The sequence below is a fragment of the Artemia sp. Qi Xiang Cuo genome, chromosome 8 (assembly GCF_049724085.1).
Source record: "Artemia sp. Qi Xiang Cuo chromosome 8, ASM4972408v1, whole genome shotgun sequence".
In the NCBI taxonomy this organism is placed as follows: domain Eukaryota; kingdom Metazoa; phylum Arthropoda; class Branchiopoda; order Anostraca; family Artemiidae; genus Artemia; species Artemia sp. Qi Xiang Cuo.
Genome location: NC_142801.1, coordinates 6,912,565 through 7,056,743, shown reverse-complemented (window position 1 = coordinate 7,056,743; position 144,179 = coordinate 6,912,565). Strand labels below are relative to the sequence as shown.

Sequence of the window (144,179 nt, the reverse complement as noted above, 5' to 3'; positions counted from 1 at the left end):
CCGTATTGTGTATCTAAGAGTTGACTTCAAGAAAGAAATTGTTACTTACTGAGAATGTTTTCATAATTTCTTGAATTAAATTTCTGCATCATGTAGCTAAGTGAAAATTGTTTGTGATAAAGAGAAAAAAAAGTTACTTACTTGCGATTTTTTTCATAATTTCTTGAATAAAGTATCTGTACTGTATATCCAAGAGGTGGAATCAATAAAGAGTTTGTTACTTACTTACAAATATTTTCATAATTTCTTGAATGAAATTTCCGTACTGTGTATCCAACAGTTGACTTCAAGAAAGAAATGGTTACTTACTGAGAATTTTTCATAATTTCTTGAAATTGATTTCTACATCGTTTTTCTAACTCGTGAAAACAATAAAGAGTTTGCTACTTACTTAGAATTTTGTCATAATTTCTTGAACGAAATGTCTTTTTTGTTTATCCAACAGGTGAATTCAGGAAACTATTTGCTACTTAGACTGAGAATTTTTTCATAATTTCTTGAATTTAATTTATACGTCGTATATCTAACTCGTGAAAACAATAAAGAGTTTGTTACTTACTTAGAATTTTGTCATAATTTCTTGAATGAAATGTCTTTTTGTTTATTCAACAAGTAAATTCAAGAAAGAATTTGCTACTTAGTTACAATTTTTTCATAATTTCTTGAATGAAATTCCCGTATTGTGTATCTAAAAGTTGACTTCAAGAAAGAAATTGTTACTTACGAGTTGACTTCAAGAAAGAAATAGTTACTTACTGAGAATTTTTTCATAATTTCTTGAAATTAATCTCTACATCGTTTATCTAACTCGCGAAAACAATAAAGAGTTTGTTACTTACTTACAATTTTGTCATAATTTCTTGAAATAAATTTCTTTTTTTTTATCCAACAGGTGAATTCAAGAAAGAATTTTCAAATTATACTGAGAATTTTTTTTCATAATTTCTTGAATTTAATTTCTACATCGTGAATCTAAGTCTTGAAAACAATAAAGAGTTTGTTACTTACTTTGAATTTTGTCATAGTTTCTTGAACGAAATGTCTTTTTTTTTGTTTATCCAGCAGGTGAATTAAAAAAGTAATTTGCTACTTACTAACAATTTTTTCATATCCATGAGGTGACTTCATGAAAGAGTTTGTTACTTGCTTAAAATTTTTTCATAATTTCTTAAATGAAATTTCTGCATTGTGTATCCATGAGGTAACTTCAAGAAAGAGTTTGTTACTTACTTAGAATTTTGTCATAATTTCTTGAACGAAATGTCTTTTTATTTATCAAGCTGGTGAATTCAAGAAAGAATTTGCTATTTCCTTACAATTTTTTCATAATTTCTTTAATGAAATTTTTGTATTGTGTATCCAAGAGGTGACCTCAAGAAAGAATTTGTTACTTACTTAGAATTTTTTCATAGTTTCTTAAATGAAGTTTCTGCATTGTGTATCCAAGAGGTGACTTTAGGAACGAGTTTGTTACATGCTTACAATAGAACTATTCTAAAGAATAAAGACGGGTTAAGCTTAAAGATATTTATTGCTTAAACGTATTGACACATAGCTCAAAGAGACACACAAAGCCCAAAAAAACATACATAGCTCAAAGAGACACAAACAGCCCAAAGAGACAAACATAGACCAAAAAGACTCAGACACCCCAAAAAGACACACAGTCCAACGAGACACACACAGCCTAAAGAGACACACACATCCCAAAGAGACACCCACAGCCCAAAGAGACACATACAGCTCAAAGAGACGTACACGGCCCAAAGAGAAGCACACATCCAACAGAGAGACACAAAGCCCAAAACGACACAAACACCCAAAAGAGGCACACACAGACCATAAAGATTCAAACTGCCCAAAGAGATATACAGCCAAAAGAGACACACACTGCCCAAAGATACACACACCGGCTAAAGATACATACACACAGTCATAATAGAAACACAACCCCAAAAGAGACACACACACACATCAAAGAGACAAAAAAAACACGCCCATACAGAAACATACGTACCAAAAAGATTCAAACCCTCCAAAGAGACACACATTGCCAAAAGAGACACACATTGCCTATAAGGGACACAAACAACCAAAAAATACAAACCCAGACCAAAAAGATTCAAACTGCCCAAAGACACACACAGCCTAAAGAGACACACACACACAGACTAAAATGACTCAAACACCCCAAAGAGACACACATAGCCCAAAAAAACACAAACAGCCCAAAAAGACAGAAGTCCAAAGAGCCAAACACAGCCCAAAAAGACTCAAACCGCTCAAAGAGAAAAAACAATATAAAAATGAATAAAACACTCAAACTATACAAACAGCCCAAATAGACGAAAAACGCCCAAATAAAACAAACAACACAAAAAAAAAAAACCGCGCATACAGACACATCCAGACCAAAAGATTCAAACGCCCCATAGAGACACACTTAGCACAAAGATCCATACAAGACACATAATAGACAAAAACAGACATTATAAAGACACTCAGAAAAAACTAACTCATCCGGCCCAAATATATACACATAGAAAAAGTAAACACAAACACAAAAAAGAGACATAAGCCCAAAGAGGAAAACACAGTCCAAAAAAAGACTCAAACAACTCAAATTGACAAAAACAGAACAAAAAGACTCACACAGCTCAAAGAGACATACAAAAAGATCAAAAAAGACTCAAACAGCTCAAAGAGACACACAGCCCAAAGAGACAAGAGACGCACACATCCAACATAGAGACACAATGCCCGAAAAGACACAAACAGCCAAAAGAGGCTCACACAGACATGCAAGCAAATAACCTGGTAATTCCTATACAAGCAAGCAAATAACATGGGGAATCCTATACCTGCAAGCAACGAACCAGGGAATTCCTTTGCAAGCAATCAAATAAACAGTGAATTCCTATACATGGAAGCAAATAACTATGGAATTCCTATACCTGAAAGAAAATAACAATGGAATTTCTATAAACGCAAGAACATAACATGGGAATTCCTATACACAAGCAAATAACCAGGGAATACCTATACCTGCAAGCAAATAACATGGGAATTCCTATACACGCAAGCAAATAACATAACCATTTCTTTTATTCAAATCCCAACCACAAATCAAGTTATCGTATATTGAACAACCTCTGATTGCCTCATAAAAAATGCCCACGTCAAACGATACATTCATTGTGCAATTCTTATCAAAAACAAAAAGCTTTATACCCCTTTTTTCCAATGAGAGTTAGCTTTAGCAACGACACATTCCTAACAAACTATTCTTGACTAAAGGCAATTGTCCAAAAAATCAATCACACTAGGACCGGTATTGCGTACTCGTTCCTCTTTGAAAGATGTATTGACCTCTAGATTAGAATTACCTACCAGAAAAACCGGAAGGTCATTGTAATAGGCAAATGACCCTGGTAACCCAATTACTTGAAAACCTACACACATATCCATGCCTCAGGCGTAGGTTTGCGGGTAGGTTTTCAATCTTATATGGCCTTACTACTTACGCGAAAATTTGACTCTATCTCGCAACTTTATCTTTTAAAACAATAAAAAACTTTAGCGTAAAGAGCGAGACGTTGAGGAGGGAAAATCCCCTTTCATATACGGAATAATTTCTGTTCGTCTTAAGCTTTAATGTCGCTCCTTACTTTCAGTTATAAAAACTTGTTGTTCTTTTTAATCAGTTTTAAGACCAGAATACAATCTGCGCTTTACTGAAAACAAAATACGTTTTAAATTTTTTTCACTTTTCTTACTTTCATAAATAAGAAATTATCAAAACTATGAGGAACAAATATCAGAATACGTCTATTAAACTGACAAACCACGGTCATTTGTTGCTTTTTGTTTTTGTTTTTTTTCAGTAAAGCGTAAAATATGAAATAAATAAACTATAGATTATACATAAACATATCAGAGGTATAGTTTATAGATGCCATCACACAACAAGGTTAACAGAGATGCAGAATCCCAAATTAGAAATAACAAAATTGTAAACTTGTCAAAAATAGAAGAAAGGGGGAAGTTTGAGAAAAAAAAGGTAACTGTGGTAAGGAAGACAATCGCCAAATAACTTAAAAAGCATTTAAAAAGCCGGTAGCTGTAAGCTGATTGAACTTGACTTGACTTGCTTGACTTAAAGCTCCTACTGGTGGTCCAGCGTAGAGAGAGATGTGACTCTTCGCCTCCATTCCGAACGGTCCTGCGCACGCATGACTGCTTCTTGGAGATCAGTACCGATCATAGAGAGGTACTGGGTATGATGTCCCGGTTCCATTGCAACTGAACCACCGTGTAACTGAACCCCAAGCAACTGAACCACTATACCTGAACCACCTGGCAACTGAACCACTGTGCAACTGAACCATCGTGCAGATGAACCCCCCGTACAACTGAACCCCTGTGTAACTTAAGCCTCGTGTAACTGAACCCTCGTGCAACTCAACCCCATTTAACTGAGAACTCGTGCACCTCAACCCCCGTGCAACTCAACCCCATTTAAATAAACCCCCATGCAACTGAACCCCCGTGCAACTGGAGCCCCATGCAACTGAGCCACCATGCAACTGAACCACCGTGCGACTGCACCACCATGCAACTGAACCACCGTGCGACTGCACCACCATGCAACTGAACCACCGTGCAACTGAAGCCTCGTATAACTTAACTCTCTTGCAACTCAACCACCGTACTTACATTGGATAAAACACAAGTTAGAATCTTTACATGTTCAACCTTGCTGGAATAGTTTGCTTTTTAAAGTCATAATATAAATGACTGTGAAGATGATTAATAAAAAAGGTCTGTTTTGTTGTCACAAAAACAAAGAAAATTGGACGTAACAAATTCTTAAAGCCAGATTTATTTCCCCATTTTTTTTGTCTGTTAATGGGGGTTCTCTTCGCCCTGTCACTGTCTATGGGTTTAGGCGTTTACATCCCCCCCTCTCCCATTGACAAACCCTCTCCTGAAAAATACCCCCTCGTGGAAAATATGGTCTTCCAAATTGGGATATTTTATTAGGGTTTTGTTATTTTTTAGTTTAGCTGAGAAATGCTGGGAAAGTGAAAAGAAGAATTTATGTGTAAGTCTTGCCTTCCGTCCGTGCAAAAATGTTATTCTGATGGGATCCTCCAGAAACCCCCCTCCCTTCAGAAAACTCCCTCGCGAAAAATTTCCGTATGTTTCCCAATAACAAACACTATCTGTAAGCAATGGACAAAATACAAAGCTTAAAAAGGTACTTAAATTTCTGCAATGGGGGTTTTTGATTGTTTTGTAGCTCGGGAGAGAAGGATATACCTCAAAGAGGGCATTTTAATGCCAAAACATCTCAACTCTCGTTGAGCCTTCGGATAAATACAGAATTAACTCTAGGGGAGAGATGAGAGGAAGATGGAGTTAGAATTATTTATAATCCCCAGGCAGTTCTAGTCTTTTTTTTTATAAGTCGAAAGTGATTGGAGATCAGTCAACCGCAAGGGGTATTTTTCGGGGGAAGATTTTTCACGGGGAGGTATTATCCAGGGGAGGGGGGTATTTTCCACAAGGTGGTATTTCCAGGTGGTATTTTCAGCAGGAGGTGTTTTCCCAGGGGGGAGGTCTGGTTGCCCTCCAATCACTTTAGACTTTTAAAAAGGGCACTAAAAAGGCTCTAGGTTATTGCAATTTACCCATTGTTAAAATTTAAAGTTTTTATAGAAGGGATGGTCGTACAAACTTTGAAAAACGCTCATTTAATTGGACATTGAAATTTCAAGTTCAATTTTGAAAAATCAAAGAAAGAAACAGGACAATCAGCCTCTCGTTTTTAACCGCCATTTTCCCCCCAAATGAATCCGATAAAAAAAAATCAAAATAGTCTAAAGGTCGAATAACCATGCCTCTGGGTTAACAACCGCACCAGCTGCTCATGGAGCTGTAATTTAAGCTAGTTTCTCAATGTTAACACATAAGGTTATTATGGAAACATTTTGTATGAGCTTGGGGGGAGAGGTGCTCATTCAATTGGAAATCAAAAGTTCGAGTTTACTTTTAAAGAGTTAAAAGTGATCAGAGGGCTTCCACCCACACCCTCGTTTTTCCCCAAATACATCCAATCGATAATTTTGAGCTGACCATTTTTTTTAAAATAGATCAAAGGTTAAATAACTATGCCTCCAGGGTTCACAACCCCTAGCCCCTGGTGCAAGGGCTGTACATTATGCAAATTGCCTATTGTTATCACATAAGGTGTTTTTTTTTTATCAAGAAAAGAGGGCATGTTTCATCCTATAAATAAGAAAAAGCATGGCGAATTGAGGTCAAACCTTAGGGAAATGTCAAGAAGAATGCCAAACACAATCAAAAGACAGTTTTTACTTAATTGGTTGTGAAAAAAAAATACCAAAATAATACATAATGTTTCGAAAAATGTTTAGGAGCATCTTCAATAATCAAGAGGTACCTTTTGCATCCAGTTTTACAAGACGACGTATCTGCAATGTGTCGAGAATAGCTGAGGGTGTCAACCTGAGGGTATGAAGTTTAAAATTTCTGAGCATGTTTAAGGGATGTTGAAAAAAAGGCTGGAGTGCAATCAGTCCCCCTCCCATATCCTTTTAGCTGCAATCTCCTCAAAGACATCTGATCAAAATTCGTTACCTAGATTCACAAAGGTCAATATTTTAAACACATATGTTTATTACTTAACGTCCAGAAAGGTCTGATTTATCTGAAAAAAGGAGAAACGAATCAGCTTCAATGGTTAGTAACATCGGATCTTCTTTGTCTTTGCAGAAATAAAACAACTATTTTTTATGAGTGATGTTGACAAGCGTTTATATCATGACTTTAAGAAATTAGTTAAAAAAAACTGTTTCCACTAAATAAGTTTCTTAAAAAAAAGTAAAGAACTCCATTAAACCAAAAAATGAACAAAAGTAGAATCAAATAATCTACCAAGCATACAACTACAACAAATCACCATTAATAAATAAATGAAACCCAAAATGAACAGAGATTGCAATAGATAACCGAGTCTAACTAAAAACGAGTAGAAATTAACATGAGTAGGGTTCAAAACCCCCTATGCTTTCTAAAACCCAGAATAAAATTTGCACTTTACTGAAAAAATACTTTTAAATGTTTTCACTTTTATAGCTTTAAGAAATCAAAAATTAATTAAGATTTTAAGGAATAAGTATCAGCATATGTATATTACATTGACAATGCACGTTCATTTGCATTTTCAAACAATTCGTGGTAACGAACTGTAAGTGAGGAGCGACCCGGCTCAATAGTAACCGAAACTCTAAAAAACATAATTATGTTGATTTCATATATATAATTTTCATCAAGTTTAGTCTTACCCATCACAAGTTACGCGCCTGAGAAAATTTGCCTTATTTTCGAAAAAATACGGAAACATCCCCAATAATTCATAGAACTTTAATGAAAACCACACCATCAGATTCAGCGTATCAGAGAACCCTACTATAGAAGTTCCAAGCTCCTATCTGTAAAAATGTGGAATTTTGTGTTTTTTGCCAGAAGAAAGATCACGCATGCGTGTTTATTTGTTGTTTTTTTGTTTTGTTTTTTCCCCAGGGGTGATCGTATCGAACCTGTCGTCCTAGAATATCACAAGAGGACTCAATCAAACGAAAATTAAAATTTCTAGTGCCCTCTTTAGGTGACCCAAAATGGAGGGCAACTAGACCCCCTCCAACGCTAATTTTTTCCGCAAAGTCGCCCGATCAAAATTTTTAGATAACCATTTTGTTCAGCATGGTCGAAAAATACAATAACTATGTCTTTGAGGATGACTTAATCCCCCACAGTCCCGGGGGAAGTGCTGCAAGTTATGAACTTGGCCCAATGTTCACTTATAGTATTGGTTATTGGGAAGTTTACGGAAGTGCTCATGGGGGATTTTGTCTGGTAGTGGGGCGGGGCGGGGGTCGGGGGTTACGTGGGAGGATCTTTCCATGGAGGACGTTTTCATTGGAGAAGGGACATTGCTATGAAGGGGCGCCGGATATCCAAGCATTATTTAAAAAAACGATCAGAAATTAAATGATAATAAAAAAAATACTCAACTGAAATTAAGGAGCAAAATCAAAATTTAAACCGAACAGAAATTATTAAATATAGGACTGGGTTCGCCCCCTATTCCTTACCCAGCTCTTTACGCTAAATTTGAACAAAATTTTAACTTAATCATAAAGAGCAAGGTAGTGACTAGGGGGCGGACCCCCTAACAACGTAATAAAAATATACGAATATTGAAGTTCGTTACGTAAGTTAATTCGTAGGTTACGTAACAACAAAATTTCGAGAAAGCCATATAGCCAAAAAAAAGAAAGAAAAATTATTATGCAAATTTCGTTTTAATTATTCATGTATGGTGAGTCAAAATCGTAGCTGCATTAATTCAAAGACATTCAAAAATTAGCTACAAAAAAAGTTTTTTTTAACTGAAAGTAAGGAGCGACATTAAAACTTAAAACGAACAGAAATTATTCCGTAAAAAAAGAGGGTGTCCCCTCCTCAACGCCTCGCTCTTTACGCTAAAGTTTGACTCTGTCTCACAACTTTATTTTTTAAAACGATAAAAAACTTTAGCGTAAAGAGCGAGGCAATGAGGAGGGGACGGCCCATTTTATATACGGAGTAATTTCTGTTAGTTTTAACTTTTAAGGTCGCTCCTTACTTTCAGTTGAAAAACCTTGTTTTTTTATTTAATTCTCAGTATAGTGGAAGGTTTATTCTGGCTTTTAGAAAGCATAGGGGGTTTTGAACCCTATTCATGTTAATTACTGCTAGTTTTGAGTTTGATTCGGTTATTTATTGTAAATTCTGTTCTATATGGGTTTCATTTATTTGTTGATGCTGATTTGTGGTAGTTGTATGCTTGGTAGATTATTTGATAGTAGAATGTCACCTTATACTTCTATAGAAGCTATAGCCACTACTCTTTTCTTCCTTATTGGTTTAATATAATGAAGAAGGTTTAACGGTGATTCTGAAGGGCACTCTTGAAGTTGAAGAAACTTTATCAAGGTCACCCTCTAGGGTACTCTTGAGGTTGACCGAACTTTATCAAGATCATCCTCTTTTGACGATGAACACACTTTAGTTTTGCAATAATATAGCTCTAAGGTGCTTTTAAGGAGCAATGAACTCTGAACAAACCCGGACAATTGTGAAACAGATTGCATAATGATCTAAGATGTTCGCTAAAGATTTTCTGATGATTTCAGAAATATTTGACTGGTGTAGTCTTGATGTTCTTAAGGCACTCTTGTGAGCTCTTACTGATTTCTCTGGTTTGAGCATTAGTTGCGCAATGATATAGTTCTTAGTTGCTCTTGAGTCAATACTTCTATCGAAGCTCTACACCTTTTAAAAGAGAATAAGTAGCCCCTCACATATAGGTAATACTTCTGTAGAAGCTTTACGTCTTTTCAAAGAGAGTAAATAGTCCCTCACATATAGATAATACTTCTATGGAAGCTCTACACCTTTTCCAAGAGAGTAAGTAGTCCTTTGCATATAGGTAATACTTCTATGGAAGCTCTACACCTTTTCAAAGAGAGTAAGTAGTCCCTCGCCTATAGTTAATATTTCTATAGAAGCTCTACACCTTTTCAAAGAGAGTAAGCAGTCCCTCGTCAAGTTGAGTGAACTCTATCTAGGTCATTCCCTAGAACACTCTTGAGATTGAACGAAGCTTATCTAGGTCATTCTCTATTGAGGTTCCATTTCTAAAACGGCCGTAGGAACCACTGAAGCGTATCAAGTTGAATGAACTTTATCTAGGTCATTCCCTATGGCACTCTTGAAGTTGAATTACCTTTATCTAGGCCAGACTCTATTATAGTTTGCAGAGACGTATAGGAACTACCGACGCATACCAAGTTCAATAAACAAAACCTTTTAAAGAGTTTGATAACCTCTAGCTTAAAGGCATCTCATCGGGTTTGGTTAAGAATGTATCATGGGATAATCACAGAAATGTGAATGATGAAAAGTTGTAACATTTACCTAAAAAATAACTATATTTGCGGAAAAGGTATAGCATTTGCGAAATGGACTTTATGAACGATCTTAATTTTTGATTGAATAATAGGGGTGAGAATGATCCTAATTAGTGATCGGATTGTATGAAGGTGGAAAAAAAAGGGTTAAACTGATTACCAGATAAGGTAGCCCTGAAGGGGTTGTTAACTCATATTCAATTTATTATAAATTTGGAATAGCATCAATCTATGGGAATGGTTAACGATGATAAAATGGCCATATTAGTTGACCTAGCTTTACATCACTGATGTGTTCTGTATAACAAACAAGTACCATTTGAACAGTGTTGTCAATATAAAATATGGTCTAACGTTATAGTATACTAAAAACATGATACTAATAGAGATATAGATATCAAGAAAAGAATTTTAATAATGAAATCCAGAACAACCCTTAGAAATCCTTGCAAATCAAATAGTGAGGTGTATATGAATATGAACCGTCAAGGATCATAAGCACCAATGACCCTAACCACCAGGGACCTCAATCTTCAATGATCCCCTATCCCCAACCTCCAGGGGCCCCCTCTCCCCAAATTTTTTACCCCCTCCCCTCCCCCCCCCCGCCATTTTGTATACTTTTTTTATAATTTTTTTGAAGTTTTTTTAACCCCTTTCTTACTATTTTTTTTAACATGATATAATTTTTAACTTTTTTTACATCTCTTAGAATGACATGTAACATACTTAAAACATAAAAAATCACATTTAATATTTTCCAAATTCAAAATGAGAATGATATGAAATCTTACTCGTGACTTTTACAATTAGAAAAATATTGTTTGTAGTAGCACTTTTTTTCTTTTTTTTGAAAAATTTTTTTTTGGACTTCTAAATTATTTAACCTTTTTTTATCGACATCATTTGTCGGATACGTTGGATAACAATGACAAAATCTATGTATTATAATGAATAAATTCTTTATCAACATCTTTTGTCGGGTACGTCAGAGAAAATTGACAAAATCAAAGTATCAGATTAAACAAATTCTTTATCAGAATCCTTTGTCAGATATATCGGATAACATTGTCAAAATCTAAGTATCAGAGTAAATAAATTCTTTATCAACTTGTTTTGTTGGACACATCGGATAACATTCACAAAGTCTAAGTATCAGAGCCAATAAATTCTTTATCAACATCTTTTGTCGGGTATGTCAGACAAAAATTGACAAAATCAAAGTATCAGATGAAATAAATTCTTTATCTGCATCCTTTGTCAGATATGTCGGATAAAATTGTCAAAATCTATGTATCAGAGAGAATAAATTCTTTCTTGACATCATTTGACGGATATCTCGGATAAAATTGACAAAATCTAAGTATCAGAGTGAATAAATTCATTATCAACATCCTTTGTCGGAAAATTCGGATAAAATGAACAAAATCTAAGTATCAGATTGATTAATATATATATCAACATCTCTTTCTCGGATAAATGGGATAAAATTGAAAAAACCTAAGTATCAGCGTGAATAAATGCTTTATCAACATCCTTTAAATGCATTATCAACATCATTTGTCGGGTATATCGGATAAAATTAACAAAATCTAAGTATCAGATTGATTCAATTCTATATTAACATCCCTTTCTCGAATACATGGGAATTAACTGTATTCACGTTAGGTTCATTTAGGTTTACTTAGCGTGGCGCACCACGCTAAGTGAACCTAAATGAACCTAACGTGAATGTAGTTAATTCCCATGTATTCGAGAAAGGGATGTTGATATAGAATTTAATCAATCTGATATTTGTTATTTGAAAAAAAGGGTGGTAGTGTAGGTTGGCTGCTGGTGCCCGGATGAAGGAAAAATCTGTTATGCTGTCATCTATACCTTAATTGAAACATATGGTAGCACTTGCTTTAGTATAAATAAATAAACCTAGCTTTGTGCATTTCTCTCTCACTAGGTCCCTGGGGCGAATTCAAGAAAGACTCTATGACTCTGTGTCCTTGCGGGTGTGCTGCCATCTAAATGAATAAAACTTAGATTTTATAACTTTTATCTAATGTATCCGAAAAAAGCGTTGAAAACGAATTTATTCACTCTGATACTTATATTTTGTCAATTTTATCCGATGTATCTGACATAAGATATTGATAAAAAAAAATATTCACTCTAACATTTATATTTTGTTAATTTTATTCTATGTATCTGACAAAAGATGTTGATAAAAAAAATAATTCACTTTTACACTTACATTTTGTCAATTTTATCTCATGTATCCGAGAAAAGGATGTTGATATAGAATTTAATCACCCTGATACTTAGATTTTGTCAATTTTATCCAACATACCCGACAAATGGATCTCCATTATGCATTTATTCACTCTGGTACTTAGATTATGCATTTGAAGGATGTTGATAAAGCATTTATTCACTCTGATACTTAGATTTTGTAAATTGTATCCAATGTATCCGAGAAAGAAATGTTGATATAGAATTTAATCACTCTGATACTTAGATTTTATCAATTTTATCCGACATATCCGCCAAAGGATGTTGATAATGAATTTATTCACTCTGATACTTAGATTTTGTCAATTTTATCCGATGTATCTGACAAATGATGTTGATAAAAAAAATATATTCAATCTGATATTTAAATTTTGTCAATTTTATTCGTTGTATCTGACAAAAAAAGGTTGATTAAAAATTTATTCACTCTGACACTTAGATTTTGTCAACTAGATCCCATGTATTCGAGAAAGGGATGTTGATATAGAATTTAATCAATCTGATACTTAGATTTTGTCAATTTTTTCAGATATACCCGCCAAAGGATGCTGATAAAGCATTCATTCATTATGATACTTAGACTTTGTCAATTATATTCGATATATCTGACAAAAGATGTTGGTATAAAAATTATTCACTCTGACACATAGATTTTGTCAATTGTATCCCATGTATCCGAGAAAAGGATGTTGATAAACAATTTAATGACTCTGATACTTAGATTTTGTCAATTTTATTCGATATACCCGACAAAGGATGTTGATAATGGTTTTCTTCACTCGGATACTTAGATTTTGTCAATTTTATCCGACATATCCAACAAATGATATTGATAAAGCATTTATTCAATCTGTTACTGTTATTTTGTCAATTTTATCCGATGTGTCTGACAATTGATGCTGATAAAAAAAATTATTCACTCTAACACTTAGATTTTGTTAATTTTATCCAACATGTCCTACAAAGGATACTGATAAGGCATTTATTCACTCTGATACTTAGATTTTGTCAATTATATTTGATGTATCTGACAAAAGATGTTGATAGAAATAATTTATTCACTCTGACACTTAGATTTTGTAAATCTTGTCAAAATTATTCGATAACGGATGCTGATAAAGTATTTATTCACTCTGATATTTAGATTTTTTCGATTATATTCGTTGTATCTGACAAAAGATGTTGAGAAGAAGATTTATTCACTCTGACACTTATATTTTGTCAATTTTATCCAATGTATTCGAGTAAGGGATGTTGATATAGAATTTAATCAATCTGATACTTAGAGTTTGTTAATTTTATCCAATATACCCGACAAATGATGTTGATAATTCAACTAAAGGATGTTGATAAAACATTTATTCACTCTGATACTTAGATTTTGTCAATTTTATCCCATGTATCTGAGAAAGAGATGTTGATATTGAAGTATTCACTCTGATACTTAGATTTTGTCAATTTTATCCGAGATATCCGACAAATGATGTTGATAAAGTGTTTATTCAATCCGATAATGAAATTTTGTGGGTTTTATCTGATCTATCTGCCTCAGGATGCTTATAAAAAAAATTATTCACTCCAACACTTAGATTTTTTAACTGTTATCCAACATATCTGACAAAGGATGGTGATAAAGCCTTTATTAAGTCTGCCATATAGATTGAGTTAACTATATTTGATGTAACTGACAAAAGTTGTTGATAAAAAAAAATTATTCACTCGGACACTTAGATTTTGTCAATTTTTTCTCATACATTTGAGAAAGGGATGTTGATATAGAATTTAATCAATCCGACAGTTAGATTTTGTCAGTTTTCTCCGATATACCCGACAAATGATGTTGGTAATGCATTTCAAGGATGTTGATAAAGAATTTATTCACTCTGATACTTAGATTTTGTCATTTTTATCCCATGTATCCGAGAAAGAGAAGTTAATATAGAATTTAATCACTCTGATACTTATATTTTGTCAATTTTATCTGACATATCCGACAAAGGGTGTTGATAATGAATTATGTAACTCTGATACTTAGATGTTGTCAATAATAGTCATTTAATCTGACAAAAGATGTTGATAAAAAAAAAATTATTCACTCTGGCACTTAGATTTTGTCAATTTTATCCCATGTATTCGAGAAAGGGGTGTTGATATAGAATTTAATCAATCTGGTACTTAAATTTTGTCAATTCTATCCCATGTATCCGAGAAAGAGATGTTGATATATAATTTAATCACGCTGATACTTATATTTTGTCAATTTTATCTGACATATCCTACAAAGGATGTTGATAATGAACTTCTTCACTCTGATACTTAGTTTTTGTCAATTTTATCCTAGATATCTGAAAAATGATGTACATAAAGCATTTATTCAATCTGATACTTAGATTTTGTCAATTTTATCTAACATATCTGACAAAAGATGTTTATAATGAATTTTTTCACTCTGATACTTATATTTTGTCAATTTTATCAGAGATATCCGACAAATGATGCAGATAAAGCACTTATTCACTCTGATACTTAGATTTTGTCAATTATATTTGATGTATATGACAAAGGATGCTGATAAAAAAATTTATTCACTCTAACACTTAGTTTTTGTCAATTTTATCCGACATATCCGACAAAGGATGCTGATAAAGCATTTATTCACTCTGATACTTAGATTTTATCAATTATATTTGATGTATCTGACAAAAGATGTAGATAAACAAAATTTATTCACTCTGACACTTAGATTTTGTCAAATTTATCTCATGTGTTTGAGAAAGGGGTGTTTATATAGAATTTAATCAATCTGATACTTAGATTTTGTCAATTTTATCCGATATACACGACAAATAATGTTGATAATGCATGTAAGGGATATTGATGAGGTATTTATTCTCGCCGATTCTTAGGTTTTGTCAATTTGATCCCATTTATCACAGAAAGAGATGTTGATATAGAATTTAATCACTCTGATACTTATATTTTGTCAATTATATCTGACATATCCGACAAAGGATGTTGATAATGAATTTATTCACTCTGATACTTAGATATTGTCAATTTTATCCGAGATATCCGAAAAATTATGTAGATAATGCATTTATTCAATCTGACACTTAAATTTTGTCAATTTTTTCTCATGTGTTCGAGAAAGGGGTGTTTATATAGAATTTAATCAATCTGATATTTAGATTTTGTCAATTTTATCCAATATACCCGACAAATGATGTTGATAATGCATGTAAAGGATATTGATGAAATATTTATTCTCTGTGATACATAGATATTTTCAATTTTATCCCATTTATCCGAAAAAGAGGTGTTGATATAGAATTTAATCACTCTGGTACTTATATTTTGTCAATTATATCTGATATATCCGACAAAGGATGTTGATAATGAATTTATTCACTCTGATACTTAGATATTGTCAATTTTATCCGAGATATCCAACAAATGATGTAGATAAAGCATTTATTCAATCCGATACTTAGCTTTTGTCAATTTTATCCGACAAAGGATGTTGATAATGAATTTTTTCACTCTGATACTTAGATTTTGTCAATCTTATCCGAGATATCCGACAAATGATGTAGATAAAAAATCTGTCCAACCTTATACTTAGATTTTGTCAATTTTATCCGATGTATCTGACAGAGGATGTTGATTAAAAAAATTATTCAATCTAACACTTAATTTTTGTCAATTTTATCCGACATATCTGACAAAGGATGCTGATAAAGCATTTATTCACTCTGATACATAGATTTTATCAATTATATTTGATGTATCTGACAAAAGATGTTGATAAGAAATTCATTCATTCTGACACTTAGATTTTGTCAATTTTATCCCATGTATTCGAGAAAAGGGTGTTGATATAGAATTCAATCAATCTGATGCTTAGATTTTGTCAATTTTATCCGATATACCCGACAAAAGATGTTGATAATTCATTTAAAGGATGCTGATAAAGCATTTATTCACTCTGATGCCTAGATTTTGTCAATTTGTATCCCATGTATCCGAGAAAGAGATGTTGATATAGAATTTAATCACGCTGATACTTAGATTTTGTCAATTTTATCTGACTTATCCGACAAAGGATGTTGATAATGAATTTATTCACTCTGATACTTAAATTATGTCAATTTTATCTTAGATGTCTAATAAATGCTGTACATAAAGCATTTATTAAATCTGATACTTAGATTTTGTCAATTTTATCTGACATATCTGACAAAGGATATTGATAAAGAATTTATTCCCTCTGATACTTAGATTTTGTTAATTTTATCTGAGATATCCAACAAATAATGCTGATAAAGCATTTATTCACTCTGACACTTAGATTTTGTCAGTTTTATCCCCTGTATTTTAGAAAGGGATGTTGATATAGAATTTAATCGATCCGATACTTAGATTTTGTTAATTTTATCCAATATACCCGACAAATGATGTTGATAATGCATTTAAAGGATGTTGATAAAGCATTTATTCACTCTGATTCTTAAATTTTGTCAATTTTATCCCATGTATCCGAGAAAGAGGTGTCGATACATAACTTAATCAATCTGATACTTAGATTTTGTCAATGTTATCTGATATATCCGACAAAGGATGTTGATAATTAATTTATTCACTCTGATACTTAGATTTTGTCAATTTTATCCGAGATATCCGACAAATGATGTAGATAAAGCATTTATTCAATCCGATACTTAGATTTTGTCAATTTTATCCGACAAAGGATGTTGATAATGAATTTTTTCACTCTGATACTTAGATTTTGTCAATATTATCTGAGATATCCGACAAATGATGTAGATAAACAATTTATTCAATCTGATACTTAGATTTTGTCAATTATATCCGATATATCTGACAGAGGATGTTGATGAAAAACATTTATTCACTCTAGCACTTAATTTTTGTCAATTTTATCCGACATATCTGACAAAAGATGCTGATAATGCACTTATTCATCTGATATTTAGATTTTGTCAATTTTATTCGTTGTATCTGAAAAAAGATGTAGATAAAAAAGTCATTCATTCTGACACTTAGATTTTGTCGATTTTATCCCATGTATTCGAGAAAGGGGTGTTGATATAGAATTCAATCAATCTTTTACTTATATTTTGTCAATTTTATCCGATATACCCGACAAATGATGTTGATGATGCATTTAAAGGATGCTGATAAAGCATTTATTCACTCTGATACCTAGATTTTGTCAATTTTATCCCATGTATCCGAGAAAGAGATGTTGATATAGAATTTAATCACGCTGATACTTAGATTCTGTCAATTTTATCTGACTTATCTGACAAAGGATGTTGATAATGAGTTTATTCACTCTGATACTTAGATTTTGTCCATTTCATCCGAGATATCCGACAAATGATGTAGATGAAGCATTTTTTCAATCTGATACTTAGATTTTATCAATTTTATTCAATGTATCTGTGAAAGGATGTTGATAAAAAAAATTATTCACTCTGACACTTAGATTTTGTCAATTTTAGATTTTGTCAATGTTATCCGACATATCCGAAAAAGGATGTTGATAATGAATTTATTCACTTCTGATACCTAGATTTTGTCAATCTTATCCGAGATATCCGACAAATGATGTAGATAAAGCATTTTGTCAATCTGATGCTTAGATTTTGTCAATTTTATCCGATATGTCTGACAGAGGATCTCGATTAAAAAAATTTATTCACTCTAGCACTTAGTTTTTGTCAATTTTATCCGACATATCCGACAAAGGATGCTGATAAAGCATTTATTCACTCTGATATTTAGATTTTGTCAACTATATTCGTTGTATCTGACAAAAAATGTTGATAAAAAAAAATTTTATTCACTCTGACACTTTGATTTTGTCAATTTTATCTCAGTTATTCGAAAAAGGGATGTTAATATAGAATTTAATCAATCTGATACTTAGATTTTGTCAATTTTATCCGATAAAGCCGACAAAGGATGTTGATTAAGCATTTATTCACTCTGATATTTAGATTTTGTCAATTATATTTGATGTATTTGACAAAAGACGCTGATAAAGAATTTATTCACTCTGACAAATAATTTCTGAGACCACACTGGCTAATCATGATAAACAAAAAATCGCGAAGAAAGGAAACGAGGACAATTAACAGCCAGTGAAAAAATTGAAAAATTATGCAAATATTTCGGTCAAGACCTCCGCTTGACCGTCCTCAGTGCAGAATAAAACTGATAAAAATATAAAACCAAACCTTAAAATAAAAATAAATTTTATTTTAAGGTTTGGTTTTATATTTTTATCAGTTTTATTCTGCACTGAGGACGGTCAAGCGGAGGTCTTGACCGAAATATTTGCATAATTTTTCAATTTTTTCACTGGCTGTTAATTGTCCTCGTTTCCTTTCTTCGCGATTTTTTGTTTATTCACTCTGACACATAGATTTTGTCAATTTTATCCCATGTATCCAAGAAAAGGATATTGATATAGAATTTAATGACTCTGATACTTAGATTTTGTCAATTGTATCAAATATACCCGACAAAGGATGTTGATAATGCATTTATTCACTCTGATATTTAGATTTTGTCAATTATATTCGTTGTATTTGACAAAAGATGTTGATAAAAAATAATTATTCACTCTGACACCTAGATTTTTTCAGTTTTATCCCCTGCATTTGAGAAAGGGATGTTGATATAGAATTTAATTGATCCGATACTTAGATTTTGTTAATTTTAATGATGTTGATAATGCATTTAAAGGATGTTGATAAAGCATTTATTTACTTAGATTTTATCAATTTTATTCAATGTATCTGTGAAAGGATGTTGATAAAAAAAATTATTCACTCTGACACTTAGATTTTGTTAATCTTAGATTTTGTCAATTTTATCCGAAATATCCGAAAAAGGATGTTGATAATGAATTTATTCACTATGATACTTGGTTTTGGTCAATCTTATCTGAGATATCCAACAAATAATGTTGATAAGGCATTTATTCAATCTGATACTTAGATTTTGTCAATTTTATCTGATATATCTGACAGAGGATGTCGATTAAAAAAATTTAATCACTCTAACACTTAGTTTTTGTCAATTTTATCCGACATATCCGACAAAGGATGCTGATAAAGCATTTATTCACTCTGATATTATCACTCTGATCCGACAAAGGATGCTGATAAAGCATTTATTCACTCTAATACTTAGATTTTGTCAATTATATTTGATGTATCTGACAAGGGAAGTTGATAAGAAATTTATTCACTCTGACACTTAAATTTTTCCCATTTTATCCACTATATCCGACAAAGGATGCTGATATAGCATTTTTTCAGTCTGATACTTAGATTTTGTCAATTTTATTCGTTGTATCTGACAAAAAGATGTTGATAAAAAAATTATTCACTCTGACAGTTAGCTTTTGTCAATTTTATCTCAGTTATTCGAAAAAGGGATGTTAATATAGAATTTAATCAATCTGATACTTAGATTTTGTCAATTTTATCTGATAAAGCCGACAAAGGATGTTGATTAAGCATTTATTCACTCTGATATTTAGATTTTGTCAATTATATTTGATGTATCTGACAAAGGATGCTGATACAGAAATTATTTTCTCTGACACATAGATTTTGTCAATTTTATTCTATTTATCCAAGAAAATGATATTGATATATAATTTAATGACTCTAATACTTAGATTTTTCCAATTGTATCCAATATATCCAACAAAGGACGCTGATAAAGCATTAATTAACTCTGATACTTAGATTTTGTCAATTTTATCCGTTGTATTTGACAAAAGATGTTGATAAAAAATAATTATTCACTCTGACACCTAGATTTTTTCAGTTTTATCCCCTGCATTTGAGAAAGGGATGTTGATATAGAATTTAATCGATCCGATACTTAGATTTTGTTAATTTTAATGATGTTGATAATGCATTTAAAGGATGTTGATAAAGCATTTATTCACTCTTATACTTAGATTTTGTCAATTTTATCAGATGTATCCGAGAAAGAGATGTTGATATTGAATTTAATCGCTCTGATACATAGATTTTGTCAATTTTATCCGACATATCCGACAAATGATGTTGATAATGAATTTGTTCACTCTGATACTTAGATTTTGTCCATTTTACCCGAGATATCTGTCAAATAATTCAGATAAAGAATTTATTTAATCTGATACTTTTATTTTGTCAATTTTTTCTGACGTACCCGACATTAGATGATGATAATGAATTTATTGTCTCTGATACTTAGGTTCTGTGAATGTTATCCGATGTAAGCAACAAATGAAGTTGATAAAGACTTTATTCACTCTGATACTTATATTTTGTCAATGTAATCCGACGTATCTGACAAAAGAGAAAGATGAAGAATTTATTTAATCTGATAATTTGATTTTGTCAATTTTCTCTGACGTACCCGACAAAACATGTTGATATAGAATTTATTCATTCTAATACATAGATTTTGTCATTGTTATCCGATGTATCCAACAAATGATGTCGATAAAAAAAAGGTTGAATAATTCCGAAGTCCAAAAAAAATTTGTTTCAAAAAAAAGAAAAAAAAAGAAAAAAAAGTGCTAGGCTACTACAAACAATATTTTTCTAATAGTAAAAGTCACGATTAACATTTCTATATCATCCTCATTTTGAATTTGGAAAATATTAAATGTGATTTTCTTATGTTTTAAGTATGTTACATGTCATTCTAAGAGATTTAAAAAAAGGTTGAAAAAATATATCATTAAAAATAAAAAAAGAATTCAAAAAAAACTTCAAAAAAAAGTATAAAAAAGTATTGAAAAAATGGGGGGGGGACAAAAAAGTTGGGGGAGGGAGCCCCCTGGAAGTTGGGGATAGGGGACCTTTGGAGGTTGAGGACCCTGGTGGCTAGGGTCAATGGTGCTTATGATCCTTGATAGTTCATATTCATATACACCTCACTACTTGATTTGCAAGGATTTCTAAGGGTTGTTCTAAATTTCATTATTAAAATTATTTTCTTGACATCTACATCTCTATTACTATCAACTTTTTAGTATACTATAACGTTAGACCATATTTTATATTGACAACACTGTTCAAACGGTGCTTGTGATTTATACAGCTAGGTCAACTCACATGGCCATTTTATCATCGTTAACCATTCCCATAGATTGATGCTATTCCAAATTTATAATAAATTGAATATGAGTTAACAACCCCTTCAGGGATACCTTAAATGGTAATCAGTTTAACCCTTTTTTAACCACCTTCATACAATCATATCACTAATTAGAATCATTGTCACTCCTATTATTCAATCAACAATTAAGATCGTTCATAAAGTCCAATTCGCAAATGCTATACCTTTTTCGCAAATATAGTTATTTTTTAGGTAAATGTTACAACTTTTCATAGTTCACAGTTCTGTAATTATCCCATGATGCATTCTTAACCAAACCCGATGAGATGCTGTTAAGCTAGAGGTTATCAAACTCTTTGACAGGTTTTGTTCATTCAACTTGATACGCTTCGGTGGTTCCTATACGTCTCTACAAAGTATAATAGAGGATGACCTAGATAAAGATCGTTCAACCTCAAGAGTGGCCAAGGGAATGGCCTTGATAAAGTTCATTCAACGTGATACGCGTCAATGGTTCCTAGTGCTGTTGTAGAGAATGACCTAGATAAAGGTCGTTCAACCTCAAGACTGCCCTAGGGGATGACCTAGATAAAGTTCATTTAACTTGATACGTTTCAGTGGTTTCTATGGCCGTTTTAGAAACGGAACCTCAATAAAGAATGACCTAGATAGGCTTCGTTCAACCTCAAGAGTGTTCTAGGGAATGACCTAGATAGAGTTCACTCAACTTGACGAGGGACTACTTACTCTCTTTGAAAAGGTGTAGAGCTTCTATAGAAATATTACCTATATGCGAGGGGCTACTTACTCTCTTTGAAAAGGTGTAGAGCTTCCATAGAAGTATTACCTATATGCAAAGGACTACTTACTCTCTTTGAAAAGGTGTAGAGCTTCCATAGAAGTATTATCTATATGTGAGGGACTATTTACTCTCTTTGAAAAGGTGTAGAGCTTCTACAGAAGTATTGCCTATATGCGAAGGGCTACTTACTCTCTTTTAAAAGGTGTATAGCTTTGATAGAAGGAGTAACTCAAGCGCACCTTAGAGCTATCGGGGTCTCTCAAATCACTTTGACTCAAAAAGGGCACTACAACTTCCAATTTAAAATCAAATGAGACCCATCTGAATTTAATACGGCCATTCGTTCCACATAAACCTTATATGCCCCTAGGGCATAACTTAAAACCCTTGCCCCAGGGCTCTGGGGGGTTGTGCCAACCCTGGAAGTAGTGTCATATATTCTTCGGACTATTTGAAACGAAGTTGCCATCGCACAATTTCAATCAGATACATTTAGTGAAAACAAGGGTAGTTGGATGGGGGGAGGCTACATCCATCATTCCATCTAGCTCCATCATTATTGACTCTTAAGAGGGAACTAGAATTTTCAATTTTAACCAAATGAGCCACCTCTAAAGTTGATACAACTATCCCTTCCATAAGAACCTTAAATAACCTAGGGGGATAACTTACAGCCCTCACCCTCAGGCTTTGGTAGTTTGCATCAACTTCAAAAGCCTTGTTATATGATATTTGGACTATTTTGAATACAAAGACTGTCTCAAAGTATTTATTGGATACATCTCGGGAAAACACAACATGTTTGTCTGTGTGTAGGGGGGGGGGGGTAGCTGCGCTCTGACCTCTTTGACTCTTAAAAAGGGCGTTAGAATTTCTGATTACCAATCCAATGAGTCCCCTCTAAGGCATATACGACAACCCTTTCTATAAGGACCTTATATGCCCCCAGGGCATAACTTACAATCCTTTCCCTGAAAGTTGTAGGGTGGGGATGTCTTACTTACAGACATAAATTTCGAAAACTTCAACTACGATGAACAGAATTGTTATTTCCTAATTTTTGTTGGAGGGGTTAAGAGAAATGATAAGCGTGGAGGGGGGCTGGTTGCTCTCAAATCACTATGACTCTTAAAAAGACCATTATAACTTCAAATTTCAAATCAAATAAGCCCCATCTGAAGTTTGTACGACTACCCATTTCATAAAAAACTTATATGCCCTCATGGCATAACTTACAACCCTATCTTCAGGGTGCTGGGGCGTGTGTGTCACCCCTAGACACATGATTATATGTTCTTTGGACTATTTTGAACAAAATCGCTATCTCATAATTTCAATCAGATGCGTTTGGTGAAAAGAGGGGTCGTCAGGGAGGGGAGTCTAAATGCCCTCTACCTCCTTTTGACGCTTCAAAAGGATTTATGTTTTTCAATTTTCAACCAAATGAGCCTCTTCTAAAGTTAAACAACCATCCCTTCCATAAAAACCTTAAATGCCCAACGGTATAACTTACAACCTCGTCCCTAGGCTTTGGTGGTCTGTTTCAGCCCCAAAAGCCTTGTTATACGATCTTTGGAATATTTTGAATAAAATGACTGTCTCGAAATTTTTTATTCGATATATTTCGGGAAAACACGACGCGTTGAGGGGGGGGGGTGTGGGTAAGTGCCTTCTGATCACTTTGGTTCTTAAAATGGGCACTAGAAATTCAGATTACTAATTCAATGAGTCCCCTCCAAAGTATATACATCCACCCTTTCTATAAGAACATTATATGCCACCGGGGCATAACTTACAACCCCAACCCCGAGAGCAATGGGGGTGTCTTCCTCAAAGACATAATTTCCGGACTCTTCAACTACAATGAACAAAATGCCAATCTCCAAATTTTGATTGGATGCCTTTGGGGAGGATTATGAGTGGGGCGGGGGCTGGTTGCTGTTCAATCACTTTTGACTCTTGAAAAGGGTACTATAACTTTAAATTTCAAATAAAATGAGCCCCATTTGAAGTTTATGCGGCCATCCTTTCCATAAGAACCTTATATTACCCCAGGTCATTACTTACAATCTTATCCCCAGGGCACTGGGGGGCTGTGTCAACACTAGAATCATTGTTTAAGTTCCTTGGACTATTTTGAGGAAAATTACTGTTTAGCCATTTTAATCAAATTCTTTGGTGAAGAGGGGTAGTCGGTGGGGGGCTAGGTGCCCTCCATTACTTTTGAGTCTTAAAAGGGAACTATAACTTCCAATTTTTAGCCAAATGAGCCTCCTCTAAACTTTATACAGCCATCCCTTCAATGAAGACCTTAAATAACCCCTGGGTATAACTCATAACCCTTGTCCCTAGGCTCTTGGGTTTGTTTCAACCCCAAAAGCATTGTTTTATGTTATTTAGATCATTTTGAATAAAATAGACATCTCAGAATTTCTATTAGATGCATTTCGAGACGATACGACGTGTGTGTGTATGGAAGGGTAGCTTCCCTCCGATCACATTGACTCTTAAAAAGAGCAGTAGAGCTTCTGATTCCCAATCCAAAGACCCCGTCCGAAGTGTATATGACTACGCTTTCTATAAAAACCCTATATGTACCCAAGGCACAACTTGAAACCCTTGCCCTGAGGGCTGGTGTTATTTGTTATCCTCAAAGACATAATTTCCAGACCTTTCTGACAGGTTTAACAAAATGGCTATCTAAAAATTTTCATTGGAAGTGTTTGGAGAAATGATATACGGTGGGGGGGGGGGTGACAACACTTTCTATAAAACCCTTATAAGCCTCGAAGGCGTAAATTATAACCCTTGTCTTGAGGGCTATGGGGGGAGTGGTTATCATCCTCAAAGACATAATTTCCAGACTTTTCGACTACGTTGAACAAAATGGCCAAAATCTTGATTAAAAGTCCTCAAGGAAATGTTGGCCGTGGGGGGATTCTCCCTTACATTACTTTCGACTATTAAAAAGGGCACTAGCCCTGTAAATTTTCAATCGAATAAGCACATTTTGAAGTTTCTGCGACAACACTTTCTAGAAGAACCTTATATGCCCCCAGGGACAAACTCACAACATTAGCCCTGAGTGCTCTGAAGGGGTTGTCATCCTCAAAGATATAATTTCTGGACCCTTCAACTACGCTGAACAAAATGGTTATATCAAAATATTGATCGGAAGTTTTTGGGGAAATGAAGGGCGTGAGGGGACATTCACCCTCTTATCACTTTCGAAAATTAGTAAGGGCACTAGCCCTCTGAGTCCTTTTTGAAATTTTCATGACAACGCTCTCTAAAAAAAACTATATACCTCCAGGGTAAAATTTACAACCCTTGCCCTGAGGGCTGTAGAGGGGTTTGTCATCTTCAGATACATAATTTCCAGACTTTTCAACTACGTTGAACAAATTGGATATCTTAAAATTTGGATTGGATGTGTTTGGGGAAAAGGTGGGCCTGGTAGGGGGGTTATTTGCCCTCCAATCACTTTTAACTATTAAAAAGGGCACTGGCCCCTTCAATATTCAATCGAATGAGTCCTTTTTGAAGTTTCTACAACCACTCCTTCCATACGAAGTGCCCTGGTCTAAAACAAAAACCAAAATAATAATAATAATAAATTGTGCCAACATCGTTCTTTACTTAGGCAATGCTATTGCGCTGCCTATGACAAACAATTCCAAGGACGTTGAACATGTAAAAATTCTAACTCGTGTTTTACCCAATGATATTGCCTAATATTTTTAAAATACTGAAAAACTTAGTTCAGGGGTTTAGTGGCACGATGGTTCAGTTGCAAGGTGTTTCAATTGCACGGTGGTTCTGTTGCACGATGGTTCAGTTGCATGGCGGTTCAATTGCACGGTGGTTCAGTTGCATAGTGGTTCAGTTGCACTGGGGTTTAGTTACACGAGGGTTTAGTTAAATGGGGTTCAGTTGCCTGGTGGTTCAGTTACGCGAGGGTTCAATTACACGCACACCGGCTTTCCCTCCATCTGAACCGGGGTCTTCCACGAGGGTGGTTCCAGCCATGATCAAAATTGAAAACTGTGCTGGCGGGTGCTTCTTCTGGCATGCGAATTAAGTCTGATCCGTTAGTGTCAGCAGTCGAGTGTTTGAGAAGAATTCGTACCACTTGATCCCTTCGATTCGTCTTAGGAAGTTTGTTTGGGCCACATCTATGGCATCACGAAAAGAAGCAGCTGCCGGCTAAGTTTCAGCACCATAGAGAAGGACTTTTGTTACGGTTGTGTTGTACATCCGCATTTTTATTTTTGGCTAATGTTCGGGTTTGACCACAAGGAACGGCATAATCGAGCCATAATAGACGCGCCTTTCTCGATGCGCGACTGGACTTTCATTTCAATTTAGCCGTTATCCGAGACGGCAGATCCAAGGTAAGTAAAAGACTTGACAACTTTAATAGTGTGCCCTAATAAGTTGAAAGGTGGTGAGTTGGCGGAATTTCTTGCTGGGTCGATGATCATTATTCTTGTTATCTGCCAGCTAATACGTAGCTCCACTTTCAGGGCTTCTTCCGACAGTGTGTTAAGAGCTGCTTCGAGTTCAGCTTCAGAAGTGCATATCAGGCCAATATCATATGTGAAGTCGCAATCGGCTAGGACTCTATCACAATATTTCCGTCCAAATTGGAGCCGATTCGTAGTTCGATACATGACATAATCAATCACCGCGTTGAAAAGTTCAGGAGCAGCAACACAGCCTTGCCTTACACCAGTATCTATTTCAAATAGTGGGCATCGGCGACCATTAACCTGGACAGAGCCTTTTTTTCCGTGTAGAGCGCCTTGAGCAGGCGGCAATATTTATCAGGGAGACATATTCGTTTTAGTATCAGCCAAAGGGACTCACGGTCGATCGAGTCGAAAGCTGCTTTAGAGTCAACAAAGGCAATATATGATGTACGCTGGAACTCACGGGCTTTCTCAATGACCTGGCGAATAATGTAAATTTGCTCGGTCGTGGATCTGTTGGGCACTAAACCTGCTTGCTGAATACGGCGGCACTTACGAATGAACGGGATACTTTTATCAAGCAATGTCATGGTGAATAGTTTGGCAGGCACTAACAGGAGGGTAATTCCTCTGTAATTTGAGCAATTGCTGCGGCTACCTTTCCACTTCCATAGAAGGTGGATTATCCCTTTCTTCTATTCTTCAGGTATCAATTCGGTTGGCCAGACGAGGGAGAACAGCATGTGAAGCCAAAGTAGCAATGCCAGTCCTTCGAACTTGAGCAGCTCGACGGTGATACTGCAGATTCCTGGTGCCTTGTTGTTCTTCATTCTCCGCAGGGCATTTTGCATCCCTTCTACCGAGAGAGGATGAGGTTCTGGTAGATGTTGTTTGCTGAGTGCGTGCAGTTAGGTTGGGGTCAATGTTGATTCTTCCGGCATTTAATAGCTTTACGAAGTGCTCCCTCCATCGATCAAGTTGCGCGTTTTCATCTTCTAGCATTTCGCCAGAGACAGATTTAACTGTGCCTATCTTTGGTGGTTTCCCATCGCTAAGGTCTCTGACAAGCTTGAAAAGTGACATGAAGTTACCTTTTCGCTCTTCAGCTTTTTTTATCAACAAATTATTGTTTATCACGGTGAAGAATATTGTTTCTATTCCCGTTTAGCCGTGTGTAGGAGGGCATATCTCCGGCCAACCGTGCTTTCCGGTGCTGTTCAATGATTTGCAGTGCTTCTTGCGATAGCCAGGGCTTCTTTGAATACATCATACGACCGATTGTATTAGTTCCAACCTCTAGTACACCCTTTTTAAAAGTCTGCCAGAACGTGTCCGGGTCAACGAATGTATCCAGGCATTCAAATCTATTCTGAATTTCAACCGAGTTCTTTTGATGGAATGCCTCAATTTTTAGTTTCTGGGTGTCTACATTTGGCTGGCACCATTCTGAAGGCTGGGCTTTAAGAAGTAGGCAGAAGTTCGCGGCAGCTAATCGATGGTCTGTATTCCCTATCTCAACCACATGATATGTTCTACAATGCGTAACTGATGAGCGCCATCTTTGGTTGACTATGATAGAGTCAATCATCTTCCGCGTTCGCTCTTCGTTGCTATGCCATGTTGGCTTATAGATGTGTTTCATGTGAAACAGGGTATTGGCAATGACCAATTTGTGCATAGTGCACAGCTATAGGAGTAGGGTCCCATTTTCATTCAAAGAGCCAGGGGTAACCGGTCGAACTACAGATTTAAAAGCTCCGCTGGGGTTGGATACAGTTAAATTGCAATCGCCCACCACGGCCTAAAACATCGTGAGGGGAAATCAGGGATAAGGCAGATGTCAGAGCTGAGTAAAACTTGTCTTTTTCGTCCTCTTGGGAGACATTTGTTAGTGCGTAGCACACAATAATCGACATTTTTCCATGCGTGTGGTTGAAGCGGGAAGTGAGTAGTCTATCCAATATTGGGTTGTGGGATATGAGGCATTTCTTTGCCTTCTTGTTCAGGAGCAGGCCTACACTGCTGCTCCTACTGGAGGTTTGACCTGACCAAATCATTCTGTGACCTGTACTGACAATTTCTTCATCGCCTGATCTTGTCAAATATGTTTCTGTCATTCCAAGTATGTTAATCCCACATCTCAACATCTCCAGCCCTAGAAGGTCTTTGGATCCCGGGTTATTCATTGTTAAAACATTCCAGGTGGCTATTCTCAACCCACCTAGGCCAGAAAGGTTCAAAGGATGTCTGGGGGCGTGCCGAGGTCTTAATAAATTAATAAGTCAATAAGATCCGGAGGCTTGAGTAATATTTCTTTACATTGCAATTATTTTCAGGAGGAGGGTCGCAAGCCCAACCGTCCCTAGGCCTGGGTTCTGACTAAGAAACTCTGGGAGAAATCCCCACCCATGAGGCTGGGTGGTCCTGTTCGAAGCTATTAGTTAGAGATTTAAGCCCCATATCTAGTGGCACGTGGTCAACAAACAAAGTTTGCATCCTTCCGGACGGGCTCCATTCCATTCACTGATTGAACCCTCTTTATTAATTTATTTGAATATGAGCAGGGAAGGAGATTTACTCACTAATTTAGATCAGTTTTAATTATTCTTAATTAAAGGAAGTTGTTAAATGATTCATAATTGATTATATTTAAATTAATTAACTAGAAAATACATTAATTATTTAATTTAGTTAATTTATAAAACTAAAATCAACAGGAAGAAAATAGCAGGATGAAGAAATTCACACTTTGCCTTCCCTTTGATATCAAAGGTGCCTTCAACGACGCATGGCACTCTGAGAATTTAAAAAAGTTTTAGAATTACGCTGTCCCACTCCTCTAGTTATACTGATTAAAAGCTATTTATCAGATCGATCAGTTTCTTACGGTGATTAATTAAAAAAAATAAGTTTTTTTTAACTGAAAGTAAGGAGCGACATTAAAACTTAAAACGAACAGAAATTATTCCGTATATGAAAGGGGCTGTTCCCTCCTCAACGCCTCGCTCTTTACACTAAAGGTTTTTATTGTTTAAAAAAATAGACTATAAAAGTTGAACTTTAGCGTAAAGAGCGAGGCGTTGAGGAGGGGACAGCCCCTTTCATATACGGAATAATTTCTGTTCGTTTTAAGTTTTAATGTCACTCCTTACTTTCAGTTAAAAAGACTTGTTTTTTTTATGTAATTTTTAACGTTTTTGAATTAATGCAGATTTCGATTTCGGCTCACCGTACATGAATAATATATAAAAAATTGCATATTAATTTCAATTTTATTTGGTTAAATGGCTTTCTCAAAAGTTGTTTAATTTTATTTACGAACGTTTTTATTAGTAATAAATATACGTAGCTTACGAATTAACTTATGTAACGAAATTCTATACTCATATATTTTTCATACGTATATTAAGGGGGTCGCCCCCTAGTCAATACCTCGCTCTTTACCCTAAAGTTCGAATTTTGTTCAATTCTTTAAAAATGACCCCTTAATCACAAAGGCCGTTATTTAGAATAAATAGCTCTGATGAAAGTACAAAAAAAAATTTGGCGTAAAGATCTAGGTATTGACTAGGGGGCGAACCCAATCATATATGTAATAATTTCTATTGGTTTTAAATTTTCATGTTGCTGCTTACTTCAGTTGAAATACTTGTTTTGTTTTTTTATTTAATTTCTGATCATTTTTTAAATAATGCTGCTTTTAACAATTTATCCACCGTATTTATTGGCAAGTTCGCCTTATTGCCTATGGTAGGTTCAATCTGTTTTAGAGAGGTTAAGGCCTGGCCTTTCAATCGTAGTAGGAGCATGTTGACTAACGCTCCTAGCTCTGTTTTTGTTAGTTGTACAAACTGGACCAGTTGGATATTAAATTCGTCAATATCTGATTGACCATTGTACTGAGGGATAGATTTTGCTATTTCTATTTTTTTCGCGACTAACTTTTGCGCCATTAATTTTTCTTCTAAATCCTCTGCCATTTTTTTTTGCTTGAATAATTCGAAATATATTTATTTTTTCACTTAAACTATTTTGGGGGAGGCTATTATCTCCTATGAGATATTTTAAAGGGTTTCCTGTGGTAGCTTAGCGGTTATAGGCCTAATCACTTTACTTATATGTCTGTGTCTCCCTAATAATTAAATTTAAATTACAAAGTTTATAGCGTAATTAGTTCGCAAGTTTTCCTCCAATTTCCGACCGTGCCATTTGTAGCGATGGAAGTTTTTTTGCCGTCCTAATAGCGGTAATATAATAATATAATATAATAATATAGATTTATTACCTGCCAAAACTGTAAAAGATACAATGGGCGGCAGAGTATAAAAAAGTGAACAAAATGCAAAAAAAAAGAAAAAAGACAAACAACAAAGTACGGTTTAACACGAATATATACAATGAAATGGGCCCTCAACATCGACATTCAAATAACACATTCAAATCAAGTCTGTCCCTGAAGAGTTACCCAAGGATGACCTAGAGTCATGAACTTTTTATGAAAACTCGCTACTCTGGCAGGAACTGCCAAGGCAGGGTCTATCAATCCAAATCTACTGATCAAATTCCGGCTTTTGGGCCATGGTGGTAGTCCAAGCAGATACTTAGCATATTTAAAATAAATCGTGCGGAACTGTTTCTTCTCTGTCTGTGTGAAGCAACTCCAAAACGGAGAGATGTAGAGAAAATTCGGTAAAGCAAATGCATTATACAATCGGGCTAAAATATCACGACTAAATCTCGCCTTGCTCGGGACAAGCTTTCCATATGCAGAACGGACTTTTCTAAGGGTATCATCGATAATAAGTACGCGTGTGGCCTTGAGTGACGTACCGATCGGGACTCCAAGGTAAGTAAGTGATGGAACAGGTTTGATTTCCGTATCATCTAGCATAACGCATATGTCCTCAGTCGACACTTTATAATTGAAAAATAACAATTCAGTTTTCGATGGATTAAATGTATGGCCGACACGAGCATATTCTACCTTTAATGCACTAAAACAACTCTTTATTCCATTCAGGATTCTACTAATGTTTAAAATGTCGTCGGCATAACCTATGAGAGACACATCAATCCCACATAAAATACTCATTGTTGGTGCTTCATGTTGCACTTCGATTACGGAATTATTGAATAAATCTGGTGAATTTACTGCTCCTTGCCTAATACCCTTATTCACTGGTATATCAATTTCTAAAAGCATATCGCAATTCCAACCAGGACACTTTATCCTAACAGAAAGATTACTATACATTGAATCAAGGGGTTCGATGACCGAATTTTCTACGCCTCTCTCTGCTGCAGTGAGTAAAATATGTTCGTGGATAGACGAATCGAAAGCACGGGCAAGATCATGGGCTGCGAAAACTAAAGAATTATTGTCATTCTCAGCGTCAGTCAGTATAGACACCAGCGAGTAAAGGGCATGATCATATCCAAGTGATCGCTGGAACCCAAACTGGTGTGAGGGAACCGAGCACTTGCTTCTAATTTCGTCACGAATAAGAAGCTCAAATAGTTTACATAGTGTAGTCGACACATTTATGGGCCTATATGATGAGCACCGGGAGGGAGGCTTCCCTGGTTCGAGAATTGGTGTTATTACACCAATGCAAAAGGTATCCGGGGCGATACTTCTGGTAACGATAATTTGGAATAATAATGATGCATGTTCAAGAAGTTGTTCACTTCCATACAGTAAGTGCTGGCCACAAATTTTATCGAAGCCTCTCGAAAATTTCTTATTTAGCTGCTTCAGGCATTCACGTATTATACTTCTATTAACGACCATGTTCTCTTTCGGCAGTTTTAGCATTTCATCTAGCTCACTCTGGTAAGAATTCCTTAGTGCTTGGACGGGACATTTGAACTGATTGGTGAAGTAAGTATTTCAGGCTTCTTTTGTTGGAAGGGGGACCTCAGAGGTCGATTCTTTGGACTTCACTAAATTCCGCCAAAGAAGTTTGGGATCGGACTTGCTTTTCTTGCTGTATTCGTCAATTATGTCTCTACGGTACTTAGACAAGGCTTTGGCAAAGGCACGTTTAGTATGATTCTTTACTTTCCAGACTTGCCCAGATCTTGGCTTACCACTGTCACACCATAGGCGAAACCAGAACTTTGCAGTCTTGCATTCTTCTGTTAAATTTAGGTTAGCGGACCATCCTCTAATTTCAGTGTTTACTCAAACTTTTCGAGAGGGTACGGCTGCTGATTCGGCACACCGAAGGGCATGACATATTGAGGCAGAGTAAATGTTCAACAGAAGTTTCTGCTCTTTGACCGGGATGTCACTGTTGGACATCAGTAGCGGGAAAGGGACTAGGATCTTTTCAAGAATGCTATTACACACTTGTTGATACTGTTGGATTGCAACATCATCGAGCATCCAATCTTGCACAACTTTGAGCTTTGGAGCTGCGCTTTTTTTTACTTCAGAGAATGGGCAAGCGAAACTCAAGGATATAGGTAAGTGATCGCTAAGTGTACCACCCATTAGTACCGACACAGATTCGTTCTGGACATTGAATGATGTAACAACATGGTCAAGATTAGATACAGAGCCACTGTTATGACAATAACTGAAGTTTTTATGTTTATCCACAACCTTGAAGCCAACTGGTAAGACTCCTAAAGCTATTTGTGTTCTGGGACTGTCAGTATCAGTAAGGTCGCAGTTGAAGTCGCCAATAATTAAATAGTCATGACCCGACTGCTTTATTCTCAACACACATTTAGCAAGTTTCTCGCAGGATAGGTTGAATTTTCTCTCTGATCGATCATTCTTGTCATTAGTAGGAAGGTAAACACAGATCAGAACAATACCATAGACGTCCACTGCGATAAAACTGTCTTGCTGCTCGACAAGTTTGGCGAAGATGTGATCTTTAATTACAATAGCAATGCCTCCAGATGGCCTTCCTCTACAGCTTGATTTCGCTTCTCTAATAAAGAACCGATGCTTGTCAGAGAACTTGATACAATCTAAGCTATCCTTGCTTAAGAAGTGTTCTTGTATGCCAACTATGTCATGATCCTTGGCAAATTGTTTAATAATTGGCACCTTATCACGCAGATTTCCGTTCATATTCCAAGATATTACTTTAAGAGATGAAATGGTGGCTCTTGTCATTGCGGTTTCTTCATTGCTTTCAGGACTTGGGGACAAAGGATGCTATAACAGGGGTGCTTATCGGATTTGCAAAGTGCGCACCGAATAGGATTTTCGCAAGGATGCTCTTTTTTTGAAGCATGCCCTTCTTCGCCGCTTCTAGCGCAACGTTTAGAGTTTTCACATTTCGATGCTAGGTGTCCATAGTTTTGACAGTTGAAGCACCGGCGTGGGACATTAATAAACTCATCAATATGAAGTCTTTCGTATCCTATCAAGGGTGGGTTCCGCATTGCATGTTGCAGATAACATTTAAGGGAAAACTGCAGTTTGAAGGACCTGGTTGCTCGGATTTGCTCTGCTTTAACACCATTCGGGACTACGGCTAATAGAGTATCAGCATCAATTTCTGTGGGTACAAGTCTAGCTATACCAGAAAAGGTAGGAGTTTTCATTTTGGGGTCCAAAGTCGCATTATCACCGTTTAGAATAGCAACACTCAGTTTTTAGGCTGCTTCTTTGTCTTTCAGGTTTATACGCCATTCAGTTTGGGTTTGCTTCAGCTCACCAACATGATCTGTTATGCTTGAATCGTTGTTACATAATTTGTCAATAAAAGCTTTTCTTCCAGCAGCGGAAGGTGGCGGGTTTTCCGGCTTTTTAAGAATGACAGCATAGGTGGAACGTTTCGGTGCTTGCGATGGCAGGCTATGTATTGTTCAGTCCTTATTTCGGGCAATCAGTGAATTTAACTACGTATTCATCTCGTTAATATTTCTGGTAACAAATCCACTGATTTGGCTACCACAAGAAGAGACTTCTTCGGGCTCCGCAATAACAAAAGTCGGTAGTTCCACACTTTTCAAATCACAGTCTTTTAAGATTTTCATTATGTCGAGAACATTTTCACTTTCAATATGTTTTATGGAGGGGCGTACGTTTGGATGAACAATAGGGTAGATGAGGATTTTAGCCTCCTTGATCGATTCTTTCCCAAAGAAGTCGGTGCACGTCTTAGCTATCTCATCTTTCGGTACACCACTGAGCATTGATCTTACCACATAGTTCAGTACAGCATTCCAGACCTATTTTTTTGGAGTGGTCATCTTGGCCAAGGAAGAAGTCGCTCGTAAAATATTCACCGGCAACGTCGCTCGGCAAAAATTTCCTCTTCTGCTCGTTTTCCTCCCAAACAAAAACCCCCAAATCCCGCTAATACAATAAAATACTGGTTTGTGCCTTGACCTCTAGATGGCGCTCCGATGTAGGCCTTTGTAGGAGCGGTGTACCTTAGGTGAATGAAACAGGAATGATTTCGATGCGGAAGAAAAGTACTTAAAGTTGTTATTGTTTGGCGTTATTGTTTGTTGTTGCTCACTTCTGCACAAACTCTCTCCAAAAAATGCAGCCCAAAATATATTGTCAAAAATGTGCAAAAAGTGGCTAGGTCACTGATCTATGGTGGTAATGAAATACAACAATTAGCCAAATTTGGCAACTATGTAACTTCACTTATCCAGAAGAAACAGATGGTTTTGTTTACAACAGATACACTTGGGTTTGTTTACAGAAAACGTAAACAAAAGGAGACAAAGGAATTAAAATTCCCAAGGGGTTTGAAACAAAAATTTATTTACTTCAAAGTCCAGATAAGTTGAACAAAACACTAAGGAGGATCACTTAAATTGACAATAAAGGTAAAATTAAGTAGAAAATATCACACAATATGTAAGAAAATGTTTTTGTCTCATAAATAAGGCATATACTCCTGTTTTCAAATTTCACATAACCAGTTGCTGTTGAGTTGTAATATAATAATATCATAATGAAGATTGATCGCGTCAAGTCTAGAATTATACCTTGAAAGCCGTGAACTTACACCTTACGAGTCCTGTGATAGTGCCGCTTGTAGCGCCAAAGATTGTGCCATCGAGCCCTGCGCCAAAACAATGGGAAGTGAAGTAAATTTATAACCGCGCCACCCTCAATTATTGAGAGAAAATAACATGTGTAGCCATATAAATGTGACCTCTTTTCTTCGAGCGATCTGGAGATCAGAATCCCTGGGAACGTCCTTGGAGATTTGCGAACTAATTACCTGTTATCAGACTGGCTACAGACATATAAAATGAAATAAACAGAGGTAAAAATAATAGATTTATTGAGACTTACATGTTTAGGTGAACAGCAGTGAGTCACTTCAAGCGACAACAATGGTGCTGAGATACAACATGAAAGAATTGCCAAGCTTGAATGGCGAAAAAATTCTATTTGAATGGGTCCTGATTCTGATTTTCGAACCTCTTCAAAAAGCACTTTTTACCCCACTATCAAACGTAGCTCTTTATTCTTGCGCTGTAAGAACTGGCTCACCATTGGCCCAAGTAGCCCAAGGATGCGAACCCTTCGTCCAATAATCTTTCTTAACTATTTTTGATGATTTAGACGTTCACACGGTTCTTATCGTTTAAACTTCCTTAGAAATATTGTGCGTAGCATCTTTTTTATTGCTTACTATCTTAGCGAAATCCAAAGCTTGGATAGCGCCGTTCTTTGTCAGGAGGTGACTGCAGTTTTTTTCTTTGCTGATTAAGGACTTTTCATTTTTGAAACTAGGTTTAACTTAATTATAGGAAGTCAGAACTATCTTTATAAAGAAGGAACTTTATTTTGGTATTTTAAATACATCGCGTTTTACTCACGGTACACAAAATTATGGAAAGTACAAAAAAGAATTATGAAAAGCAGGCAGTCCAGAACGCCTTATATTAAATACCTAACCTAACTTAACCGACTCTATGCAACATGTTTTCCCAACCTCTCAGCTTTATAGGCTAAATAGATATTAGATTTACTGTTTTACATGGCGGCGTTGTGTTATACTCTTTTCTATAAGGTAGGTCAAATTCTTTTAAAGCTTTTCTCTCATCAGAAATTTAAAAAATTATTCCCGTTCTATGTCCAAGCACAAAAAGTGTCATAAATTTTCCTGAAAAAATAATTTGATGCTTGCCCAGGGTCATAGGTTATTTTTAGGTCTAGTTAATTGGATTAGTAGGTTTATCGTCATAGGCCATTTCTAGATCTAGCGTGAAATATATAGAGCCTCCACTACTCATACTGCTGTCAATTTAAAGATATTTGATTATTACCGCAAGTCCGATTTTTAACAGCGATTTCTACTAGGTTTCAAACATTTTTTTTCTTTTTAAAGGTTTTTGAATTGTTTTAACCCTTGTCAAAATATATACAAGTGTTTTTGCAATTACCAGTTTTTTGCTCTTTAAGCAATTTAATACAAACTTCACCATAAATAAAAAATTTTCATTTTTCCACACAAGTGTTACATGTGTGACGATGTTATTGCAATACTTATGTATATAAAAATGATTTCAAAATTGTCTGGTATTTTACAAGTTTCAATTAAAACATTAAAATCATTGCTCGGGCAACATAAATATTTTGGCCAGTTTACACAATAACTTTGGCGATTCTTAACTGAACTTTAAAAATTTTCAACTTTTTTTTCACGTCTTAAATTCTTTCAATTTGTAATGCTGTATGCGTCATAGATATAAAAACGATACATCCACGCTTGTGGTGGTGGGGGGGAGAGAATTATATAATTCATCAAACTTTTCGTTTTATTTTTAAAGATTTTTGAATTGTTTTAGTTCCTTGTTAAAATATATACAAATCATTTTGCAATTACCATTTTTTTGTTCTTTAAGCAATTTAATATTTTTTAATACTGCAGTCTATTCAAAAATATTTGATTATTACAGCAAGCTCAATTTTTAACAATGATTTCTACTAAGCTTCATACTTTTGGTTTTCCTTTTCAAGGTTTTGGAATTGTTGTAACCCCTTGTCAAATAAGAGTCCACATTTTGGCTGACAATTTGTATATTGGATAAAAATTTTCCGCAATTTTCAATCGCATACGTCCTTTTGAAAATCTGGATACATATAGTATCCCTTGATTTTGTTTTACACTTCTTAAATTTTCCAAGAAAAATAAAATTTACTACCCTTCCTAAAACACCACAGCGATACTACTTTTAAAACCAGGATGCATTTACATGTTTTTATTTAGTTCAATAGCAAGAGCAGAAATAGTAATAGTGGTAACCCTGAAAGTTTGAACTTTAAACTTAAGGCCCTCAGTCACTCTTGAGATATTTCTAGGAGGTCTTATTTATTATAGCATAGATATCGTGTCTTTTGATTTAAATTTAATGCAACATAAAGTTTCCGTGAAACTTTCTACTTTATGCCCTATTCCCGCCTGGGTATCTTGACAACATTGATGAACTTAAATTATTTTTATTTATTTCAATAGTAGCAGTAATAGTAGCGGTAGTAGTAGCAGATGTAATAGCAAAAGTGGTAGTAGTATTGGTAGCCCTGAAAGTTATGGCTCAATACCCTAACCTTTTGCTGGGATATTACTAATACACCCCTTTGATAACCCATATGAAAATAGTATGTTTTGATTTAGATGAACAGAGCCCTCACCGTTCTCCGAAAGTTTGACTAGTACCCTTAGCAATAGTAATACCAGTAGGAACAGCAGCAGAAGTAACAGTAGTAGCAATAAGACTAGTATTAGTGATAGCAGTAGTAGTATTAGTGGTAAGTAGTAATAATATCCACATTTTGTCTTTTTGGTCTATTTCAACATTCCTTCTTCATGCCCTGATAAATTCAACTTAATATTATAGCGTTTCTGAGATAAAGCGTTTCCTTAATACCCTTAGTAACAGCAGTACTATTAATAGTAGCAGTAGAAATAATAGTAGTAGTATGTATATAGTACCTTTTGGTTGGTTCAACATACCACGGAAGGTTTCAACTTAATACTCTAGGCTTTTTCTGAGATATAGCTGTTACATATTTTTAATAACCTGAATCCAGATAGCATGTTTCAATTTAGCATAGTTCACTATCCTCTTCGAAATTCCCTGAAGGTTTAACTGTAATACCCTTAACTGTAGTACCCTTAACTTAACTCAGTAGTTTCAGTAGAAAAGTCGTAGCCGTAGTAGAATTAGCAGTCATAGTAGTAGCGATAGTAGCAGTAGTAATAGTAGAAAAAATTAAAATTTCCAATCTAATGAGCTTCTTTCAAAGTTTTTATGAGAACTATTTCTGTACGTAGTTTACCTTATCGAGAATCAAAAATAAAATCAACATTTATTCATTTATACCATTAAATACAAAACCAGTTTACCAAATAAAAGTAAAGATTAACACTATTACTTTAAAATGAACAAAAATTATACCTTTAATGACATTTGTACCATTTCCTCGACCTTCTTTTCCGTCCTTTACACTAAAGTTTGATTTGTCGTCTAACTATTTAAAAATGATTTATAAATTTTAATTAACAAATTTTCAAAACATTATATCAAAACATTTCAAAACACTATCTTCAATACATTATAAAATTTTAGTGTGAATAGCGGAGGGTCTAGAAAAAAGTAGAACCCCTTATATAAGGAATAACTTTTTTTCATGTTAAGTTTTAACTTCAGGATTAGTTTTCATTCTGAAGAGCTTTCATGTATAATTTAATTTGTGAATGTTTTTGATACCCTACCTCTGTTAGCTCCAAAATGCAAGCTTTTCTCCAAAAGAAGGAATATTACAAATTCCAGTTATAATCCACCTTTGTCTTAAAAGTATAAAAAGGATAGTAGCTTCAAACAGGTGACTCAAATTAAAATGTTAGTTGTAATTTTGTCTCCTGTTAGAGTCCTTTATTAAAAATTCAAAAGCATTCAAACCCTGGAGTGACTTTAAAAAATCAAAAGAAGAACACATGAAACTAGATTGACCCAAGGGGAGCAGCGTAACTGTTAGAGAATACAAGAGAGATTTTAGTCCTGTTTTATTCTTCTTCTGTTATTTTAATACCCCCACCTCTCCACTTGTTCTCCGGCTTTGTGCTTTTTTACTTTCATTAGCCAAGTCTTAAACATTGTTAAGCCTATAGGTTTTCTATGACATTTCAACACTTATTATTTTTATTTTTTTTCATTGATTAAGACTTCTGGACAGAAGAACGAATTATTTCAATTTCTTAATTATTTAACAATTTTTTCCACTGCTTTGTTTTAAAATATTACACCCATTTTCTACATTTTGATTTGATTAACAAGTTAATAAGGTGTCAAGTCAAGTGTTAAAAGAGCTTTGGGTGTATCTTTGTATTAAGACCAACTTATCCCCCGAGATAAGTTTCTTGGTTGAAATTCCATAATAAACTCAATGAAGAAAAGACAAGAGACTCGCTAAAGCGCTCCACCTGGTATGAGAGATCGCTACTAGCAAATCCTGAATTCTAACCTGCCTTGGCGTTTGGAAAAAAATATTTTTAAGGCATCTATTGATATTTTAAAGAAGATTCAAATTGAGTAGGGATCGTTAATGCATAATGAAGTCATTAAACAGAAGGAGGTTATTTATCATTTGTTCTGGAGAGTCCGGACGAGAGCGGGAGTGAGCGTGAAGAACCGTAGTGGTACCGGCCGGCCTATAGGTCTTAAACTGCTGGGGAAAGGTGACTCAAGTACCCGCCCTTTCCACAACTGGAAAGGTGATGCTGATGAGATTGATGGTGAGGTGATGAGGTTAACTGATGAGAATGATAAGGATAAGGACAATGGATTTATGAATTTGATAATACTTTTGGAGAGTCAAAGGGATGAAAGGACTAATTTGTAGTTCATATACCCTGATACAAATTTTTGGAACTGGTACTGGAACCAGTGTGGCCAGATTGGCTTATTTTACGCCAAACTGGCTTATTTTGTTGGCGACTGGCGTGAAAATTTTTGGAACTGGCTTGTGGCTTAAAACTTGGCTATTTTTATTTTGAGCTGGCTTATTTCTTGGCGTGATTTACTTTTTCGGGAAGAATTTATATTTTTTGGCAATTCATCCGATTTTCGAACGAACGAACGAACGAATGCTCACGAAAGGTCAAAATAACGTTTTAACTCTATGGTCAAAATACGAATCTATAACCGCGGCACTGCGGTGAAGTTTTCAAATCCTAAGGGACACGCGGCTTCGTAACAACAGCATAAAAAGCATTAGCCATTAAGTCATGGGGTTAAACTACAGCTGAAGGTACAGTATATTAGCTGTTACTTATCAGTATAGAATAACGCCAGGAATCAAACTCATAACAGACATGTCTGTAACATCTACAGATCCTGTTTAACTGTTTAGTTCATGTGAGTTGTCCAGGAGTCGTCGTGCTGTCGTCATGTACACTCTAGCTATTTTCTGTGGTTTGTATCTCTGTACAAACAGATTGGGTACACTGCCTAGCTAACTGGGTCCACACCCCGATGCATTGGGTAGCCTACTGCCCTCAATATATTGGATACCCCCATACCTGTTTTCACTTTTTGTCTAGGTCTATTCTGAGAAAATACATTTAGCCTATTTATATTTGAGGTTTTCTTTGCATCACTTCAGTTTAAATATGCTCAAAGGAAGAAGCAAATTGGCCATTGGTTTTCTCAGAATACATGCAAAAGAGAAAATTGTTATGGGGCAGTTGGGGATATTAATTGTTTTATGTACTACCATCAACATAATGTACTACTTCACCCCTGCAGTAGTACACCACAGGATCTGTACCTAAGAATTTGAGTGCTACACCCCACAATCAGTACTACATTAAACATGGCATAGGTCCTACTATGCTATATATGGAGTAGGTACTGCTATGCTCTATATAGAGTAGTACAATTGGTTAGATTTAGGTATCAACTTCTGAGTTAGAGATCCTGTTGTATGCTACTACAGTGGTTAAGGAGTAAATTATATGGTGCGGTTTTCAAATGACACACATAAGCCCTACCTGGGATGGGGGGGGGGGACCCAAGGCAGTGAGGTGTTTACATCAATGCATTGGCTACCAGAAAATTGGGTACAAGCCACAGATAAATAGCTGGTGTACATGACTGGTTTGCACCCCGATTTTTAGCGGTGATGAGCATCAGCTTGTGACATAAGCAAACCTGAAGCAATCAATCTTGTTTCAGACTCACTTTTATTCATTTTTCCCAATGTATTAGCCTATAGTTAAATACTAGAGAAATTAGTTATATATAATATAGGCTGATAGCTAATATGTAATAAAGAACCATATAATGCTAATGAAAATATCAGAAAGAGATATATAAGTACAGGAGCACGATAAGTAGAAAAGTTACCCTTGCTATGATGTCTGATTTCTTTGTTACTGTTGCTGTAGCCTAGGCCTACAGGGTAAGACTCCTAGTGATTAGCCAGTGCCTAATCTGAGCTGTATCTCTGATTAGAATGCAGTATTTCCTTTACCATGCAGCTGAGACTTTACTCTTGACCACTACTAATTTTCAGAATTATCAATCTTGGCCAATAGTCTACAAATCTTGACCACAACATTGATAATTAAACTTGAGACATTACCTTTAACAGACAGCAACTATGGAAGTCATCCTATAGTTTTGTTATTTAGAAAAAAACCTTTCAGATTTTGAAATAAACAAGGTTCATTGTTATATTAAATTTAATCAATCAACTGTAGACAATCAAGGCAAGTGTCCTAAAAATCAGATCATTGACCCCTCTTCTTTCTGGGCTGGGTTGACAATATATCCAAATCTTTAATTTGTTCTTTATTTTCTCATGATAAGTTCATACACTTCTTCTTGGGAGAATTCAATTTTTACTGAATGAGATAATCCCTTACTACATAGTTTCTTTTGTTGTAAAAATTATGTTACTGTTATAGTAAACTGCCGTGTTGTAAACACTGCTTATTAATATTCAAAATGTGGATGAATATGGAAAGATGTAAATCAGCTATTAGTTAATAATATGAGGTAACATCATAGTAGGGTTTATCTAATTCAATATAGTCAGTGTATTTTGACCTACTATATATGGTGTTGTAGATTTAGATCCATTGACAGTTTTCTTTCCAGTATTTTACAATTCAATCGCATATGCTTAGGGGTTTTTTCTGTGTTTTTACAGTACCTTCAAAATGGGCTATTGGCAACTTCTCCATTTGGCTGCTTTATTTTGTATGAAGGAGAGTGGTGGTTGAAGTTGGCTATATTTGAACACAGGCAGTTGAACCAGACTGATTGTATACTGGTTGGAAAGGGGGATAAATTTGGTAGCTTTAATTCAAGCAATATTTTTAGTCATAATCTAGTCGTATCCCTTATAGTTAGAGATTTCACTGGTTCCATTTGGCTTTTTGCTACTTGCTTTGCTATCTTGTCTGCTTTTTCATTTCCTTCTTTACCTAGATGACTACGTATATATTGAAATTTAGTAACAAAGCCTAATCTTCCAAGGCTGCTTAGGTTTTCTTTGGTTTGATGTAGGCCTATGCCCAGTGTTTCAAAAGTAGTGTTTCATAGGATATAGAGAGCAGATTTGGAGTCAGAGAATACTACTATATTTTTATTGCTCTGTTTCAGTTTAATTAGGGTCTCTAAGCACAAATTGATTGCAGCTACTTCAGCTGTTAATGTGCTGGTCCCTGCCTTGTGTTTTTTCACTATGCATAGGCTGAGCTCTTTTAAAAAGCATCCACTTCCGCATCCCTCTTCACTTAAAGATCGATCAACATATACTTGGGCATATCCATTAAATTCCCTTTTTAAGAGCTGTTTGAAATCAAGGATTGCAGTTTGGGATTCAATTTATTCCTATTTTGAGGGGAGGAATTCTAGTTTAACCCTGGGGTGATTGATCTCCAATTAAATTCGAATTCAACTCCTCCATACTCTCCTCCAGACTGCTCATGCTGGGTGGGCTTATAATAAAAATTAACCAGGAAAATATTAATTTTTAAAAGATTTAATCAGTTGGAATAACATAACTACAAGTGTAACTTGACCCCACAAAACCCCTGGAGAAAGGTATTTAAGTTATGACATTTCGCGAGTCAAGAGCCTCCATGCAAGATGACCTGAATGTGAAATTTGACCCAGGGCTGAGTTTTTTCTGAAATTAAACTTTTGAAATCAAAAATTAAACTTATTTAAGTCAGTATTGCAATGTAAATCTATAACCCAGCTGTGTTGCAATATGTTTAAAAAATCATCTTTTAGTAATTAGAAGTCGTCAGACTAGGCGGGATATATTATTCAAATATTGTTTCAAGCACAAGCTTAGCTTGGACCTTATTTTCAATTTTTACTCCAAAATGAACTAACAGATTCAGTTTATTTTTCTATACTCTTTTCAGATTGAATGTCATTCACCCCTAGCGAAAATAAAATGAAACGTTCAACTGGATATGATGGAAACGGGCAGAAAAAAATTTCATATTTTTTCACTGTTACTAGGCCTTCCAACTCAACTGAACTGGACAGTGCTGGAACAGATGGTGTTGATGGTGGTGGATCCGAGCCAAAACGAGCTTTAATAGAAAAATCAGCACATGAAATTAGTATAGGGACGAGAGATAGCAGTGCCATCACCAAATACAGACGAGTTGTTCCATCAAAAGTTAAAATAGTGACAAATTTGTGTAATGATTCATCAGCCCAAGATTCAGTGGCACCTGATGAGTCAGATGACAGTGACTCTGAGACTGACAGCATGGACAGTGATAGCAGTGCCACCAGCCACTACAGGCAAAAACGAGCTGTTCTACCAAAGTCTAAGACAGTGGCAGAGTTGTTAAAAGAATCAAAATTAGTCCAAGAACTGGTGGATCCAGACGTAGCGGGCTCTACCTCCGAAGTGGTGAACAGTCACTCAGATGCTGGCAGTCCGACACCAAAACTAGTCCCAGAAAGGGTAGTTAAAACCTTTCTTTTTAAACTTGGTGTACCTCAAGCATCTACTGCCAAGCACATTGTTACCTCAGTCTCTACTAAAGTACTTAAGCCTGTCCTGGTCCCAGAAAGGGTGGTTCAAACCTCTCTTTCTAAACTTCGTATACCTCAAGCATCTACTGCCAAGCAGATTGTTTCCTCAGCCAACCAGATTGCTACCTCAGGGTCTACTAACGTAGTTAAGCCTTCCCCGTCCAAAATTACTAGTAATATGCAGAACCCTAACAAAAAGACTGAAACAAACAATCGAAATTGTGTTGAAAGTGAAACAGGAGAAATGGTGTCCAGAAGCCAAAATGAAGGAAGCAGCAAGGAACCTAAAGAAGGAAGAAATGTTACACCAAGAGCCAGTATGATAAAAGTTGTGAAAAAGAGCTATGAAAGACTATATCAGTCTGTGTGGGAGAAAGATACAAAATTCCAAGGCTGGCTTCAGCGTGTTCAAGGTGATGACACAAAAGCAACGTGTAAAATCTGCCATGGTACAGAGGTTAGGGCTCACAAACATGATATTGAGCAGCACATGAAATCGAAAAACCATGAGAAGAAGGCAGCAAGTCTGAAAATACAGAAACCAGTTGCTGAATGTGGTGACTACTTTTCTTTTGAGCATGGCTTAACAATAGGGGGGTCTCTACGTTCTTGTCCTCAAGACACCTCCCAGAAAGATTGGTCTTTGTAGCACTCCTCCAAAACGTCGTCAAGGAGGCACATTTGTGCCTCTTTGTGGTGGGTCGCCTCTATAAAGAGGCGACCCACCACAATGTAAAGCGATTTCCGGTCCTAGCGGTCGGAGAGAGACAGCGGTGATTGCATTTTGTAGCCCAAGCTCCAACTAAGAAACGTGCAAAATTTTACCCCCCTCCGACTTTATCTTCATGGGTAAAAGTGGGCCGGAAGTTTCGACCCTCCGACCACAGCCCCCCTTTAACGTTGTCCGATTGGGCAACGTTAAAAATATAGGTTAAAATTTATAAGTTAAGCTTTCCTAGGGCCCAGGAGCTTATCCTCGAAATTTCAGATCAATCCGATCACTCCGTCCCGGTTGTCCAAAAAAAAAATAGAGCTACTTAACGTTCATGTCTCTTTTTTTTATTAGCCACACCGACAGGCCAGAGCTCTCAACGAATTTGTGTGAATGACAACTCTTTTGAACAGCGCGTGCACCTATTAGGGCCTGTTGATATTTTAATACCAAAAAATTATACCTCAACTGTACCCTTACTAAAAACCGCGTTTTCCTAAAAGAACCCATGTTACATTTTCCCCCACCAGCCTCACGTTAACGTTGTCCGATCGGGCTGAAATTTAGAGGATAAACTTTCCTGTGGCCTGGACACGTATTCTCGAGAATTAGGCTAACTTCCAACACTCAGTTCTTTTTGTCCAAAAATCAAATATCCCGTTTTGTGGGAATGCGATTACGACAAACATATAACTCACAGACTACAAATAATATAACGTTTCTGTGGTCGAGTGGCCACTACTCCTGACTGTCAGGCGGACGACACGGGTTCGTTTCCCCGTCAGAGAAATTTTTTTACATATTGAATTTAAAGTTTAAAAAAGAAACTCAGTTTCTTTTTTAAATCCAATCTATTAAATCCTTCGGCTCAACAGGCGTCTCCAGAATAACTCTTTAATGAGTCACAAGGGTGACTCATTATTATTACAGTACAGGGGTTGGGGGTGGTGGCATCCTCCAACCAAGAACTACTGACACGATCAGCTAACACTTAGTCAAGCACTAATAAGAAATAAAATGTACAAAAACATGCAGAAATTATTTGAAAAAAACTACGTTTTCTGAAGAGTTAAAGAGGCTGATTCAAAAGTTTAAACCTTAAAACGTACAGGGATTAGGAGATGCAGTTGGGGCTGCCGCCTCCCAAACTCCCCGCTTTCGCAGCCTTTAAATAAAAAAAGCTTTTTAAACTGAAAGTAAGGAGCGACATTAAAACTTAAAACCAACAGAAATTATTCCGTATATGAAAGGGACTGTGCCCTCCTCAACGCCTCGCTCTTTACGCTAAAGTTTTTATTGTTTAAAAAAAGAGTTGTGAGAAAGTCAAACTTTAGCGTAAAGAGCGAGGCGTTGAGGAGGGTACAGCCCCTTTCATATACGGAATAATTTCTGTTCGTTTTAAGTTTTAATGTCGCTCCTTACTTTCAGTTTAAAAAACTTTTTTTTATTTAAAAGCTGCGAAAGCGGGGAGTTTGGGAGGCGGCAGCCCCCCAACTGTATCTCCTAATCCCTGTATGTTTTAAGGTTTTAACTTTTGACTCAGCCTCTTTAACAATTTACAAAACGTTTTTTTTTTAAAATAATAGCAATAAAGCCCAATGTTCAGTGTGTGTTTCGTTGGGAAGTCTTAACCCCATCTTGAGTTCTTTGTGTATTTTTAGAGAGGCCTTCAAATACGTCATTCAGCCAAGAGTATCTACCATTAGGTCTCAACAGAATTTGATAACGATTAATAGCCAGTGGCCCGTTATTTTGCGTATGGGGGACCCAATCGGAGTTCGGGGACCAGTCATTAAAATCAACCAAGGAAGCACACTTGTGCTTCTGTAAAGAGGCATACCACACCAGTGTTCATCGATCTTTGGTCCCAGAGAGGTTGGGTGGGCTGCGTTTTGTTGGTGATGTCCTAAACACATTCAAAATTTCATCCCCCTTTGACTTTTGCTTCATGGGGAAAATCCGGACGGAAGTTTTTCCCCCCCCCCCCCAACCACATCCCCTTTCAGAGTAAAGTTATGAAACATAGCCGAAATAATCGGTTATGAAACATATCCGAAATAATCACGAATAATTAATGCTAATTTTCTAGGAGTCACGTCGACGAACTTGGCTTCGCGGAAAGCGGAGCTGGTCTTGGCTGCTCATGTAGCCTGTCACTCATCGTTGAGAATAATCGACCAACTTTCTACTATCATCAAAAACTTATTTCCTGGGTTCATTGGTGAATCGGTGAGGCTAAAAAAAACTAAATGTTCCGCTCTCATTAAGAATGTGCTTGGACCTGAAACCCTGAAGGAGATAGTGGCTGACATTGGAGATGGTAAGTACTCTCTAATACTGGATGAGTCCACTGATGTCTCTACAATGAAGTTCATGTGTATTTGCATTCGATATTACAGCCCGAAGTTGAAAAAGATAGTGTGTACTGCGTTAGGAATGGTTGAAGTGCCATCAACTACAGCTATTATACTCCACGCAGAGCTCAAAAAATTTCTTGCAGAGTGCAAAGTACCTCTCAAAAACCTGATTGGTATTGGTACTGATGGGGCAAATAACATGTGTGGCGCAAATCACTCTATTTACATTGCTGAAAGAAGATGGGTTACCTCACCTTCAACTTGTCAAATGTTTTTGCCACTCTCTGCACTTGTGCGCCTCTGAGGCGGTGGAAGAGTTGCCGAGCAACCTAGAATTTATGCTCTCGGAAACGTACAAGTGGTTTAGCGTAAGCCTGTTGCGAAGGGAAGCGTACGGCCAGATATATAGGCTGATAAATCATGGAAATTAGCCCCTTAAAATTGTGGCCCCTTCAAGTTCACGCTGGTTGTCGCGATAAACCGCAGTGTGTAGAGTTGATGAGCAATACCTCGAACTGACAACACATTTCTGCATCGCCAAGGAAAAAGAGCGGTGCTATACTGCAAGAACTTTACACGAAATGTACAGTGATAAGCGCAACCGTCTATACATTGTCTTTCTGAAACCGCTATTGGCCGACTTTCAGAGGGTGAACATACTATTTCAACATTTGAATGCAGACCAATTTCGTCTGTTTCAAGAGCTGAAAGATTTGGTCATGTGCATCCTACGCAGGATCCTTCGACCGTCTGCAGTGTCCCTTAACGTCAACCTTGAGTTTCTAATTTACTACCTTCCTGTCGACCAGGTAGACTTTGGGCATTTGTTTCTTTCTCAACTCAGCGAAGCTGATCTTCCAAGCGAGAAGAAAGAGGAAATAAAGCTTCGCTGTCACGGCTTTCTCAAGACGGCTGCAAGGTCAGTTCTGAAACGTTTACCTCTTGCCATTGATTCCCTTCTGAAATTGAGAATTTTCTCTCCGACAATATGTTTATTTCAGACTAGACCCAGATTCGCCGACCTACCTCTTAGTGTGATTCCAGTGACAGACTTTGGAGACATGGAAAACCAGTGGAGACGCCTGCTCGAGGTTGACTGGAATGAACATTGTGGCGGAGAACTTCCAAAAGACTCCTCTGAGTTCTGGGTCCACGTGCTTCAGTTTCGCGACCCTATTGGAGAGCCAGTCTTTCAGGATTTGGCAAAGTGGGCATTGTCGTTGCTGAGTTTGCCTATCAGCAACGCAGTCGTTGAGAGAGCGTTTTCTATGATGAACTGTGTAAAGTCAAAGCTTCGGAATAAAATGCTTTTACCAATGCTAAGCGCAATTTTGATTTTTCGACTGTGGATGTCTGTCAGTGGCCACTGTTGTTCGTCATTCGTACCATCGGCCAAAATGACTTCGTTCAACAGTTCCATATATTCGAAAAATGGAGCTGAAAATGCGTCTGACAGTGGATGATGTGGCAGAGCTGCTGCGCCTGACGCTGACAGGGAAGAAGATTAACTCAGTGACATCTTAGAGGCATTTGGTTAATCTTAAAGGGCTATGAAAGACAGGTATTCTTAATCACCGAAAATTCCACCCTGGAGCATTTTTTTTTTCCAATCTACCACTTTTTTTTAGTTTTCCCGTCATAAAGCGCCTTAAAAGGTACGCCCTCACTCAATGACTGGCAGCCAGAGTTCGGACAGCTATCTTGCGATAAAGGTCAATATAATTATGATAAGTTGTAAACTTCTGAAATCGATGAGTGAGTTGGCTCTCGCAGCACAGCAACAAAATTCAATTCTTAGTTTGTCTTACGTAAAAGTATCGAAATTCATAACGCGTGTCATTCCCAATCTGGCCCACGATACTTCCCTTCCATGTTTAAAGTGGTGGAATGTTCGGACTTTGTTAAAATGTGGCTCATCAAACAGGAACCTGGAGATCCGTCCTAGCAAGAACAAATAAAGACTAAGAACCTTCGTCTCCCTATCTCGATACTACAACCATGCGGAGTCGAATAAAATACGGCTGATACCTGGCGAATTTAAGCGGAGGTGGAGCTGGTGCGGAACATAACAATTCGTTACCTCAATAACTAGCTCTTCGCAGTACAGCCCCGGAGAAGAAAAATTGAGTGAGAACAAGTGAAAGTGTTTAATTACACTTATCATTCACGCCTGGAGGCCTACTACGGTCTTTTCCCCGCAAATGCGGGGCGGCGATGAGGGAAAGTAGACGGCCGTCAACTCAGTGCTCAGCCAGTTCTCAAATTGGCTCCACCTTCGCTCAGATTTTACGGGTTATCCAATAGTCAGTTCTTGGACCAAAGACAGAGATTCTACTCAGTCGTATGTGTTCTTGGTCCCAGGGACGTAGTGTGGTTCGTGATAGCCAATTATGACCCTGGAAAGAACTTGTGATAAAGACAAAAGTACGATTGTGTTCCTTGTGTACCTTTCGTAGCCCTTTAAGGGCGTTTTAGCATCGCATTTAGCATTGCGAAAAGGAATTATTCCAAAGCTTTGACTTTACACAAAGTGATTTCCATAATTTTATGAATCTATATATGATAATATCCAATGATCTGATTTTTGTTTGTGTATCTATGTGATAATAAACCAATGAAATAATGATCTTTTTTGTTTTTGTCTGCGGTCTAAGGTCGTTATTAAGTAATGCACCATTTATCCAACCAATACATAAGGGCTGGGACACAATTTTAAGAATTTGTTCTGGCAATAACTCTATTGCGCCAAAAAGAACCTCTGACTGAATCAAAATGTTTAAATTAAAACGCATTGGGTCGCAGAGTATCATTATAGTAATCGGAGGATCGACTCAGTGAAATTATGGGATACAGAAATTGCGGTGCACACACGGACAGTGCTCGAACTAACACAGGAGAAATCGAGCCGGTGGGCGTCCTCGTCAATAGTTTTCCCCGAACTGTTGGACAGGAAAGTAAGCACGTTCAAGCATTTTCTGAACATAGCGCGCGGGAATTTCTGTTAAGTCTCTAGAGTTCCACATGGGGTAGCGGTTTATCGCAATTCTACTAAATGCAGCCTCAAAATAATCTCTACACTGGAACTGAACTTCCGCAAACCAGGGAACGAATTGAAAGGTCGATAATGCCAGTAGGATCAAAGGACCTGAATAGTGGTGAGTCAAGGAGGCACACCTGTGCCTCTATAAAGAGGCGACCCACCACAATGTTAAGCGATTTCAGGTCCTAGAGGTTGCAGAGAGACGGCGGTAATCGCATTTTGTAGCCCAAGCTCAAACTAAGAAACTTGTAAAATTTCATCCTCTTCCGACTTTATCTTGATAAGTAATAAACTGTACAAAAACGTGCAGAAATTATTTGAAAAAAACTACGTTTTCTAAAGAGTTAATCGAACTTAAAACGAACAGAAATTATTCAGTATATGAAAGGGCTGTGCCCTCCTCAACGCCTCGCTCTTTACGCTAAAGTTTGACTTTCTCACAACTCTTTTTTTTAAACAATAAAAACTTTAGCGTAAAGAGCGAGGCTTGAGGAGGGCACAGCCCCTTTCATATACGGAATAATTTATGTTCGTTTTAGGTTTTAATGTCGCTCCTTACTTTCAGTTTAAAGAAATTTTTTTTATATTTAAAGGCTGCGAAAGCGGGGGTTTGGGGGGCGGCAGCCCCCCAACTTTGCCTCGTAATCCCTGCACGTTTTAAGGTTCGACCTTGTAACTCAGCCTCTTTAACTCTTTAGAAAACGTAGTTTTTTTCAATATTTCTATAAAACGGCCGTCAAAACTTGGACACCATTAAAAGTAAAGTTAAATTTTGGGCAAAAAATTGTCTGGCTTATTTTTGGCGTGTTTTTCAAAGGCTGCGGCTTATTTTTTTGTTCACGATCTGGCCACACTGACTGGAACATTGATTTTTTTTTTTTTTCGGGTAAAAGGACTGAGTGAACAGAAATAATTAACAGCAGCCAGCTGAACTGAAAGCAACAATTTCAAAATTTGCGGACATGGGGAACAAAAGAAAGAATCAGTCTTTGAATTTAGACAAGCAAAGTCAGCCGCAAGCAGTGATAAATAATCAGCCTATAAAAGAAAGGTCTACTAAACCCAGTCCAATCAAGTCTAAGAAAAAGAAAGATTATCTTAGTGTCAAGATTTTGACTGGTAATGAAGTTCAGGGCATCCCTAACAAAGCTGCTTTGCATCGTTTGAATTTTCTGTACCAACTGCAGGTAATCTAATTTAAAATAAATGCTTTTGTTTTTTCTTCATCCATGTTTCTTAATAGTTTTTTTATGATAAATCTTCATTTGATTTTAAGCTAGGCCTATCTGAAACCAAGCAATCAGATTTGAAAAATGATAACATTAGGCTATATCAACAGATTTCAAATGTATATTTACAAATGTTTCAGAAATGGTGCTTTCCATGGGTCTACAAGAAATGGTAAATTTGCAGTTTTCAACATAATTTGGTACTCTTGCATTATGCGGGCCATTTGGGTTAACTGCTACAGAGTAGGCAATGATAAAACCTGTTTTTGATATGTTAACTGCAATAAATTAGACAGTGATAATGTGGTTTTCATTGCACTATACAATATTAAACTGTGTTTTTTGGGGGATGAGGGGGGGGAGAAGGTACCTAAATTAGGTTATGTATTTAATATATGCTATGCTTTACCCCCCCCCCCCCTAATGTTCAAATATATAGCCCAAATTTGTTTCTAAACTTAATTACCTTAATTCGCACTTCAGAGCAAATTAAGGTCCATACTGGATCTGTTGTGCTCCGGGTCAATGATGTCAAAAATTTGTCACTGTGTTAGGGCCCAGTGACATGCCATAGGAGAGGTCTGCTGGAGAGATGCAATTTAAGCCCACTTGGTAGCAGTGGCCACAAGGTAGGTATGGCCCATAAAGACCATTCTCAGTGATATAGAGCTGACACCACTGCACAACAGCAACTTTGGATTGAGTATACGAGATGGTTGGGTATGACAAGCAGCATCAGCCTCCTAGCAAGACACTCATTATGATAAAGTTGGCATCAGGCAGTAGTTGAGTGGGACAGACAGTCCCACTCATATTTCCATGGCATGTTATTCCATTCCTTGTCAAGTCTGGACTTGAAGGACACAGCCTTAGGTGCAGTTGCCGTTTCAGCTTGAAGGCTATTCCAATTGTTGACAACATGCTCGGAGAAGAAGTGTTGCTGCGTTTGTGTTTTGACAAAACGTTTTGACAGCTTATGTGAGTGTCCTCTTGTATGGTGCTGACTTGAATGTTTGGTAAACTATTATATATTCATCCTATTTTATTTCATTAGCATTAACCAAACTTGACTTTTTAGAAAGGCCTGCATAATGCAAGAGTACCAATAATTTAGCTAGGATGAAAAGTGAATGCATCACTTGATGCCTCTTTTCAATTCTTTCATATGCCTAATTCAATAACCACTTCTGAGGGAAATTGTATTTTGAGCACATAAAGCCAATAATATAACCTGGACTTATATTGGTAAATTTGCAGTGGGCCACATAATTTAGCTAAGATGAAAGGAAAAACATCATTTGATGTCTTTATTTATGCTGTTTTATAATTCAAGAATTGCTTCTGGGGCTAGTTGCATTTTGAGCCCTTAAAGGGGCCCCAAAGGTCTTTCATTTTTGTAACCACATAAAGGAGTTATTAATGCTATTTAAGCTATTGAAAAGTGGTTAAAAATGTATCACTAATTAATGAATAAGTTGTTCAAGAACAATATATTCCAAAATACTTATTTATAACAATTCAAACCTCATTTATTAGGCAACTCAAATACAGGTATAAAATGTTTTAATATAATAATAATATATATTGAAAACCCGTCGTATACAATAAATGTACAATGACAGAGTATACAAAAATACGAAAAGAGGGAACAAAATGATAATAATAACAACAAAAGCAACAACTTCTTAAATAGTATAAAAAATAGTACGAAAAGTGGAAACTGAAAGATAGCATACTCAAAGATTACAACAGAAACAACAACTTCTTCAAAAATAGCAACAAAGAAAGCAACTTTTGAAAGGAGAAAAAAAAAAAAAAAAAAATAAAAAGGGAAACAAAAGGGAAAATTAAACAAGCAAACTTGCCCACTCGTGCTTTAGAATTGCTGGTTTTGTTTTTTGCCGGCTAATAAGTGTCTGAACAGCTAGATTTGGGTCCGCTAGGTTATAGCGCCGAATCAGAAAACTATTTTTTGTCCAAGGTTGCAATTTTAGTAGGTACTTTGGAAAATGGAAAAATATAGAGCAGATTTTAGACTTTTCACGGTTTGCCAATAAATTCCAGAAAGGGGTCACATATAATATATGTGGCAGAGCGGTAGCGTTGTAAATACTTGCCAGTAGTGGACAGTTAAATCTCAGAGTGGATTTAACAATCAAAGCATAGGAGCTGGATATTCGCCGTTCAAGATGTGAGATCAGGAGAGAACGGGTATGCTGTAATGAGGAACCTATTGGAAGCCCCAGATATACTATTTTATCAACTGGTTTTACTGAGCAATCACCTAGTGTGATATTAGTAGGAGGGTCATTCTTGCAATTATAAAGCAAAACTTCCGACTTTTGGGAGTTAAATCTCAGACCGACTTTCTCGTAGTTGGACTGCAGACATGAGAATATTTCTGAAAGGCGGTTAAGCGTCCGGCTGAGATTCAGCGCATCATCGGCATAGCACACTCGGGAGATGTCAATGGAACTGAGAATCCACGATGAAGGACAGCTGTCTTGAGGTTCAATAATGTAGTTGGTTTTCCTACCATTTCAATAATGAACCATTTCATCATTTCAATAATCAATAATGAAATGGTTTTCCTACCATTTCATGTTTTTTTAATGCTGGTGACAAAAATAGTGCTGAATTTTGCAATTCAAAACCTTGCCATCAACAATTCAAGGTATATTCTAATTTATATTTACATCATTTGATGCTTTTTTATTCTCTTTCATTATTTATATAGAATATCTATGGGTTCCCTTTAAGGGCTCAAGGTGCAACTAGCCCCAGAATCAATTCTGGAATTATGAAAGAGCATAAAATAGGCATCAAATAATGTTTTCACTTTCATCATAGCTAAATTATGTGGCCCACTGCAAATTTACCCTTACATCTATTATCATGAACTGCTGGCCTCACTTACTTTTGAAGCTTGGTAGACTGAATCAGTCAAAATAGGGCTTTCATTTTTATTGGAAAAGTAGCTGTTTGAAGGCTAATCCAGTTGTTGTTAATAGAACATGGTTTAGTTTTGTTTGTTGTTCTTGTTCTTCTTTTTGAAACTAGTCCCAATACCCCTATACAAATTATGCCTTAAATATAGTCTGTTTAGAATTGTATTTTCTTTTTATAGTGCTTAAGTTTTAGCCTTACATTTACATAATAGGCTAGTATTGGCTCTGGTGTATATTCATTTCTTATGTATATGCTTTTTGGCTTTTCAGCTCAAAGTACTAAATCATTCAAAGTATATTCTTCATTTTTATTGGAAAATTAGCTGTTCAATAGGCTACTTTTGTTGTAGTTAATTATATTTTGTCTAAGAGTGTTAACAGTGTTGTGTTAAGGGGGCTTTCACAACAAGGAGTGTCTTAGTAGTGAAAGAAAGCCAGCTGTAAAAGAAAAATTGAAAGCAAGAGTAGCTTATAAGTCAGGCTAGTGGAAATTATTCAGGTTGGTTATGATAACAAGAGGAAAAACAAGTTGTATAAAAACTGAGCATATTTCCATTGTTATAACCAATTTTTGTGCAATTTAAAATAAAATTAAGAAAAAAAAGTCAAACTAGAAGTATTCTTTATATTCATGAGTGTAACAATTTGAATTTAGTACCAAAAACCACTAGACAAAAACTTTCCACTTGCACCTTGGATTTGCTTTTCAAGTCTGGCCAATTGTTGTTTTCTTGCAAACACTGTTTTGGCAGCCTTCCATCTTGTGAAAACAGACATTTAGTTGTTATTAAGATTATTTTTTTTTAAATACATATATTGGCGCTTTACTGAAAACTAAATGTGTCTTGAACAGTCTTGGGAAGTATAAACAAAATCAAACTGAATATTTGATATATAACGATATTAATTATCAAAAGATCCATCAGTTCAAGATTTAATTTCGCTGTAATTTTATTTTCATTTTCAATGCTGTAAGAACTGGAAAAGAAAATATTGTAATATAATTTGTTTTCAGTGAAGCACTAATGATGCAGTAGGCTTTAGGTTTTCATAGTTAAGGAAGGAGGCAGTATCTAAACTCTTGTTTGCAGTGAAACTATATTTGTCTTAAACAATTTTAAAAAGAACTAATAAATTAAACTGAATATTTGATGTATAATGATATTAATTTCTGAAAAGCTCATCACTTCAAAATTTTACTGTAATTTTAATGAATATTTTAATATTAAGTACAAAAGAAAATATTTATAATATAATTTGTTTTCAGTAAAGCGCCAATGATGCAGTAGGTTTTAGACTTCTACAGTGAGAGAAGGAGGCAATGCCCAAACTCTTGTTTGTAGTGATTTTTGTTTGTTTCAAGCTTGATTTGCATATTCCATTTTAGTTTCACCTATTTTAGAATGTATATATTCATTTATATTAGGATCTGTTGTATGTTTGCTTGCATGGATTGTTTATTTAATTTCTGTTCATTTTAGGTTTCATTTATACTTGAATAGCAAAATATTTTTTTTTGTTTTAACCTTGATTTGCATGTTCAATTCATGTATTAATTGCTTTAAGATTTGTGTATTCATTTATATTATTGCTTGTTGTATGTTTTTTGCTATGATTGTTTATTTAATTTCTGTTTGTTTTGGGTTTCATTTATTCCTTAATAATAATTTCTGGTTGTGTTGAGTTTGAATTTTAACAGGTATTTGTATCTGCTGATCTTAAGTTTAAAATGGCCTTTACTTTTCTTTGAAAAACTTCTTTCTCGGAAAGTTTTTTTTTATTGATTTTTGTTCGTATTTGTTTGCAATAATTGATTGCTTCTATAAGAGCCATATATGCCCCCAGGGCATAACTTAATACACCCATCCCTGGGCCCTAGGGGTTTTGTTGACCCTGAAGTTTTAATATATGATGTTTGAACTACTTTTAACAAAATGGTCATCTCAAAAATTTTATTGGATGGGTTTTGGGAAAAAAAAGCTTGGAGGGGGGAGGGGCTAGTTGCCCTCCAATCTCTTTTGACTCTGAGAAAGTGAACTAGAACTTTTAATTTCCAATCAAATGAGCCCTCTAAGAAGTTTATATGCACATCCCTTCTATAAGAACCATATTTGCCCCTGGGGCATAACTTACAATGCCTGCCAACAGGCCCTGGAGGGTTTTGTTGACACTGGATTCTTTGTTATCTGACCTTTGAACCATTTTTGACAAAATAGCTATCTCAAAATCTTTATCTGATGCATTTTGGGAAAAGAGGGCTTGGGGAAGGAGACTAACTGCCCTCTGATCACTTTTGAGTCTTAAAAAGTGAACTAGAACTTTCAGTTTTCAATCAAATGAGCCCTCTCTGAAGTTTGTACAAGCATCCCTTCTATAAGAACCATATATGCACCCAGAGCTTAGCTAATAGTGCCTGACCCTGGGCCCTGAGGGGTTTGTTGATGCTGGAGTTTTGTTATCTGATGTTTGAACTATATTTAAAAAATGGCTGTCTCTAAACTTTTATTGGATTGGTTTAGGGAAAAAAGGGCGTGGGAGGGGGCGGCTAGTTGCCCTGGGATCTCTTTTGATTCTTAAAAAGTGAACTAGAACTTTCAATTTCCAATCAAATGGGACCCTCTCTGAAGTTTATATGAGCATCCTTTCCATAAGAATCATTTTAACCCCCAGGGTATAACTCACAATGACTGCCCCTGGGCCCTGGGGGTTGTGCTGACATCAGAGTTTTTGTTATCTGACCTTTCAACCATTTTTAACAAAATAGCTATATCAAAATTTTTATCTGATGCATTTGGGGAAAAAGAGCCTGGGGGGCTAGTTGCACTCCAATTTCTTTTGAGTCTTAAGAAGTGAACAATAGCTTTCACTTGCCAAACAAATTAGCCCTCTCTGAAGTATATATGAGCATCCCTTCCGTAAGAACAACATATGCCCCAGGGCATAACTTACAACGCCTGCTTTGGGCCCTGGGGAGTTGTGTTGACACCAGGGTTTTTGTAATCTAATCTTTTAACTATTTTTAAAAAAATGGCTATCTGAAAATTTTTATCTGATGCATTTGGGGAAATAAGGTCTTGAGGGGGGGGGGTTCCCCTGTCTAACAAAATGGTCATCTTAAAACTTTAATCTGGCGGGTTTGGGGGGGGAAGACGTGGAGGGGGAGGGGCTAGTTGCCCTCTAATCTCTTTTGACTCTTAAAAAGGGAACTAGAATATTCACTCTCCAAACAAATGCAGTTCTCTGAAGTTTATATGACCATCCCTTCCATAAGAACCATATATACCCCCAGGACATAACTTACAACGCCTTCCCCTGGGCCCTGGGGTATTTTGTCAACACAGAAAATTTTGTTATCTGACCCTTGAACTATTTTTTAACAAAACGGCTATCTCAAAATTTTCATCTGATGCATTTTGGGGGAGAAGGGTGTTGGGGGGGGGGGGGCTAGCTGCCCTCCAATCACTTTTGACTCTTAAAAACCTAACTACAACTTTTAATTTCCAATAAAATGAGCCCTCTCTGATGCTCATATGAGCAGCCCTTCCATAAGAACCATAATGCCTCCAGGCAATAACTTGCAACGCCTGTCCCTGGGCCCAGGGGGCTGTGTTGACACCAGAGACTTTGTTATCTGACTTGAACAATTTTTTTAAACATAATGTCTATCTTAAAATTTATGTCTGATGCATCTGGGGTAAAAAGAACGGGGGGAGACTAGCTGCCCTACAATCGCTTTTGACTTGTACAAAGTGAACTAGAACTTATAATTTTCCAATCAAGTGAGCCCTGTCTGAAGTTTATACGAATATCCCTTCCATAAGAACCTTATGTGCCCCCAGGGTATAGCTTACAACGCCTGCCCCTGGGCCCTGGGGAGTTTTGCTGACACAGGAAATTTTGTTATCTGACCTTTGAACTATTTTTAACAAAATGGCTATCTCAAAGTTTTTATTTGATGTATTTAGGAAAGAAGGGCGTGGGGGAGGGAAAGTTACCCTCCAATCTCATTTGAATCTAAAGAGTGAACTAGAACTTTTAATTTCCAATCAAATGAACTCTCTCTGAAGTTTATACAAGCATCCCTTCTATAAGAACCATATATGTCCCCAAGGCATAACTTACAATGCCTGCGCCCTGGCCCTGGGGGGCTTTGTTGACACTGGAGTTTTTGCTATCTGAACTTTGAACTATTTTTAACAAAATGTCTATCTAAAAAATTTTATCTGATGCATGTTAGGTAAAAAGGTATAGTGGGGGGAGGGGGGTTAGTTGCTCTCTGACCACTTTTGACTCTGAAAAAGAGAACAAAAACTTTCAATCTCTAATCAAATGAGCCTTCTCCAAAGTTTATACAAGCATCCCTTCCATAGGAACCTTATATACACCCAGAGTATAACTTACAACACCGTCCCCCAAGCCCTGGGGCGTTGTGTCAACCCCGGAGTTTTTGTTATCTGACCTTTGAACTATTTTTAACAAAATGGCTACCTCAAAATTCTTATCTGATGCATTTGAGGGAAAAAGGGCCTGGGAGGGGGGAAGGGGCTAGTTGCCCTCCGATCTCTTTTGACTCTGAAAAAATGAACTAAAACCTTTAATTTCTAATGAAATGAGCCCTCTCTGAAGCTCATACAAGCATCCCTTCTACAAAAACAATATATGCACCCAGGGCATAACTTACAACGCCTGCCCCGGGCCCTGAGGGGTTGTGTCGACCCCGGAGTTTTTGTTATATGATCTTTGAACTATATTTAACAGAATGGCTGTCTCAAAATTTTTATCAGATGTATTTGGGGGAAAAAGGGTGCTGGGGGCTAGTTGCCCTCCAATCACTTTTGACTCTTAAAAAGGGCACTGGAACCCTTGATTTCCAATTGAATGAGTCCATTTAAAGTTTGTATGATGAACTGTTCCATAAGAACCATCTATGCCCCCAAGGCTTAACTTACAACTCCTGTCCCCAGGCCCTGGGTGGCTTTGTTGGCACTGGAGTTTTTGTTATCTCACCTTTTTTTCTTCCAGGAGTATAATTTTATTTACACATAATTTACAAAAAACAAATGCCAAGGAACCTTTTGGTTTGTTAGGCCAACTTCCAACACATAATTTAATATAAATAAACAAAAACAAAATAATATCCCCCGCCAATGGGCTAACAAAACAACACAACCAAAAATCCATTATGATGCTACTAATAAACAAAAATTAAAAAAAAAAAATCGAACAAATTGATAATATTATTACAAAAATCCTTCAATTTTCCCCGGAAACTACTTTGGTCATGCTCAAGCACAACCCCAATTGGTAAATAACTCCAGCAGCTTGGCAAAACATGCCGAGCAGAGAACTGTGACCAGGTTGTTTCACACTGTGACCACCAAAATGCTTTTCCATTTCTTGTATTATATTTGTGAAGGTCCACACCAGTTATAAACATGCCATTAAAACATTCTGAGGTAAGGTTATTAATAATATCAAACATTAACATAGATCGATAAAAAAGGAATATACCTGCTAGAGGAAGAATATTCAGTTTCAAATCCACATTTCTCACTGAATCTCTTGGTCCATAATTTGCTAAAATCCTAATGGCAGAATTTTGCAAAGTTCTAAGGCGTTTCAAATGGGATTGAAAAGTTGAAGACCATACGGAACAACAATATAAAAGGTAATAATGACCAAGTGAAAAATACAAAAGTCTAAGTACAATTTTCGGAAAAATGTGCTTAATTTCCAAATAAATCCAACATTACGGGTAACTTTAGATGTTATACAATTTGTATGGTCTGAAAATATAATCATCTCATCTAAAATAATGCCTAAATACTTAGTCGAGTGTACTCTATTACTAAATGAGTTCCCACACCTCAACTTATCTACCCAAGCATAATACATTTTAGAATGAGCAAACAACACAAAATTACACTTCTTAAAATTTATTTTCAGCTTATTCAACCTAGTCCACTTTTCAATCAAACTTAGGCTATATCATGTTTGACCGCATGGATCAACTCTTCTTCTGTTCTCTCGCATACCGTTAAATTAGTATCATCAGCAAATAAAACTAACACTTTCACAAGGATCACATTTAGGTCCCCACTATTTACCGAATCAACAATATTAGATAAAACTCCAAAAAGATCATTAATATACACAGCAAATTACAGTGGACCAAGGGGAGATCCCTGTGGGACTCCAGACTCTACATCATATTCACATGAAGCTTGATTTCCATCATCCAAATGTAATTTCCTATCACTTAGGTAAGGCTTCAACATATTCAGAGCTCTTCCTCTTATACCGGCATTATCTAATGTACACAATAGAATTTCATGGTCCACGGAATCGAACGCTTTTAAAATATCTAAAAGTACAGTTATGACTTTAAGATGTTTATCAAGGCCATCATTAACCAATGTTGTAAGAAACTGAACTGTATGCTCTGTAGAATGTCTCTTTCTAAAACCAAATTGGTTCTTAAAGAAAAATCCTTTCTTCTCTAGAAATGTCTCAATCCTTAGGCATAATATCTTCTCCATTATTCTAGCTATAATCGGAAGCAGTGATATTGGTCTATAGTTGCTAGGATCTTCTCGGTCACCTGACTTAAAAATTGGCACTATTTTTGCACTTTTAAACGGCTGAGGGAAGATTCCATCTTTAAAACAGCCATTAATAAGTTTGACAAGTTGATCCTTAATAACTGGAAAAATTTCTTTCAGGACATGGAGGGATAAAAAATCTGATCCAGCAGAATTATTCTTTATTCCAGAAATCACTGTTAACACTTCACTTTCATTCGTCTTTTGCAGCCACATACTTGTTTCACTAGCTGGCCCAATATACTGGTGAAACGACCCTTCGTTTTTATGTATACTTACTGACTGTCTAATTCCATTACCTGCGGGAAAAAAATGATTGGCCAGTTTTTCATTAAAATCTGCCTGGTATTGTTCACTTCCACATGGCTCTTTATCAAATCCTCCAATTATAGACCGAATAACTTTCCAAGTCTTCGAAGTGCTATCTCTACACGACTCAAACATTGCCGAATAATAATCCTTTTTTGCTTTTCTTAACAATGTTATTATAATTCTTATATATATTTCGGTAACTTTACTATAATAACTATAGTAACTATATAGTACTATAGTAACTATAATTTACTATAGTAACTACAGTAACTTTACTAACCTCCTAGTAAAATTACTAGGAGGTTAGTAGTAAAATTACTAGGAGTTAGTAAAATTACTAACCTCCTAGTAGCAATGCATGCCTCCTCTTGATGCTAGCCAAAAGATATCCATGGGGATATCCATGGCTTTTTTGCACTTCTTTTATTATTTTTTTCTTTATAGTTATCTTAATACACACTTCATTGATCAAATTTGTAACTTTTTCATACCACGTTGCAAACCTGTCACCATAATTCGCGCATTCACTTAAACAACTCCAAACATACTCCTCAAGTCGTTCTTTCATTCCATTAATTCTCGATTTATCAAAATAATAATATTGTCTATTTCTATTTTCAGGATCATTATGCATGTCTTTTTCAATATCTATTCACATCATAATTGAACAGTGATTGGACACATCCTTTGGGATTACAAGGGGGCTATCATATTGAACACTCGAAAAAATATTATCTATCAAAGTTTCAGACGTCTCAGTGATACGAGTACACACATCAATAACTGGGTGAAGATTAAAACTAAACATAAGATTACAAAAATTATTACGAACCACATTTTCCCGATTCTTCATATCAATATAAAATCACCCATCACAAAACAATAGGACAAAGATGGTAGTTGCATCAGCTGTGACTCCATATAATCCATAAATTGTTGTAACGAACTTGAAGGAGTTTTATATACAATTACTAGATAACATAAATCTTTATTGATTTCAACCTGCAAAACTTTACTCTCAAATACCATTTCAAGAGATACTGATAAATCTTCTCTTACCTTAAAAGTAAGGCTTGACTTTACATATGCTGCAAGCCCATCATGTTGATGTATCAGTAGCAAATCATTATGATCATTAAGCTAAGTCTTAGTCAACCCAACAATATTTATATCACTCACATTATCACACAACTCAGAAATATACCTAAAACTACTATTTAACCCTCGACAATTCAAATGCATCAGCATACGTTTCCCAGAGTTATTGAGTGAAAATATATCAGTGGGGAAAGCGTACCTTGCTAGTAGTCCCAGTCTCATACTCCACATATCATCACCATCCTGGAGCACCCTATCAACCTCTTCAATTTACCCTATTATTTTCTAGTAGTGCCAACTTTTCATTAATCCCTGACATTTATCTTACCATAATAACCATATACTACGAAGCCCGTCAACAAACTTTCACTATATGAACTATCAAAAACTCGAACACTAATATAAATAAAACTAAGAAACACTCCTGAATCACTTTTCCATGTTTTATCCTTTTCATCAGTATCATCATTCTTTTTTAGCACCTAACCTAGCTAATTATAACACAACGACAAAACGAAATAATAACGAAAATAAACACTTATTATTTCCATCTCGTAAATTAAAACTAAGAAAGAAAAAAAAAACTTATAACCGCATATGATAACCACTACAATAAATAAATAACAAAAATAATAATAAATAACAAAAGAACCAACTTCATTTTTCATAACACAATTCAATTTTTTTCCAAGCATCCCTTGATGCACTCCACTCGTGCATACTTTCATAATGCATAGGCTATTCTGGCATTTAAACATTTTTACTGTTTATCACTATATTTCTTAGAAAATTGTCTGGGATCTGTTCCATCGTATACTTATCCAGAGAAGCATTTGCATGACGTCGAATACACAAAAGAGGTGGTACCGACTTTGTAACCCAAAAGTCCAATTCGCGAATTTGGCAATCATTAATTTTTTTTCTAAGTACCAGTAATTTCCGACGAGTCTCTCTAACCAAAAGGGGCATATCATCCGTCAAATAGATATCTGAAAAGTTCATGACAACTTTTCTAATTAGTTTTTTAGCGTTCTTCAACAAAGCCACTATACTATGCATCTCAATCTTGAAAACTTTTTTTTCCTTTCCATATTCCAAAACCGAGAAAGCGCAGTTCTGTTCATATCACAACCTGTCTTTAACAACTTTCTCAAAAAAATTTTTGGCTGATTCCAAATTGCTCGCCAAAACATTCCATAAAATCACGTTCTTGCGAGTTTCTTTACTTTCTACTCGCTGGAGATTATGCTTAGCTGCAGACAACTCTGTTGTTAACCTCAAATTCTCATTAGCCAAAACCGAAATTTGCACCTTCAGTTTGATTCCTCATCTTCTATGGCAGAAATTCAACTTTAATTCAGCTAATTCCTTATTTGAATCCGTCGCAGATTTTTCACTTCCAGTAATCAGTTTTCCACTGTTTTCGTACTATCAGTTAGACCTTGTAGAGCAGTTGAGTTGTCCTTTACTGTTGCTAAAATAATAGCTATGTTGTCAGCTAACGATTTGATTGACAATTCTTCAACCGATGTTCCTGAAAAACATTTGAAATGTTTGAACTGTCAAGTTCTTGTTGCTTCTTTCGTTTTTTTGTCATCTCCAATGAAACCTTGCAAACAAATTTTAAGTATACCAAAGAATTTGATCACCTTGAAAGCTCCTTATTTTACCCACGTGGAGCAAAACGTGCAATTTACTTAATCGGCCGTTAATTGAGCCACGGTAAACAGCTTAAATCTCAAACATTCAGCTCCTAATTTGCCAATTCTCCTCTCCAGATAAACGATTATCCTGCTGTTATTATCCGCAAATTTTTTTTTCATCAACACTTGAAATAACGCAATTGCTAGGTTAGGATGCAATCGAAACTACCTGTCCGAATGCATTCAGGTAAATTTAATTTCGTAACACTGAAATAACTATCTGAATAGTTCAAACTATAATCATTTTTAAATGGGTTTGACTCTTCACTCTTTGAACTCTGACAGTGAAAGGTTCACTCTTTGAACCTTTGAACTGTTATTAACAAAATATCTATCTCAAAATTGTTATCTGATGCATTTGAGGAAAAAAGGCGTAGTGAGGGGAGGGGGCTAGCTGCCCTCCAATCACTTTTGACTCTTAAAAAGTGAACTAGAACTTGCAATTTCCAATCAAATGAGCCCTCTCTGAAGTTTATTCGAGCATCCCTTCCATAGGAACCTTATATGCCACCAGGGTAAAACTTACAACGTCTGCCCCCAGGCCCTGGGGCGATGTGTCGACCGCGGAGTTTCTGTTACTGACCTTTGAACTATTTTTAACAAAATTACTACCTCAAAATTTTGATCTGATACATTTAGGGAAAAAAGTGCGTGGGAGGGGGGGGGGGTGGCAACTTTTACCACAGCAACCAATAGTTAGAACCCGAGTTCTAAAATTGGTCTCAATCAGGAACTCTTACTGCTATCTAATTTCACAAAGTGCAAAGATTTTCAAACAGAGGTTTTTATTCTTCAAATTTCAGGAAAGGTCTACCATTTCATACAAAAATATTCATTCGAAACAAAACTAGGTCATTTCTTGGCTCTCCGCCGAAACAGGTAATTAGCCTTTTTGAAGTCACACTTACGAAGTACAATCTGAGAAAATAAATATCACGATGTGAAAATAACAAACAGAAAAGAAAAATGATTAACCATCGCATCCCTTCCCCCTTAAGCACGGTTTCATGAGTTCTTCCTTTGAGGCTACTTCTCCATCAAACCTGTGAAACCTTCTTGTCTGATGTGCCACTCTATGATTAGGTGCTCTGGTAGTTCTATATTCTCCGCGACAACGATTCGTTCTGGATCCTACAACGAAAAATTTATATACAGCATTTACAAAACGAGGAGGGGTCGCCCATTCCTGATATTTTGACAGAGCGTCAACATTAGCGTTCGCAACCCCTGGACGGCTACTTATAGTGAAATCATATGCTTGTAGGGCGAGAATCTACCGAGCTAATTTCTCGTTCTGATTCGACATCAAATGAAGCCACCGTAACCGATCATGGTCAGTTCCGACGAAAACATGCTGACCCGCCAGGAAGTCGTGGAACTTGGATATTGCCCATTTTATTGCTAGCGCCTCCTTCTCGATCGTGGAGTATCGACTCTCAGCGGGTTTTAGTTTCCTGCTGATGAAGCCAATAGGATGTTCTTCCCGTCAGCCCGCTGCGTCAAGACTGTCCCCAGTCCTTTGCCGCTCGCGTCCGTTTGTAGTATGAAGGGCTCGTTATAGTTTGGATTTCTCAAAACCGGAGCTGAACACAACGCCTCCTTCAGAGACTCAAATGCCAGTTCTGCATTGGGAGTCCACTCGACTACCTCAGGGGCCTTTTTTGTCGTCATCTGGCGGAGTGGTTCGGCCAAAGCTACAAAACTCTGAATAAAGCGGCCACAGTATCCAACTAGCCCCATAAAGGCTTGAACGTCTTTTTTCGAGATGGGTCTTGGATAATTGACGATCCCCTGGACCTTGCTCGTTCTTGGCTTAACTACTCCACCTCCTACTGTATGTCCCAAGAACTCCACTATCCCCGAACCTACACTTCCTTGGATATACTGTCAACCCTGCTGACTGCAATCTCTGTAGAATTATTTGATATGTTGCAGGTGCTCCTCGAAAGTGTCACTGAAGATCACAATATCGTCGATGTAGCAGTGACAGAATTTCAGATCTCTGAGAACGCGATCCATGAGCTTTTGGAATAGTTCATTTGCTCCTTGAATCCCGAATGACGTTACATGAAAGTCATATAGACCATTTGGCGTCACAAATGCTGTCTTGTGTATGCTATTAGGATGCATTTTTATCTGCCAATATCCTCAGGTTAAGTCTTGCTTGCTGATAAATTTAGCCGTTCCCATTCCCTCAAGGATCTCATCCGTGCGAGGTAATGGGTGACAATTCTGCCTTGAAATTTTGTTTAGCTCCCGATAGTCGGCACAAAACCGCACCGTCCCATCTGTCTTTGGTAACACCACTATCGTTGATGCATAATCGCTCTCCGGCGGCCTAATGATTCCTTCTTGCAGCATCTTAGCCACTTCGGTTTCTACCAGGTGTCGTTTTGCTGCTGGAACTTGATTGGGTTTTTTCTGCACCAGTGGGTTACTGCCTGAATCGATCTCATGCATCACGAGATCGGTTTTCCCAGGTCTGTCCGAGAAGGTCGTTCTGTATTTCCTCAAGATTTTAGCCAATTTCCTTCTCTGACCATGACTAAATATTCCATTTATGGATGTCTGGAGGGCTTCCTCGAAGTCTCCGTCATTTCCTGTACCCTTGTAGTCTGTCATCTCTTCCAGGCTTTTGTCCGCATAGCTATCTGCTTGAGTAAATAAGATTTCATTCGGATTTGCCCTGTGGTACTTTCTAAGAAGGTTTACTTGGAGAAGTTTTGAAAGTTAACTATTTCCACACGGTAAGAGGACCAGCACTTCCTCTCCCGCTTCAAACTCTCTGGGTTTCCGGTTGTAATCATACCAGGTCTTCTGTCGTTCCTGACTTGCAAATAAGTTTTGATGTGCAGTCTCAGTCCATTCAGATGTGCAGTCTCAGTCCACTAGTCCAGACTATTTTTTAAAAATAGTCAAAAAATTTTAAAAATAAATTTATTTAATAAGGAAGATATACATCATTTTGCAAACAAACACACCTTTACTATTTGTCTTCCATGATGCAAAAAATAACTCAGAATCGTTAAAATTCTAAATTGCTCTGAGATCAAACCTAAAAAAAAGATGCACAAAATATGTATACTTGCCTCTATCCTTGAAAAAAATAAACCTACAAAGTTTATCAAATTGTTAGACCACTGAAGATGGTTTCTTATTTCTTATTTTATGTGTCTTATCTATCAAAACATCTTGTGTCTTATCTATACAATGTAAAAACATATAGATATATACCTGTATATATATGGATCTTTATATATGAATTTTTGTATAGACATACATTCTTTAGAATGTATGTCTTTAGCCTTAGGCTACAGTTTTCGAACCTCTCTATGATTGGACTTCTTTGGAGCTGCCTAAGTTTATTTTTCATTTGTTCGAAAATGAGGGGGATATTCTAGATAAGATACTTTTTTCTATGTTGGAAAGCAGCTGAGCTATGTAAGTAAAACTTCCAGGAATAGATAAAAAGCCTAAATCAGGGCCTTGAAAGTCTTTTGAAAGTATATAACTCCACACCTTCCCCCTCCAAACAGCACTGACTTTTTGATGACCTTGATGAATCTCTGTGTTATGAAAATAAAATTTTCAGAAATGAGCTGCAGCTCAAATGAGGCACTCATTGTGAAAGTATTTTGGCCTCAAACCTTTGCTAAATCCTTATTTAACAGTTTTAAGATGTAAATGTTTTTTATATTTCGAAAAAGATGTATAGCTTAAAATCCTACTGAGATCATTGAAACTGTATTTTCAAAACATAGAGACACAGAAAAAGAAACTGAAACTCAAAATTAATATGAAACTTTTTATGCCAAAGTTTATAAAAGCATAGACATATCTTCTACGCAATTTTCCAAGCCCTGGAAACAAGGAAAAAACAGAGATAGGTGTTTAAAAACACCTTCCTCGGTATATTTCAGACCCTGGATTCATTCTTGAACCTTTCATTTTCCTAACTCAACTGCTTTCCAAGATAGCAAAGAGTCTTTTGTCCAGAATTGTTTTGAAATGAGATAAGTAAATATAAGGTGACTGATGAAACATTGTATACAAAACTTGAGATTTTTTTTTATTGTTAGTTTTATCTCACCACTGCTCTTATTTCTTTTTTTTAGGATCATATAGCCTTGGATTCACAGGTGTTGAATCTTGCTTATGGGAAACAGTTAACAGGAGTCAAAAACAAGTCACAGACACGGTTGTTAGTAGTTTACTCTCTTTTTTTTACTTTTTTTAGTCTATTTTAAATGTATTTTGGCCATGACCTTATTTCACCTCAAAGTTCAACAGAAGCTTGGAAATTGACTATCTAATTGAGAATATACATGCATGTGGGACCATGGGTAGTAATGGCCTCGTTCAGGGGTATTTCAAGCTTAGGGTTGACTTTTTATAGCCCAAAGATCCAATACACAAGGATCATAGACTAATCAGTTGCTTGATAAGAATTTATTTTCTTAACAAGGGCGCCAATCAAAAATTGATGTTATTTTAACCATTTCAGGACCTGAGCTCAGTAAAAAAAAAGGCAAAATATTTTGAATTTTGGAAAGAGTACTGTATTGAAAAGAGCCTAAAATGATCATAATAGAAAGTTTAAAAAGCTCTTGCCAAAACAGAACTTCAAAGTAAGAATACGATTATAGCATAAACTGTTGCTTGATAAGCGTTTATTTTGTAAACAAGGGGCGCCAATCAAAAATTGATGTTATTTTAACCATTTCAGGACCTGAGCTCAGTAAAAAAAAAGTCAAAATATTTTGAATATTTCGGACTGTATTGGAAAGAGCCTAAAATGATCATAATAGAAACTTTAGAAAAGTTCCTGTCAAAACAGAACTTCAAAGTAAAAAGAAAATCATAGTATAAAATGTTGCTTGATCAGAATTTATTATGTAAATAAGGTGTGCCAATCAAAAATTGATGTTATTTTAACCATTTTAGGACCTGAGCTCAGTAAAAAAAAAAGGCAAAATATTTTGAATATTTCGGACTATATTGGAAAGAGCCTAAAATGATCATAATAGAAAGTTTTAAAAAATTCCTGTCTAAACAGAACTTCAAAGTAAAACGAAGATCATAGTATAAACTGTTGCTTGATCAGAATTTATTATGTAAATAAGGTGTGCCAATCAAAAATTGATGTTATTTTAACCATTTTAGGACCTGAGCTCAGTAAAAAAAAAGGCAAAATATTTTGAATATTTCGGACTATATTGGAAAGAGCCTAAAATGATCATAATAGAAAGTTTTAAAAAATTCCTGTCTAAACAGAACTTCAAAGTAAAAAGAAAATCATAGTATAAACTGTTGCTTGATCAGAATTTATTATGTAAATAAGGTGTGTCAATCAAAAATTGATATTATTTTAACCATTTTAGGACCTGAGCTCAGTAAAAAAAAAGGCAAAATATTTTGAATATTTCGGACTATATTGGAAAGAGCCTAAAATGATCATAATAGAAAGTTTTAAAAAATTCCTGTCTAAACAGAAATTCAAAGTAAAAAGAAGATCATAGTAAACTGATGCTTGATAAGAATTTATTTTGTAAACAAGGGGCGCCAATCAAAAATTGATGTTATTTTAACCATGTTAGAACTTGAGCTCAGCAAAAAAAAAAGTCAAAATATTTTGAATATTTCGGACTGTATTGGAAAGAGCCTAAAAGGATCATAATAGAAAGTTTAAAAAAGTTCCTGTCAAAACAGAACTTCAAAGTAAAAAGAAAATCATAATATAAACTGTTGCTTGATCAGAATTTATTATGTAAATAAGGGGCGCCAATCAAAAATTGATGTTATTTTAACCATTTTAGGACCTGAGCTCAGAAAAAAAAAAGGCAAAATATTTTGAATATTTCGGACTATATTGGAAAGAGCCTAAAATGATCATAATAGAAAGTTTTAAAAAATTCCTGTCTAAACAGAACTTCAAAGTAAAACGAAGATCATAGTAAACTCATGCTTGATAAGAATTTATTTTGTAAACAAGGGGCGCCAATCAAAAATTGATGTTATTTTAACCATTTTAGGACCTGAGCTCAGTAAAAAAAAAAGGCAAAATATTTTGAATATTTCGGACTATATTGGAAAGAGCCTAAAATGATCATAATAGAAAGTTTAAAAAAATTCCTGTCTAAACTGAACCTCAAAGTAAAACGAAGATCATAGTATAAACTATTGCTTGATCAGAATTTATTATGTAAATAAGGTGTGCCAATCAAAAATTGATGTTATTTTAACCATTTTAGGACCTGAGCTCAGTAAAAAAAAAAGGCAAAATATTTTGAATATTTCGGACTATATTGGAAAGAGCCTAAAATGATCATAATAGAAAGTTTTAAAAAATTCCTGTCTAAACAGAACTTCAAAGTAAAAAGAAAATCATAGTATAAACTGTTGCTTGATCAGAATTTATTATGTAAATAAGGTGTGCCAATCAAAAATTGATGTTATTTTAACCATTTTAGGACCTGAGCTCAGTAAAAAAAAAAGGCAAAATATTTTGAATATTTCGGACTATATTGGAAAGAGCCTAAAATGATCATAATAGAAAGTTTTAAAAAATTCCTGTCTAAACAGAACTTCAAAGTAAAACGAAGATCATAGTAAACTCCTGCTTGATAAGAATTTATTTTGTAAACAAGGGGCGCCAATCAAAAATTGATGTTATTTTAACCATTTTAGAACTTGAGCTCATTAAAAAAAAAAAAGACGAAATATTTTGAATATTTCGGACTGTATTGGAAAGAGCCTAAAATGATCATAATAGAAAGTTTTAAAAAATTCCTGTCTAAACTGAACTTCAAAGTAAAAAGAAGATCATAGTAAACAAAAAAATTCCTGTCTAAACAGAACTTCAAAGTAAAAAGAAGATCATAGTAAACTGCTGCTTGATAAGAATTTATTTTGTAAACAAGGGGCGCCAATCAAAAATTGATGTTATTTTAACCATGTTAGAACTTGATCTCAGCAAAAAAAAAGTCAAAATATTTTGAATATTTCGGACTGTATTGGAAAGAGCATAAAATGATCATAATAGAAACTTTAAAAAAGTTCCTGTCAAAACAGAACTTCAAAGTAAAAAGAAAATCATAGTATAAAATGTTGCTTTAACAGAATTTATTATGTAAATAAGGGGTGCCAATCAAAAATTGATGTTATTTTAACAATTTTAGGACCTGAGCTCAGTAAAAAAAAAAAAGGCAAAATATTTTTAATATTTCGGACTATATTGGAAAGAGCCTAAAATGATCATAATAGAAAGTTTTAAAAAATTCCTGTCTAAACAGAACTTCAAAGTAAAACGAAGATCATAGTAAACTCCTGCTTGATAAGAATTTATTTTGTAAACAAGGGGCGCCAATCAAAAATTGATGTTATTTTAACCATTTTAGAACTTGAGCTCAGTAAAAAAAAAAAGACAAAATATTTTGAATATTTCGGACTGTATTGGAAAGAGCCTAAAATGATCATAATAGAAAGTTTAAAAAAATTCCTGTCTAAACAGAACTTCAAAGTAAAAAGAAGATCATAGTAAACTGCTGCTTGATAAGAATTTATTTTGTAAATAAGGGGCGCCAATCAAAAATTGATGTTATTTTAACCATTTTACTATTCTCATGAAAATTGTACCACCAAAGAAAATGAAGAAAATTGTACCACCTTTACTCAACGCAGTATAAGAAATTCAAGAACAGATAGTGAACTTTTTAAGTCAATGGACTGGTAACTTGCTTTGACCCGGAAGGGATTATTTTGTTTAGTATAAAAGCAGTTTGTTTTAAGTTTGATATATTTGTAACTCTAATGATGATGATGACCGACTGTGTCATCGAAATATTTAGAGTCTTTGTTTTTTTTATTTTTTTTTTTTATATTTTAGTTTCACTGTCTAATAAAAGGACCTATCCCTATTTGTAATTCTTATTGATTTAACCATTTTAGAACTTGAGCTCAGTAAAAAAAAAAGACAAAATATTTTGAATATTTCGGACTGTATTGGAAAGAGCCTAGAATGATCATAATAGAAAGTTTTAAAAAATTCCTGTCTAAACAGAAATTCAAAGTAAAAAGAAGATCATAGTAAACTGCTGCTTGATAAGAATTTATTTTGTAAACAAGGGGCGCCAATCAAAAATTGATGTTATTTTAACCATTTTAGAACTTGAGCTCAGTAAAAAAAAAGACATAACATTTTGAATATTTCGGACTGTATTGGAAAGAGCCTAAAATGATCATAATAGAAAGTTTTAAAAAATTCCTGTCTAAACAGAAATTCAAAGTAAAAAGAAGATCATAGTAAACTGCTGCTTGATAAAAATTTATTTTGTAAACAAGGGGCGCCAATCAAAAATTGATGTTATTTTAACCATTTTAGAACTTGAGCTCAGTAAAAAAAAAGACAAAATATTTTGAATATTTCGGACTGTATTGGAAAGAGCCTAAAATGATCATAATAGAAAGTTTAAAAAAGTTCCTGTCAAAACAGAACTTCAAAGTAAAAAGAAAATCATAGTATAAAATGTTGCTTGATCAGAATTTATTATGTAAATAAGGGGCGCCAATCAAAAATTGATGTTATTTTAACCATTTTAGGACCTGAGCTCAGTAAAAAAAAAGTCCAAATATTTTGAATATTTCGGACTGTATTGGAAAGAGCCTAAAATGATCATAATAGAAACTTTAGAAAAGTTCCTGTCAAAACAGAACTTCAAAGTAAAAAGAAAATCATAGTATAAAATGTTGCTTGATCAGAATTTATTTTGTAAATAATGGGCGCCAATCAAAAATTGATGTTATTTTAACCATTTTATGACCTGAGCTCAGTAAAAAAAAAAAAGGCAAAATATTTTGAATATTTCGGACTATATTGGAAAGAGCCTAAAATGATCATAATAGAAAGTTTTAAAAAATTCCTGTCTAAACAGAACTTCAAAGTAAAAAGAAGATCATAGTAAACTGCTGCTTGGTAAGAATTTATTTTGTAAATAAGGGGCGCCAATCAAAAATTGATGTTATTTTAACCATTTTAGAACTTGAGCTCAGTAAAAAAAAAGACAAAATATTTTGAATATTTCGGACTGTATTGGAAAGAGCCTAAAATGATCATAATAGAAAGTTTTAAAAAATTCCTGTCTAAACAGAACTTCAAAGTAAAAAGAAGATCATTGTAAACTGCTGCTTGATAAGAATTAATTTTGTAAACAAGGGGTGCCAATCAAAAATTGATGTTATTTTAACCATTTTAGAACTTGAGCTCAGTAAAAAAAAAGACAAAATATTTTGAATATTTCGAACTGTATTGGAAAGAGCCTAAAATGATCATAATAGAAAGTTTAAAAAAGTTCCTGTCAAAACAGAACTTCAAAGTAAAAAGAAAATCATAGTATAAACTGTTGCTTGATAAGAATTTATTATGTAAATAAGGGGCGCCAATCAAAAATTGATGTTATTTTAACCATTTTAGGACCTGAGCTCAGTAAAAAAAAAGTCAAAATATTTTGAATATTTCGGACTGTATTGGAAAGAGCCTAAAATTATCATAATAGAAAGTTTCGAAAAGTTCCTGTCAAAACAGAACTTCAAAGTAAAAAGAAAATCATAGTATAAACTGTTGCTTGAACAGAATTTATTATGTAAATAAGGGGCGCCAATCAAAAATTGATGTTATTTTAACCATTTTATGACCTGAGCTCAGTAAAAAAAAAAAAGGCAAAATATTTTGAATATTTCGGACTATATTGGAAAGAGCCTAAAATGATCATAATAGAAAGTTTTAAAAAATTCCTGTCTAAACAGAACTTCAAAGTAAAAAGAAGATCATAGTAAACTGCTGCTTGATAAGAATTTATTTTGTAAACAAGGGGCGCCAATCAAAAATTGATGTCATTTTAACCATTTTAGAACTTGAGCTCAGTAAAAAAAAAGTCAAAATATTTTGAATATTTCGGACTATATTGGAAAGAGCCTAAAATGATCATAATAGAAAGTTTTAAAAAATTCCTGTCTAAACAGAACTTCAAAGTAAAAAGAAGATCATAGTAAACTGCTGCTTGATAAGAATTTATTTTGTAAACAAGGGGCGCCAATAAAAAATTGATGTTATTTTAACCATTTTAGAACTTGAGCTCAGTAAAAAAAAAGTCAAAATATTTTGAATATTTTGGACTATATTGGAAAGAGCCTAAAATGATCATAATAGAAAGTTTAAAAAAATTTCTGTCTAAACAGAACTTCAAAGTAAAAAGAAGATCATAGTAAACTGCTGCTTGATAAGAATTTATTTTGTAAACAAGGGGCGCCAATCAAAAATTGATGTTATTTTAACCATTTTAGAACTTGAGCTCAGTAAAAAAAAAAGACAAAATATTTTGAATATTTCGGACTGTATTGGAAAGAGCCTAGAATGATCATAATAGAAAGTTTTAAAAAATTCCTGTCTAAACAGAAATTCAAAGTAAAAAGAAGATCATAGTAAACTTCTGCTTGATAAGAATTTATTTTGTAAACAAGGGGCGCCAATCAAAAATTGATGTTATTTTAACCATTTTAGAACTTGAGCTCAGTAAAAAAAAAGTCAAAATATTTTTAATATTTCGGACTGCATTGGAAAGAGCCTAAAATGATCATAATAAAGTTTAAAAAAGTTCCTGTCAAAACAGAACTTCAAAGTAAAAATAAAATCAGTCCAGTATTGTTTTTTTCGATTTTTTTCACCGAAAATAGGAAAAAGAGATATTCTCAAAATCCAGAGAGGGACAAAAAATCCAGATGGCAATTGCCCACACCCCCCCCCCCCCCTCTGCCTTTTGGCACCTCTCTTTTTAAACCTTCATTTCTCAAAAATGTTCAGTTCAAAGGGATAATACAAGAACAGCTGCAGTGTCGAGCTGAGATATAATAGCTTGAAACTGAACATACATTTCTGAGACATACTTGAAATACAAAAAGAAATGTGAAAAAAAACATATAGGCACACTCCTAGCATCAAATTAGTATTGGCTCTGGATTATCAAGGAAATTGGGTAGATCTGACAAATATTGTTTCTTTTGAACCTCAGCGCAAAGTTGTTTGTTTTTTTTCTCTATTTTCGATGTAATTTCTGAACAACTGAAAGGAAGAAATATTTCTTCGCCAAAACCACACAGGAGCAATAATGAAAAACCTTATAGTTTTTGCTCATGTGTTTTCTTAAGAGAATAGCTGTAGTCAAAATCCAAAACACAAGAGAATAACAGATCTTACCTTACTATCGGTTGAGCTTAGCTCGGCCTGCTCCCTGAAGAATCACAACTTGGCTCAAAGAAATAATCATTAACCTGGCTTGAACTTAAACCAAGTCAAGCAAAGCTTGCTTTATAATAACTCTTCAAAATGTAACTGTTATGTGATTTTTTTTTTTTTTTTGCCGAAAGCTTTTTGCATAAAAAGAAGATTAACATTTGATATTCTCGTAAAATTTACTGTTAGAGCAAAGAAATAAAATGAAGACTGAAAATTATTTTGTGAAACGATTTTTTTTTTTATTCAAAGTTCCTTTCAATAAAATATTTGACTTCTTAGATGCATTACCTAACTAACTAATAACCATTTAATACACGACAATTATCAGCTAACTACCACAATAATATAATATTATATGTAAGATAATGCTAGCTAACTAACAAATAAACATATAATAAACAAATAAACATGTAAAATAAACTACAGATTTGTAAAATCCTTGAAATTTTGCCATTAACAAGGAGAGGATTGTTTTTCTCTTAAATTTAAATGCTCCTCTGGTATTTTTTGTTCCATTTAGTCCTCCCCCCAAGTTACACCTATCCTTTATTGACAATTAAAGCAATATTTTCAGAACCAACAAAAAACTTACACACAGTTTGACTGACTAACAATTAAACTCCTATTTTTTAGAAAGAGTCTTATTCCGCTAAGAATACATTCTAAAAGCTATAATATTCATTTACAAAAACCATATTATTAATTTTTTCTATGACCTTTCAGGTAGTACAACCTCCTTCTCAAAACTTCTCAATAATGAGCCATTTAGGACCATAAAGGAAACTATATACTAATAAAAACGATCCATTTCTGTGGATGCTTGAATTATGCAGGCTTATCTTAATTTTGACAAGATTTTGTAAGAAACTAAATTTCCTCTGAGAGAGAGGCAAACTGAAGTCTGAGAGGGGCAGCTGTCTCCCTGTCCCATAGAAAATTACGTCCCTGATGTTAAAATGATTGTTCATGTCCTGTTTTAGTCCTGTCATGTCCTGTTAAAACTGTAAAGGGTAAACCAGTCCTATTTTAACAGCAAAAAATGTATCCTATTTTGTGTTGCAATTAAAAGTGAGTCCACTGCTTAGAATAAGTTTATATCTTCGAAAGATAATTTCGTAAATTCTCTTGATCAAAAATAACTTCAAACCCGAATCATCGCAAAGTGTACATATAGTTTTGTCCAGTAAAATAATGGGATTTGTTTTTTTTAGAAAATTTGGAATCGTGGTTAATAAGAAAACATTCTAAAATTCATCAACATGGATTCGTAAAGACCATTTTAGTAGTATTTTTTATGGCGTTCAAATGCAGTTATGTCTCGGTACTTCTTAATAAGTTCAAATTTATTGACTCTCATTGTGCAAAAAAAAAAAAATCCCTCTGTTTGCCCAGTAATCAATTGCACCTGTCCTGTTTGACCTCCCGGCCTCTCCAAAGAATGTAAGACCTAAGAAGAAGAAGGATTTATTGAAAAAAAAAAAATATCAACAAAAAATTATTGCTGCCTCCCCTAAAAAGCAAAGCTTGTCCGTGGGGAAGGTAGAGAAAACAAAATCCTTAAAACAAAGAACATTTGGCAACCGACACCACTAATACCATCACACTAAACAATAAATACAAAATAATATCATATATTATACATCCTCTGGGAACATCATATCAACAAAACCCCCACAATAAATAAATCAATTAATCAGTCAAAACTCATATTCAGCAAAAAGCAATTCCTTAATGGTTTTTCTAAAAATATTGGGGTCACCAATAGTCTTAATATCACTATTCAAACTATTCCATTTCCGCGTACCTCTATAAAGAACAGAAAAACATGAACGGGAAGATATACCACTAGGTACACAGAAGTCCGCGCTACCCCTTGTGTCATGAGAATGAAGTTTATATCTAATGGACGATGAAACACTCCCACCCCACAGCTCAACATTATTTTACATTCCAAAATAAACCACACGACGAATAATTCACATACGCCTGCAGCTGGCAGAACTATAACCTCTTTAAAAAATTTACGAACAGACTCACATGATGAAATACCAGTGAAAATTATTACGGCATGATTTTGTAGAACTCTTATTGGTTTTAGGATAGAAGAAAAAGTAGAGAGCCAAATACTTGAACAATAAAGTACATATGGGTGTATTAAAGAAAAATAAAGATGGCGAAGGACAGACTTGGGAAAACAATGTTGGAGTTTCTTCATTATACCAAGATTTAATGCCAGAATTTTGCTAGTTAAAGTAACATGTTCCTTAAAAGATACAGTTTCATCTATTACAATCCCAAGGTATTTAAAAGACGCAGTCCGTTTTATAACGCCATTGGGCATATCTAATTCCTTGATCTATGGGTAAAAGTTTGATGATCGCGAGAAAATAATAAAATTAGACTTAGCCATGTTAATCCTTAATTTATTTACCCTCAGCCATGCTGTAATTCTATTAACTGATTCCTTCATGGAAATCTGCAGCAGCTCCGCCGTCTTAGCTGTGCTAATGGCTGTTGTGTCATCAGCAAAAAGTGAAACTGTTTCATTAGTCGGGTTTACTGTTAGTTCATTTATTCTATAGCAAAAATTATTTAGACAATTTGGTAAATCATTAATAAATATCAAGAATAATATAGGACCGAGAACTGATCCTTGCGGAACACCTATTTCAATACGCTTTTTTTCGGAAGAAGAATCATTTAGTTGGATATACTGATAACGCTTACTTAAAAAACTTCTAAAAAAATTTAATGATTTACCCCTCAAACCATACACCTCACACTTCTTAAGTAGAAGTTCATGATCCACAGTGTCGAAAGCTTTCATCAGATCTAAAAATATAGCACCTATTTTTAAACCTTTATCTAATATATCATTAATAATAGTTGTCAAATAAATAATCGCCTGTTCCGTTGTCCTTTTTCTACGGAACCCAAATTGTGTCTCTACCAGTAACTTATGATCCTCCAAAAAACTCATCATTCTAACACTAAAACACTTCTCTAAAACACGGGAAATAATGGGTAAAATAGATATCGGTCTATAGTTTCCTGGGTCATTTTGAATGCCACCCTTATGAATTGGGGTTATACGGGAAACTTTAAAACAGTCTGGGAATTTTCCTTGACGAAAACACTCATTAATTACCCCACATAAAACTTCAGCTATAACAGGAAAAATACATTTAAGTGTTTTTAGAGAAATATGATCGCTTCCAGATGAATTGGTATGTAACCTATAAATAGTTTTTTTTTAATTTCATCAACTGTTAGAAGTCTAAGGTGAAGAGATGCATCAATGGGGTCCTTCAGTAAGGACTTGGACGTTGGATCATCACTATCAGGTACAACTGACATAGCTATATTCAGACTAATATTCGAAAAACAACTCTGAAATTCATTGCATATGTCCTTTTCAGAATTCAAAGTCTTTCCCATTACACTAACTAATTCATCAGGTACACTATTTATTTTTAATCATATCACTTCTTTTATTAGTCCCCAGGTTTTCTTAGGGCATCATTCGACCTCCTTAAACTTTTTCTCAAAATATTTCTTTTTTTCATTTCTTAAAATTGTATTCAACCTATTTCGATAAATTTTATATAATTGCTTATTTTCTTGTGTCGGGTTAATTATTTGAGCTCTAAACAATTTATCTCTTACATTTATTTGCTTTAAAATCACAGGACTAATCCAAGGTTTTTTACTTGAGTGCTTTCAATTAAACGGTTTCAATATGACTACTTAACTTATCAAACTCTGCAACTTTTCATAAAATAAAACAAACATTGAATTAGCGTCCTGAACATCGCCTAGAACATCGTACCAATCCACCTTTTCTATATAATTTTTAAGTTTTACCCTCGCATTTTTACTGATCACTGGAATCCTTGATTTTTTGCCTTTAACCACCTTCGTGACAGTTCTAAAGCTAGCTGAAACTCCAAAGTGGTCAGATACATCGTTGATAAGGATCCTGAGAAAACTCAAGGGTACATTAGAAAGGATGTTATCTAGAAGCTTAGCTGATGTTCCCTTAATTCTTGTAGGGATATTTATACAAGGATGAAACCCATTAGATAAACTTCTATTAATAAATTCAGTGCTAGCAGATGACTGATGTATAAGGTCAATATTAAAATCCCCGATAATAAAAAATGGAATAGAGTTAATTAGAAGTTTCATTATTTGTTCTTCAAATAGGTCCATAAAGTCTTGGAGCAGGCTCTGTGGAGGTCTATATACTAAAACAATACAAAAATTCAAATTTTCTCTAGATATATGTAAAACAAAACACTCGCAAACTTTCTCTCTATATATTGTAAGATCTTCTCTTACTGAAACCTTATAATCAGCCTCAATGTAAGCTGCTAGGCCTCCATGTTGGTAATACTCGCGATTCCTTACATATAAATTATAACCAGGGATATGTAGTAATTGCGAGTTATTATCATTTAACCGCGTTTGAGTTAAAGCGATCACCTGAAAGGCATTAGTATATATTAATTCCGATAAAAAATTATGCTCAGAATTTAATCCCTTAGAATTCAAATGAAAAATGTTAAGGCCAAAATGGCCCCTATCACAATACAAGGGTAGTGCCCCTTCTTTAAAAATATACCTTGATGGTTCATTTGTGAAAATCTCAGTGGCATTAATATCTAAATTTCTATTTATCCTTTCATTAAACTGGCTTGAAAAATCAACCCTTCGACTTTCAAGTTGCAGGACAGTACTGTTCCCAGGAGGAAAAATGATATCTCTAACCATCATCAATAAAAGTTAATGTATGTGACGGTAGAGGGTGGCGGTGGCGAAAAAAATCATTATCTACTAAACATATATCTAGACCTAGATAAATACAAAAAAAAATAACAAAATATATTCCGGCAAAGCGGACATACAATTTAAAAAAACAAATTATTGCAAGCTTCATGGCACAAGGCAAAACCATTCAAAAAGACATCAGCCCGCTACCACCCACTCAAAATAATTTCACATTAACAAATATTTTAAATTATTAACTCAAAAATAAAAATTATCATTAACCCAAACATTTCAAATTCATCACTATTAACTTTTCCATATCTATTTTATTAAACAAAGCGAAAAAGAAACAATTTTTTTTCATATAGTTTTTTTCTTGCCTCTCTCACAGAAAATGGGGCATCATCACTCACATAAATGTTTCCCTGGTTTGCTATATTTCTTCCTTTAACCTTCTTCCCATTTTTAAGGATTTCAATCTTGTTTCCACGGTTTTTTACATTAACCTTAAAAAATTTCTTATCTTTTTTTATTGCAACAAGTAAAAAATGAGATATCATTGGTAAATTTAGTCCATCCGTACATATCTCGGTAAACATATGTTTGGCTTGATCTTCATCCTCACAGACTGCATTCCATACAACCACATTGTTTTCGTTAGGCTGATATTCTGCAGCCATAAGCCTATCAGACATACATAGGATCTTTTCTTTTAAATATTTAACTTCTGACTGCAGGTCAAAATTATCATTTTTCAACAAAGAAATGTCATTTTCTACAGCATTTGTACAAGACTTAATCCCGGAGAATTCAGACCTTAAGGCTAATTGCTCTGATTCAATTGCTTTTATTCTATTTTCTACTACAATGAATCGCTGTTCAATTGATTGGACTGAGCTATGAGTTTCACGCATAATGTCCATCATCTTTGCAAATTCCTCTGATAGGGTCATTAACGAAACCCGAGTTGTCACTGGCTTCCGAATATCCGGATTTCCTGACGTATTTGGGGTACTTGTGGCAATATCCTCGCTAGAATCAATATCTGAACGACTCCTTTTATTTTATTTTTTTTTCTTGCCCATCTTAACTTAGTAATAGCTAAAATTGACTTACTGGCAAGAGAAGAAGCCACCAGTCCTAAATCAGTCCTTTTTCCCCACTGTACTATTCCTTTAATCTCATACCACTAATAATTTGAGCCTTAAATCACTTTGGAGGAGTAATAGCTAATGATTTCCGTTGTTAAGTTTTATTTAGGGAAAGGCTTGTATTTTCAGATTGTCTTTTATCAGATTGTACAAAGTTTTCATTATATCACAGCATGCAGATAATTTAGCAATAATCCATCGTCAGTCATTTCATTACGTGATTCATAGAGTGGGCGATAGCAAGCAATACGGTCTTAACCGGTTGAGCAATGAATCATGACTGGATAGAGACAATTTAAAAAGATCTCTAAGAATCGTCTCTAATGAAACGAAGTTCCTTATATTACCCCTTTTCAGGAATCCAATCCTCTGCACCTTAGAAAGGAGAGCATAAATTTGTTTATGATGTTTTCCATAATGACCAAACAAATTCAATTTTCTTTTCTGATTTTTCCCACATTAGAACTTGACTTCTTCTTTCTGCCTCAGCTAAAATCTTCATTTGTACCCCACTAAAGTTCTGTATAGAAAGCTTTTGCTCCCTGCCGAAATTTTAAACTGGACTCTCCGGCCCCTCACTATATTTTTAAAAATTAGCTTATATATTAGTCACTTGATATATGAAGTCGATGTTATTACTAATGTTTAAAGTTTACTAACGTTTAGGCTTTTGCATTCTCTAATTAAATTGTGTTCAGTTAAATCTCGATTTCCTCTTTCTGCCTCAACAAAAATTGTTATTTGTACCTCAATAAAGTTCTCCACAGAAAGCTTTTGATCTCCACCGAAATTTTTGACTAGATTTCCCGCCCCCTCAGTTTGCATCTTTCTCTTAAAAATTAACTTATATTTTAGTTACTTGTTATGCAAATTTAATTTTATTACTAATATTTTAAAATTTATTAACGTTTAGTTTTTTGCAATTGGAATTATATTATTTTTTTAGCTTTCTACTAAAATTTTTTTGGAGATTTCCAACATTTATTTTATTTTAAGCTCGCCGCAGTTGAGGAGAACAATCTGCAAAGGGTGTTGTTCAAAATTGATTCCAGGCGATACTGCTACAGTTAAGTGGAAAACTTCAAAACGAACTCCTAAATTTAACAGAGTCACTTGCCAGATTTGTCAAAGAACACAAATCTATCCATGGAATCCAGGAAAGAAGAATCGGATTGAAGGAACCATAGAATCATTTCAAAAAGGAAAGCTTAAAAAGGAGATTGGAAAAGAAGAGGCTCCTCGGTCCATAGAAAAAACTAACGTCAGCAAGTTGAAATCAAATAACAAACCAGGGGACAATACAGGATTCCTGTCACAAAATGAAAGGAGAAGGAATATAGAATTTGCAAGTGGGTCAAGAAAATCAGAGGGGGGAAAGGGAGGACCATCGAGTTTACAAAACCCTAGTGTTCACCAGTGGAGCCCCAATGAGAAATTAGTGAGCAATTTGGGATTCCTGTCACAAAATGAAAGGGGAAGGAATATAGAATGTGCAAGTGGGTCAAGAAAATCAGAGGGGGGAAAGGGAGCACTATCGAGTTTAAAAAACCCTATTGTTCACCGGTGGAACCCCGATGATAAAATAGTGAACAATGCAAGATTCCAATCAGAATATGTAAGAGGTGGCCATAACCCACTCAGGGGAGGGCCAAAAAATGCATATAATCAGAGTGGGTACCAACAATCTAGGGGACATTCTAGAAATCAATATTATCGGGGTGGATCGTAGTGGTATTAATCGTTGAGGCGAGTCTGCCATTTAAACGATGCATCTGGGTTGAGTGTACATAATTAAGGTCCAAAACAAGGTACTGTTAGAAATACTTTGTTTTAAAATTTATGTAAATAAATCCTGAACGTTACGTCATATTTTTATGTGCAGTAGGTTTTGTTCTTCTTTTCTCTTAGAAATAAACTTTTTCCGGAAAACAAGTGATGTTTTGTATCCATTGAGTTTTTTTAGCGTGTATTATCTGCTCTATACTTTTGTCGTTATTACTTGAATTAGAATTGAGTTAGTTCAATTTTTCTACTAAATTTGCATCCATATTATTTGAGTTTGAGTTGTTAGTTCAATTTTTCTATTAAATTTGCATCCTTATTATTTGAGTTTGAGTTGAGTTAGTTCAATTTCTAATTTTTCTACTAAATTTGCATCCTTATTATTTAAGTTCAAGTTGAGTTAGTTCAATTTTGAATTTTTTTTTTTAATAAATTTGCATCCTTATTATTTCAGTAGTTGAGTTAGTTCAATTTTCAATTTTTCCACTCAATTTGAATCCTTATTATTTGAGTTTGAGCTGAGTTAGTTCAATTTTAAATTTTTTTTTACTAAGTTTGCATCCTCATTATTTGAGTTTAAGTTGAGTTAATTCAATTTTTACACTAAATTTGCCTCCTTATTATTTGAGTTTAATTTGATTTAGTTCAAATTTTCTATTAAATTTGCATTCTTATTATTTGAGTTTAATTTGATTTAGTTAAATTTTTCTATTAAATTTGCATCCTTCAATTTTCATTGGGTAATGTCAACCACTAACTGTTAATTAGAAGCATGCGCTTACCTCTTTAGGATTTGCAGTCTTGTGATTTTTCGTAAGTGGCAAATAATGGAAACAGAATCCTTGAATCGTGGGCATTATCGTAAATAAGGCGAATAACGGAAAGAAGAAGGCCTTCCGTTTTTCTTATTCTTCGTAATACTGAAGCAATTACACGGTTGCAGGTTTGGAATGGCTATTGATTCAGAAGTTCTAAAGGCGTAGAATCCATAGAGAGGGGAAAAATATCAAAACAAACAACAGGCATAGTTTAACAGTCACCCCAAAATGTAAAAAGCTTGTCCGAGGGGGGGGGGGGGGCAAACATACACAAAAATAAAAAAAATCATTACACACTTCCTAATCAACACTAGAAACGTGATAAGAAAAACAATTTCATCAAGTTTAAACTATTCTATTCACACCCTGAGAGGCGATAATTGCGAATTTATTCATCCCCTCCCTCCCTTCAAAACAGACTAAATTCATGCTCACTAAAGAGTATATCGTTAATCACACTCTTAGCTGAAGAAATATCATTAACATTTTTTATATTTTGATCAAGATGGTTTCAGTTCCTAATCCCTCTATGAAGCGCAGAAAACGTCGACGGGGTCGAAACAATCAGTGAAGTATTAATTTCCGTTGAAGATCGAATTCCATAATCTTATGACCCTTAATGCGGCAGTTGAGATAGCCCTATAGGGAACTCCGGGCGATGAACCTCCTTTCGTTGATGTTTCTTTGGCGTAAGATAGGATTTTTAATTTCTCTTTGCACCATGTATTTTGCCCATTTTCAGGCTTCTTACGATTCACAATATAATTCTGCTAAAAAGACAAATTTTCCAACTTTGCTCGAAATGAAGCATTCTAAATTAGTTTATTTGGTCTTTTTGCGAAGGGAGGGGGGGCAAAATCGAATAAAAAACAGTAAAATAGTGGGTGCACAGAGAAATGTATAGGAAATTGTAGGCAAAAACTCAGGATACCGCTGCCCGCATTATTTTGGTATCCTCTTGTAATTATTGTTGTTGTTTTTTTAGGGGGTGGGGGGCCTGTTAGTCATTGAAAAATCCTTTAAAATTGATTTTACAATGAAATAGACAAGCGTATGGACTAGAGATATATCCAGGGGAGGCGATTATCCTTGGCGAGTTTTGAGACTTAATTTCGTCTTTAGTGACTCGAACAGATTCAGAATTGATGAAACTAGATTAATATCGATCACTTAGATCTTTTGGTTTCTTTAAGATTGTCCCTTAGAAACCCCGTTCGTTGATGTTTTATTTTCTAATAGACCCTACCACATATTTACATTTCTTAACGACGCTAACCGTCGACATGAGTCAGATAATGATTAAATCAAATTAAAATGTATTATAAAATAAAAACGTCACAAGAAGTTTATTTTTACGAATTTCTATAAGAAATTAGTATTACTAAACATGAATAATCCACTTGTTTTGCTTCACGGGAATATTTGATTCACGATTCTAGTGTTATATCCCTACATTGGTTTCAGTAATGCCTTCAGACAACCTTAGCAATTAGTTCAAGTCTGCCTTAGGAACTACTCACGGTAACTTGAGTCAAAACAATGAGACTAGGGCCAGCAGATTTTCTAAGTAGGTTGGACCTACTTAGAAAACGCGATATTTATAAAACAGTGTCAAATTATGGGAGAAATTGTGAAAATCTTAGAATTTCGAGGATGAAGTTCTGTTGATATTTCCCGGCGTCCATGTCTGGGTTTGATGCGACCCGTGAGGTTTAGAAGATAACCAATACTTACAGATAATCTGTCGTTCCAATTTGGTACAGATATTCCTTCGTGTTGCCAAATAAACATCATTTGAATGTGAAAAGTACGAACAAAAACACCAAGCTATTGCTTGGCTATAGCTTGGTGTTTTTGTTAGCAACATGAAAAATGCAATCCACCCCTCATTCGATAGTCCTTATTGCACTCAATTTTCGTTATTTTTGGCATCCAATAACAATTTGTCTCCAAATGCACTTTTTGAATTATTATTTTCTTGTTAATAAGCCCTCAAACAATATTTACCTCCTTTGCATCCCAAAAATCACTACGAATCTTAAAAAAACCATTTTATTTATCAGTCCTGGTTGAACTTCGCTGGAGTAAGGATCCCAGAACTGTTTTGAAAAATTTTACATTTTAGTTTTATATGTCGCATGTTGTCGTGATTTTTCTTTCTTTTATATATTTTTGGTCTTGCTGAGTACGGCCCTTGGACATAGGGCCGAAACATTCATTCAATTATCTTCACTGTCTTCTGAAAAGATTTCCCTATTGTTCTTCTTGTTTTTATCTATTATTTTCTTGTTGTGCTTCAAAGGTCAAGAAATTAAAATTCTATTCTTTAATCAGAAAATAATTGGTGAAAATATATAGTATAGCCACAGTCAGTATTGCACAATAACTGCGCTTATTCAGTACATCTTTATATTTAATTGCAATAAGTTCTATTAAACGTAGGACAATTTATCGTACAAAGGGCGTATATCCAGGAGTATATCAAGTCTATTAGTATATCAAGTAGGTCTGTAATTCTGCAATTTCTTATATATAAATATTAAAAAGAAAAATAGGGACATAGTTGCTCATTGCTTAACTTTGGCGGTAGGGATGACTCCTATTTACCAGAAATGAGCTTAATGAGGTTTAATGAGCCAGAAATAAAAACATCCGATGGCAAAATAAGGGGTTCAAAGGGGAAATTTCACTGGTGCTGCCTTCTTTCTAAGGCAGCACCAGATAAGAATGAAATTATATTTGTATGTAAATATATGTCTTAACCTATCTTACTAACGGGTCTACAGCCCTCTTTAGGCTGTTTTGATAGTTAAGCTAGGTAATACACGCCTCTAATTCTGCTCCCAAAACTATGCGGAAAGTAGCCCAACTTTCTAATCTCTGTCTCTATATATATTTCGGATTGGGATCGTAGTTTGTTAACATAATACTTGCAAATCAAAAATTTTCTTTAATAGTTTTTTCTTGTCGCAAATTATCCTTACTTATCGAAAGTTTAATTCCTAACTAAAAAATGAAATCAGACAAAATACTTCTTTTTATTAATGATCTAATTTGCCCCCCCCCCCCCCTTCCGTTATCTAATATCCTTGGATTCTTTCTAATTAGACCAAAAGTTTAAAACAAGACTTATATAGACTTTTTATTCTCGGGTTGTCCTATCTGCTTGTGGAAAGTTTGCAATCGCCCTCACCCCCCTCCCTAGACACACACATATGAAAAAAAAGCATCCAAAATAATTCAATATTTTAATTAAATAATTACAAACATTGGTTTCACCAACAAATTTCGGCAGACAAATAAAATTTTATTGAGAAGAATCATGTGTATCTTCAAGCCCAACACAGAAGTGGCATCCATTCCTTAACCCATAAGGATTTTCTTTAAGATCCAAACAACATTAACACCAATAAGAGGAACTAAAAGAAGAAGAATAAATTATAATATACTAAATACATATAATACAGTAAATATAGTTAAATTTACAATATAGTAAAATACAGAGAAAAAATATTAAAGGTATATGTGTAAACACATATACAGAGAAAAATATTCGTGAAAATTGGGGATTATTCCGTCAACAAGCAAGCAATCTAAATAATTCATATTACCGATGTGTCCAATTACGATTGAAAAGAGAAAACAAAACTTTTACTAATGCTCAATCACCAAAAGAGCTTTGATTTTCTTTTTAATAGAGACGAACTATGATCAGAGGACAGATGTGTCAAGATTGTGCATTTTAGAATAAGCTACAAGTAATCCCATGATTCTTAAACGATACCTCACAGTTGTTTTATTTTACCCCAGGAATTCCAATTAAGACATTTCAGTTTATTTTATCAAAAGTATAAATCAAATAATTTAAAAAGTGTGTTCCCATAAAACTAATGAGCGATGCTAACATAAAACAAACAGAATTTGCGCTAAATATAAGGGAGGGAGTCACATACACGCCTACCTCAATTACTTTTTACGTAAAGTTAATTAGAGTTTTGCAATTTTCCGATGAAATGGTTTTCAATCTTCTAGAAACCCGTAACCTTAAAAATGAGTGTTTCCAATTGCTCTAAAAGCGAACTTAAAAACCAAATAGTTTCTCCTGTAAGAAAAAAGGAAGAATTTTGTATTTATTATAGCTAGTTAAGAAGGAGGAATCTTGTATCAAAATGACCCAACTCTCATTAAAGGCACGTTTTCAAAACTTTCAGCCTCGTCAAGATATACTTGTAAATAGAAGCATTACAGCAAACACAGTAGCTTATTCAGCTCTCTTTTGCTACTTACAAAGAGCCAGAAAAAAAATGATAGTTTCCAATTGGATGAGAACTCTCAAATTTTTTTAGGACAAATTGTTTCAACGCCGTCAACCCAGTTTCAACACCCCTGAAAAAAAAAATCGGCAGAAAAAGGGTCTGAAACGCTAAAACACAGCAAGTTTTGTAAAAGAAAAATTCTTAATCTCACAAAAGGCCTCACAATCTTATAACATCCGTGAATTTAAAATATTACACAACACAAAAAAATGGAAACACAAATTGAATTTGACAAAACAAACTACAAATAATGTGTCAATTGTGTATAAAACATAAGAAATTGTCTACTTGAGATTTTGATGGGGGCCCAGACACAAAGGCCCCCTTGTACCTCCCTATTTACATGTGGTTTGAAAATACTTTACAGTGCTTGATTAATACAAAATCTTATTTGACAAAAAAGGGAAAATGTTGATGAATATTTAAAGAGGCCAAAATTTAGAGGCCCTCTTGTCTAAAATTATGGACTACAAAAGATAAATAGTATTTTCTCAATTTTTTTAAGTAGAAAAGTATTAAAATCTGTCAAAGCAGGTGATCATTGATAGACTTCAGTCACAAGAACTCTTCAAGCAAATCCTGCATACCAGAGGAAGTCCTAAATATATATTTTTATATATTATATATAATTTTTTTAAATATATATATTTAATCTAGAGCCTTTGATTATAAAATGCTTTTACATCTGAAATTAAAGACTCTTCCATTTTTGGGGCTAAAACCGGTTGATTTCTCGTTTTCTAGATTATATTGCAGCGTAAAAACATGTTACTGTATTTTGAACATCTACTGTATTTACCCTATTAAACATGTATTTTAACTGTTATCGGTAGTAGGTATGTAAACATGAATTTATTATAAAGGATTTAGATTTGAAAAGAGAGGAGGGGGAGAAAACGAAAAAAAAACAAAAAAAAACAGGCCGACTGTACAAAAAAGAATAATCAGAATCATGGGAAACATCGGGGTAATCTTTAGATTTACAGTAAAATGCCTGTGTGCTTGCTTGATCAGACGTAAATAAAAGAACTTTTCAAGGAGAAGAGAGGGGTGACATTTACGGAGGATGACTTTTATTAAAAATAGGGAATAAAGAAATTTGATAGCGCGAAAACCACTAGATTTTGAGTGGGAGAAAGAAGATACAGATCCAAATGCCTCCCCTTGCTTACTTCCCTCGCCTGATCCATTGCATATACATATCTATATATATAATATATATATATATATATATATATATATATATATATATATATATATATATATATATATATATATATATATATATATATATATATATATATATATATATATATATATATATATATATATACATGTCTAACCTTTATTTTTTACTATATCATTTATCAAATAGCCATAAAACTTTGAAAATCTGCTAAATACGCAACCGCAAAGGTTTCTGGAAAGACCATAACCAGGGGGCGGTTCAGGGTTTGAACCTGCCCCCCCCCCCCCCGACATTTCTGTCGAACTTGTAAAAAACGTAACAAAATTCATATAAGCAAATTTTTGATGCGTTTTTAAAGTTTTTTTCTGTACTGCCCTCTCCTGAAGAATAATCCTGGATACCCCCTAGGTAATTTTGAAGATCATACTGCTTTTCCATGACGATAATTAACAGTTCGAGTAGGGATAAATCCTTTTATTAGACAGTGAAAAAAAATGAAAAATATCCAGTATATTTTTTTATTGTTTTTTTTTCATTGCTAATAAAAAAGATGTATCCCTATTGGAACTGTTATTTATCGTCTGGATACACCCCTGGTATCTGGCACATCTTTTTAGTTTAGATTCAGCCCCCTTCAGAGCCTTCATACCAGTAATCTATCCAATACTGAATTTTTCCATCTTATCTTATTATCAGCGAATTTTTGGAACATTATGCTTCGCCAGCGGTTGGGTTGACCTACTTGTATTTTCCTGGGCTATGTTGGAGGGAGCTAAGGAGAAGTCCAAAAAATATAGAAACCGAAGTCTGAAAGGAGGTTATAAAACTCCAAAAACATAGAAAAAGATATCAAAGAAGAAACAGCAAAGACGTTATGAGCCAATCATTGGGATTTTTTAGAATATAAATCCTATAGAAAACGCACAGTAGAGCGGAATCCTTATTCATTTGAACTATTTCAAATTCATTATTCCTTTGGCCGATCGACTTGAATCCCTTAAAAATGTTGTTTGGAGGATAGGACATTAAAGTTGGCGAATGAAAATGCCCCCTTGGGAAGGGGGCACTGTTGGCGGCTTTTTCTCTGAAAGAGCTAAATTCTAATTGAACAGTGGCCTCTACCTTGGAGATACCAATTCGCTACAAAAACTATTGAGAGAAATCTAGAAAGAAAGAAGTAAAATCGGCTATATTTTGCCCCCAATCTAAAAAATTAAAACTGAACAGAGAATCAGACATGCAAAATCAACAAAATTTCCAGACCGAGGAAACTTCTTCGAAAATTATATAAGACAAATTCACAATGGCTCACAAAAAAAAGAATATTGGAAGCGCTCTATTGTACACTGAAAAATTTCAAGGCAAATCGTGGATCACTACCCCTTCGTGGATCACTCTTTTTATTGTCTGTTGATTTTTGATAAGCTCGGCCAGTTATACCACATTCAACACCAGCAGAAGAAAATGTGTTTCGAATTATCAGTTCTATGGCAAAAACTTCAAGCTATCTTTAATTAAAAACCTAACCTCCTCCCTCCTACCATTTGATTTTTTCCTATTAATCAAGCTCCTTTTTCAATTCTGTCTGACCTTTACCTGGCTTATCGTATTTTAATTTATTCTTCTATCTTACATTTTAAACTTTACTATCATAGCATTTGCATGAAGTTCTTTTTTTTCCTCGTAAATTCACATTCATAAAAGGGAAGCATATCGAAAAAATCTCGCAGTCTGTAATTAAAATGAAACAAGATCTGTAAAAAAAGATAATAGTGGCGTTGTGAAATTAAACAGTAATAAATTGAAACAAAATAATATAACTAGGGTACTTACTTCTCACCACAATTCTTATGGATCGAATCAATTCCATTATTCTACTCTTAAAAGTCGGTTCTTTACTATATGTAGCTGCATTACTCCAAGTCACTGAAAATAAACGACAAAGTCAACAACAATTTCAAACTACAAATCACTTAATTGTTTTATAATGTATCACTAAATCTGCCGAAGATTTCCAAACAAAATGACGAACAGAACGCAAATCCGCACTCGGGGAAAGTAACTGGTCATTGCAATATAACTGAACCCTATCTTCAACATTTTCATTGTTTAATGCACTGTTAGCTCTTCCACCAGCTTGACTTTCAGTTGGAGATTGTTTAGGGAATGAACTCTCATCCGAAGGAGATACAACTTTCTCCAAAACATGTTCCATCACTTTTCTCATGGGGATAAAGTCATTAGCCATGAGTCTATCTTTCTTCATAGCTCTTAAGCCAAGATCCGGATGAGGGAGTAAATAGAATGAAACTTTGATAAATTTGGGTGTTACCCGTTCAGCTACTGTTTCAACAATCCAGGATGGCAGATTATCCTGCAGACTGGCAGATTCTGCATCACCTCCTGTATCTTTACAAAGAACTCTATATAATGTTCGTCCGTCAACTTCGCCAATAATAATTGGTGTATGAGGAGGTACTGAGAAATATCCATTGGCTGCTTTGTCAGGCTCCAGTTCTTTCTCTATAGCATCTTCGCGAGCTTGCCTCTTGAGCCAGTTTTCAAGCAGTGCATTCAAAAGTAGCCCGCCAAAATTCACCTTTTGATCAACGGACTCCTCTGTTACGAGCCCTGCATCTTTTGCAGATACCCAAGCTGACAAACAGTCGTTCTCGTCTTGAGCTAAATGGATCAGTGGCAAACCTATTTTCAAATCAACACTAAACCAAGGGGAAATATAAATATTTTGTGATCGTTTTTTAACCTCTTCTTCAAGGTCCACCTCACCCAAGGAACAAACACGCTTTGCTTGTAAGATATCATACATAGCAACATTGCCAGTTGAGTCTTTAGTTAATATGTGACGACGATCTGAGAGGCATTGATATTGTCTGATACTTGGCGCACCAGCAATGACGAAGTTTGGAGTTGATTCAACACTCCTTGGCAAAGAGCTGTCACCAGTTAGCTCTTGATTCATTTTCTTCATGTTAACAGGCCAACGATGAATCTCTGAATTACTGGTTGATATCCATAACTGCCCGTCATCTTGGAGATAACACAACTTAAGTACAGGGTTTTGCTCTACACAGAGCAAGGCAGATGTCTCTGCATTTAAATCACTCAACCAAACAGCTTTATCTCTACCAGCAGAAAACACAAGGTTAAATGAATCGTTTGCTTGTATTGTCCAAACACCTTCATCATGGGGTCTTAAAGTCGTAATATATCTTTGCTGGCCAATAGACCACAGCCTAACAGTACCGTCTGAACTTCCAGATAAACAATGCGTCCCTTCCTTATTAACCAGTAAGCATCTTACATTATCCGTATGCCCCTTTAGCTTTATAGGTTTTTTATTGCAATCCCGTGGGTCCCAGACTCTGATTATCTTATCAGAGCTACCACTTAATATCAAGGTTCCACTTTGATTCATGGCTAAACTGTAAATAGAGTCTTTGTTCCCTGGCAGGTTTGTGGTAGTAACTATGTTATTGCTAGCTGTTAATGCTGTAAGAGTATTAACATCCCAAAGGTAAATATTTTTGTCCAATCCCCCAGATGCAACCTGTTCTCTCTCTTTGGCATAAGCAAGAACTTTAACATAATCTTTATGAGTTCTCAAAGTTGACATACAAAATCCCTTCTGGGCATTCCAGACTTTTACTGTCTGATCAGAGCTTCCAGATATTATAAATCGACCATTACAACATAAAATAATATCATTTACCCAGTCAGTATGATGCTCCATGGATTGTAAATATGGATCAGTGGAATTTTTACAATTCCATATTCGGATGACGCCATCACGGCCAGCTGAATATAAACGTTGGATTTCGGGATCGTATTGCAAAGCATTCACTCCAGATCTGTGTTTAGACTCTTGCTCATCTCGAATCACGAATGAAAGTTGAACTTTCTTCTTACAACTATTTGCTGTTGTCTTCAACATTTTGACTAGCAGAGAATGCAGAAATTACTCTGAAAGAATACATCTTTGATATCTTCTATTTATAAGATAAGAAAATTATATTTGACAAATACATACAGAACAGTTTTGAAAACTGGCAGTAAGTGGGAGTCTTCTATTCTACACACTCTAAAAACACTTGTATCTTGTTATATATGGCAATAATACATACTTCACGCATATACAACAACCATACTACTTACAAAAAAACACGCACATAATTACTACTCTTTTGCAAGGAAAAATCTTTTCTCTTTGGCCTTGAAGATTACCATTTCGTATTGCAACCAGTATTATATCCCATACGAAGGGAGGAAATTTTCCTATTAGTCGTATTTAAAACCCTGAAATTATTAAAAAATAGCTTATTCTCTGATATCTAAAAGATCTCACAAAAGAATCTAAAATATACACACACTTTACTTTGTATATTTTACATATTTTAGAGGCGAAACTATGCGAGAATTTTCCACTTTTCTAAAACACAATCGTTTCTTGAACCACCTAGAGGCAACTATACAGAAAAACATCCATCCCATCTATAAAAAAGGGTGAGCAAGAAATGAAAGAGGGGGTAGCAAGCTTTAATCTATCATCGTTTAATCAGTTCTACCATCTACTGTTACTAGCCATATTTGTTAGTGATTAATCTTCATATACCCTTTAAAATGTTTTGAGGGGCTAATCAGCATTAATGAACACATTGAAAGAGAGAGACTTGAAAGTAACATACATATGTCAATCTATGGTCATCTTTGGTGCTGAGGGACTTGTAACTTTTCAACTTTGGTGTACCTATTATTGGTTTTGTATATGCATTAGCTGAGACAATCCAATATTTCTACATCCAGATGTTTGGTTTTCAAGTGGCATTCTTTTGAAACAAACACGGACTCTGTATTCCACAAGCCAATCGCCATAAAAGTAGGGAAGATTCAGATTTGACTGTCTATAGAAACTTACAGTGTATACAAAGATGGCAAAGAGTGCAATTGCAAAGATGGCAGTATTTTTGAAGCTCAGTAAAAAAAATCACATTATTGTAGCAATATTTGCATCTGGCAAAAACCAAGTATCACCAAGTCTGACTAAATCAGCATTCAAACTATAAAACATCGTTCCTTCCAAATTTAGTTTCAATGTTGTACGTTGTTTAAAAGAAACGAGATTTCCATATCTTGTATGGGAACTAGGATATTTTTTTTAAGCAAACATTAAGAGTGGGGTGAGGTTGACAAAATTTTGCAAAGGTGGCATAATCTTACATAACACTGTAAAAATCACTCAAGATTTTGTAATGTGATAGCAAATTTTGCACCCCAAATGAGGATCAAATGAAATGATAACTTAAAATATCTCCCAGGGGCATGAATATAAGAGATTTTCTTGTACACATAATTTCCATACCCGACATAGCTTAGTCATATTGATATTTTAATTAAAATTGATCTTCAATATATCAAAGAAAGATCGAATTAAAATCACCAGCAAAAATATAGTCAAGAATGTTAGTAATAATTTTCTTATTAATTTGATTTAGGTTCACACATGCTGTTTCAAAATTTTATTTATAGCAAGGATATTTTATTGCTATAAATATTGCACTTGTACAAAATATTGCACCTATAATATGAAGTTCTTCATAACCGGGACTGGAACAACTAAGGAAATACCCCAGATGAAAACTAAAATCATAGTTTTAAGGATATCATCTTATTAGGTCCCACTTATCTTTTGTCAGATTGATGTCTATCATTTGAAAGAACAGAAAAAGTATCTCTTAGAACTTAATTTATACTAAAGAGAATATGAGAAAAGCCACAGCTAAAAGATTTAATCTGCTGCTTGGAGGATAAGTATTTGGAAGAAATTTGAGAGCCTGTAGTACTACTACTAACAAGTCACTGCAGCATGAAGCTGCCTTAGGCCAACGCAGCTGCGAATTGTTCCTCCTCAACCCTGATCTTATCCAAAGCTTCACTCTTTATCCCTCTATTGAAGCTTCAATTTCCTTTAAATCCGTCCTTAAGACTGCTTCGAACTCTATTTGGGACAACCTGCTTTTCGTGTTGTCCCAGATGGATGGCCAAAACGCACAATCTTTGGCAATCTGTCATCATTAATCTGTAAAAGTGGCCTAGTCTTCTTGAGCTTTCTTTTATTATAGTTCTAAAAAGTGGGATCAAATTACACTTTTGTAAAAATTATTGTTTGATACACGGTCAGTCAAACGATCCTTCATTAATTCCTCTGTAAAACATTTGACAGATCTTCCTGAGTCTTTTTAGGCTCAGGTTGTACAAGGATCAAGCCAGGCTAGTCTTGTGGTTGTACATAACATCAGCATGTACAACCCACAAGCTCACAATATTATCTTATAGAGCCGAATTAGTACTATATATCTACACTAACTTTTCAGAATCAATTTGCTGTAGCTACTATTTACAATAATAATTGCAAAAATACATCTTCGTGATGCATTTTTCATTATAATAACTGCGTAACCGTTTGGAGAAAATTTTCTTACCCTCAAATGTGTTAAAAACAAACAAAATTTAAACAAATTATTTGTCTCAGCCTAGTTGTCCAATCAGGAACCAATAATACCTGCACTAACTAGAAAAGTAGGGAGCCCCTCACCAACAAAGATGACGTAACAGCAGAATGTTTCTTATGAGTCACTAAATTTTCTCAGACTTTTAATCTGAATCCTTCTTTTCAATGGATATATACATTAAAACTGAAATTGTGAAACCTTCAAAACCTTTTAAGTGTTATATCTCAAGAGTTTGAAACTTGCAATATAATCTTATTGGCCATATTTGGTAGTATAAAGCTACCAGTCACTATTCACAATCATGTTACTATAGATAGACACTGTTAAAAATAAAGAATGGGTACACCATTCACTAGAAGTATATAACCCCTGACCTCCGAAGACAACCTAACAACCAATTCTTAATCAGAATTATTTCATTTCTCTTTTAATTTAATCTCCCAAATTCTTTTGAGCAAATAACAGATTAACTAATTTTCAGACGTTGTCAACCCCTTAGCCATGGAAATTCCCATACTGTACTAACCTATCTTTTTTGAAAGTCCCCCTCCATAGCGAACATGAAACCGAAGATTTCTGGCACTCAAATGCATCAGAAGCTAATAAAGGTACACCAACTAGCAAAACGTACCAACCCCTCATTGTAAAGATGACCAAGGCACAACAGCCAATTGTTACTTAGAAGTGCTTCCCTTTTCTTAAAATTTGAACTACACTTTTTTTACACTTTTTTTTCTAATGCATACTGAAGATGTCAACCCCTCAAAATTTTTAAAATGGTCTATTGAATGAACAAACCGTTTTTCACAAAATAACTTCAGTCATATACTTTGATCAGCTCACCCATGAGTATTGATCAGTACTGATAAGATAAATCTATCTATCTTGGTTCTTAAGTCTTGCCATGGGCCAACATTTTAATATCACTAGGGCTACTTAGAAAGCAGCAAAGAGAAAGCTTGAATTCCTTTGACAATGGGACCAGGTAGCTGTCCCACAACTTAAACAATTTTGATTTTAATACAACTATGGTTTGAGTCCAACGGGTGCCTGCCTGCGAAAACTGAGCTTTCCAGTTGAAAGCAGAAACATGTCCTCCCTGATAACTTCAGATTGTGCTTCCTGACATAGTCTATAAAGCTTCAGTTCAACTTACACACTCTAAGCCTGGGCCAATCTTAGTTAGCACAACAGCGCAGCCTAAATAAAAGAGCAATGTGGGCACATTTTGTATTTTATTTTTTTTTTATGTATCGGACGGAATTGTGGTAGAAACTTCAAAAAAGGCTCGTTCGATTCGAAATTGAAAGTACTAGTGCTCTTTTTAGTAGTCGAAAGTGATTGGAGGGAAAATAACACCTCCAACGCCAACCATTTCCCCAAACACATCCAATCAAGTATATAAGGTTTATATAGAAAGGGTGACTGTATAAACTTCAGAGAGGGCTCACTGGATTGGTAATCAAAACTTCTAGTGCCCTTTTTAAGATTCAGAGTGATCAAAAAGTGGATACCCCCGCCCCCACACCTCGTATTTTCCCGAAATGCTACTTATAGAAATGTTGATATGGCCATTTGTTGTAGTAGAAGCTTCGAAAAAGGCTCATTCGATTGTAAATTGAAAGGGATAGTAGGGGTAAGTGGTATATGCAGGGACAGGGTATAAGGTGGAACAGAGTACTTATCTGCCATCTAGCATTCTTTAAAACATCCAATAAAGCCACCTAGCATAGTTCATTTACTGGTGGACATGACAGTTCTATTATTTTGGTAAGTTGCTATTTTCGTTTTTGAGAAAATCGACCTCAAAGTTTTGGCTATATCCCCAAAAAAATATTTAGGTAATAGTTTTTTGTGCTTTATTTTGTTATTGTTTGCAGAAATTGTGTATGTAAGATAGCAAACGAAAGCTAAAACATCAGGTCATGTCATGTGGCCATCTTGTGGAAAAACATGGAACAGTAAAAAAAAAATCTGACACAATTTGCAAGTAGAGGTTGCATGGTATATACTGGGACAAGGATAAGTGGTATGTAGTAGGACATAATATACCACATGTTGGAACCTTCAGTTCTTGTTTTTAAGATAAAAGTTTTTTTTTACTCTTTTTTGGTTTGTAATTATCCCCTTTCCTCTTTGTCATAATCTTTAGTTTTCTCTCAATAGTGGTAACATCATTTTCTTTTTCTTTTATTCCATGGGCAGTTAAAGTCACAAATTGTAACTGTGTAGTTCTACGAGTGAGTCAATTTTGGTTGAAATTGATGGGAAGAGAAAAGGGTAATAAAGTAATGTTGCAAACAGTGAGGGGTTGCATCAGCTGGAAATAGCATGTTTATAGATAGAATCTACCCACAGCCCATAGGCAGCTTTGCTGTTCTAGGGGCAATGTTTTGTAATTATCTTCAGGTCTTATATTGAGTTCAGAGAATACCATAAGTTCTTTCTCTCTCTCTCTCTCTCTCTGAGTGGCGTAGGCATATTATTAACATCCTCATCCCCCCCTACTGCCAACACCATATGAATTCTTACAGTTGGATTTGCTACCATTTTTACGCCTGAAGAAGAAGCATCACTCTCTCAATACCTGCAGCAAGCGCATCACAACAGCACCGCTCTCTCATCACAACAGCAACTCTATAAGAAAATTAAAACAAATTTTCTTGTGAATTATTATCGCTTCTAATCAGCAGTTATACCAAACCAATCCTGCTCAACTCATCCTCAGGGCCATACTGTGGTGTTCTCCTCCCCATAGTATAGTGCAGACGGTTTGATATCATTCCATTTTCCCTTCTTGCTTTAGTTTTGTTTTTCTCTGTTTAAAGCTTTTTCCAATAGGCAATGTTTAGAAGTCCTCCAAAAAAAATGTCCCCCCAGATCCCAAATCAAATTCCAGTGAATGTGCCATAGTGAAAGATACCCATCTTGGCTGGTCAAGCACACTTTCTCAAAGTTCAAATGATAGCTCCAATTCAGAGAATAGGACAATGATAAGTGTAGGGGCTAATGTAACCATAAATGATGATAATGGGTTTCAAGAGGTCCTCTCTAGAAGTTTTAAAAAAAGGAAAAAAATCTCCCCAATTAAAAGCATTTCCCCTCTCCCTGCCCCAGATCCTCCCCCCAAAAACTTAGGAAATTACCTTAAAATTACTCCCACTACCCCCTTTGAAACAAAAATGATCACTGCAATAAGAGTTGCAATTTTTAAATCGCTAAAATCAATGTTCTCTCTTAACATTAACTGTGATGGATCTCTAATAATAGCTGTAGAAGATCAGAAATCAGCATATACAATAATTAACCTAAAATCACTTCTGAATACCCCAATTATTAAATCTAATTGGAACCCAAAACAATCACCAACAAAAATAGTAGTCTACAATGTTCCCCCAGAGATATCTACTCAGGAGTTAAAAGAAGGCCTTTCAGATAGGGCTGGAAACACAATCCCAGTTGAGGATGTTACCCAACTTGGAAAACCCAACTCTAATGGCCTAAAAACTAGTAGATCCTTCTTATTCACACTGAAGGATAAAATTGATATCCCAGAAAAATTATTCCTATTTGGGCAAATCAAACCACACAAGGAATACAAACCTAAGCCTATTCAGTGTCAGAAGTGTTTCAAACTGGGACACACAACAAACAAATGCAATGAAATTCTCTAAGAGTGTAGTAATTGTAAATCTTTCCATCCTAAAGAGCTGACAACTTGCAACAACACCCAGCCTACATGCATCAATTGCTAAGGCCCACATGAATCTACAAATAAATCATTATGCCCTGCATACAAGAGAAGAGCTCTAACACTCCAAATATCAACAGAGAAGGCACTCCCATACCCCTTTGCAGCAATGGAAGCAAATGCTGCCCAACAATACCAAATAAAGCCTGTAATGAAACCAACCAAAACCCCAAAGTCAAATGCCCCCAATGCATCAAGCACCCAATATAAAACACCATCTTCAAAGCCCCCAAGCTCAAATCCCTATCAAAAGCAATCACCAAGCCACCACGCCTCCCTGTCCGGTGAGATGAGCCCAGCCTGTCCCTCCCTCCCAAGAAGAAACAAACCAGAAACACTCCCAGGAATTAATCCTTTAACCAACAAATAGGATGCACTACCAAAAATGCAATCCCCAAATATATGCTTATTCATTCTAAACTGTAATGCAGTTCAGGCCATGAACATACATCAACTAAAGAAAACAAAAATTATTGCAGAATTTGCAAAAATTTACATCCCAGATGATATGATCATTCAAGAAAAAAAAGATCTTGCTTTACTCTTAACAAATCTGAACATTGATACACATTCATATGAAGAATAAATAAACAACACAACATTTATCAATACTCCAATGGAATGTAAGATCACTAACAGAAAATAAGCTAAATGAACTAACATCATTTATGAATAATAATTCAATTAATATTGCTTGCCTCCAAGAAACTCATTTAACCCCAAATCAACAAATTAAGTCTCTGGGATATACTATCCTGAGAAAGGATAGATCTTCAGAGAGAAAAGGAGGTGGTGTAGCTTTATTAGTTAATAATAATATAAAATTTTGTGGCATCAATTTTCCAGATTTTGAAAATGATGTTGATGTAATTGGTATAAGTGTTTGGCTGAATAATTTAAAAACCTACATAATAAGCTTTTATAACCCTAATGGCCAAACTACAGATGCCAAGGATTTCTTTAATTATATAAATAATTCTAATATGTTAAAAAATATCATTATTTGTGGAGATTTCAATGCCCACAGCCTTTTGTGGGGGAATAAACCAGCAAATAAAGCTGGTAAATTTATTGAGCATATGACTTCAAATAATAATGAATTAGTTGTTGCTACCCCTCCAAACCTGAATACTTATTTCAACCCCAAAACTGGCAATTTCTCCACAATTGACCTACAAATTGTGTCTTTAAATTTTTTGAACAAAATTTACATAAATAAAATTGATAGTCTATGTACAGACCACTTTGCTATAGTTCGCTCCCTAAATCAACCTGCTGAAACTTTATCTTATACATCCAAATATATCAACACTAAAGCAAATTGGTCTATTTTCCAAAATAAGCTAAATGATGAAATTAAAAGTTTCACCCAAAGTTCATGCATTTCTAAGACAACAGTTGACACACATGCTGAAGCATTGACATCTTTACTAATAAATACAGCTAATCATGCTATCCTCAGGACAACACCTAAGAAAACATTCCCTAAACAAATTCCTAAAGCATGGTGGACAAATGAGTGCCTAAATAATTGGAGGATAAAAAAGGCAGCTAGGACAGAATTCATAAAAAAACCAACACCTACTACATATTTAAAAAAATTACAAGCAGAATCTAATCTAAAAAGGACTATAATAGATGCTAAATATAAATACTGGAATAATTTTGCAAATAATCTCTCCAGAGAAACAAATGAGCCAATTATACATAAAGTCATAAGCCACATATGTGGGAAAAAGACTTCTCCCAACCCACTCCTGTATGAGCTTATACATAATAATACCCATTATGACAATGATAACGAAAAGGCTAACCTATTTGCAACTCTTTTTGTTAATAAGCTAACATCAAATAATCAAAGCAAGCTGTCCAAAATTCCTATGAACCCTAGTTACCAACCACGCCCAGGATCCGAGTACATAACTAATCCATTTTCAATCCAGGAATTGAATAATGCAATACATCATATTAGGTCCAAAACTAGCAGTAGCTATGACAATATACACCCTACATGGATAAAGAATCTCACACCTTCATACAAACAAGAACTGCTAAACTGTTATAATCACGCTTGGGCATCTTCTAGGTTCCCCAATATATGGAAATGTTCGTCCCTCCTACCAATCCTAAAGAAAAATAAACCAAAAGATAACCCTGAGTCTTATAGGCCCATAATGATTACACCTGTGATGGGGAAAATAATGGAGAAAATGATTTATCACAGACTCCTCTGGTTTGTTGAGAAAAATAACATGATCCCACACACTCAAACTGTATTCAGGAAATACCTCTCCTCAACAGATGCTTTCATTTTGCTAACATATGCAATAAATGAATCTTTCTCAAAAAATAATATCCTAGTGGCAGCTTTCCTAGATTTTGAAGGAGCTTATGACAATGTGAACCACCAAATCCTTTTAAATAAACTTGCAAACCTTGGAGTACCTCCTAAGCTAGTATCCTTTATTAAATCCTTCATAGAAGTGCGAAGTTTCATTGTTTGTGTTCGTTCAGCCTCTTCACCCCAAAAGACAATATCCAAAGGCCTACCTCAGGGAGCAGTCCTCAGTTGCCTCCTTTTTGCCCTATATCTCTGGGACATGAACCTACCCCACACGAATCTACAATATGCTGATGATCTGGTGCTATGGTCATCTGGCAACACCTTTCAGATAGCACAGTCAAATCTGCAAAAGTCACTTTTCCAGTTTGAAAAATTCTCTCAACATTCAGATTTAACCATTCCACCCACCAAGTCAAAAATAATCCAATTTCACCGGAAGCGAAACCATGTTAATACAAAACTAACTCTAAATAAAACAACTATTCCAGAAGATAATAATATTAATTACCTAGGTCTCATGCTTGACCAAAAACTTAATTTCCACCTCCACATTTCAAACACAATAAAAAAAATGTTATAGAAAAGCAAATATACTAAAAAGACTTCTTTCCACACCCTGGGGTTGTAAGGAGAAAACCTTACTCCAGTTCTTTAAATCACATATAAGACCCCATATTGACTATGTGCTCATTGTCTATGTTGCATGTGCAAAGACCCAGATGCAAAAAATTGAAACAACACAAAATGATATAATACGTCTCATATTTGGTCTTAGGAAACCCACAAGCACCAAGTTTCTGCTTATGGAGAGTGGATTAACAACAATAAGGGAGAGACGTAGCTTACTCTTGATAAAACATCTTACAAAAATTGAATCAAATAGATCACACACATTACATAATTGGTTAAGAAATCCAGCCATGTATAGAGGTATTGCAGATGAGTATGCCAATATTCAAAAGAAGTTCCCTGTACCAGCAAAGTCTATTGCACCAACTTTCCCCCAATCCCCTCCATGGAATTGGTCATTTCCCATAATAAATACTGAATTTTCAAAATGGAATAAAGATTTAACCCCCATTGCTTTTGTCCAGAAAAAATTTGCAGAACTTAATACAATTACCTATAAAAATCACCTCCAAATATTTGTTGATGGGTCAAAAATGGATGAGAAGGTTGCAAGTGGTGTTTTCCTTCCTCACCTGAAAATTGCAATGGGCGAGAGATTATTTAATAATTTATCTATAATGTCTGCTGAGTTAAATGCCATAATCATGGCATTAGAACACCTTAAGCAAAACCAACCTTTGATTGAAAATTCGAATAATATTATCATCTATTCCGACTCTTTATCAAGCCTTGAGTTGCTGGCCTCAGCTCCTCAATATAAGTTGGACATTGACACTTATCATTGTCTCAGTATTATTGATAATCTTGCTTCAAGTGGCATAAAAACTTACTTTCAGTACATTCCTAGCCACTCTGGCATAAGTGGTAATCATCAGGTTGATGAAATAGCAAAAAATGCTATAAATATTGACCAGCCAAGTGGGAGACCAATCCCAATTAGAGATATTTACAGATGGAGGCTATCAGATAGTAATTTTAATAAGATTAATCCTATCCCTTCCCCTTTTCCCAATCAGCATCTTTCTAAAATTTATCATAGAATTCGTTATGGAAAAAATGGAATAAATTTTCTTGCATTCTCATATAAGCTTTCTAATTCAAGTGGTTCAATTCCCCTGTCCCCTCTTTGCAGGCATTGTAATATGAATAATGAAACAATTGACCATTGCCTATTTGAATGTAATATGCTGACGTCTGCACAACATACCTTGCTTTGTAAACTGTTAAAATACTTCAAACACCACAAAATCCCACTATCAGCCAAGAGCCTAGTCAACTATACCTGCACACATAGCATAGAAATCGACATCTATCATCTTATATTTGAACTCCTAGAGTCAAAAGATCTGCTGAAAGATATATGAATATATCTAATAAATATGAGGCAATCAAGCCAGTAGCTCTGTAGCCCACAGAGTGAAGCAAAAGGAAAAGGGCTAAATAGTTTTACTGAAAACCCCGCCTGCTGTTAAATAGAAGAAGAAGAAAGCGAGCTGAATGTGTTATGGTCTGACTAGTTGAGATAACAGAACCCTTGCTTACAACTACGCCGTTGCAAACAACCGGACAGACTCGCTGGACAGCTGGACAGACTCCAAAGAAGCCAGCATAGACTGGCTAGCTTGATTTTAGGCTCGAAACCCAGAGCTTTCACCTAGAAAACAAGAGGCAATAAGTTTGGGTTGTGCCACAAGCCTTAACAAGCACAATGTACAGAACTTTTTTTCCAACTTACAGTCAGTTTTGAAGAAAACTCCATTTACAACAAGCAACATATTCAACTGTGATGAAACCTCAGTCACCACTGTTCATGTTCCTCCAAAGGTTTTTGCCAAGAAGGGCAGCAAAATAGTTGGCAAAGAAACCTTAGCTGAGTGTGGCGTGCTTGTGCCTATGGTTGGAACCATCTCTGCCAGTGGACAGTACCTTCCCCCTTACCTTATATTCCCATGCAAGAAATTTCAACCTCACATGCTAACTGGTGCTCCTGCTAACTATGCTGAAGGAACCTTGCCATCCAAATGGGTAAACCAAGAACTGTTTTTGGAATATTGCAAACATTCAAGACTTACTCGCATGCGTCCCCTGAAAACCCAAAGCTTCTGATAATGGACAACCATGAGTCCCACATCTGTTTTGCAGTTGTGCAAGCCATGCTACGTGTACTGAGTGGCAAAGGCAGGAAGAAAGTCTCTAAAAAGATTCCTACTGATACTCCTGTGAAAAAACAGATTGAAGAACAAGAATCCAAAAGAAAAGATAAGAAAGCACAGGGTGACGGAACTAGAGGAAAAGTTGGGACTGTTGGAAGAGCTGGAAAAGCAATACATGAATCTTTTTACTATGTCCCAAGATATACCACCCCTGGTACTTAGTGGGACAAATGGTAAAAGCAGGGATCCCCCCCCCCTTTTTTTCTTCTAGCTATACAAGTAAAATGTGGGAAAATCACAGTTTATGCAGCAGTTCTGGGGATTGCATTTAATCTATAAATCATTTTTCTACTCCAATGTTCACCATACATTTTGGTGGTTTCCCAAAATAAGTCCCTGCATACCTTTACCACTCTCCCCTACCCTTTTTAAGTCAAAATTCATTGGAGGGGAACTAACCCCCCTCACACGCCCACAATTTCCCCAATGACATCCAATTAAAATTTTGAGATACCGATTTTGTTCAGCGTAGTTAAAAAGTCCGGAAATTATGTCTTTGAGGATAACAACCCCCCCCCCGCCCTGGGACATGGGTTGTAAGTTATGCACTGGGGGCATATAAGGTTTTTATAGAAAGGGTGGTCGTATAACTTTCGGAGGGGCTAACTAGATTGGGAATCAGAAATTTCAGTACCCTTTTTAAGATTCAAAATTATCAGAGGGCAGATACTCCCCCCCCCCCCCCACAGCCCGTATTTTCCCAAAATGCATCCGATAGAAATTTTGAGATGGCCATTTGTGTTCGTAAAAACTTCAAAAAAGGCTCATTCGATTGGAAATTTAAAGGGCCTTTTTTTATAGTCAAAATTGATTGGTGGCAACAGCCCCCCCCCCCATACCCATCAATTCCCAAAACACATCTTATCAAAAATTTTAAATAGCCATTTTGTTCAGCATAGTTGAAAGGTCTGGAAATTTTGTCTTTTAGAGTGACATAACCCCTTCAAAGCCCTCAGCGCAAGAGTTCTGCCCCAAGGGCATATAAGGTTTTTATGGAAAGGGTGGTCATATAAACTCCAGAGGGGGCTCATTTGATTAGAAATCAGATTTCCAAATTCCCTTTTTAAGAGTCAAAGTGATCGGGGGCAGCTGCCCACACACACCCCCCCCCCCTTAGTTTTATTTTCCATAAATGCATCAGATAAAAACACAGTTTATAGAATTAGCAGTATGATCATTCCTTATCTCACCCATTATAAAAACCCGGACCGAGGTGCGAGTGCTCCAGAGAACGTTTTTGCAGATATAAACATAAGCGGCATCAGATCTTTTCACGGGTAGACAAGTCAGATTTCTCTTGGACGCGAAACTTGGCTTCAACGTTGGAACACTAATTTTGAAGAAACTAATTTTAAATTAATTTATTCGAATGCACACATGAAAATCGGTAATTGGTAGTGCAATGTTATTATTAGATGTTTTTAGGAATTAAAAATAGGTTTTGAAGTCTCAAGTTGGTTTCAAAGGCATTTTGAGAAAGTTTCTGCCAAAATACGTGTTCCAGGGTAATTGGACCGCTGATGGCAGATCAAATGAGAGGAGCTGTTTGTACGCGCTGATATATATATATATATATATATATATATATATATATATATATATATATATATATATATATATATATATATATATATATATATATATATATATATATATATATATATATATATATATATATATATATATATATATATATATATATATATATATATATATATATATATATATATATATGATAAACAGCTCAAATGAGAGGAGCTGTTTGTACGCGCCGATATAATATATATATATATATATATATATATATATATATATATATATATATATATATATATATATATATATATATATATATATATATATATATATATATATATATATATATATATATATATAACAAACAAAGCAATGAACTTTTAAAAAGGCTTTGATTTAAATAACCATAATACCATAGCAGAAAAACTATGAAATAAATTTCAAGTTGACCTTTAATTGATTGAAAAAATTATGTCTTTCCTCTCCAATAGAACACAGTTTGTTATACACTTAAATGTATTTTCTTGGATAGATGGAAATTTGTTGATAATTTATCTGTCTTAGAGACATGCTTCAAAAATTTAAAAAGTAGCTTAATAGAAGTCCAGGAATAGATATCATATGAAGCTGTTACTGATGATTTAAGTCATCCTTCTAAAGTCAACAATAACAATAAATTTCCTTAAGACTCCTCCTTCTTCTACCTGCACAGTCCTCCCTCCCCCCTGTAATGTCAGATAATACTTTAAAAGTAATGGGTGTTACTATCAAAACTGACCTAAAATGGGATTATTATGTGAATAATATGTTTGAGTAGGAACATGTGCAGTTGTTTTGGGCTCAGGTGGCTTGGTACTGTAGTGAGCAGTTAATATTAAGTGGTAGCATCAGGATGGGGATGTTGCATTGTCAAAAAAGTGACCATGATATTTGGAAAGAGCATAAAATGATAAATCTAATATTTCTTTGGTTTTCCTAAGTTTCCATCAGAAGAGTGGAATGCATAACCCTAAACTGTTATATGTATTCTAATTTTAAACACCACACATGCTATACATGACAAAATAAAGCAAATTGTCAAGACAAAACATGCATATTTCTAGCCAATTTCCTATCCTGGTTTTTAACTAGGATGAACCCCTGTCTTTAATGAGGAAATATTCTTGTTTTTTAATAATAAAATGTCCTTGTTTTATTCTTCTTTACAACTTTTTTCCATTTTGTCCAGCATTGTTACCTCTCCCTATGTTTTATTTGGTTTACTCCCTTTTAAACCTGTAAGTTTTAACTGATTATAGCACTTTTTACTTACCCTTTTGGCATTTTGACTTGCTTTTCCTGACTAGCTGTATTACATTTGCTTTTCTGTAGCCTATTTATTGCCATAAAAGTGCAGATTTAGCCTACTTGAGCTTATGATAGGCATTTTTAACAAATAAATCTTGTCTTGCAATAGTAATGATTACATGTTTAGAGCGCATTAGCCAACAGCTAGGCCCACTCAAAATGAAACACTAAAATGCTAAACACTAGCTTTTAAAAATATTCAAACGCTTACTTAAATCATTCTCAAAAGCCATTTGCTTTAGTTTACTCCCACCCTAATTAGTAAATTTTAATGCTCAAATTAGATATTTCCTATCATTTTTTGTTTCTTGATTATTTTACTCTTCAGTTAAAAGAGATTTAACAGCAAAGATGCTGTTAAACAAAATCATCTGTTAAACAAAGATGCTGTTAAACAAAGATGCTGTTAAACAAAAACATGTATCAACAAAATCAAGAAACAATAACATAGGTATTAGCATAGAATTGTGGCTGTTGAGAAGGAAACATGTTAAGAAAACAATTCTTACTTCATAATGTAGACAATAATTGTGGTTAACACATTTTGACAGCAATTCTACTGCACTTTATCCTTAACTCACTCTAATAAAGAAATATATAGCACAAATTACACATATCCCATGTATTTTATGTCTTGATTTTGTCTCATTTGATTCAATTTACATATACATGTGTAGATACAAGACTGATGCATAACAAAAAGCCTTGGAGTACATTGGGCTATATATTTGTACATTCAGAGAAGTGGCATAGGAGGTAAAATTCATGTAGTAAAAAAACTATATTTTATCTGCATATCAGTGATGATAGTGATGCAAATATGGCCACTTTAGCTAGATTTTGATAATGTGAATTAGTTAAATTGAGATAGCAGAATAGTGAATCCCAGAGAAAGAGACTGAGAAATAAAAACCTCCATGCATAAAGAACAATAAATTTAATAAAGGAACCCACCTGCTCCCCTTTGAAAGAAGATCTTTGGACATTGAAAAGTTAATGGATTAGGTGCCATTTATTAAGTTGTTTGAATATTGCCACGTAAAAAAAAAAAAAACGGTGAAGTTAATAAACAAACACACCTGTGAAGTTTGTTTGTAAACATTGATGTTCCAGAACATTTTTCACATGATCCCGCTTTTTTAAATTTGGCGCCGATAGAGTGAAACCACAGTGCACTATTCGTCCTATACTTGTAAACATGCCGCCAAAACGACTTCGCACGAGTCCGAAAAAAGGAACTGATCAGTGTGCAGCTTGTGGTTGTATATTAGATGAAGAATCAAGTGTGATGAATTTGTCTTGAAATGACTGAGCTGGAGTATACTCTCTTAACAAAGATGACAAGGCGTATTGGATGCAAGTGGCATTGTCCTATGTGTAAAGGTGACAAACAAGCAAGACGAAATGCATTGGATATCCAAAATGCTATTACCAAATCCCTTGAACCGATTTAACCAGCCCTAGCGGTCATTCAGGATCTTGATGTGAAAATTAAAGATGCCGTCAAAATGTCTTTTAGTGAGTTTAAGCATGAAGTGATCAAAGATATGGATCGTAGATTTCAAGCCATTGAGACACAGATAGATACCCTCGAGCAAATGTCTGGCGCCGCCATCGAACAGGACTTGCTGAATAGTCTTGTAGTCTTGCAGGTACAGGCTTTAAAAAGCAATCTTGATAGCCACTTAGAGAACAAAATGAAGCAGTTAATAGTGGAAGATAGACAGACAGACGTAAACTGAACTGTGTTGTGTTTGGAGTGCCAGCAAAACCAGACGACGGACAGTTTCTCCAGCAGTATATGTCCCAAGAGTATAGCCTCCCAAATATATCCGTCATAAATCCCCGTCACTTAGCTAACCCGAATAACCAAACTAGCTCAAACTCACCTATCATTTTTTCCATTGTCAACCTTGAAACAAAGAAACAAATTCTCCAGAATTTGTATGAAAAGAGAGGAACTGGCAGAATTCAGTTCAGAAACAATGTATCCAAAGCAGACCGGACTAAAAGAGCCAAGCTATATGAAGAGATCCAAGCTCGGCGAGCAAATGGAGAGATGGATATTGTGATTTGGGGTGGCAAAATCGTATCAAAAAACTTGCTACCTCCAGCCCCTCCAACTCAGATGGAACTCTAAGTGGGCTGCCAAAACCTGTACATAGTTTCTCTTCTAGTGCATTATTAGATGTAAGTGATACTTTTGCTAGCGGGGAGTCGGATGATAGTTTTTACAGTGCTAGATCTGAACAAACCATTGATTCGCCGAGTTCTGAAAGATCATCAACTCCCTCTGATAGTGGAAGCTATGGGAAGATTAGTGCCCTTAGTGTTATTTTCAGCAATGTTGACTGTCTAACTTCATAGTTTCAAGAAATTAAGTGTATTATTGCATCAGGTGTTTAAAATATTTTCGCGTTATGTGAAGTGAAACCAAAAAGGACTACTGTCCATCTGACAGAACAACAGACAGATAATGGGAAACAAAATATTCAGCAATATATCAAAGCAAGAAAGACGAGGAATCGTCCTCTATATCTAAGAAACTTTCCAGGAAGGAAATATTAATATTGAATCTGAAAATGAGCCTTACCTAGAACAAGCGTGGATATCAATAAACCTACCTGGTGAGCGAATACAGATTGGTACAATTTACAGAAGTCCGAGTTCCCCTAATTTAGAGAGGTCCTTTTTTGAAGTAGTAAAATCAATTGATAGAAAAGTAGCGCTGACAGGAAACCTTCTCATAGTCGGGGATTTTAACCTACCTTCTGTCCAATGGATAGATGGCTGTGGCTATTCTGGACAGAAATCAGTTGTACCATTTCTTGAGTGTCTAGCTAGCTATTCATTTTACCAAGCTGTAAATTTTCCAACTAGGCACCGGGATGGCCACCCCCCATCATTGCTGGACCTTGTAATAGTAAATGGCCATGAAGCGCTCTTAAACGTGGCCCCACTACTGCCCTTCAGTGCAAGCAATCACGCTGCCATATGATGCTCCCTTAGACTGTATCCAGAAAAATCAGTTTTACCAAACATGTGTATAGAGATTACTGTCTGATGAAGCAAGAGTTGGCGGGGCAGGATTGGTCCTTGATCACAGAGAATGATGTTGGTAAATCATGGAATATAATGAAGAAAATACTGCTAGAGGTCTCAGAGAAAAATACTGCAGTAAGATGGGATCGTAAACCCAAAACGCTACCATTTATGACCAAAGAATTAAAGAGAGCAAGAAATAAAAAGAAAAGGTATTGGAGACTATATAAACAGAATATACACCATAAGAACCACTACACAAAATATACCAAGACACGTAATCAAGTCAGAAATCTATCCAGAAAGTTATTTGAACAGCATGAGGAGGCTGTAGGAGCAGCAAGCAAGTTAAATCCAAAACACTTTTAGGATTATGTCTCAGTCCATAAACCTGGTAGACACTCTGTTACGCAACTTAAAGAGAATGACCGTATAATAGATGACCCAATAGAAATTGCCAATGCCGTAAATAGGCAGTTTACATCTGTATTTACTCCACCTGATAATGTCCCGCTTCCAGTCCCCCCCACCTCTACCATCATAACTCCTAAGACTCCCATTACAGTCAATAGGGTAGATGTAGAGGCATGCCTAAAAAAGTTGAATCCAAATAAGTTGGTGGGACCTGATGGTGTACACCCAAGGCTTCTTAAAGAATTGCATGTTGAACTATCAGGCCTGCTCACTCACCTTTTTCAGAAATCCCTTGATGAAAAGTGTATCTTGCAGGATTGGTGCACAGCCCACATAACCCCCATACATAAGGGTAGCAGCAAAGAGGACGCAAGCAATTACCGGCCAATCAGTGTCACCTCTGCAGTCAGGAAGCTACTAGAAGTGATTGTTAACACTGCAATCCTGAAACACTTGACAACCAATAAACTATTCTCATCATGTCAGCATGGCTTTAGGTCTGGTTGGTTGGTTGAAACAAACTTGATTGATTCTTATAATTATATCACCAATCTTCTAGACCAGGGGTTCCCAGTTGACATCATACTACACAATTTGGCAAAGGCGTTTGACAAAGTCTGCCATAAAAGACTTCAAATCAAGCTCGAAGGTATTGGGGTGAGTGGTGGTGTGGTTGAGTGGGTGATGCAGTTCTTAACAGATAGGAAACAGACGGTTAAAGTATTTGGCAAGGATGGAAGGACATTTTTCTCCGAGGTGGCTGCTGTTGGAAGTGGTGTCCCCCAGGGCACAGTTTTGGGTCTGACTTTATTCAATATATACATACATATGATGTGCCAAAAATCCTTAATAGCAAAGTAAGCCTCTATGGCTAAAAACTTATTGGTTGTGCAGACACAGCAGAGAATATCAATCTAACTGGACCTTAATGCATTTACTCACTGGACTAATATTTGGAGGCTTGAATTCAACGCATCAAAATGCAAGACTCTCCACCTTGGGAAGAAAAACCCACACACTCAGTACCAAATGAATTGTAGGGATGGGTCCCAAAATGCCATTTCCAGCAGCCACACAGAGAGAGATCTTGGTGTCCTGGTAGACGATGAATTGAAATTTCATATTCATGCACAAGCAACTATTGGGAAGGCTAATCAGACTCTTGGCTTAATCAAAAGAACGTTCACTAGCAGATCTCCAACTGTTGTGACCAAGCTATACAAGAGTCTAGTTTGACCAAGGCTAGAGTTTGGAATGTGTATTGCATGCCAAATCAATATGACAGACCAAGGAGCTCTAGAATCAGTCCAGAGGAGGGCAACAAAATGTGTTAGAGACCTCTATGATGTCCCTTATCCATCCCGTCTCTGTAAGCTTAGAATACCATCTCTTACATATCATCGCAAACGAGGCAATGTGATAACAGCATACAAGCTTCTAAATGCTGAGGATACCATTCCTGGCCTTTTCCAACCAGACAATTGAAATAGAACTTGTGGTCATTCTCAAAAGCTTTTCCGGAAATGAGCCAACACCAGACTAAGGAACAAGTTCTTCTCAAATAGAGTTGTCAGCTTGTGGAACTCTCTTAGTGAAAAAACAGTAACCTCTACCAGCGTGTATATGTTCAAGTCATCAGTGGATAGGGAGTGGCTCAACAAACAGTGGTGCACCATTTGGGACGCCACAAATGATGATCAAGTATCATCACTGAAGCTGGTGGACACAGGATTCGTTCTATCACTAGCAAGTGCGATTTAAGGTAATTTAAGGTAAGTAAGAATTATTTTCCTAACATGTTTCCTTCTCAACAGCCCTGTTTCTAGGCTTAAACCCAACAATTATATATTTGGAGAGTATTAGTCTACATTGGAGGGTACATAGGCCTAGCCCAAATTATGTATTTCCCATGCATTGTTTTTTTTATTAGCCTAGTCTAAATTACTCTTTTATTCAAATAGACTTGACTGCAAAGAAGCAACATTAATGAGTGTAAGTCTGGGAGCAGTCCAGCACAAAAGAAAACATGCTAAGAAAAGAATTCTTACTTTATAATAGGCAGAATAATCCTAGTTAGCATATTTTGCAGAGAGAACCTTTAAATTTACTTCTTTCACTGTTGTACAATTTTTTCAACAAAATTCTGAAAAATAAACATGTATTTGACTGCATTTTCCATTTTCAAATAATCAAAATTCCTAATTAGACACCATCAATCCAATCCACCAAAAATATATTTATAGACAAAAATTGATAATTTAGGTTAAGTAAGGTTAGTTAGATGGCACTTGGGTGTTTGCTTATGAAGGATTTTCATAAAGGGAATAGACACAACTATTTAAAAAATATGATAAAAAAAAACCGGAAATACAAGGAAAGAAGTGAAGATAAAGGTTCCCCCCCTGCAAAATATGTTAGCTAGGATTATTCTGTAAATTATGAAGTAAGAATTGTTTTTCTTAACATGTTTACTGGTAAAATTATAGTTTAGCATAGTTTAGCTACTTATTAGTTAATACATAGTTAAGTACATAGTTATACATAGTTAATACATTAGTTAATACATAGTTAAGCTACTATAGTATAGTTTAGCTACTTATTGCTATCATCAAAAGGGGCTGGGGTAGGAATACAAAACTTTCATGGATGGGTCTAAAGACTAAAGTATATCCTGGGGAGGTACTTTGAAGTACCTACCTCCACTCCTTCTGTCTCTTGAGGGCCCTGACTTTTTTAAAAAAGAATTTCTATGAAAGTGAAACCTTGCAAAATAGATCATCTGCTTAAATTAAGTAAAAGAAAACTGTTTTAGCTGCACAACTTTGCTTAGTCCAGTTTGAGAGGTTTCAAAAATTTGTAGACACATTTCCTACATTTTGAAAAAACCATTGATAAGACTTAAAAATGCTACTCAAATAACAGGAATTGCATTTTAGGAACTAAAATCAGAGAAAAAGAAACTGATAACTGAAAAGTTAGGTAAAATATTGTTTTGTCAAAATTTTGGTAAATTGCTAGGTGGCCCTATAATTTAGCTAGGATGAAAGTGAAAACATCATTGGATGCTTTTTTATACTCTTTCATAATTCAATAATTGCTTCTGGGGCAAATTGCATCTTGAAGCCTTCAAGGGGCCCCAAAGGTATTTTATTTTTGTAACCACAAAAAGAAATTATTAACACTAGTTAAGTTATTGAAAAGTGGTTGAAGACATATCACAAATGAGTTATGCAAGTAATATATTCCAAAATACTTATTTATAACAATTCAAACCTCATTTATTAGGTAACTCAAATACAAAACCATTTTCCTACCATTTCAAGTTTTTCAAATGCTGTTGACAAAAATAGTGCTGAATTTTGCAATTTGAAACTTTGATATCAACAATTCAGGACATATTTTTGCACATTAGGGAGGTAGGAGGGGGGGGGGGTAAATTCCATGATAAATTTGCAGTGGGTTGTATAATTTAGCTAGGATGAAAGTGAAAACATCATTTGATGCTTTTATTATGCTCTTTTATTATTCATATTAAATACATTCGGGACTCCTTTAAGGGCTCAAGATGCAATTAACCCCAGAAGCAATTTTTGAATTATGAAATAGCATAAAAAAGGCATCAAATGTTGTTTTCACTTTCATCCTACCTAAATTATAGGGCCAGCTAGAAATTTACTGAAATTCCAATAGGTAACCTGTAAAGCATTCAAATTTCTTAAGACTTAGAAATCAGAAGAGGGTTAACATAGAAGCTTGGTGATACCTTTCTGCAGTATGTTTTTGGTCCTGGATTCATTACTGAAAATTTCATTTTCCTATCCTAACCCCTTTTCAAGATAGCAAAAAGTAGCTAAACTAAAATTTTACCTATTTCCTTATGTAATGGACTGCTCCAATACATAGGCTATGCCCATTATTAAAATCAAGCAATATAAAAATGCATGGGAAATATATAATTTGAACTATACATTTGCACACTAGAGAGTGAGAGGGGGGTAGAGTAAAGTGAAATACTTTTATGAATTATTTGGCTACATAAGTTCACTGAATTAGGATTTTTTTGCAGTTGGTTTTAGAATTTTGAAGTATTTTGTTTTGAGTAGGCCTAACTGTAAACTAGGATAAAATTCTACTTAAACTACTTTGGGCTATCTTGGATAGGATTTAGGTTAGGAAAATGAAACTTTCAGAAATGGCTCTACAGGCTAAATTTTATTTCTGATGTAAATTACCTTAAATCGCACTTGCTAGCGATATGGACGAGTCCAGTGTACGCCAGTTAGTGATGATAGGGCCGCGGGACATCAGCTTCATCCCATTGCGTGAGCCATAGTTTGGTTTCCCATTCCTTATCAAGATTGGCTTTGAAACTGTCAATAGATGGTGAACTCACTGTTGTTTCGCTCAGATTGTTCCAGAGCCTTATGATGCGGTAGGAGAAAAAATGGTTCCTCTTCCTTGTATTAGCACACTTCCGAAAAAGCTTCGCTGAATGACCCCTGGTTCTTGACAACTGGGCAGGCTGAAAGAGGTCCTTGTCGTCAGACTTGAGCAGTTTGTAGGTCATTATCATATCACCTCTTCGCTGACGGTATGTCAGAGTTGGTAGCTTGAGGCTCTGCAGTCGGCATTCATACTCTTTGTCTCTGAGCCCCTTTACGCATTTTGACGCCCGTCTTTGGACAGACTTGAGAGCCCTAAATGGGAGGTAAGTTTAAACTTTACCCCCATCCCCTAATATGCAAATATATACCCTGAATTGGTATATATAGGGGTGGAGGTGAAACTCATTTCCAACAAAAATGATTAATATATTTGGAAAGAGCATAAAAAAGGCATCAAGCAGTATGTTTACTTTATTTGTGAATCAATATTATGATTTGGAAAAAATTTACCAAAGTATGTCCTGGGAAGGTATTTTGAAGTAACTATCTCCACTCCTTCTCCCTCTAGAGGGTCCTGAAATTTGCCTGCATGACAGGTCTATATATATTGAAAGTTTGACAGAACAACATTTTACCTGAATTTTCAGTTATCAGTTTCTTTTTCTCTGGTTTTAGTTCTGAAAATGCAAATCTGATAATTTGAGTAGAATTTTAGGTAAATATTTACCAAATCACATTATTGAGTTACAATTAAAGTGAATATACCACTTGATGCCTTTTTTATGCTCTTTAAGAATATAATAATCATTTTTGTTGGAAATGAATTTTATCCCCCACCCCTATATATAGGCCTACCCATTCAGGGTATATATTTGCACATTAAGTGGGTGGGGGGAGAGTTACTTACCTCTCATTTACATCAGAAAAAAAAATTATCTCTACCCCTCTAATGTGCAAATATATACCCTGAATTGGTATATATAGGGGTGGGGGCTAAAATTCATTTCAACCCTATATATAGGCCCCGCCCCTATATATGCCAATTCAGGTTTAGGTTAGGTATATATAGGGGTGCAGCTGAAATTCATTTCTGATAGAAATAATTATTATATTTGTAATCAGCATAAAAAAGGCATTGAATGGTGTATTCACTTTATTCTTAACTCAATAGCCTAATATGATTTGCTAGAACTTTACACACTTTAGTCATAACTCAATAATATGATTTGGTAAATATTTACCAAATTTTAAGACATATCAATATTTTTTTCAAAATTCAGGAAATGTATTTGCATAAGCCTATCTTAAAAACCTTACAAATTGGGATTGAGCACAGTTGTGAAGCTGTAAACAATTTTGTTGTGCTTCACTTAAGCATAAGATATATTTTGTAAGGTTTTACTTTATAACACACAGATTTTTCAAGGTCATTCCAGATCAGGACCCTCTACAGGGAGGAGTGGAAGTAGGTAGGCTACTCCAAAATATCTTCCCATGACATAATTTAGCCTGTTAGAACCATCCCTAAAAGTTTCATTTTCCTAACCTAACCCCTTTCCAATATACCCAAAAGTAGAATTTTACCATAAACTAGTACTGTTAGCCTAACAGCAACAGGCTATGTGCGCCCTTGAATCATCTCTGCCATTAGGCTAATCTTAAATTAGAAATGATGTTGGCTTTGATGAAAAATTATTTTACAAGCCTCACTTTTGGCAAGGAATCTCTCTTCATGAAGCACACAAATTGCATTTAGTATCAGCAGAATTGACTCAATTAGATTCCAAAATGTGAATGCCATTTTGGAACTTTTAAAGTCTCGTGTTTCTTCTATTGTGTCATCAGTTTCGATTTAAACTGTTGAATGATAATAGATGGCAATTTAAATAATCCGACAAAAAACCCTATGAATTTCATTTTTATATAAATCTGCAGCTCTATGTAATAAGCTGTAATGTTGCAAACCTTATAGAATTATAACTGAGATCCAACTATTATTTCCAGTTTATTTAGACATGTTGGATAGTTCAATGGAAACTTCATTGACTCTCAGACAGTTTACTTTTTAAATCTTTTAAGGTTCCATAACACTTCATAATACGTTCGAGATTAGCATTTTTCCAAATGTACTACTCCTGAAGCCAGAGAGTATGAGAAACTATAAAAAAAAATAGTGTAAAAAAAATCACCAACGCCATCTAGTGTCTGGCGAAATTTTACATTTTTTTTTAAACTCATAATGTTGATATTTCAGAAACTGAGATCAGACGCTAATTACAACACAGTTTTTGTAAATAATAGGAAAATCAACAGAATTCATAAAAAAATGTATGAAATATCTAGCTTTTCGTATAAGTTGAATGAATATCCTAATGATTACGAGTTTCATCTCTGTTCTCCCTCATTAAGAGGAATATATATATATATATATATATATATATATATATATATATATATATATATATATATATATATATATATATATATATATATATATATATATATATATATATATATATATATATATATATATATATATATATATATATATATATATATATATATATATATATATATATATATATATATATATATATATATATATATATATATATATATATATGTGTATATATATATGTTTGTATATATATATATATATATATATATATATATATATATATATATATATATATATATATATATATATATATATATATATATATATATATATATATATATATATATATATATATATATATTATGCAATTTTAATACATCTTTCCGTGTCGGATAAACTTTTTTTTTGAGGGGGGGGGGGGTTCTAACCCCTTAATCCCCGTTTCTGGATACGGTCTTGCAATCTTTAATACAATTCTCTTCAAGCTCTCTTCGAGTAAATCTCTTATAATGCGTTCTTTAGGGAATTAAATAAAAAAAACAAGTTTTTTAGCTGAAAGTAAGGAGCGACATTAAAACTTAAAACGAACAGAAATTATTCCGTATATGAAAGGGACTGTCCCCTCCTCAACGCCTCGCTATTTACGCTAAAGTTTTCATTGTTTAAGAAAAAATAGAGTTGTGAGAAAGTCAGACTTTAGCGTAAAGAGCGAGGCGCTGAGGAGGGGACAACCCCTTTAATATACGGAATAATTTCTGTTCGTTTTAAGTTTTAATGTTGCTCCATACTTTCAGTTAAAAAAACTTCTTTTTTTTTTAATTCAATTTTTGAACGTTTTTGAATTAATGCAGGTTTTGATTCTGGCTCACTGTACATGAAAAAAAAAAATGTGCAGATTAATTTTACTTTTATTTGGTTAAATGGCTTTCTCGAAACTTGTTGAATTTTATTTACGAACGTTTTTATTAGTAATAAATATACGTAACTTACGAACTAACTTACGTATCGTGCTTGTATATTCATATATTTTTAATACGTATAGTAGGGGGTTTGCCCCCTAGTCAATACCTTGCTCTTTAATCTAAAGTTAGAATTTTGTACTAATTCTTTAAAAATGACCTCTTAATCACAAAGGCCATTAATTAGAATAAATATCTCTTATGAAAGTACTAAAAAATCTTTGGCTTAAAGATTGAGGTATTGACTAGGGGGTGAACCCAATCATATAGCTAATATTTTCTGTTCGTTTTAAGTTTTGATGTTGCTGCTTACTTTCAGTTGAAAAACCTGTTTTTTTTATTTTTAACTTCTGATTTTTTTTGCGCCCCCTTCATAGCAATGTCCCTTCCCCCATGAAAACTTCCTTCATGGAAAGATCCTTCCAAATAACCTCCGACCCACCCCCAACTACCAGAAAAAATTCCCCCTGAAAACGTCTGTATACTTCCCAATAACCAATTCTATATATTAACATTGGGTAAAGTTCATAACTTTCAGCCCTCCCCCGGGGGTTTTGGGGGATTAAGTCATCCTAAAAGATATGGTTATCACATTTTCGACCATGCTGAACAAAATGGCTATCTCAAGATTTTGATCGGGTGACTTTGGGAAAAAAATGAGCGTGGGAGGGGGCCTAGTTGCCCTCCATCTTTTTGGCACTAGAACTTTTAATTTCCGTTCCAATGAGCCTTCCTACGACATTCTAGGACCACTGGGTCAATACGATTACCCCTGGGAAAAAGAAAAAAAAACAAATAAACACGCATTCGTGATCTTTCTTCTGGCAAAAAATGGAAAATTCCACATTTATGTAGATAGGAGCTTGAAACCTCTACAGTAGGGTTTTCTGATACACTGAATATGATGGTGTGATTTTCATTAAGGTTCCATAACTTTAGGGGGTCTTTTCCCCTTTTTTCAAAAATAAGCCCAATTTTTCCAGGCGTGTGGCTTTTTGTGGGTAAGATTAATCTTGACGAAACTTATACGTTTGAAATCAAAATTAAAATCTAATTCTTTTTTTTCATCTATTTGTATTGAAATTCCATTTTTTAGACTTTCGGTTACCATTGAGCCGGGTCGCTCCTTACTTACAGTTTGTTACCACGAACTGTTTGATTTTCTGTAAGAGTAAGAATTTTCAAAAATAGACATTCTCCATGGAGCAGAATTCCACAGAAGTAACTTCAACTTTCCATTCCATCATAGAGGAAGTGAGATATTGGGCTAAATATTCCCTCGGAGTTATTTTTCTAGTATGATTTAAGAAAGGATCAAAAATTCAACTAAAACAATTCTTGTTTCAAATGGAAATAAGGACAATTTTCCGGGCAGAATTGTCTGTTCACCATTTTCACCAAGGAAAAAATTATCTGAGGGAATTTTGGGGCGGAGAGGTTTTTATATTTAAGAATTTTTCATGGCGTTGGAGGAAATTTTATACAGAGTGAAAGAGCGTTCCTTGGCATTATTTGAAAAACGATTGGAAATTGAATCAAAGAAATAACAAACTAATTTTTACAACTGAACGTCAAGCACCATCAAAACTTAAATCAACAAAAATTATTATTTATATTCAAATTCATTTAATTCAAAAACAAGACATGGCTCTCATGGGCAAAGCCCAAATATGATGTCTCTTAGTCGTAATTAGCAAAATAAAGTTGTCTGAGATAAAACAACTAAAGGATAAAAACACTTGAGATTGAGAATAAAATTGTCTGATAAAACTTCGTCAGGATAAAATAAACTAAACAATAAAAACACTAGAGATCATTGTAATATTTCACAAAGCTTGGCACAAAGCTTTTACTTACAGTTTATATAATATACCAGTAAGTTTACCGCAGATGATTTCTGGATCTTCATTCTCGGTGCGAACAAAAAGCTCCTCCCACTTATTTCTGCACTTATTGTCCACTTATTGGTTGATCCGGCCAAGTGGTTTTGTCAGTACTTGTTTCGTAGGTGATTATTCTTTGTCTACCCGTGAAAAGATCTAATGCCGCTTATGTTTATATCTGCAAAAACGTTTCTCTGGAGCACTCGCACCTCAGTCCGGGTTTTTATAATGGGTGAGATAGAGAAAGATCATACTGGACAATTATATAAACTGTGCTTTTACTGTAGTGACTGGGGTTAGTGTTACAGTGGACTGGGGTTAGTTTCGGAACCTTCACAGCCACTTCCCTGAAGGGACGAGATCTTATAGGGACAAAAGGTGGGGGAAGGAAGAAATCGGTAGATGGGATGTTGAAGGAGGGAGGAGCCAAATCTTTTGCATAATTTTTCTCGGCGGGAAGAAAGGGATTCAAGTTTAAATTTCTTGAGGTAAAAGGAGTAAGGTAGAGTGGAACCGCCATAAATGATTTGCAGTGATCTCTTCTGAACTCGTACTATTTTATCAGTTTCATCCTGGGTAAGGGCAAAGTGCCAAACCGGACAAGCATATTCAACTAAGGGGCGGATGAAGTGTAAAATATTACTTTCAGCTTGTCCTTAGGAACTCGAAATTTTTTCAGTGTTTTTAGCATTTGTATTGCGCCGTTAGCTTTTTTTACAATTGTCTATGTATTCTCCCACCGTGAGAGGTCAGAAGAAATCACCACACCAAGTAAAGATATTTTATGGCTTATTAGCTCGGAAGCGACAGGAGGTTCGATAGACGGTTGAGTATTCTGAAGAAAAGGAAATGTCGTGACCGAGCATTTGTCTTTATTAACGACCATGTTTAGTTCAGCCGCCTCTGAGGTAACTTGGTCGATGAAGCCAGCAGCATTGCTCTTCGAATCCTTAGATACGATTTCCGTTAAGGACAAGTCGTCAACGTATTTCCATCTGTCCTCCAGCTCAGCAACAATTTCATTTATCATGAGGAGGAAGCCCACAGTTCCTTGTGGAATTCCACAAAAAACTGGCAGAGAAGTGGAAAATTGGTCTTTATACTTCACAGTTTGCTCTCTATTTGCTAAGAAGCTCTTTATGATTTTAATAATAAGCTGGGTATTTTTTTCCGCCATTTTTTCTAAAAGGATTTTGTGATCAACAAGGTCAAATGCTTTTCTGAAATCAATTGCAATTAAATTTATCCATTTTCCAGGTTCATCCAGTTGTTTTAAAATAAAATCAATTAAATTAACGAGGTAATAAACTGTCGAACATTAGGGATGTTACCACATTGCTTTCGATCAGTGCCTTTCAGAAGATATTTTTTCAGCCTTGCTGCAACACAGCTTCCGTATGTTCTGATAAAGACTGACGTAACTGTGATCGGCCAGACACCAGAGAAATCATTAGCTGCTCCTTTCTATGGAAAGGGGGTAATAAATCCCTTATTCCGTTTATTTGGAAAATATCCTGTTTTTGTTATATTATTGAAAATTATCTGAAGGGGAAATGATAATTCTTTAGCAAATGCTTTAATGAGAGCAACTGGAATGTCAAAAGGGGCAATGGAAGTTCTTTTTAGCGAAGAGAGTTTACGGATTACAATTGCCAAGGAAATATCAGCAATTAAATTATCATCTGAAGGAGTAGTTAAATTTACTGGAGGATCCTCGGGTGGAAGAGGGGGGTAAGACTGCATAATTGAAGCAAAATGAGCATTTAAATCATTCACAACTTTCTCTAGAGGCTCCTCCTTCATGAAGTCAACTGATTGAGAACTTTTGCCAGTCAGACTTTTTACTTTACTGAAAAACTGCGACGGTTTGGACTCCAAAAGTTGGTCAACTTCATTTCCATAGTAGTTTGCTTGTGCCTTTTTGATTTTCCATTTTATTTGGTTGGCCAACTGTTTTGCTTGGTTCACTTGACCTTTTCGTATTAGGTGCAATTTATGTATTATCAGTTGCTTTATTTTTTAATTTACGTATGGTTTATCACTAGAACAGAATTTAGTCTTACGTTCAGGAAAGCACTCGAGAAATTTTGAATTTACTTTATTATGGAATTCTTCTACTTGGGAATCCAAGTCTTTAGCTGAAGACACCGCGACCCAGCTTTCTCCCGTTATCCAGTCACCGAATTGCGGCAGACCATGGTCAGTGATCGGCTTTGAAGTAACTTCGGTTACTGAATATTTAATTTTTACTTTTTCCAAGGGGTTCCACTGTAACATATAATGATAACTTCCACCAAGTGGTGCTAGTTTACTTGGATTCTGGTAATATTCCGAGATTTGTCAGGATTACATCTAGAGAAGTATTCCCCTTAGTTGTTGGGAAATCGACTAGAGTTTTAAGGTTAAGTGACCTTGCCAGCGATTTGCTATCGAGTTTGTTAGCATCTCCTAGCATTACTACTCCAAAATATGGGTGAGTTCTCTGAACGTAATCTGTCGATTCCTGCAGCTTCTCACAAAAAGCTTTTCTTGCTGCAGCTGGCTGACCAGGTGAATAATAGAAAACGCACACTGCTACAGCAGAGCGGCCTAGGGAGTCGCTTAGGTTGGGCTTTGACCCAAATAATTTCCTCATTATCTTCAAGAAAAGGTATATTTAAAAGTTGAGGTATAAAATCTTTGTGCACGAGGGTCATAATTCCTCCTCCTTTTTTCCCAAGAGGATGGTCATCAGGCCGAAGTTTTACAAAAGAATAAAAGTTAGGAACCCTCTAGAAATTAAGATCTTGCCGGTGGACCTCGGAAACATAGATAACGGAAGAGCCAAGCATTTGAGCCGTAGTCTGAAGTTCAGTAAGTTTCTCTAAATTTAAACTTTCGGCATTGCTTAAAAGGAAAGAAGGAAATATATAACGTTTGTCGTGAAACGTTATATGAGGAGGAACCACCCTTTCCTTAATTTCTACTGCCCTTTCCTCAATACCTTGCTTTTACAAAGAACTTAAGACCTTAACCCTAACTCTTCAAGAACAACTTCTGAAAGATGACAAGCCCAATGATCCAATTGTTCCTAAGACACCAAAATCAAATTTGTGCAAATTGTTATAAGATCCATTAACTAAGCCGCTGGAGATGACACGGGTATGACACGGGTATAGTTTCCCATACTCTTTGCTTGAAAGCTTATAGACAAGTAAAAATGCGAGCCTTGTTAATGAAAAAATTGAAAAACTTTTCTATACATGCTTCCTGTTTCGTCACATTTGCTCATGTCAATTTTTTCCCTGATAGTTAAGGTGTTTTTACTTCCTAAAATATATCAGAAAATTAGACTTAGTGCTATAATGATATTTGTACGGTTGTCGCTTGGTCATGGAATTTGGTAGAGGGGGATCGGCTACAGGAATTATTTGATTGTTTTAATTTTTATTTCCAGTAAATAATTGAAACTCCGATTCTCTTATTTGTCATTGAAATACCTAATAAGCACTGTTTTTGGCGGGCCCAAAAACTGCACGCCGCTCCGCCGGTAAGATGGCGGAGCGACTTACGACCTTATCAGCGGCGCGCCACCGGTAAGATGGCGGCGGCGCACCGCCAGCGCGATCAATGTTGACCGCAAACATTAATGTTTTCATCAGTCTTTTTCAAATCATAGCCTAAATTTACAACAGATTCGAGCCTATTCATGAGTTCAAAACTTCCCAAGTCGCTGGTTGGAAACTGGTCTTCTTCGTTATTCATTAAGAGAAGTAGAAATCAGGTAGAAACTAAATGGCTGTGGCGTTTCAGAATACTTGCATAATAGTTGAATTATCTATTAGCTATGTATTCTTAGCACAAATAATTATCAAAATTAGTAGTTTTTTTTCATCGCGAATTACTGCATACAAAACTTCAAATACCATATCACAAAATTCGTCAGTTATCTGGGTAAAAACTTTGAATATAAGTTTGAACTTAGAAGCTTAATTTTTTCATAATGCCCTTTGCTTCTATCTGTTTTGTCACCTTTAAAACATTTGAAATGGGTGACTTTGATATTGATTGTTTTTTTAAGGCTGAACTGATGCTTTTTTTATTGCTTTTGGCTGCTCTTTTGGATATTATTCATTTTTTCTTTTGGGGATTCATTCCAAATTATAAACTCATAAATACCTAATATCAGCTAAACTATAAACTGCATCTAAAAGGAATAAATTTATCAAATTGAAAAATACATGATGGACACTTCAAATACAATGAAACAAAAAACACTTAATGGTTTATTCGGTATGAATAAAAATGAAGTGCCAGCTATTTTCTTAGGTAAAAAATGAAAAGGTCATCCGTTTTAAATGTAATTAAATGAAATAATATGCAGACTGAAGTAGTTCCAGGAAGATGTTGAGATTTTCTTCCTAGTTCGTCACTTTTAATCCAAGCAAAATCTTAGGAGACTTGGAATCAGTTATTGAGTTTAAGCTTTGATTTCCAAATGCTCACAAAAATTACCAAGTTTAAGAAAGTCGCAAAAATAAGTCACCTGTAGTCAAAATACTCAAAGACTCGTCTATGATCCCCACCCAGGCTCAAAGCTTCTTCTATAATCATTTAAATGGGTATTTCCAAAGAGTGTCTTTTTAAAATAGCTTTTAAGCGTAGTTAGGGGTATTTATCCTTTTTTGCTTTTCTTCAAAGCTTTAAACAAAGTGTTATAATATTATAAATGCTACATTGGTTATGTTTGTGCATATTTTTGGTAATCATTTGTGGGGTGATCAAATTTTTTAAACCACTGTAGATACGTAACAACGTTGTAACATCTAGTGCCCTGAGGTCATAAGCCTGTCAAAGACTCCTCCTTGAACCTCCAAAATTGAAAGCTTTTATTATGACCTGGCCTTTTAATGTAAATTGGGCACTGGACCCAGGGCGCCATTGTCATTCGAGCGTAACGTTAGGTGGGGATGTCGATATCGCTTTCGTCACACTAATTGGTTTTAGTGTGAATCTGCCTGGTACTTACGAATGGATGTTTTCAAAGTAAACTCGTTTCATCAATAAGAAAAAAACGGGTTGAACGCATGTGTCCCTTTGCTTTTGGACGATTAAACTATTCAAGTGCTGTTTCAAGTATAACTCACGAAAATATTGTAAATTTCTGTCAACTTTTCAATTTCTTGGCATCCCTGCTTTCAATAAAAAAAAAAAAAAAATCAAGGTACTATTACTTAAATGCAATAAATCCCTGTGCCCCCCCCCCTCTGGATACCATCTTGATAGGATACCGTCTCTGCTTTAAATAAAAATAAATAATTAACTTATTGGCATCCCTGCTTTCAAAAAAAAAAATCGAGGTACTATCATTTAAATTTAATAGCTCCCTACCCCCCCCCCCCGCTCTGGATACCACCTTGATAGGATGCCGTCTCTGCTTTAAATAAAAAAATCGAGATATTATCATTTAAATGTAATACCTCCCTACCCCCCCCCCCCCCTCTGGATACCACCTTGATAGGATACCGTCTCAGCTTTACATTAAAAAAAATAATTTACTTAATAATTAACTAGGTCACTATATGGTTAAAAAAAACACGCAAAATAACGTTAAACAGCTTAGTGTTCCTTGAAAAAAAAATTTGGGGTATGAGTAAAGGGATACAGACAAAATTATTGGAAAACTGAGCCATAGATTCGCCGTGGCATTCAATAAGATCCAAAGAATCTAGTTAAAAGGGAGCACACACAAAATCCAAATTAGGCCAGTAGCCTATGAGAAATCGCAAAATACCCAAGACAATGAACAAGTCCCAATGCCCTGGATCTATCGAAATATTTCAATGGTTTCTCAGGGAATTTGATATAATTTTCTTCCGTCTCCACTTTAAATGAAAAAAATAATCATCTTTTTGGCATCCCTGCTTTCAATAAAAAAAAATGAGGTATTATCATTTAAAAATGACAATTCTTTCATGAATCATATTTTTTATTCCCCAACCTTGTACATAGCTTAGTCTATAGCTAAATTTTGTCTCAATAGATTTTTTTTGGGGGGGGGAGGAGGGGTTAAAAAAATTTCAGAAAGAAGAATGTATTTTCTTTAATCTATCATGCGGTCAACAATTAAATATTAAACAATAAGAAAATCTTATCTAAAAACAGCAAAAGAAGAAAAAACTCTGCAAACTTACAATTCAGCTGTAGAAACAATCTGTCAGCTATCAATTTCAAAATCCAACTGAAGGCTGAAGCTGTATAGTAGCGAATGAGTTCTATAATTCTATTCAACTTGAAAATAACATTCTTGACTACGAATGATGTAAGAAATAGCAATTGGGAAACTGCATTCGAAATGATTTAAACTCTTTCATAAAGACGATACTTTTTTTGTCAGCATATGAAGAACTGTATATATTGCAATTGCATATTGCACCTGTCTAGTTTTTATGCAAAGTAGCAAAATAGACGAAAATTAACGAAAAAGAGAGTAGTGAAGAATTATAGTATGCATCGTGATTGCGTGATTTTCGAGGATTCGCGGAACCAAATTTTTTTTTCGGGTTGACGCATAAATTTTCGGGGAAATACCCGAAAATTCGGGGATAGTGCAAACCCTGCTTGATTTCTAATCAGGAAAATCGAAATACTAAACCACACGAGAAAGAAAAGCTCCGACTTTGCGGTTGACACAATTAGGAATTGCAACAAAATTAATTTAAAGTCACCCAAACGCTGCCGAATAGAAGAAGGTGAATTTAAAGAAAATATGTATATTTTTCTCACGATTTAGAAGTGGTGCCTGTACGTATAAGTGGTACAAACCCATTATCTTTTTCTATCGTTATCAGTTTTAACAAGCAGCACTAGGAGACCGTACTTTGCTTTTGAAGGGGATTATAGACATAAAAACAATATTCAGTGCAGGTCTCCTCCGGAAATGTATAAACAAGAAGAACTTTTATGTAGTTTTTAGAGAATTCGTTTTTTTTAACAAATATAAAAAGGAGAAGGTACTTTTCAAACTCTAGGAGTAAATTTTCCCTTCAAATTAGCATCCCTGGAATTTTTATTTAATTTAAGGTTTCTGCCACAATGATGTAAAGAATTATAAAGATCAAATTTAAAATACGGTCGCTATTTAAATATGAGGAGTATGTCAAAAGATGATGTTGCACGATCTGTGGCAATACTTTGGCCTATCCTGTATCTTTGCTAAGACAGTACTGTTGTGCTGCCTATTATTTTTTTTTTGGCTTCATGTGACCCGCTGATATCAATGCTATTTATTCATATAAATCGGCAAATCCCAAATACAAATCAATTTTATAAAAATCATAAATAATATTTCAATAAGTCACGCATATTAAAAGTTTAGTAAAATAAATAAATTTTACAGAGTTGAAGTCCATTCAAAATTACGAGCGAATGAATAGCGAGACGCCCGGGGCTATTAGAATAGAGCTTGGTTCAATTATGAGATTAAGCATCCTGGGCTGGAGGGGGTATATACTGCAGCATTAGTGGTGAATCTGGCTGAAAAAAAAGAGTGTATACAACATTTACCTTCCCCACCCGGAAGCTTGTTTACGCCATACTACTGCTGTCTGCAGCAACTCATTGCTGACTATCATAGGCAGCGCAACAGCGCTGCCTAAGAAAAGAACAAAGTTGGCAAAAAAAAATTTTCCACACCAGGGCACTTCCTATCAAAGGATTTGTCGTAGAAACTTCGAAAAGGGCTCATTCAATTGGAAATTGGAATGGCTAGTGCCCTTTTTAATAGTCGAAAGTGATTGGAAGGCATACAAATGAATGTGCATTGTCAGTTTAATATACATATACTGATAATTATTATTCAAAATGTGAATATTATTTGATTTATTAAAGTTATAAAAGTAAAAACATTTCAATTTTTTTTTCAGTGAAGTGCAAATTATCTGGCCTTGAGAAGGCATGGGGGTTTTGAGCCCTACTCATGTTAATTTCTGCTCGTTTTGAGTTTGACTCAGTTATTTACTGTAATTTATGTTTGTTTTGGGTTTCATTTATTTTTATCGATGCTGATGTGTGGTAGTTTCACGCTTGGTAGATTGTTTGATATCATTTTTGCTCTTTTTTGGTTTAATGGAGTTCTTTACTTTTCTCTGAAAAACTTATTTTGTGGAAAAGTTTTTTTTAATTAATTTTAGTAAAAGCCAAGCAGCAGCACTTGTATGTATGGTTGTTTAATTTGTGTTTATTGTTTATGGTTGATTTTTAAAATCAACAAGTAGCATCTTTGTTAAATAGTTACTTTTCTTCACTACTGCTTGAATAGCACCTACTTCAATAGCACCCCCTATTCCCCCCCCCCCTCCCCACTAAAAATACTGTAGCTACGCCTCTGGTCCTCTTAACAACCTGTATCGGCATACTGTTTTGATTTAATTCGATAGAGTTTCAACTTAATACCCTTAGTCGTTCATAGATATTGCTGAGATTTCTAATTGACAACCAGCATACACACGGTGCCTTTTGCTTCAGTATTAAAGCAAAACAGTAATCAAGGGATGTAAGTTATGCCCTGGGGCCACATAAGGTTTTATAGAAAGCGTTGTCTTAGAAACTTCGAAAAAGGCTCATTCGATTGGAAATTCAAAGGGTTAGTGCCCTTTTTAATAGTCAAAAGTGATTGGAGGGCAACTAACCCCCCCAGGCTCATCATTCCCCCAAACAAATCCAATGAAAATTTTGAGATAGCCATTTTGTTCAGCGTAGTTCAGCGCAGTTTTGAAAATTAGGTCTTTAAGGATGACAACCCATCCATTGTCAGTTTAATATACATATAATGATATTTATTAATCAAAATGTTAATATTATTTGATTTATTAAAGTTATAAAAGTAAAATCATTTACATTTTCTTCAGTAAAGTGCAAATTTTGTTCTGGTCTTGGGAAGGCATAGGGGTTTTGCGCCGAACTTATGTTAATTTCTGCTCGTTTTGAGTTTGACTCGGTTATTTATTGTAATTTCTGTTCGTTTTGGGTTTCATTTATTTATCGATGCTGATTGGTGGTAGTTTCGAGCTTGGTAGATTACTTGATTTTATTTTTGCTTATTTTTTTTTAATGGAGTTCTTTACTTTTCTTTGAAAAACTTATTTTGTGGAAAGTTTTTTTAATTAATTCCTTGAAAGCTTCACCTTAGTACCCTTAGCTTGAGTATTAGCAATATGCAAATAGCACTTTTGGATTTCTTCAACATCCCCTTCCACACAACTTAATACCCTAAACTGTTCCTGAAGCATTGCTGATACTTCCTTTTGAGAACCTGTATGGGTAGAGTGTGTTCCGATTTAGTTCTATATTCTCCAAATTTTTTGCCTTAATACCCTTAGCTTTAGTAGCAGTAGTACCAGTAGTATTAGTAGCAGTAGATTGATAGTAGCAACCTTAACTTTAGCAGCAGTAGTATGAGTAGGAGCAGTAGTTTTAGGATGCAAATATTGTATTTTGGTTATTTCAACATCCTCTACAACAAGCCCTGTAAGTTTCAAGTCTACAAACTAAGCTGTTCCTAAGATATTGCTGACACGCCCTTTTGACAACCTGCATACAAACAGCGTGTTGTGATTTATTTCACCTTCTCCTCTCAATATTCACTAAAAAAAATTACCTCCATACCCTTAGGTATAGTTGTAATAGTAGTTACAGTAGTAATAGCACTAGTAGCAGCAATAGTATTAACATTTTGCCTTTTGTTCAGTATGACATTGCCAATATATCCTTTTGATAATTTGTATATTCATATACTTCCAGAAAATTTCACCTTAGTTTCCTTAGCCCCACAAGTAGCTGCAATAGAAGTAGTAGTAGCGTGTACATTGCCTTTTGGTCAATTGATCTTCCCCTTTAAGCATTCTGTGAATTTTCCAACTTAATACCCAAATCCATTCTTGAGATAAACCCTTTTGGCAGTCGGAATGCACATAATGTATTTTGATTTACACCCTCAATATTATATGAAATTTTCACGTTCATATGGGTAGCCTTTATAGTACTAGCATCATATTAGTAGTAGGAGCAGTAGTAGCAGTAATAGTATTGTGTTAGTAGTAGTAGTAACAGCACTAGCAGCAGTATTAATAGCAGGAATAATAGCAAGTACATGTTGCCTTTAGGTCAGTTGAACACGCCCCCCCCCCCCTTCATGATATCCCAGAAGTTTAATCTTGATCCACTAAGCCGCTATAGTATGTTTTTATTTAGTTGAACTTTCTCCTCGACGTTTCCTCATATGTCCATTTTAACATCCTAAGCCTTAGTAGTACTCACTACAGAAGCAGTAGTTTTAGTGGTAGTAGTAGTAAAGGCAGTGGCGAGCAAATATTACCTTTTTGGTCAATTGATTATCTCCCTTATCATTTCTTTATAGTTCCAAATTAATATACTCAGACATTCCTGAATTACACCCTTTTGACAGCCCGTATGTGCATAACGTGTTCTGTTTAGTTCAACAATCCCCTCAACCTTCTATGAAAGGCCCGCCTGAATATCCTTGGTATTTTTGGAAAGTAAAGGTCAAACATGTCCATCTTTCTAAATAGCATATAATATACGTCAACAATGAATTTTCTTATAAATTACAGTCCTAGCCCTGAGGACTGTGGGGGGGGGGGGTAAACATCCTCAAAGACATAATTGCTGGACCTTTCAACAATGCTGAAGCAAATAGCTGTCTCAAAAATTTGATTGGATGTGTTTGGGAAAATGAGGGACGTGGGGGGAGGGCTGGTTGCCCTCCAATCAATCTTGACTTAAATAGGGTACTAGAGCTTCCGATTTCCAAACAAATGAGCCCCCCTCGAAGTTTATACGGCCATCCATTCCATACAAACGTTACATACCCCCGGGGTATAACTTACATCTCTCGCCCCTGGACTCTAGGGGGTTGTGTCAGCTCTGGAGGCATTGTTATATATTCTTTGGACTATTTTGAGCAAAATAGGTTGCGCCCTAATCACTTTTTGAATTTTGACTCTTTAAAAGGGCACTGTTGAATGAGGTCTTTTAAAAGTTTTTACGACAACTACTATAAGATGTCCCGCATGTTTTTGAAAGACAGCGTCAATTTGAATTACAAAATCAGTTTTGATGTAATAATTTTTTTTATTTGTATTTATTTTATTTTTTTGAATGCCTATTATGACCTTTCGGTTTCAAATTCAAATTAATTTATTTAGCTTAAAAAATACAAACAAATTTACAGCGGCCATCTACAAAAACCCGAAGGTTTGTTTACGATGGCTGCAAATCCATTATTATAAAGCTCTACATCCACATAAAAACTATCTCTTTACGGGAAAAATAAAGAACATCTCCTACTCTAAAAGGATTACACTCTAGAAATCGCAAGTGAGAAATATCACATATCATCCTTAAAACATACAATCAAAAAAAAAAAAAAAAAAAAAAAAAAAAAAAAAAAAAAAAAGAAAAAAAAAAGATACATCTAACTAAAGATACAAAAACTGAGATACAGCGAATAGATGACAAATAACCTATTCCAGCGTCTTGGACCACATAAATATTCAGTTCACATCAAGCGTGTTTTAGAGAAGAAATGAATGATGTAAAATTGAGCAAATGTGATATCTAATTTAGAGTCAATCTACAATATTCTGATGTAGCATAAACATGGATTCAACCTTTCTCCTTTCTATTACCATCACCACTGGTTTTAATTCGTCCATAGATGGATTTTGTGCATAAATCCACTCTCAAAACCTTCAGTGCCACCTGTTACCTTGAATGCGAAGTTGGGGTTACATGTTGGAAACATTTGAACTTTATTTCTACTTTTGGGCTAAAAACTGAGGACAAAAATTGGAAATACAGTAGATCCAGACCCAGTTATTCACATGATTTATGTAATTCCTTCGAAGAGGTGAATCACGCATGTCCAGTTCTCTATAGAAAAGAATTTTCTCATAAACTTGTTGGCCCTCACTACCTGCCAAACACAACACAGATTATCAGAGCATACTGACACTTAAAAGTGTTTATTTAGATGATTAAGCTAAAAATTTAATATGATTTAATATTTTTAACAGAGTTTATTCCTAATGTCGGGCGCTTTTCAGACAACTTTGCTGATATTGTGATTGCGAGTACAGTTTTGTGTCCAAAAGCGAGATTATAACTTAAACTCTCGTTGAAAATAGCCTATTGCCCACCAGAATCTTATCAATGGTTTTTTTTTTCCGTTCATTGCGGTTCACTTAAACCAGACCAGGCCGGAGATATCAGCTACGATTGGAGGGGAGAATACTTCAGTGCCTGTTTCTCAGACTGCCTTACCTGCCTTTTTGTGCTATAAGAGCCAATGAGAAATCAATTTGACCAAATCAATAAGAGAAAAAGCAGATAGAATTTAGAAAGAAGAATCTTCTGGTTTTGACTTTAATCTGCCAAACAGTGCAGGCTCCAGTAGCAGTCGAGAATCTCTCTCAGGTATCTCCACGACGCGTCACGACCAACCGGGTCAATCTATCCTTGAAAGATATCCGGCTCCCACTTCTAACAGAAGGAAATTCAGTGAGCATTACTTTAAGACTTACGAAGTGTGTTTTAGTGTGTTTATTTTTGTGTGTTGTAAAAATAAGCTGAAATGATAATGTAAAAGAGGGTTTTTTTTTGTTTTTTTGTTGGTTTTTTTATTTTTTTTTTATTGGGATATTTTTTTTTTTTTTTTTTTTTTGTAGTGGCTTCTTTGCAGAATTGGAATTTGACAAAATTTTGTCTGTTGTTGTAAATGGCCACCGCAAGCGGGGACTTCCTGTGGAGGGGGAACATCCTCTCGGCAGGAGAGCATTTTATTTTATTATTAATAAAATTAAATAATTATTTTAGTAGATGTGAAATAATGCGAAGACCACTCTTTGGCTGCTAATTTTAGTAAAATGTAAAGTGTAGGTGGCATTTAGATTTTTGTAATGTTTAAAAGTATTTTTTTTTAATGTTAGTGCCACTGAGAGGAGAGGAGGTGGGATTAAAAAAAATTAAAAAAAAAAAAATCAAAAAAAAAAAAAAAAGGACTTACGAATGGATTGAATAATCATCCAACTTTAATTCTAAGTTTTGTTTTGCTTGCTGCCGTTTATCTCGTGGGGATCTAAGGGCTGGATAAACTTCTGAAAAGCGGCTTTCATCGAGACAGGATCGCTCAAATGAAAAGACAGTTTTGGTCTATTGAAGCAACATGATGGTAGTAAAAGACATGGAAATTGCGTGTCATCATGGACGGAATTTAAAATAATTAGTACTGATATTTTGAGATGTGCAGCAAACTGCCTGAGTCGGGCCAAATCTCAAGTGGTTCAAGAAAATAGAGATCATGTGAAACACATTTTTCGTGCTATTTGCTTTCTTGGCCGCCAAGGTCTTCCTTTGAGGGGTCATGACGAATCAGAAATATCCGCAAACTCGGGTAATTTTGTTGAACTGTTGTAAATAATATCAGAAGGCGATGAAAATCTAAAGGCCATGTTACAGCGTCGATATGGCCACTACTGCAGTCATCAATACCAAGACGGCCTAGTTGCACTGATTGGAAATGCCTTTCGGCAAGAATTTATTTCAGTAAAATCAGCTAATTACTACGCTATTCCTGTTGACGAGACAAACGATGTTTCTGTAAAGAACAATTAGCGATTCGACTCCGTACATATCAAAAGGAATAGTAGTGGAGCGACTAATCGGCTGCTATAACATGCCACTAGTAGACGCCGAAAGCTTATCCAACTTGATTTGTGAAACTATAGAAGTTTTTTGTGGATTTGATGTTTTGTGACGCCCAATGTTATGACAGCGGCTTTTTTATGAGTGGGGAATCTAACGGAGTTTAAGGAAAGCCTGGGGAGAAGGTGCCTCATGCAGTCTTTTTTTACACTATCACGCCCACAGATTACACTCGGTTTTGACCCATTGCCTTAAAAACATCAATGATCTTACGGAATTTTTCTTTGTGGTGCAAAAACTTTGCGTGTTTATATTATGCAGCAACACTCGGTTTGAACTATTTGCAGAATCCCAGTGTACTAGCGGGCAATAAGTCTTGGAGCTTGAGAGGACCATCCAAATTTGCTGGTTTTACGCATGCCACTATTTCCAATGTGAAGGTCAGATTTGATTGTACTATTGCTGTGCTACACTTCTGACAGTTCTGACGGCAAAGCAGCCTTTGAAGCATAAAGAATACTGGGAAAAACACATCAGATCGGCTTCTTTTGTCTCAACTTTTCATATAATGGAAAAAGTGTTAGTCAGTGTAAATTGTTTATCAGAGTAACTTGAAACAGAAACTTGGCTGATTTATAAGGCACTTGCACAAATTTCTGTGACATGCGAGACACTCTAAAAGCTGAGATATGATAAAGAATAAAAACTTCAGAAAAAAACATAGCCAAATTCTTGGCTTTACACGATATCCAGGAATCAAAGTCTCCAAAATCCAAAACTAGTACTCGGAACAAGAGAAGTCAAGCCATTTCCCTCACCTCAAAGACTCTTTCAAAGTCATCAACCGATAAACACAACATGCGTCAGATCAATCAGACTCTGATATATTTCTGTGCTTCGAGGTGATAGACCATTTCACGAGCGAGATGGACTGACGTCTCATGCATTTTATGCCTCTGTTCGACGCTTTATCTGCCTTCTACCCTTTAAGTTCTGACTTTCTAAAATTGAAAGGGTAATGTATCTTTATCAAGTGATTCTTGATGTTGATGACTACGCCCTAGAATCCCAGCTTTTCTATTGCAAAGTTCCATCTTTCAAAATGTGACACTTTAAAAATGGATCTAATCCGAGCTATCAAAATTTTATCTGACCTCCCAATTGTCCATTCTGCAGTGCAAAAACTGATAAAGCTAGTTGCTACTTTACCTAAGACCACTGCCAGTAATAAGCAATTCTATAAAGAATCGCTAGTAATGAAGTAATCAAGGATTTATCTGCGATCGACAATGGAATGACAAACTCAGTAATCTCAAGATCATGGTCGTTGAAAAAGAGAAGAAACTAGATTTGGATTGATTAGTCGACAATTTATCCAACACCGAAGTTGCTCCTACCCCCCTGTTTTAAGTATTTTTGGTCAACCTTGTTCTGTTTTTCGTATCCTAATTAAAAAATAAAAAAAAATGTTTGCCCCGGTCTACATTTTCGTGACTTGGCGCAACTAAAAGGCCACCAACTTGATATTTTTTAGGGCCTTTCTCTATGCATATTTTACACTAATGAAAAATATTGTCTGAATACAACACCCAATACCTGAATACAACATCCGTACAGAGCCAATGTAGCATTTTATTGGCTAATAAATAAATCTTACATAAATTCGAATAATGAAATCTTAAATAAATCTGAATAGTGAACACGGTCATTCTTTTGCCAGACAAATAGCCTCCGTACTAATCTATTAGTTATTATGGTTTACCTCACAGGCACGTACACAGAATTTTTTTTCGGCGGGGGGGGGGGCGTGGAGCGAATAATAAAAAACCAATTTATGATAACTTACATAAAAAGTTCTGAGAAATTGTGAAATATTTAGTGTTTCAGCCCCCTCCCTGAATGCGTGACTTTTACATTCGTCTACTATTTCAAAAAAACTAGAATAAACACACTAATAGTTCAGGGTTGCCAAAACTCTTAGAGACAAAAGTGTCCAAATCAGCCAAAAAAGGACACTTAGTGTCCCTATAGAAAATTAGCCAAAATACAAGGTTGCCAATATAAACTTTCAAAACCTGTGAAGAAAGTGCCAAAAAACCTGTGAAATTCGTCCTTCTTAGTTCTGCTACCTAGCTGTCTGTTACCTGCATGAGTTAGGTATTTCCAGCTTTGACATTAACACATTAAGTTTAGTGCTAGTTCAATTAGAAGAGATGGCAGAAAAAAATAGTCATGAGAATGTCAACAGAGCGAAACCGCTACCTATCTTAATCGAAAAGAACCTACCATATAGATTCATTTGCTTCGCCATTTTCATAAGTTATGCGAAAAAGATACGACTCTTTGATCTTCGGTAGCTATTAAGGATCTTTGGGTGCGACAAGGTCCGAACGGCTGTAGCAACGAAATGTCTATTTTGACCTACATGCTTTTAAAGTTAAACAAAAGACGTCGATCATTTTAACCACTCAGCCAACTGGTTGGTCAAGTGGTTAAAATCGTTAAACAACTCCTCTATCTTGCCGTTTTCTGAAAATTTAGAAGTAGCCCTGAGCAAAAATGACGTTTTTGAGAACTAAAAAAGTGAGAAGACAAGGTCAATTGAAATAAATTCGCATGAGTTATACTCGATAGAAACTGGCGACCAGCGTTTGACAAAACTCACAGCTAAAAGTATAGAATATAAAACAGAAACATTCGATAACAGCTATAAATAAAATTGATCCGCAACACAGCTTTTCTGCGAAACTCCTTTCTTTCTATGACAACAGTGTATTAATAGCCATGTGCACACGGCTACACGCCACAGGGATTTACGCGGAACACGCCAGCAGGGAATGGCCATTCACTTCTTCTTTCCAGCCTTCTCAGTGGCCTTTGTGACTGCCACCAGCAGTAGGTTGGTCCTTGAAGTTGACCGAATTGATGATAAACGTCAACTGTAAGATAGAAGAAAAAGATGGATTCGAAAGTTCTAGCATATCACATTGATTAAGACTTTAGGTCCTATTCCTATTCGGTTGATAAATAGTGTTTGCACAGGGCACAAAAACATCTAAAAAAAAATCCCTAAGACGTTACCGAAGCTTAAAAGTAAAGTACAAATTAAAAGCAGTCATATTTATAAAAAAAAAAATGAAGAAAATAAAGACATTTGGTTTTTGATTTTGAAAAATGTCCAAAAAATTTTTTTTTTTTTAAAGCTGCCTTATATGACCCAATAGTGTCCCGGTGTCCCTCAGAGTGAAAAAGTGTCCAAAAGCCACTAAAAGTGTCCATTTGGAATACCAGAATAGTCTTGAAACAGACAAAAAACAAATCTTATTGGATTGAGGGTTTTCGATATGAAAACACCTATTCCTAGCTCTAACACTGAGAAAACTATTAATTTGCACATTAGATTTTTTTGGAAGAATATTACATTTAACGCTAATTAGTTATTTAACTCCAAATAGTTAGTATATAAAAGGGTTTACGATGAATGAGGACTAGCCAAAATATTTGAATTTGAATATAGTCACACTTAAATTTTATGAGAGACCATATAAGGGGTTAAATGGGGGTCTTTAGGACATCAGTTTACGAACGCGAATTAAACTAACAAAAAAGAGGTTTAAAGGAAATAGGAACCTCGTGGAGGGAGTAAGGAGTGACGTTCTAGACATATTAGGAGGGAAAAGCGTGCGTAGCTGATTTGGCTTCAGGTTGCTCGGGAATGAGATGAGTTGTCAGTAGTTATATGTTCAAGTCCTGGTGCTTATAGTTATATGCTCGAGACTTATTGCTCAAGTCCTGGTGCTTATAGTTATATGCTCGAGACTTATTGCTCAAGTCCTGGTGCTTAATTACAGGTAGACTATATTTTTCATAGCTATTCATTGCTATGAAATTTTACTGTCCTATAGTACATTTTATTTAAGTAGAGTATCTAATTTTTTGCTTGAAAGTATCTTGGTGGAGAAGGGTAGTAATCCATGAAAAGAAAACTGTCCTATAAATAATAATATAATATATAAATATAAAATATATATAGTATAATATATACAATATAAAATATATAAATATAAAAACTGTCCTATAAGCTATAAATAATAATTTTACCTCAAAGATGCAACCTGTCAAAATAATCGCTTAAAAGAATTCCTTGACTCAATATCGCCGAAACTGACAAATTTAGCCAATGTTCCGTTTTAAACACAAAACTGGACATTTTGTTATCAATGAGACATGGCATCTACAACGTTGTTTATATTTACAAATAGCAGAGTTGATAACTCTTTTGCAACTTTTTTCCTTTTTAAATTTTATCAGTCGACATGGCTTGAAACAGTGCACGCAAAGAATTCCTTGACTCAATATGGCCTCAGCTGGCATTTTTTTTTTTTTTTAGCAAAACTTGTTTTAAATACAGAATTAGATTGTTTGTTAGGAACGTGGTAAAACATATACAACTTTGTTAAGATTTACGAATAATAAAGTTGATGAATTATTTACGTTTTTGTAAGGACACGGCTTAAGAACTAGAATTCCTAGACTCAATATCGCCAAAACTGACATGTCAACAAAAGGTCGAAAATTAAGCATATTTAAAAAAAAGACAGAACTGTTGTAGAGAAATTTACGCTGGCTTTCACCATCTGCGTCAACACACATATTTATTTACCTCTATGGTGAATAAATCACACTGCCACATAAGAGTATAAAAAAAAGGACTGAATTTTTCCTGAAAGGTGGAGGATCAGATTCAACCAACAGACTTTCAGATTCAACAACCAAAACGAGATCCAATCTTGCACTGAATTCATTGTGCAGAAGTGATACCAAATTAAACAGAAAAAAAGCAAGCCTAAAATGCATTTTTACTTTTGAAAAGGTGCCTGAAATCGGTTTACTTTTACTTTACGATAAAGTATATTCTTGTGTATTTTTCTGTAAAGCAATAGTTTTCTATAATCATAAAAAACATAGGGAAATATCATCAGTTTGTTTATTTCTTCTATTTTTATCGATATGTTAGATAAGACTGTGAAGCAACAATTTTTTTTCGTTTGAAGAGCACAGTTTCCACTCTGCTCTTCAATTCACTCAAAAGTTTTTTTTTTTTAATTAATTGTAAAGAAGAAATAGAAGAATGAAATTTTGAGAATTGTCAACCCGTGAAATAGAAATAACAGAAAAACAATTCGACAGGAATTTTGCGCATATTAAATACAGAACTAGACAGCTTGATATGAATTTGACGCTAACGGACAATGTTTTGTAGATTCACAAATATTTGAGATTATTTTTGTTTCTGATATTTTTTTGCATTTTTCTTTTCTTTCAATCGTTTGACACGCCTGAAAAAACTGCACACAAAGAATTGTGCGCAGAGTTATGCAAAAAGAATTGTTTTATTTCTTCACACATTATTTTTGTACGTATATGCAGAGTTTAAAGCATTCAAAGACAATAGGATCAATTTTAAGTATTTTCTAAAACGTCGCTATATTCAGAAAATTAATAGTGACCCTCAAGCTTTGTTGCCTATATATGCGTATTGCCTATATATGCGTATATGCTATATATGCGTACAGAAAATTAATAGTGACCCTCGAGCTTTACTCCCTATATATGCGTATTGCCAAAACTGACATATCACTAAACTGAAGAAAATTGTCAATGTTTGTTTCACATAAATGTTTGTTTTACAAAAACTAGACAGTTTGTTATGAATGTGGCGTAAAATTGACTTTATAAAAAGTAAAGATGCTTATTTTGTTGACAACTTCTTTTACATTTTTTTTTCTTTTTAAGTTTTATCACTCAATACAACTTGGAAAACTGCATTGGAAAAAAAATTCCCAACGAAATACCGCAAAGCCAAAACAAATGAAAGACCATTCAAAAATTAGATTGGACAAGAATTCTATCCCTAGCGATTAACCCAGTCTGTCTGCTGACCTGATTTGTGCTAGTACAGTTAATTGATCTGATTTAAAATAAAAATGGATGTTAGTTTAGCATCTTTGTATTACATTATCCTAAATTACGAGGTCTTTTAAAGCGATTTTTGTTTAAAATCTATGTGGCAAAGCATGGTGGTAAGCCATTTACTGTGGAAACTAAAGTTGCCTAGTAAAAAAGAAGCAGATGATCTGGGTTTTCAAACCAGTGGATCTTACGCCCTGCCACAGTTGTACTCCTATAGAAGATCTTCCCACAATGGTGTTCTGCATCACAATACAATTTAACCCATTACTACCAGAAAGTTTGTGCCCACAGGACGTGTCCACACAGCGGTGGGTCCTGCTGGGTGAACATTTGAGGGACCTTCTTCCTCCTCCACCTGCATTTATGGCCCTGGGCGAGGGTGTCCCAGTTTCTATTATAGACCCCCAGGGACAAGGGGGACACGCTGAGCGGCCCGTGGGAGGCCCCTACTAAGCAGTAGACTCATAAATCTACTATGATGAGCCTAACTAACTAAGTTTCAACTAGGGCTTTGGGGTCGGAGTTCTAGCAAAAACACTAGTTTAGCCAGCTTACTCCTAGTTTAGCTTCCAAGAATCTTAGCAGATTAAGTAGGCTAGTTCACTCTCAGCTGGTAGGCCTACTGGAAAAAAAAATATTGCTCTTTTCCCTTTCCTGAATTTTAAGTACTTAAAAAGACAAGCATGCAGCAGTTATGTGTTAAAAAAAACTTCCCAGACGCTAGATGGCATTGGTGATTTTTTCCTTGTTACCACAAACTACCACAAAGCCCACAGCCAATATTGAGCCAGGATTGGCTCACATTGTCTAAGGATAAATATTGACGGATAGATTGCACGCGTGTTTAACACGATCATATCCTAAAGATAAGTTACAAAATTGCAACAATTAAGGTAGAATATTAATAGGGTGGGGGGGGGGAGGATACAAAAAAACACAGACAAAATTATTTTCTTTTTTTTACGTTTTTACGAGTCTGAAAAACATTTCAGGGTTGGGGAATGGGTTCCAACCCCCTAACCGTTCCTAACCGAGCCCTAACCGTGGATCAGCACATATGTATTTCATATGGTCTTGACCTTTTTACGGTAAATAAAAATTATCAAAAAGGTAAGATAACCCTAAAAAGAATAAAGAATATAAGAACGAGATAAAGCAGACAAGTATGAGCGGAAAACTGATCCACAAAGAACAGTGAATATGAAGGCATAGAGACGCTGAAATAGCCGAAGCATCTGCAAATTCCTTAAAACTAAATTGAAACAGCTGTATCCCCTCCCTTTACCTCTGGGAGGGGGGGGTCAAAACCACATAAAAATATTCTTCGCAGTTTTGTAATTATTTACAAGTGTGGCAAAATTAATGACATAAAAATAATCGAAATCTACAGCCAATCTGGGGCCAAGATTTGGCTCACATCACCCAAGGCTAAAACGGTATACAATCAATTGACAATAATATTTACTTTCAACAGGATAGCACGGGCGCTTAATACAATAATATTCTAAAGAGCGTCACAGAATACAACAATTAAAATACAACTCCGTAACTTCAAACTGCAATTGCTAAAACTTGATTTTTGCAGAGAATGTGTTACATTTTTTCCGGCCGTTTTACTTCCATACAAACCTATTACATTTGCTTGGCTTACCTCCATCAGAATCCTTTGTGCAGACTAGGATGAAAAACACTGCCATATTCCAGTAACTAGGACTGTGATACGATTGTGAATTATTAACGTAACACAGCCAAAGCCACTGAGACATAACAGGCAATTCTATTTCATGTGTTCACTGTAGCTTGTTCTTCGTCTTCTCCTGCTTGAAATACTAGTAACAAAAAAAAAAAAAAAAAAAAAAAAATTCTAGGTATTTTACAATCTCCCCCATAATTTTCTGTATTTTTTACTTAATCCTCTTGTTGTTGTTTTTTTTTTGAAGTTTTGAATTTTCAAATTACATGATTCTTATATTATAAATAATATAGAGCTTATTAAAAATATAGACTTCAAGCAATTAATTGGCTTAACAATAGGAAATACTTCTGCTACTTATTATCTTTCCCGTTTTTGCGTCATACAGTTTAAATTGTTTACTTTGCACAAAACATAAAAAGTATTCTTAGAACCACGTTAGATTTTTCAAGCAAAAATGAGTTAGAATTTCCGGGAATACTAAGTACAAAACTAAAGAAATATATAAGTACAAAAAAAACTGAGCAGATATAGAAAAATGAACACCAAGTACAAAACTAAAGAACAATGTAAGTACAAAAAAAAACAGAGCAGCTATAGAAGAATCCAAAGGAAACTTTGCCAACTGAAGCATTTTGAAGTTAGTTTCTAAATTTATTCCAGCTCCATTATAACAGCTAAATGAGACAACCCTTAACTAACTGACCAAGAGTTAACCTCTAAATGAGACGACCAACTACGCATGAGAGCATAGGTACTGAAAGGTCACCCGTCTAACTATAAGAAGATCATAGGAAAAGATAAGGGCACGCGTCTGGCTCTATGTTAGAATACCCATGCGGTGACACGTTCTGTAATATCAAATACTACAATACCTAAATAAATCTTTTGGCTGTATATCCAACAGCTGTCATCAGCAAAGAACGAAAATTAAAACAAAAAACAGAATATATTTCTATATAAATATAGAATTATTGTATTAGAATTATCTATTCTATATAAATATAGAATAAAATACAGAATAGCCTATAATTAAAAATTGAATTCAAAAAGTTGCAAGGATGAGATTATACGAAATTTACAAGGCCCTAGATTCATGACTGTATACAAATCCGGCTAAATTTGTTTTTCTAATTTTACATGCAATTTTCGATTATCGCCCAAATATTAGTTGTAAATAACCAAAAAATTAGTTTGAATCACTGTGGGGTAAAACACAATATATTGATAACCGGGAATATATTAGCAACTACTGAAGCTACTGTCGTGAAGAACGCCCGCAGAATCACCACCAACCTTGCCAA

At 35.1% G+C, this 144,179-nt stretch overlaps 5 protein-coding genes across 6 annotated transcripts; 2 read left to right on the top strand and 3 right to left on the bottom strand.

Annotated features, from left to right (window-relative positions):
- Positions 1–27,879: 27,879 nt before the first annotated feature.
- On the bottom strand, positions 27,880–28,434 carry LOC148949106 (uncharacterized). The gene has a single exon (XM_089092628.1). The coding sequence runs from the start codon at positions 28,432–28,434 to the stop codon at positions 27,880–27,882; it is 555 nt and encodes a 184-aa protein (XP_088948754.1).
- Positions 28,435–28,504: 70 nt separating this feature from the next.
- LOC148949105 (protein CFDP2-like) lies at positions 28,505–28,942 on the bottom strand. The gene has a single exon (XM_089092627.1). It carries the CDS (start codon positions 28,940–28,942, stop codon positions 28,505–28,507), a length of 438 nt encoding a protein of 145 aa, XP_088948753.1.
- A 19,393-nt stretch (positions 28,943–48,335) lies between these two features.
- On the top strand, positions 48,336–49,297 carry LOC148949104 (uncharacterized). The gene has a single exon (XM_089092626.1). It carries the CDS (start codon positions 48,416–48,418, stop codon positions 49,295–49,297), a length of 882 nt encoding a protein of 293 aa, XP_088948752.1. The 5' UTR covers positions 48,336–48,415.
- A 2,515-nt stretch (positions 49,298–51,812) lies between these two features.
- Rpp21 (ribonuclease P protein subunit Rpp21) lies at positions 51,813–84,130 on the top strand. The gene is made up of 3 exons (XM_089093175.1): positions 51,813–52,061; positions 68,882–68,967; positions 82,971–84,130. The coding sequence occupies exons 1-3, from the start codon at positions 51,837–51,839 to the stop codon at positions 83,701–83,703; spliced, it is 1,044 nt and encodes a 347-aa protein (XP_088949301.1). The 5' UTR covers positions 51,813–51,836; the 3' UTR covers positions 83,704–84,130.
- Positions 84,131–87,808: 3,678 nt separating this feature from the next.
- LOC148949102 (WD repeat-containing protein 48-like) lies at positions 87,809–118,096 on the bottom strand. Of its 2 annotated transcripts, none has more exons than XM_089093170.1 (3): positions 117,979–118,096; positions 91,913–94,060; positions 87,809–87,993 (listed from the first exon to the last, which is right to left on the bottom strand). In XM_089093170.1, the coding sequence occupies exon 2, from the start codon at positions 94,029–94,031 to the stop codon at positions 92,049–92,051; it is 1,983 nt and encodes a 660-aa protein (XP_088949296.1). In that variant the 5' UTR covers positions 94,032–94,060; positions 117,979–118,096; the 3' UTR covers positions 87,809–87,993; positions 91,913–92,048. The 2 variants fall into 2 exon arrangements, with proteins under 2 accessions (XP_088949296.1, XP_088949297.1); XM_089093171.1 differs by having other exon boundaries at positions 117,853–117,983.
- Positions 118,097–144,179: the final 26,083 nt, after the last annotated feature.

What these genes read in the sequence shown, in the direction of transcription:
- LOC148949106 (XM_089092628.1), bottom strand. Translation starts at nt 28,434, where the DNA reads ATGCACAAATTGGTCATTGCCAATACCCTGTTTCACATGAAACACATC.
- LOC148949104 (XM_089092626.1), top strand. Translation starts at nt 48,416, where the DNA reads ATGTACAGTGATAAGCGCAACCGTCTATACATTGTCTTTCTGAAACCG.
- LOC148949105 (XM_089092627.1), bottom strand. Translation starts at nt 28,942, where the DNA reads ATGAATAACCCGGGATCCAAAGACCTTCTAGGGCTGGAGATGTTGAGA.
- Rpp21 (XM_089093175.1), top strand. Translation starts at nt 51,837, where the DNA reads ATGGGGAACAAAAGAAAGAATCAGTCTTTGAATTTAGACAAGCAAAGT. An exon ending in ATTTTCTGTACCAACTGCAG is followed by an intron (nt 52,062 to 68,881) that starts GTAATCTAATTT and finishes TCTTTTTTTTAG; the next exon opens with GATCATATAGCCTTGGATTC. An exon ending in AACAAGTCACAGACACGGTT is followed by an intron (nt 68,968 to 82,970) that starts GTTAGTAGTTTA and finishes TTTTATTTTAAG; the next exon opens with CTCGCCGCAGTTGAGGAGAA.
- LOC148949102 (XM_089093170.1), bottom strand. Translation starts at nt 94,031, where the DNA reads ATGTTGAAGACAACAGCAAATAGTTGTAAGAAGAAAGTTCAACTTTCA.